General features: G+C 45.2%; 1 protein-coding gene across 2 annotated transcripts; it reads right to left on the bottom strand.

Moving 5' to 3' along the window:
• Positions 1 to 25,441: 25,441 nt before the first annotated feature.
• SS3 (starch synthase 3) lies at positions 25,442 to 140,934 on the bottom strand. Of its 2 annotated transcripts, XM_086514774.1 has the most exons (17): positions 140,622 to 140,934; positions 127,027 to 127,169; positions 126,862 to 126,910; positions 125,144 to 126,409; positions 60,330 to 60,544; positions 59,913 to 60,183; positions 59,649 to 59,830; positions 29,867 to 29,974; positions 29,680 to 29,789; positions 29,393 to 29,498; positions 29,090 to 29,260; positions 28,793 to 28,921; positions 28,501 to 28,683; positions 27,730 to 27,861; positions 27,527 to 27,638; positions 26,764 to 26,887; positions 25,442 to 26,203 (listed from the first exon to the last, which is right to left on the bottom strand). In XM_086514774.1, the coding sequence occupies exons 4-17, from the start codon at positions 126,399 to 126,401 to the stop codon at positions 26,074 to 26,076; spliced, it is 3,231 nt and encodes a 1,076-aa protein (XP_086370900.1). In that variant the 5' UTR covers positions 126,402 to 126,409; positions 126,862 to 126,910; positions 127,027 to 127,169; positions 140,622 to 140,934; the 3' UTR covers positions 25,442 to 26,073. The 2 variants fall into 2 exon arrangements, with proteins under 2 accessions (XP_086370900.1, XP_086370899.1); XM_086514773.1 differs by lacking the exon at positions 127,027 to 127,169.
• Positions 140,935 to 144,179: the final 3,245 nt, after the last annotated feature.

The raw sequence follows: 144,179 nt of genomic DNA, 5'->3' as shown, positions 1-144,179 counted from the left end.
GCAAGAAACATTGGGAGGCAGTGAAAGGAATATTGAGATACCTGAAAGCTACAAAGAGTATGCGCATATGCTATGGGAGTCGGGAGCTAAGTGTAAAGGGTTTTACAGACTCAGATTATGTAGGTGACTTAGAAAACCGAAGGTCTACGTCAGGGTATGTCTTTACATTGGCTGGTGGAGCAGTATCATGGCGTTCAAGATTACAAGATTGTGTTACTCAGTCTACTACAGAGGCTGAATATGTTGCAGCATCAGAGGCATGCAAAGAATCAATTTGGCTTAATCGACTAGTAACAGATTTGGGAATCAAAGAAGAGATGCCTGTGTTATATTGTGATAGTCAAAGTGCTATACAATTGGCTCGCAATCCAGTTTATCACTCAAAGACAAAGCATGTGGATGTGAAGTATCATTTCATCAGAGAAATGCTCAAGGATAAGCAACTTCAGCTTGTCAAAGTTCACACCACAGAAAATCCTGCTGATCTACTTACAAAAGGACTTCCCTCAGAGAGCTTTGCGCATTTTCGCAAGCTGTTAGGTGTAGGGTAGTACATCACTTCTCTACATCTCTTGTATATTAGCTTGTATAGTAGCTTCTCTCACACTTAAAGTACCACATTGGACTTTAAGTGGGAGGTTGTTGGGGGTATAAAGCCCAATGTGGTCGCCCAGGTAAGTGGGCGGGCCGCCGGGTATGTACACATATTCTTTTGTAAAACCTAATAAGAACTCACTATGCTCTACACATTACAGTAGAGCGAGTTCACCATATCGTCGTGCTCTTCTTCTCGCACTCTCTCTCGCGTCGCACTTCCGCTCGTACTCCTTCAGCAGGTCATAGTGGACATAAATAGTGAAGTCGATGAAGAAGCTACCATGGACGCCCTAGCAGAGGATCCTTTCCACTGGATACACCTCAATTATGCTACCCTCAACTGTGTACCTTAGAAGAATGCCTTCTTGAGCATCGGTTGCCTTTTAGAAAATTGAACTTTAGACCACACTACGTCCAAAAATCCCCATTCACAAACTTTTTACACATCATGTCCGAAAATACTTTCCAGATAATGAACTTTGAAAAACATTTTGTCCATAATCCGACCTACAACAATGGATTGGTGTACTCATCCATAGCATTTAGATACGTCTGATTGGTTCCTTGCCAGATGCATGTGCCTTGAACTCCGACTCACGGGTTCAAACACCAATATCTTGAACTCCAACACAAGGGTCCAAATTAATTATATGGAGCACTGTTTGCCCCTCTTTGCCACTCACAGGCTCTCTCTGGCTAAAGCTAGTGGCGACACTTGCACTTTGACTAGAAATTTGACGTTGAGGCCACTGTGGTTGTCTCCATGTGTGCCATGCCGATCTCCTCTGTCAAATCTTTATTACCGTGATCTCTACCTAGCTTGCCTTTGTCTTTGTTTTCATGTGAGTTCCTGCTTTTGTGTTTGGCTTCAAACTCTTGAGCCAAACAAAGCTTCATGTCACATTTATAACAATTGTGGTTGGACGTCGTGGGTATCGATGCAGCTAACTGAGTACTGGTACTGCCATCCATATCAAGCCTTCCTTTGCCGTTGTCTTCTAGCGAACTCGTACATTTTGCTTTTGGCTTTACAATCTCAAGCCAAAAAATTTATCGGTTTCCTTGAGAACTATGCCAGTGCGTAGGCCGCTAACTAGATGGTTGATCTGCTATCCATAGAAATTTTTTGGTTTTGGTCAACGTCGCAAGGGCTCAAGCAAGGGGGTCCCATGTTGTAGTTATAAGATTTGGACTTGATACCTTCTCGCACTCCGAAAGCCGCATAGTCTCCTAGCTGTCCACCACCAAAACAATGCTCTCCGAAAATCTGAGTCTTGAGGTCCTCTCCATTCAAGTCGCTCCAAAACTTTCCAAGTCCTTGCACAAAAGTGGATTCCAAGGTGGCCTCAAGGTTTGCACCAAGCCTCTCCAGACACATTGCATAGAGGGCTCCATAATCCCACCTTCCAAGATATTTGATTGAGTCATGGATCGATGGTTGGGGGGGGGGGGGGGGGGGGTTAGGGGGGGAAGAGAGAGAAGAGAAGCACGAGTATACTTGTTTCGCTAGAGTGCCAAAACTTAGATATGAGATCTGAGTTTTTGGCGCTCTCGGTTTATTGTTTTACCCATTTCGGCGTCGCTATGATCGTCGCTATGTAACAAATAATATAGCGATGCTTATAGAGACGATCATAGCGATGCCTTGGATTTTCACATTTGAGCATCGCACTACTAGCATCGCTAATATGAAGAACCTCTTGTAGTGTTGGATCATTATTTTTGTATTTGCCCATACGACCCATTTTAGTGCATAGTATGGGCCTTGACCACCCATACCAGTTTGAATGGATGTGAAACTTTCTACAAGTGGGAAGATGGTACTCACCCCCACCCTTGAAAAGTCTCACAGCCATCCGATATGTTTTGGGTAGTCCCGATCTATACTATGTGCTAAAATGGGTCGTTCGGCTCATACAGCCCATTTTAGCACATAGTATCGGCCTTGATCACCCATACCATAGCAGATGGTTGTGAAACTTTTCATAGGTGGAAAAATGGTGCTCACCCCTATCCCTAAAAAATTTCATGGCCATCCAAACTGGTATGGGTGGTCAAGGCCCATACTATGTGCTAAAATGGGCCGTATGGCCATTTGAGTACATAGTACGGTTCGCAACTACCCAAAACACCAAGAACTTGTCCTTGGTCTCAATCCCAAGACCTCAAACACCATCAAAGGTGGAGAGAGCTAGCAGGGAGTGAGGAAGATAAAGAGAAGAAGATGTATCTCTACAAGAAAGAAGTAGTCTCTTCACATATAATCACTCTTAGAGCATAGCTTAACATAGTGATAATGAAGATGGAGAGATTGATAAGCATTACTTTGTGCATAACTCTTGGTTGGATTTGCATTCCATAGCCAAGGGGTGTTGGTGTAGGCTCCCACTTCTCAAGCTTGGAGAAGGAGATGACTTGTGTGCACGACACACAATGTGGGAGTGTGTGTGTGGCTTATGGAGTATGAGAGAGAGAGAGAGAGAGAGAGAGAGAGAGAGAGAGAGAGAGGATTTGATTTTGTTACTTTACTCTTGCTACAAGCCTATTGGCTCAATCCTTGGGCTAGTAAATGAATGGCTCTAGTCATAACAAGCAAGGGTTGTAGCATTTGGACAAGTGTCCTCCTTTCCCCCTTTGATTCTCATTGGACCACCCTATAGGTCATCCAATAGGATTTAGGCACATTTTGAGGGCAATATTGCTAGGAACCTGACATGTGTCCTTTATGCCCCTTGTGGCTTGGGTGTCTCTTGGTGAGTGTGTGTGGGGTGTAGCATTTGGACAAGTGTCTTCCTTTATGGGAAACATGTTGATTCAAGCTCCTCAAGCTCCTTAGTCAATAAGCACCTCAAGAACCTTAGTCAATAAGCACTTCAAGAATCTTAGTCAATAGGCACCTCAAGAACCTTAGTCACATGAAGCACCTTACTCACCTGAAGCACCTCAAGCTCAGCCCTAGATTGCCTAAGGTTTAAAGTACCTAATGGTCCTAGGTCTAAGGACTTTAAACACTAACCTTTGGAGGCTTTAATGAAGCCAACCCTAATGTATTTTAAGCTCCACTAGATGCACGTTGCTCTTTGATAGACTGTCTACTTTTGGATCCCTATTGAGATGTAATCATCTCCCCTCTTGGTCTCCTGCTAAGATAAGTCTAGAGGCACTTATTGCACATTTCTCTTTGGTAGACCATCACCCTTATTGAGATGCAACCATCTCTCCTTTTGGTCCCCTACTGAGATAGGTCTAGAAGCACATAACTATATCCTAACTTTTGTTCCCCTTTTATCTTCCCATATTAAATGATCAGTTTAATATGAGAAAATTATTTGGTAAATTTAGATTTTAGATTTTATGACATTACCTCTCTCTTGAAATCATAGTCATCCTCGACTATGAGGTAGAGAAGATAAAGCCTAGTCATTAGTCCATGTTTCTTAGCGGGTAGAGGCTCCCTTTTTACCCTATGACATCATTCTAGAATGGCTGACTAATGAATTTGGTGCTTGGGAGACTTAATTGCCAATGTATGCTCTTTAGTCCATATCATACTTCCAAAGGAGAGAGACAAGTTCTACTTGGTGTTTGGGAGATGTCATCTCGCGACAAACATGATCCTAAGCATGCATACTTCTTAAATTTTGTGCACAATAAAAGAAAGAGTCTTATAAGACAAAAACACTATTCATTTAAAATGCATTTTTATATGCTTACTCTAAGGCATCATTGTAAGCATTGACAAGGTTCATATTATCCTTAAGGTAGGTTCCTTGCATCCAGCTAGCATCTTTAAAAGGATTATTCTTAAACTTAATAAGATATCATCGAATAATCTTACCATTTCTTAATACCTCGTCTTTGTGTCGTAGGATGTAATCATATTGAAGTACCTCTTCTTGATCTTCGGTTTTTGGAGTGTTTGCAACTATTGCTTCTTTTGGTGGTTCTCCTTTGTAAGGCTTAAGTAGGCTCCCATGGAAAACATTGTGCATGAGCCAATGGTTGGGTAACTTTAATTGATAAGCCATCTCATTGATTGGCTTAACAATTTAATAAGGACTGTAGTATCTTTTTGGTAGTTTAGCATAATACTCTTGGTGGCCCGTAGAATTCTTGCCCATAGTATGCCTTAGATGAGATGAGCCTTGAGAAACTTTAGCAAGATCCAATCATTTTCCTTAAAGGCTAAGGCTCTTCTGTGCTTATTAGTATAGCCCTTTTTGCCTTTGCTATGAGATGGATATAACCTCTTTAATCTTTGGAAAAGAGTCTTATAAGTCTCAGCTATATTCATCAGCCAGCAGCAGCGAAGATCTTCCTATGTACTTTAAGTAGTAAGGGACTTTTGGATCTTCCCTCTTTAACCTCGAAAGGTGCTTTCCCCATAGAACTATGCACAATGTCATTGTACGTATACTCTATAAGAGGTAGCTACTTCTCTCATTGAGAACGTTGATCTACTTCATGACATAGGCTTTTAGTAGATCAAATTTCACTTTGGTCATCCGTTTATGGATGATAGGCCAAAAGAGAAATTTATTCTAATTCCTAGATTCTCAAAGAGACTCTTCCAGAAATTACTGGTCATTCTAGGATCTTTGTACGACACTGTGGATGTTGGCAAGCCATGATACTTGAAAATTTGAGATCTGAAGAGTGTTGCCATTTGATGTGTCTTAATAGTCTTTTTAACAGGCATTGCGTGTGTTTTCTTGCTAAGCCTGTCAATTGAAACAATCCAAATTGCTTTCCAATGCTCAATTGCTTGACTGATCTGCATCAGTAGGTGAAGTTTTATGAAGGAATTTCTTGAGAAGAGGGAGCAATAAGTTTTTCTCAGTTATAACTACAAGAGGCTATTCATATTAGCGATGCTCACACAGCGACGCTAAAAAAAAAAAAATCATGGCGTCGCTATGAGGGTCGCAAATTTACAAGTAAATTTGCGACGCTCATAGCGACGTCGGCTGGGCTAAAAAAAATAACAGAGAGCGCCCAAAAACTCAAATCTCAGATCTGAGTTTTTCGGCGCCCTCAAGCAAGGAGTAGGTAACGCTCTCTCTCTCTCTCTCTCTCTCTTTCTTCTCCACACACACACACACACACACACACACACACACACACACACACACACGAGGAGAGGAAGGAGAGCCAGGTATGCTCCTTCCCTCTCCTCACTCTCATGTTCCCTTCCCCTCTTTCTCTCTCCCTCTCTCTCTCTCTCTCTCTCTCTCTCTCACACAGACACACATAGTGTTTTTGAGAGAGAGAGAGAGAGAGAGAGAGAGAGAGAGAGAGAGAGAGAAAGAGTACAAACATAAACAAAAACGCACACACACATACATAAACAAAGAATGCACACACACATTGAGAGAGGAAAAGAGAGAGAGAGCATGCATAAACAAAAAACGCACACATTGAGAGAGGAAAAGAGAGAGAGAACATGCATAAACAAAAAACGCACACATTGAGAGAGGAAAAGAGAGAGAAAACATGCATAAACAAAAAAACGCAAACACATTGAGAGAGAAAGAGAGAGAAACTAATTTAACGTCGTAGGAAACTAATTAAAATTAAAAGACCTAAAGATCTAGCCGACGAGGAGTTGAACTCAAGACCTATTATTCAAGAGGGAAATGGCATAACCAATCTATCATACTTGGCATGGGTGATAGAAAGGTTATACCATTTATCTCTTTTTATTGGCACACACATCCACACACGCGCACACACACAAGAAGAAGAGAGTTATAACGTCGTAGGAAACTATCATAAAAGACATTAAAGATTAGGTTAGATGTAGATTTACGTTAAATTAGATTTATGTTTATTTAAGTTAAATTAGATTAGATTTATGTTTATTTTTAGTTAGATTTACGTTTATTTACGCTAAATTTAGATTTACGTTATATTAGATTAGATTTAGGTCTCCATAGACTGCGATGCCTGCATGAAGCGGGTGAAGAAAGCCCTCAATGGAATATAGGGTATTGCTGCCTTCACTCATGGTGGGCTCCGTCGATCCAAAAGTGCTGGTGAAATGTCTTCAGAAGATAGGGAAGAAGGTGGATCTTCAGGGCGGCAAGAGTCACTACATCCCCGACAATGACCATCTAGACAACCTCTAGTCATTCAACAGCAACTTCAAAGTTAGTAACAAGAGCAAGAACGGTCCAAAGGGCCAATTGCTGTCGTCAGATGTGGATGGAGATGAGGCAGCGTCACCGCCGGAAGTTAACTCTCACATCTTTAGTGATGAGAATGCCAACTCTTGCCGAGTTATGTGAAAAATTATGTGTTAAATCAGTTTTAAGGTTCTTATAATCCCTACTAGTTTAGTTCTTTGTTTTTAATATAACATAATTTACGTTAGATTTAGATTTATGTTATATTAGATTAGACTTAGGTTTATTTAGGTTTACCCACACACACACACACACACACACACACACAAGAAGAAGAGAGTTTTAACTTCGTAGGAAACTATCCCAAAAGACGTTAAAGATTAGGCTAGATGTAGACTTACGTTAAATTAGATTTAGGTTTATTTTTAGTTAGATTTACGTTTATTTAGATTTACGCTTATTTACGTTAGATCGAGTCCACGCAAGAATTACTTACGGTTTAGGGTTTAGAGTTAGACGAACAGTGAAAAGATCTACTGTGAAAAGATGTTAAGATGCTGTGAAGTGCTACAACTAGAGAAGAGGCAAAGGGGTTTTGTCCACTACATGCAGTATCATGTAGACGTGGGTCTGTAGATTTCTTGTACCCACAAATATAGGTATTGACCAATAAAGACAAGATTATAACCCGGTGGTTCTGATCTCCGTGCACCTCTAGACCGAGGTGTGCGGGGATTGGACATGACTAGAGAATGTGAGGTAGAGAGAGAGAGAGAGAGAGAGAGAGAGAGAGAGAGAGAGATAAGACGAAGAATGCCAATAGAATATTAAATTTGTTGTCCAGGTTATAAGATTTTTATCCTCATTATGAGTAGTGACGAGGATGTGGGACCGTCCAACCGAAACACCTATCTCTCAACGAGGGTCTTATGTCCTTGTAATCAATGCAAGCATGCTGTGAGACGGACAAGACGTGTTTCTTTGCAGCACGTTCGCGAATTTGGCGAGTTCGATCCATCTATTATAGATCGAGTTGTTGCCAATTATAACTCGTCGGACTCTGACGCTGGCCAACAAGCAGCAATCTTGCAACCCAATAGACGTGTTCGCAGGCGCTTTGGTCAAGCAGCATATGTGAGGCCACAAGATGTAGCCTCTGACAGCTCGGGGGATGATCATGCAGAGCACATTCCCAACGAGGCAATGTTTGAGCCCGAGATTGATGAAATGATCGAGACTATCATGGATTCAGAAAGGCTTATCTATGATGATATGAAAATGAACCCGATACGCCATTGTATAATGGAGCACGTATGTCTAGATTGAAAGCACTCCTGGTTCTTCTCAACAAGCAGGCAAAGTTTGGATGGAGTGACACTAGCGTCACAGCGCTTTTCAGGTGATCTATTACAATTAGTTTACTTCAATAAAACTCTAAATGTATAATGATCTGATAGATTTTTACACGACTGTATCGTATTTTTATGTTGTGTAGATTGCTTAAAGAGCACATACTACCAGCTGACAATGTGATGCCAGATTCCCGAGATGAAGCAAGAAAGATTTTGCGAAACTTGGGGATGGATTACAATTCTATCCACGCTTGTCCTAATGACTGCATTCTTTTCAGAGGGGAATACATAGACATGGAGAAGTGTCCGAAATGTGATTCCGAAAGATATCGAGTAGATCTCCACGGGACAAAAATTCCACAAAAGGTTTTGCGACATTTTCCTCTGCTTCCTCGCATCAACCATTTCTTCGAATGTAAGTCCATGGCCACCCTAGCATCATGGCATGAGGAGAATAAATCTTCGGATGGTGTGCTACGAATTCCTGCAGATTGCGCAGCCTGGAAACATATAGATGGAACATGGTCGGATTTTGCCAGGGAAGCTCGAAATTTGCGCTTAGGCCTGGCTATGGATGACGTAAATCCATTTGGTCAAAGATCAACATCTTACAGTGTATGGCCCGTTGTCATCGTCAACTACAACATTCCCCCGTGGTTGACTACGAAGAAGGGGCACCTATGGCTAAGCTTGATTGTGCTAGGGCGATATAAAGTGAAGAATATGGATGTGTATCTTCGTCCACTATTGGAAGAGCTACAACAATTGTGGATTGGCATAGAGGTGGTGGATATGAGCCGACACACAGGACGACGGAATGCTTTGATCAGAGGCATTCTAATGTGGACCATGCATGACTATCCCGGGCTAACAGAATGCTCAGGTGATCTATTGACACTCCTCACTCAGACACTGTAAATCTTGTTTTTTCCCATAGTTGATCTATTATCATGTGTATACATGCAGGGCTTCAAACAAGCGGATACAAAGCATGTGTCACATGTGGACCTAGACTGAATGCACGTAGGGCGCCCTCACTGAAGAAGCAAATCTACGAAGGTCATCAAGCGTATCTTCCAGAGAATCATGTGTTACGCGACGGCTTTTTGGGAAGAGAGCCACCAAGGATGTCTGCACAAGCATGGTTAGAGCAGAAGGAGATGTGCGATGACGGATTGCCTCCAAGGATGAAGAGACTATCTCTATGGTACGAGTTACCATACTGGCCCCGACTCATGATCAATCACTTGCCTTACTGGCCCCGAGCCAGAGTTGACCTTAGAAATGTGGATCGTATGGAGCAATATTGGCCGCAAACACAAGCGCGAATACTGCAAACACAAGCGTTTCGAAGTGCAAAAAGCAATCAAGCATGGGTGGAACAGGCCACATTGGCTGGCCAAAGAAGATTGGAAGAATGCGAAGAAAGCAGTGCGCGAGAATCCCGACAAGTGAAAGCAACAAAAGGATGCAGCCAGAGCGCGAGTAGAGGCAGGGAGCTCGCACCACTTGGGGAGTGGTGGATGGGCATCATTTGAGGTCGATTTTGTAAGTGTTTTCGCATTGCTCTTTATGTTCGATAGTTTAGGGTTTATGAGTTTTTTAATTCTAACATAATGAAATCTTTGTATGTTTTGACAATGGTCGATGACAGGACGTGATCCCACACCGTACGAGCGCGAGTACGCAGGCAGGAAGGGCTTAAACGTCCTGATGGACATTCTCAGTTCTCGCGGCGGCATGGTTAGTATTAGGGTTTACTCTTTTCTATTTTTTGTATTGTTTTATAAATGTCGTTATATGTTTATACTTACTGAAAGCTGTCTTATTGTCTTTTTTTGCAGAATCCGACAGATACACCGCTTGGACGCGATGAGACGTCTGACTAGACGACGTCAGTTTAGCCGTAGCTAGATAGCATTAGTTTAGGGTTTCTCATAGCTTATGTATCATGAGACGGATTTTATACGTCTTTTTGAACCATGTATATTATTACATTTGTCACCGCAGTTCATTTTGTCAATCAATTCATTATGCCTATGATGTTGTACAATTGTCATTGTTACATTTGCCAATCAATTCATTTTGCCTATGATGTGTACAATTGTCAATTTTACGCTTGTCAATTTTGCAAACAATGCGTCTTGTGGGTGACTATTTTGGGTCTATTATCTACCCTTGCACTTTTTTTAAAAAGTGAATCAAGTACAATATGGTTGATGGGTGGCAGGGCATTCAATTCCCTGTCACCAAACTTTTTTTCTCTCGGGCGTCGCTATAACCGTCGCTATTTATGGCTCTGGAGCGTCGCTATAGACTTCTGTGTAAACGTCGCTATAACCGTCGCTATGACCGTCTCTATATAGCGACGCTTATAGCGACGCATATAGCGACGCTCTCGTAGCGACGCTATTACCGACGATTTTAGCGACGCCGGGGGTTATAAAAACCCAATGTATTTCCATCGCTAACAGCGTCACAAGAGCACACAACCTCTTGTAGTGAAATTTGAGATAAGAGCTATTATGAAGTGGAAGCAATAAGTTTTGCTCAATTAGAGAATCTTGCTTGAGGTAGGCCCTACTATTAGTATGAGCTCTAGGTTGAGGTTCCTTTTGGCCAACATAACATTAATTTTAGAGGATATATTGATTGTTGTCATCCAGTTCTATAATGCTCAGTCTTTATTACAAGCATATAGTACTCGGCTTGATTTATCACGTGGATCAGTTGACCTAATGCAAGTTTAGATTAGAAAAACATTGATATTCTTTAAAAGAGTTGTTTCATTGATGTTTTTGAGGACGAATATGAGAACAAGATTCAGTGTTTAGCAAGTGGATAGATGATTTAATGCAACTTTAGATCAGGGAAACATTAATTTTCTTACGATGAGTTGTTTCATTTATGTTTTTAAGGACAAAAAATCTCCTTCAAGGGTAGGACCGGGGGGAGAGGGGTGTGCATGGCTCTTGGGAAAGGCTGGCTAGGCATGAAAGTCAAGGGGTCTTCTAAGATAGGTCCATGGATAGCCATACAAGAAGGTGATTGGGTGAAAAAGAGCATCCCCTTGTCCTCTCAAATATAACTTAACAAAAACAAGAATGATCTGCATCAAGTTTCATGGGGTTAGTTATAGTTTGAATGCTCCTCTTGCCTATAAATAGAACAAAGAAATCAACGAAACATTGCAATTGATCTAGTATAAATGGTTTTTGAGCTAATCGGACGGTCAGTGTGAGTGTGAAAATGCAGTGTGTGTGTAGAGAGCGAGAAGGAAGGGGAGAGAGAGAGAGAGAGAGAGAGAGAGAGAGAGAGAGAGAGAGAGGGGGAGAGAGAGAGAAAGAGAAAGAGAACACAGGATGTGGGTGAAGCAGTTCAACACTACGTGTGTGAGAGAGCCCCTTATTCTTCTATCTAGTAAAGAATAAGGTGTGTACAAGTAATGGGTGGTTGGACGTCTCTAGCATGTTCAACCCCGGTAAGAGGCACACCGCCTTTACCCCAAAAATCTCCCACTTAAAGGAGAATGTGTCGATAAGTGGTACTACTATAGGACCTAGCAGTATGTACATTGGGTAAGGGAGGAATCTCTTCTCAACCTATGCCCATTGGCTCTCTTGAAGCCAATGCATGCCGCCATGTAGGCTGTAGCGATGTGTGGAAGTGTATATCCCTGCTAGAATCAACATACATACCCTACAGGTTTTCTGTTATGACCTGCATTGCTACATGATGCATCATGCTAGTGTCAGTCATTGCACGATTGACAACCCAAATGCAAATTCTCCCACTGCAACTGCTATGTTGGGTCTCGATACTAAGAGGGTCGTACATGAGAGTCCCAAAGGATGATGACAAATACATAATCGCTGCCAACACATCCATGCCAATCGCATCAACGCCATGTGCAGTGACCTCTGCTAATCTATCCACAATAGGTATCTCAACCCTCACTATGTCACAAGCAAAACTAGTCGCATATGAACATGTCAATCCTGACTCCAGGGTAGTCATCACTCCCTTATCATCCTTAGGGACTGTATTCTCATGTCTTGGCATCACCATATCAGCCTCTAGCATGAGCATGTCAAAGAACTCCATATCGCTAATCTCCATGGTAGGGGCATCTCAGTCCTAAGAGGATCTATCCGTTGTGTCTCACTAGAGCATGGCCACTCTAACTCTACATCTACAGACATGTCATGCACATCACTATGGAGCTCATCTGCAAAAGTAAATATCTGCAAAGTCACTGAGATTGCACAGTCTCATACATGTGACTCACTACTCTGCTCCTTGACTGGCAAAGCATCGAAATCCGTCATCACCATCGGTGACTGCTCTAGTTGTGCACTCAAAGAGCTATCCTGCTCTACACGTATGTCCTTAGACCTTGCATGCACAATGAGTGAAGTGTCATGCTGCTCATCAGCACAGAGTAATTTCCTAGACTATGAGCATCAGCATGACAATGAACTCACACAGACTATGACATCTCTGACACCAAGAACGTAGGGAAGAGTCGAATGAGCACCACGATGGCCTCGTGCTATCACAAGCAAACCTCTCCTCATCAAGTAAGACTCATCCGTCAACTGAACATGACACCCATGATCTCTAAGCTGTGAGATGGAGATCAAACTCCTATGAGCATTAGACACATACTCAACATCATGGAGCACAAGCATATTCTGACTGGCAAAGTGAAAATGAATGTAACCCACACCATGAACACCATCTTGTCTCAGAGTGGAAAACATACTAAACCACTCCCTGCAAGGAGTAACATGGTGTAAATCACTGCTGTCCAGTTGCCAATCATGAGACAAAGTCCATGCATGTCTAGGTGAACCTATGAAAGTAGGAGTGTCTACCACACTTGTACTCTCAGCAACATCCAATGGAATTATTTGCTTTCTCCAACACGTTTGAAACAATGTCTCCTCATGTGCCTTGGTTTGCCACATGCCAACAAACCACACGCATGTGCCTTTACCAACCTGTGTATTTAATGACAAACTATCACTACAAGATGCTATAAATGAACACAAAATGACTCTATAGATCAGTCCACACAAAGTGTAAATGCACTGTCCACAAGAGCATAATCGCTCAACACAATGCAAAAGAAACCTAGCTGATGAAACACCTGCCACCAAAACTATGGCAAACATTGCATAAAGCGCATAGCCCTCTGCCAAAACCAAGAACCAATCATGCATAAATAGTGACCATACACAATGAGAGTGCAAGCAAAATGACCATCCGCATAGGCATAAGCCAAAAGTTAGCGAAAACAACTCTCTAGTACCTGTCACAAAACGTGTAAAACTTGGTTAAAATTCGACATTCTCTTCTATAATTGGAGCAAAATCTCAATCATAAAACTTCATCCAAGATGCCAAAGTGGGAGAACCTTTCGACCACTACAAACTGACCAAACTTTGTCAACAAAAGATATGGCAAAGTGGGACTAAACCTCGACCACTATAGTCTCCAAAAGAGGACTTTAAACCATAAAACAAAACCGCTACTCAATGCCAATGCTCCACAATCTCACATACCATGGCAATCTACACTCAACGTAGATCCATGGAGTGGCCACACATAAACAAACACCAAAAGAGTTGCAATCCAAAAAGCTAATCAATGCAAAAACAATGCTCTCAAAAGAGCTCATCGGCACTCAAAAGTGCCGCGAATATGCATGTAGAATGGGTATCGATTATACACCATAACCTTATGAAAATCCATTCGCAAAGACCATGAACCGAAGCCCAAAATCAGTGCTCCACATGTGTTCTCAAAAGATCGTGTCTTTGAAGAGACCACTTCGATGGTGTGTAAAAGCCTCCGTTCTTTGTTGCCCAAATCTACCACAAAATCATCAAACCACAAGCTCTATACAAGTTGAAATTGTATCTTCAGCTCAAAATTTATGCACCCAACTTTGAGCACCTATCGTGCTTTCAAAAGTGCATCAAACTCGCACATTGTGCAAAAACAGAAGACCTGAAATTTTGTTATAAAATCAGTCTAAGCTGATTTTGTTATAAAATCAGTCTAAGCTGAATATCAGTGAAACGATGAGGAATTTGCAAAAAGTTTCCTCTGCAAAGTTGTAGACCATGTCAAAACGAAGGGCTTGGTGGGTAGAATTTTTAGATTTGCATTCTACAAGGTGAAACACGATCTTAAAATAGTGCTACTGCATACACAATTTTAAGGAAACACCTTCACTTACACACTATCTTCCGTACTCCTTTCTTAGCTTCCACAAGAGCATACATCACTCTCAACTAAGCTCACAAGCTCCCATTGCATTCTCACAAAGCTTCCAAGATTTCTTGATATCTCCACCGTTGAGAGCGAGCAAGCTACCGCCTCAAAGCACTCGACACCGCCATGCTCTCCGCGTGCACCTTGCGCTTTGATACCAATTGTGAGTGCGTGAATGCGGTGTGTGTGCAGAGAGCGAGAAGAGAGAGAGAGAGAGAGAGAGAGAGAGAGAGAGAGAGAGAGAGAGAGAGAGAGAGCACATGATGTGGGTGGAGCAGCTCAACACTATGTGTGTGAGAGAGCCCCTTATTCTGTCTAATAAAGAATAAGGTGTGTACAAGCGATGGGTGGTCGGACGTCTCTGACATGTTCGACCAGGGTAAGAGGCACACCACCTTTACCCCAACAGTCAGATGGCACCTCTTTGCTATAGTCCCTCAATTTCAAAGATAACTAACTGCATCTTGTTTGCCAAATCCTATGTGGATTATCCCAAGCCTTGCAAAGCGTTGGTTTTTTTTTATTGGAAAAATGTGCTTGACAAAGCTCGTGGACTTCAATCGAAAACTTAGATGGCTAATGAGTTGCCTCCAAAACATGTCCCTTGTGGTGAAACATCCACTTTTCAGCTCTATTTTTGGTAAGTATCATAGTGCTTTGATTGATATGCCCTACCAAGTCAAAGTAAACATCCTCTTTTTAGCCTATTGGACATGCCCCTACTAAGGTGGGGGTGGGGTCACCAAAGTAGGGTTCCCAACTTAACCGTAGTAGAAAAAATGTGAATTCAAAACCAGCTAGCAATGGCAAGCTCTGTTGAGTAGCAAGGGAAGAGAAGAATTGGAAGCATTGTTGCTAAGGGCCTTGTCAACTGCTGGTGCAATGACGAGTTGTGACCAGCAAGAGGAGGCAACCCCTTTTGGCACCCTCAAGTCTCTCTTCCATGTAGGTTGCATTGGTTCCTTCCTAGCATAAGCCACCCTTTCCATGGTCTCCTTTCCTAGAATAGACTTCTTGACCACTCATGCACATGCCAAGTGCCTCTTTTTGGAAGTTCCCCCATGACCCTCCTCCCAGAAATTGGATATACTTTGATACCACTAAGAAGACAAGGGGACTATGCATGATCTTCTTCACCCAACCACCTTCTCTTATAGTTGGCCCTCGTCCCTATCTTTAGAAGACCCCTTAACTTGCATGCCTAGTCGGCCTTGCCTAGGAGCTGCACCCCCCCTTGGTCGTACCTTTGTCTTGACATTACTCTAATTCCATTGAGAGGATAAGGAAACTATGCATGCTCTTCTCAACACAACCACATTCTCTTGTAGTTGTCTTTGTCCTTATCATTAGAAGATTCCTTAACTTGTATGCCTAGCCATACTTGCCTAAGGGTCGTGCCCCCCTTGGTACTACCCATGTCCTAACAATATTATTCTAGGTCCTTGTACAACATCATCATCAAGGACAAAAACCTCTCAAGATATGCAATACAATCGGTCTTTTTTTTAATTAATCTATTCATTTTGTTATTTGTGTGGAGCAAAAAAACAAACATTGACACTATATAGTATATGTATGCTAAGGTGGATTCCTAGCTTAATGACCAACCCAATTTTGCTCCCATGAGTCTCTACCATTGGTAGTCATGTCCTAGATGGTGTCTCTCCTAAAGCATGTCATTAGGCCACTAACCATAGACTTAATCTTTGATAAAATCATTATGCCAATTGGGCATCCCCTCACATTAGTAAACATAGAAATTCTCTCAATAGACCATAGATGACCACAACTAGAGGTATCTGCACTACCACCAATTGATACTTGCTTTTATCACTCGCTTAAGATCACATTTTTGTTGATTAGGTAGTGATTTACTTTCAATGAAGATTCATAAATTTAGGCAATATGAGTGTAGATTTTTTGGTTTAGGCAACAAGAACACAATGCAAATTCATCAATTTAGGCAGCACAAGTGAATTTTTTTGGGGGCAACAAAGCATACATAATGTACATGTAAAAGAGACGGCAAACATTCCGTCGAGATGAGATGAACACTTGAGTTATCAATACATGAATATAGTAAGTGCTTAGACCCATGGACTATGATTCGACAACGAGGGACCCTAAAGCTTTAGACCTGCTGTAATAGTTCTTTGGTATAAGCTCTTGTTGGCTCATAAGTTCAGGTGTACATTTTTTCCTCAATCTAATGACAAAGAGCCTCATGGGGAATCGTGTGAGTATGAAATACTTGATTTTTATCGAGAGTGAAAATATAGTTTAGAGCAATATGCCAACACCCTATTTATCTTGATAATGTCCAATACCCTATTCATCAATTTTTTTTGGAAAGTGCTCAGTTGAGCTTGAATTGCTTAAAATACAAAAAGCTACAAAGAGCCCTGGCATATCCTTTGCACAGGGTTATCCAAGAAAAAATACATCAGAGTGAAGCAAGACTGCCTTTGCCTGGGTTCATGAAAAAATAAAATAGAATACCCTATTCATCTTTATTGTGCTATGAGCAACTCACCTTGAAAATTCTCTTTGTCAACTCAATAATAGGCGGGGGCCAACACATAGAGCTACTAAGCACATTCACTTGTAACTATGATGTCTACTTACAGTTGACTTCACAACTAGATGTGGTTGATCATGATGAGCTATGAGATGCAACAAGCATTGAAAAAAAAATTAGATCACTAGCGTACACTTATGTGTCATTGTAGCTAACATGTTACAAGTATGCAAAACCACTCATTCGTAAACAACCAAAGCACTCTAGGGCTAGCCAAGTAGGGAAAGATATATTTCATCACTTGTCAATGCTTGGAGCTTGGTCTTTGATTAATTTTTCTCGTGTGAATTACGTATTGAGTGAATGTTTGAGCGCATGACCTATTCCTAGATAAGGCACTCGAATTGCCACAAATAAAGTGTACAATTCAAAGTAACACATAGCATCATAGAAAGAAATAAGTTCATATGTATAGCAACTAACTACAATTTACAAGTCCAAATCTATGGAACATTGTGTAATAATACTGCTACATTGCCAATTGTAAGTTTAGAATGCACATTTTCAAACCTTAACTTGAAAGGGTAAATTGGATTGTACCTCAGCATTGGTCCTCATTCACCTTGTGAGGAACTAAGTATCTTACAAAATGTGACCAAGGACATGTCACCTCTTCACTTATAAAAAATAGTAATTGGAATTTTGCAAAAGCAAGCACATATAGGAAGAGTATCTTTTTATGTGCCAAAGATTGTTAACGGTCGTGATCCAAAATTTTAACTTTCATTTTTTATGATTCGTATTCAAAAGGTTTGGTACAAAACTCAACTTAAGTATCATCGATCCGTCATAGACTAACGATCAAATGAAGTGGGTAAACCAAATGCTAGAAGATATGCTTTGAGCATATGTAAATAAGAAAAAAGAATAACTAGGAATATTATCTACCCATATTAGAATTTGGTTATAATAGTTTTGAGAATGTGAGAACATGCTTTAGTCTCTTCATGATCATGTTTGGCTTTCAACCTAGGTCACCCATCATAGTGGGGTTAGGCCCAAAGAATATTCAACAAGTTTATTTTTTCCATGATCAAATGGACGTACAATATTCTCAAATTTTGTTGTATGGCATAAACTATTTACTATGCTTTGTGTTGCTTGATTCACTCAGGGCTTCTTTTTCCAAAATGGGCATTCTTTTCAATTGCCTACGTGTTTTGATAGGCTTATCTTCCAGAGAGCATGAGACCAACCTCAACTATGTCAATTTGAAAACGTTTAAAGGTGCATTGTGGTTGTTGAGTCCCATGTTAGAGGTTTGACAGTTTCTTTAGAATGCTCCCCTCTTGTGCTACTTCAAAACGGTGATATATGGGCTAGCTAAAAACATTTAATTTGATGCCCTACAACTATGTATGCCAAGCTATACTGAACCTATCATGTAAGAACCATGGTTTGTTGATAGTTCAACATAGGCCTTATTGGAATATTAGCATATACCACACATTTCATCTCTTGAATTGAGCAAGGACAAAGCGTACTTTTAATGTTTAAACATGAGCTATCTTGGGTTGTTGTGGTGCATGGATTCTAAGTATTGTATGCAATTCAATTTATGCTTCTAGAGGTGTGGGCTTGATTTTTTTTTTTTTGCAGAACCAAAAATTTTAAGGCATTGATTTGGGGTCCATCAAAGTTAGCATTTTTGGGTGAAGTAGTATAGAATCTTCTCAAGTTGGATTGGTGTGTTGCACCCTAGATAATATTTTGGTGGTGAATAACTTTTGCTATAGGTAGGTTTGATTATGAATCCCTTCACATTCGAACATATGCGATTCATAACATATAAATTGTATCTTTCAGATAGAATATAAGAAGTCCACATGAAGGCCATTACAAGAGCAAAGGGGCAAAAGGCTAGCCATGTAGGTGGCCTAAGTCAATTGGCATGGTAGTATAGAAGGAAAGCAAATTAGTTTATGGTGAAAAAATTTATCATGTGTGTGTATACACAAAAGAGGATGTAAACATATATTGTTGGCAACCTTCTGTAATTTAAGCATGAAGTAATATGCTAAAGAAGTTAGAAATAGAATTCACAGTGCACTAAAGTATTCAAGGTTAGTGTGTCCCCATAATAGAAGATGGAATTTAAGTGTTTTTGCTAATAGCTCATTTGTATGCCTCATACAATCCCTTCTTTTCAATTCTTAGAATAGAGGTCTCCTAAGGTCTGAAACATATATTTTAGGTTGTGGGAAGAATCATAGAAGAACATAAAGATGCACTCAACGGGTCTTTAACTCAAGCCATGTTGCTGAAGACAATGGGCACATAAGAACGTACATGAATGGTATGAATGCAAATATGCATTAAATAAGTCATAATGGTAATGCCACAAATATGGCAACATACCTATTCTAGTCATAATGGTAATGTAAATGACATGGCAACATACCTATTCTGGTCGTTGAGATGACATTAATATTGACTAGGCAATAAACAAATAGAATAAGTGCTTACTCCTAAGGACTATATCCACAAGGGGACCCTGAAGCTTTAGACTTGTTGCAAGTCAAAGCCATTCTATGAGCTTGTGTTGGCACATTAGTCAAGGTGTAAAGTCTTTCCGTAATAAAAGGACAATGGACCTCATTGGACATCATGTGAGTATGAACTACTAGATTTTTCCTACTTGCCAGTTTCATTGAGAGTGAGGATAGTATTTTAGCAAAATTGGTCAAAACAACTCAATTGTAACTATGAAAACTCTTTAATGGTATTGTGGGCCAAAACCAAATTTAACCTCATAGGGCTACTAAAAACACACTCACTTGTAATTTTGATGCCTTGTCTACATTTGACTTCACAACTAAATGTGGTAGCGACGACATGCAACAAGCATTGACTATAAAAAGAAAAAAAATGTTAGTGGACAATTGTGTGTCATCACTTGTCAATGCTGGGTCTTGGGCTTCACTTAATTTTCTCTCGTGTGAGATCACATACTAAGTGAATGTTTGAGCATGTGATCTATGATGATACATCTCAAACTTGACAAATAGAATACAACATCAAAGTAATCTCTAGCATGTTGGATAAAGAGAAGTCATATGATTAGCAAATGGCTACAATTTTTCATGTCCAAATTTGTGCAATATTGCATTGTCATAATACTTTGTCACAATACTTGAATCACGGCATGCCAAAATTTTATGCCTAAGAAATTGTCAACTAACCCTTTAATTGTAAAGGGTAGATCTGATTGCACCTTAAAACTAGTCCTCCATTAAGCTTATGAGGAACTAAGTATTTCACAAACCGTAGCCAAGGATATGGCACCTTCTTTCTTGACTTACAAAAATACTATAATAGAACATTTAGGTATGCATGTATCTTTTCATACCAAACCACACAATGCGAGCTTTAGGATGTGGTCATGTGGAGCATAGTTATCAATCAGTAAGATGTTACTAATATATTGGCATACCAGCATAGTTACAAAAGGCCTTGCATAGTTGCATATAAGACAAATAATTGGTCCATGTGTGATCATGCATGATGCACATTTATTTCAAGAAGTAACTGATATTTATGCATCACGTGACCGTTGTCTTATTGATCTCCTTACTTAGCTATACGGCCTCATCAAAGCATTGCTTTAAAATGTCACTTAATGTCTACAAGAGGCATATTCCATATATTTGAGCTTCAATGTATGAAGATTATGAATATTGATCATATACGAACTAGAGAAAAAAATTGTATAGAACTATAAATGTTTTTTGTTTAGAACATATCACCCTTCTTATACATTATGCTAAGTGTGTGCTTTAGCTTGTAAGCCTTCTTGGGAACAACTTGCTTTTTTCCAACTTAATAAGGTACCACTACCTCATACTTATCTTGTATTTTCCATTTTGCAAAGCAAGTCTACACATCTTTCTTCTTTTCAAATATACTATATGACAAATATAATGTGTAGGTGCTTGATAAGAGTGAAAAACAAGTATGATGATGAAAAACAGTGGTCAATTTGGAAAAACACTTATGAGTACTCTCTTAGACTATTTAGTGGCTCTCTTCTTCTTACCAATTTCATTACCCATATGAAAAGCATCAATATGTTGTGCTATGGGCCCACAAATGTTGCATATCTACCTTCATGCGAGCATCCCAATGCTCTAGATGAGGCCACTCAACATTGAAGAAAAGAAAATAATGCATGATACCTACATATCTTGTGATTGTTTCTTAATATTTGAATGCAATGGTTGCACAACCTCTCCACAAATAAAGGGCGCCAAGATTCGTGTAGTGCCAAAATGGTACAATCTAGTAGCAATGTATCAATACCCACTTGCACCTACAATTTTGGCATCCAGGTTATTACATTCTTCTTAAGGCACGAATATACAAGCCAAAGTAGAAAGCATGTGCATGTGAACAATGGAAGTCTTTTTTCCCTGTAAACCTTATAATATTTAATGGATTGCAATGCCTAGATGGGAGATGTGTTCAAAATATGTCACAATGCACACCCTTAATCCAAAACTTGTGAGCTAATGTGACACACACATTGCATTAGTTTCATATTTTGAGGGTTTCACGATATATAGACCCTTCATATATTCAAGGCTTAAGTTAAAAACCCATATTTCATAGATTTTATGTGAACATAATGCACACTTTTCTAGATCAATCTGTGTATTCCCCCTTTGATCGGTACACATTTGTTGAGGCATGAATGTACAAGCCAAACTCTATAACACATGCATGTCAATAAAGAAAGTATTCTTTCCCTCTAAGCCTTATAATAGGTGATGGATGGCCTTGATGAAAGATGTGTTCAATATACTTATATGTTGCAATTCACACCCTCAAGCCAAAACTGTATCCTTTTGTCGAACCATTTTCGAACTCTTTCTAAGAAGTTAAAAATTCTACCACCCTATACTTGGGACTCCATAACAAATATGAGTGTGACCAAATTGGTAAAGAGATATCTTTTGAGAGGCCAAATTTTATATCACTTTGATGAAGCATATTTACTAACACATACTAGGCTCTCCTACTGGCTTCCAAGCAATGTATAGCATGCGCAAACCATTTGTGATTAATTGAAACATTCAGGCAAGGGTACTTGAAACTTTCTACCACTTATTTCTTTTATTATACTCAACACATGGTTTCTTTGGATTGAGAGTTTACAACCTTTTATTTTGAGGCATTCACCAACAACCCAATTTTTTAAGTACAATCATGAGACTGCATGCATTTTCTAGAGTACATGAGCCAAAACCGCTATATCCCCTAGCATGATCATGAGTAAGAACTTCTTCAATGCCTTCTAGGTGCACATACTTGAGAATCATGTGGTCCAATTCATCACTTCACAACCCAAAGAGAGTCAAATAATTGCATACACGAAAGCAACCAATGGAAATATGACAACCTCTTATTCACGTAAATAAACTCTCTCTTAGCGGCGGCGAATAGCTCCAATTCATTTTCTCCCAAAAATGCTAAACATATCACTTTCTCATATATTACTTGTTGTACAACAGTCACCCACCTTGTATTTTATATTTCTTTGGTCGTGTTTTCAAAATTGTTTTTTGAAAAAAAGAATTGAAAGGGAGGGGGGGGGGGGATATTTCACATAGCGTACAGTGCCCTATGTGGTGCGACTAGTAGTTGTGGGGTGGTAGAGCTCGATTCAACATTGATTGTGCTAGCTGTGTGTGTGGCAGACATGCTTGGGGCTTAGAATGAGGGATCCCAAGGGTAGAGATCCCATGGCAACTAAGCTAGCGTGAACAAGTAGGCAACACCACTTTATAGGTAGGCCTTGTGATGTTATCCTCATTATTAGGCATTGTGCAAGGTGCATGCTCTTGCACTTTGTGGTTGTGTGGTGATTAGGAGCTCTTTACGTTGTTCTTGTTCATGGTGTGGATGGTGGGGACATTACTAGCATGAAACATCCATAATAGGCTATAAACACAATAATATCTGTACATGTAAGGATTGTTGTTTAGTACAACATAGACAAAGCATCTCATAGATTGCATGCCATAATACTAGTAAAGCATTACCACACCAAGTTGGTTAACAACTTACAAAAAAGAAAAGAGTAGCCCCATTAGCACTAGCTATATCATTACAATTTTTTGGTGAGTGTAAGAATATTGTTGTGATATCGCGTTAACAGTCATTAAAATGAGCACATTTTTTGGTGAGTGTAAAATTATTGTTGGCATATCACGTAAACAATCATTACAATGAGCACTTTTTGATGATCATAAAGATATTGTTGTGGCATGCTTTAAAATTCAAGGAATAAAAAAAATTGCATTATCATACATTATTTTATGTTTTTTTAATCTTGTATGAGTTGACATACTGGTGGGGTTATGGGATCCTCAAGTGACCAAATTCCACATCCAATTAAGAATAATTACAATGACAAAGAGAAACCATATCATATATTGATATAGAGCATTGATTCTCAAGTCCAAGTTTGTATTTATTTTATAAGTTTGGATAACAAGTGCCTTTGTGTGGAAACCAGATGATGTCAATGCTAAGAACGTTTAGCTCACCAAGTCATTAAGATTTACAAAGTTTCTTTGTGAGAGCAAACTAAGCCTCCTTCATTGTTTTTCCAAGGGTATTTGAATAATTATTGCAAAGGCATCAATTTTACAATGTAACGAGGAAACAATAGATGAATTCGAGCCATGAAGATAATTCGAACAAGTCACAAACAACCATGCAATGGCCATGTGAAAAAGGTGACCTATATTGCTCTTTGCCGTACTCCACCTAATCACTTTGTGCAAAGCACAAGTGAGCTAGGCTTTTAAATAACTGAATGTCAAACATTAGTAGCATGTCACTCTTTGTCTTGGCCATATTGTTATATGAACCATTCTTTTAGCAAGGGATGAGAAATATATGTTCACCAAATTTACTTAAACTTCGCAATTCAAGTGCATTTGTAACATTGTACACATTAGAAAGGTTATAATATGCATGTTCAAGGTGCTCAATGAAAGAATTATCTCAATTCAATCATTTCTACTATTTAAACAACATTTAAAAAAGTGGTGGATGAGAAGCAATCTCGTAAAATTATCAAGTCGATAATTATGCCACGTGAGATATCTCCCACTCACTTGAAATAGTGAGTTACATATCAAGAATGCAAAAAAAATCAACTATTGTCCTATCTATAGAATTCATTTTGCATTTTAATGCACAATCGATACATTTCATGGAAAAGATAGTAGATTTCCATTGGACTAACCAAATGCTTTTTCAATATTCAATTGTATGGTAAGAGCAATTTTGGGTAGACTTTGCACATATGATTTGAAAAAAGCCGTTTGCAAATTTCTAGATGTAGCCCTTTCCATATCGAGTCAAACACAAACTTCTATACAAGATGCCTTGCAATCTCCTTACCAATAATTAAGATATCCAATTGCATGTTGAGCATCTTACTTGTTATAGTTAGCATAATAATACCCAACACAGGTATGCGTTTAGATAACCCTAAAATACAAGTGAGCTATGCTTTTTAATTACCCCAATGTCAAACATTAGTAGCATGTCACTCTTTGTCTTGGCCATAGTATTATATTACCATCTTTTAGTAAGGGATGAGATATCTATGTTCACCAATTTTACTTTAATTCGTTATGCAATTCAAGTACATTTGTAACATTATCCTATGCATGTCCAAGGTGCTTCACAAAAGACTTTTACATTAGTTCAATTGTTTCTACTAGTTAAAAGATCATTTGAAGAGTAGTGGATGAGAAGTAATATCATAAAATTATCAAGTCAAAAAACCTGCAACATAAGATCTCCCACACTCTCAAATATAGCGAGTTACATATCAAGCCTGCAAAAGCATCAACTATTGTCAGATAACCTATAAAATATGTAGTACATTTTCGATGCACAATCTTATATGTTTCATGGGGAAGGAAATAGACTTCCATTTGACCAACCAACATTCACTTGCATGGTAAGAGCATTTTTTGGAAGACTTTGAACATATGATTCCAAAGTAGCCGTTCGCAAGTTTCTAGACATAGCCCTTTCAATATAGAGTCAAAACACAACCTTCTATACAAGATGCCTTCCAATTTCCTTATTAATAATTTAGATATCCAATTCCACATTGTGCATCATATTTGTTATACTTAGCATATTCAATACCAAACATAGGTAGTTTCAAATTTGTCATGAATAGGCACAAATTGTTTTTGAGTTAAGTGTAAACTCGTGCACAAGACACTTTGCATACTGTGCAAACATCTTGGCAAATGTAAGATACTAAGGGGTAGTAGGACTAAATTCAAATGGAATGCAAGGCAAAGGTCACATGGAACTGAGCGGATCGAGAAACACAGGATGAGGGGCAGAATCATGAAAACGGCCATTCGCTATAACTCCTCAATGAAAGAGGAATCCACAAAGTCATCACTTAGAAGCAAGCCTCACCAATTCAAATGCCAAAATTGGTGGAATGCTTAGAAAGGTACATCATGTGAAAAAACAGTGTGTCAAAGACTCACAAGTTTCTCAGTTGTTAATTCATCCTTCTAGCTTGGAAACTTCCACTTTCCCAAGTATTCCAAACTTCTCTCAAGGTCCCATTATTTAGCTTATTGTCTATGTACAACTAAATTTATTGAAGAGCGAACACTATGGTTAATTATTGGAGAGTCGACATTCACCTGTGTAAGGTTGACTTGCCTTGTTCCATTTGGACACAAGTCCTGAAGAATGTACTATACAGTGGACTCTCGCACAGCCAATAAACAAGTACATTCTTCAGGACACAAGTCCTGAAGAATGTACTATACAATGGACTCAAGGACTCGCAGAGCCAATAAATACATCGGTTACAAACAGAATCAATTTCTCCCCTTTCCTCCTTTTATTACAAGGTAAGCAGTATGTAAAGGGGAGTAAAATACACCCCAAAAAACCATATCTGAAGCTTTGAAAGGGGATTCTATACAAAACACCATGGGCTTTATTTTGCAAAAAAATTTCTTCACCTCTGATAATATACAGACACGCATGCTGATATCTTTGACATGAATAAATGCAAAAATTTTGCTTGTTTTTGTCGCATAATTTAACACAATGGTACAGCAGCTGGGTGCATCGAACCTCACTTTCTTGCATTATGGTAGAGCTCCATGTAATCCAAGGCTGGCCGGTTCCAAGACCAGTCTTGCTCCATGACTCGTTTGCATAGGCCATGGAACCAATCTCGGGACTCATACCATGATGAAAATGCCCTGGTATGCAGGAGGATGAAAGAGATCAGTAAAAACCATATCCAAAGACCCATGTAACAAGGTAAAGACTCACGTTGGCATTCTAAAACAAAAAAGTGAGAACAACATCATATGTGGCTCTTAAATGGAGGAAGTCAAGGGACCCTTTTACAAACTTTGAAACAAAGAAGAGTTCAATGCTTCACATGCAAAGGTGGATTTTGTTGAGTACAAACAAGAACAAGGTGAAAAGTCACAATGGCCTACATAAGAGGACGAGAAAGAGTGTGTGTGAAGAAAATGTCATTGGTCAACTGTCTCTCACAGTGGCCTGCACCAACATAAGATGATGCTTCGTTTTAATGCCCCTCTTACAAGTAAAAGGAAGAAAAAAGGTTTGCCATCATTAGCTTGCCATGGGGCACTAATCAACAACCTTTATCCAATGGTCCACAATTGCTCCCAAGTGTCCACTGCCTATCTCCCTTCTTCACTAAGGCTTGTTTTAGAAAGCCAAAAAGTATCCTTTGTGCTAACCAGCATACACGTGGGTACAACAACAGGTACATTGTGGCACCTACCTGTTCAATGCATAGTCCAGCCCTGGTGCATCTGCACCATCAAAACTAAAACCATTAGGCTCAACACCATTGTATGCTGCACGCTCATGATCATGGTCTACATCAAAAACTGTATCGTTGAGACCTGCATACAACAGTACTCCAAGTTCAGCATTCAAAAGGTAAAGACCGCTATTTTAGAGTTCATGCTAGATGCAAATGAATAATCCGCAAACATCATAATACATCCAGTAGGCGGCTTTATTTTGATTCTCGTAAAGAGTGAGTGTACTGTTTATCCAAAAGTCTTATAAAAATTTCATTAACAGGTCTGAAAATTATCATAAGGAGCAACCTGACAGTTTAACCATTCCAAGAAACAGAATCAACAGAGAAGTATTATCCAACGGCTGAAACACGCCTCAAGAAGCACCCTAAGAGCTAGAATATATTCCAGGAAGTACAATCAACAGAACTGAAACAAAGCATACAGGTCTTAAATGTTCTTGCCCAGACTAATTACTCTTCTCTCAGCTTGGCCGTTCACCTTAACTTCTTTGGATCACAACATAAACTTGCTAGCTTCACCGATTATTGGCAATATATGGAAGTGCAGACACCTGCTCATGAATTTAGCACCGATGGCTAGTAGATACAAGACAAATTATATGGGCAGAAAAATGGAGCTCCATGATTGCCCCATTCTTAGAAAGGCTTATATGTGACTCACACTTCCTATATTGAGTGCTCAAAGTACATAAGTGCTCCATCTAAAATACGGTACCTCCTGTCTTTCGCGCCACAGGAATGGCTCCATATCGCATCGCTATCATCTGTGTAAGTCCGCATGGTTCAAACATAGATGGTATCAAAATGAAGTCAGCCCCTGCATATATCTGTGCCAAAAGTCCACAACAACCAATTGGATGAGCACCTGGTGCAAGACTTTTGTAGCACTGGCTTAGAGCATATTTTAACAAATGTTACCAAGTGAGATAACGGCTCATCATAATGTAAGCAAAGTCTTGCCATGTCGCCCTTGGAATTGTGCAACTGATTTGCCAAATTGTTAAAATCGCTTTGAATTCGAGGGTCAGGTGCAGATCCAAGCAGAACAACCTGAGAACTATCAGAATCTCAATAGAGTGCTAAAAAGGGTATCTTTAAGCTTCATAGGCATTAATTGAGCAAGCTATGCTCGAATGAAATTATTATAAACTTTTCAATCATGTGAAAATATTTGCCCGCTCTTACGCATGTATTTCCAGTATCACCATGAACCATGGACACCCCAATTAACCAAGCCAATAAGCAAAGCTCCTGCAATTAGAAGGGATACAGACATACAAATGGATGATCTATTTACACCTTCGAACAATCATGCAGTGCGTTTGTCCTGTAGGAAACATTCAGGCAAAGTTCTGAAAACATGATTTGGAAGGAAAATTATGGCAAGCATACGAGGCTTGGCTTCCGGTTTTTCCATGATTCCTTTGAGGAGACCAGAGCTTTGTCCAGAGGCTTAAGGCTATCCTGGACGTAGGCACCAAATCCCCCAGATGCTGTTTGGTTTTGGGTCATGAGTTTGTGAGTAATGAATAGCTTGCACAAACATGCTTGAAAGCAATTGAGCAAGCAAGAGGTTGTTATGCTGGCAGTCAAGAATCTAGTTTGAAGTCCCTCCCACCTTCCACACATTGGCAAAAAATGAGACACAGAAAGAGTATTAAGAATGCTAACTTCAAGAAAGGAAAATACCTGGCCACCACGGTCAAGTGTTCTCCAGATTGCATGCTTAATAAGATGAATTCCTTTCTGTGCAGTCAAGCGAGTGATAATTCCTACCAAAGGTCTGTCTGCTTGGGATAAACCAAGTCTTGATTGCAATTCTTTCTTTGCTGCTTTCTTTCCTTCAACTACATCTTTTGATGTGTAAGGTAGCTGCAAGACGAATAAAGACAGATAATGTGTATCTATACAAGTTGACGACTTATACTGGTAAAAACAAGATTTTTCATCCATGTACAAGAATGGTCACTAAACCTCTTACAGGAATAGACGCATTATTGTAGGGATCCCAAATCTCCAGATCTATGCCATTTCGGATACCAGAAAATTTGTGTCGATGCGGTGATATTGCAGGGTTGCCGGACACTTCTGATGCATAAGTTTCGGAGACCTGCAATGGCAAAAAAAATGTTGGCACTGTTTCTTGAACAAAAAAATAGCTGACACAGGCTGGCCTTGATCCTGATCGTTTTTAAGTTGGCATGCAAATGAATCTTATCAAAACTGGAAAGTCTTAAGCTGAATAAAGAGAGTTTTCTTTGGAAGAGGGGATTCTTACTGTTGTCGCTTTGTCAGCAAATTGCATGGCTCTGCCAATCAAAGCTGTTCCAAATTCTAGATTGTGAATTGTAAATACCACACAAGCGTTAGCAAGGTTGGATTGTTTGTATTGCTCTCGAAATAGCCATGACACAGGTGCACTAGACCAATCATGACAATGAATTATATCCTGAATAGAAAGGCCAAACATCAGATAAATTGGTAATACAAAGTGGGCAATCAGAAACATACTTATTAAGATTGAAAAAAAGCTAATAATTTTCAGGCCTCCAATGCCATAGGAAACATATGATGCACTTACAGGCCTACGCCCACTTTGTAGTAAGTACTCCAGAGCTGCATTGCAAAAGAAGCCAAATCGCTGTCCATCATCCCGTCGTCCATAGACACAGCCTGCCCAAAACATTCTGCAGCCAGCATTGAGAGGTCACAAGATCGCAATGCTCATATGCTGTCTTTTTGCACAGACACACCAAAATGTCAACTAGAGGCAACCATTTAGTATACGAGTACCTTACATTTCATCAGCATCTGTAAACATTTCAACAGGACCATCTTCAAATGACAACATACAAAGATAGAACTTACCCATTCTCTGGTTCCAGAAAGATTACTGGCAGGCCCTCAACTGTACCATTCCAGACATTGATCCCAGTTCCTCCCCAATGGAACCGTTCTGTCTCTTGTAAATTTTGAATCTAAAACAAGCAAGTTCCGCTATGTCAGCTAATTTTATAAATCCAAGAATTTGGAATGGAAGGAACAATATACTTACATAGTTATACTTGAGACAGTCATACTTTGGTAATATCACCTCCACACTGTGTCCTAGCTCTTGTATTGCCCGTGAGAGACTTGTCACAACATCAGCAAGTCCTCCAACCTGCAATTATATGTCAAAGTATGATTCAGTAACATAGTACTTAAACACAACAGAACAGATGGATGAAACCTATTTACTTTTGGGGGATCAAATTAGTCAACTAAAAAATGCTTGGATGCTTTTTCCAAGGAATCCTCTCTTGAAACTGCAGAGTGTTACTGTATTATGGTGGAGGTGAGGAGGACCACCAAGACAATTTTTTCCTCTTTGAGAGGTTTCTTGAACAACTGCCAAGTTCGGGAATGATATACTACACAGTGAAATCTTTTCTTTGTGTGCTCTTGATTCTTGTTCTAGATGTGAATGTGCACACGAGCGCGTTGTTCTACTCCTAACTGCAAATCCGATATTATGTATGAAAGGAGGACTGTCAGGTGCTAAGTTATCCTCATCAGAATGAGCACCACTTTGAAAAGATCCTTCAACTCTATGTCCTACATTTTCAAGCTAGGTTTCAATTTGAGTATTTTACGGTTCATTTAGGTGCCTCAGGTTTCCCAAGCTCTATCCAGTGCATTCAATCCTTATTCTTCTCCATTGTATCACATTTTGGAGGTATTTGTTCATTTGGGTTGTAGCATTTCCGTATTCATAGGAATTCTTACCTACGGTACATTTTATAATACATGAAACCTTTGATGATGGCTAGTAAAAGTTATTACCTAGATGAATCCAGAATAAGCCCAGATTCACCTTTAAAGGAAAGTGCAACATATAGACCCATGGTAGTCACCCACAAGACAATATAACCATCAGCTCCATCATACATAGTATCGACTAAATACCATGACATCCCCACTAATGTCGTCAATGCCCAATAGTGGGTGTAGAATTAGGTACTAACATACGCCTCCAAACAAAAAACACACCACACGCACACACACATGAGCATACATCAACACAAAGTTCAGCGTACTGAGTTTCTGTCGTGACTCCGGAAATCAAGGGCAGACTCAACCATAATGAAGCCTAGCACTAAAAGAAGCATTAAATCGGAAAAATTAGCACAAAAATGAGGTAGTTGATAGGGCATACGCACCACAAAAGAAAGAAAGAATTAGTATAATATCAGCTGGTCGTAACTCGGACGAAACTTCACAATGTGAAGTCTGCATGTCCGCTACACGACTAAAAAAACATACCTAGATGAATCCAGGATAAGCCCACATTCACCCTTAAAGGAAAGTGCAAGGAGACCCATGGTAGTCACCCACAAGTCAATATAACCATCAACACCATCATTCATAGTATTGACTAAATACCACGACATCCCCACTAACGTCGTCAATGCCCAATAGTGGGTGTCGAACTAGGTACTAGCATATGCTCCCAAACACAAAACACACCACACACGTACACGCGCACGCGCACACACACACTTTTTTTTAAAAGTGCATTTGATTAATTTACAAGTGGGAAACCTTCAAAGAAGGAAAACCCACAACAAGAAGTCGATACATTAGGGTGAACACCAATGTGTTCAAGTATGAAAAGGTTCTAGAAACAAACATAAGAAAGCTGATAAAGGTCAGGGGATATGTCCCCAGCAGTGAGGGCAAGGCGCAAGGATTGCCGAAGAGACATCTAAAAGTAGGGGAAAGGGTCCAGATCAATGTGGTCAAACATGGGGGAGTTGCGTTGGCGCCAAATACTCCAGGAGGCCCAATATCTGACCCATACGAAGAAAGTAGCGAAAGGCTTTAACGCCAGCGGCACGAATCCAAAAAGCCAGAATTTTTTCCCAAAGACCGCTGCGGGAAAACGGAGATGCATGAGTGTAGCAACCCTAGCAATAAAGACTCGAGTACAACGACAATCCCATAACAAGTGCTGAACAGATTCTTCGGAAGCAGAGCAACGAACGCAACATGAGGGGTTGATCCGACGCTTTTGCAGAAAAGAACCAACCGGCAGCACACCCATCAAGCAACGCCACAGAAATAGACGTTCCTTAAGAGGCAAATGGCTCTTCCAAATGGCAGTAAGGAGTTTCTGCCACCACCGGGTGGAACGCTGTAGTGACCATAGGGCATTGCAGTGGTCCGCAAGCCACGGATCGGGCAACAAAATGTTGTAAACTTGACGAGCAGAAACTGTAGCGAAGTTGAATTGATGCAGTCGCCAATCCATGATACGGCCTCCATCAGCTAGAGGTGGAATGGGGAGTAGGTCAGCCAGCATGAGGTGCAATTGCCACCAGCGCGCGCGCGCACACACACACACATTTTTTGTAAATCGATTTGATAAATTTACTAGTGGGAAACCTCAAAGCGAGGAAAACCCACTGAAAGGATCATATACAAGGGGAAAAGCCCAGAACTACTCAGCTGTGGAGAGTAGCTAAAAACATTCATAAGAAAGTTGATGCATCTCTAAGGTGATATCACCAATTTCCAAAGCAAACCGTAACAATTGCCTAAGAGAAGTCTTGAAGAGAGGGAATGGGTCCGCATGAGTACGATGGTACATGTAAGTATTACGCTGACTCCACAAGGTCCAATAAGCCCAATATCTGACCCACATAAAGAAGACCGCAAAACGCTGTAGTGTCGGTGAGAAAATGCCAAATGCCCAGAACCTTTTGTGAAAGACAACCCTAGACAAACGGAGTCGCATACAGGCCGATACATGGCGAAGGAAGTCTCTAGCAACACAACAATCCCACAACAAGTCACAAATATCCTCTTCTGCAGTCGAGCAACGAACGCAAGAAGAAGGACGAATATGACGCTCCTGAAGAAAAGTGCCAACGGGAAGCACTCCAAGAAAACAACGCCAAAGAAACAGGTGCTCTTTCAAAGGCAAATGGCTTTTCCACAAGGCAGAGAGGAGCCTCCTCCACCAGAGGTCAGATTTATGCATACGCCAAAGGGCATTACAATGACCATCAAGCCATGGTTGTGGTAGAAGAAGAGCATAAATTTGACCTGCAGAACTATCTCGAAAAGGCATTTCCCACAGGGCCCAATCATATATGAGATCACCATCAGACAAAGGTGAAACAGGTAAAAAGTCAAGCAGCATGCGCTGAAGCTCTCTCCAAAACTGACGGTAATGCATGCCCAATCCAAAGCGGCGAGCAGCAAAGGGAAACTCAAAAGTATATCCGGCCTCATCGACCACATCCTCAACCACACGGATGCCATGTCCAGAGAGAAAGTAATCCTGACGAGGGGATCGGTCGATCAAAGTAAGAGAGAATGCCCGGCTCCAATGGAGACTTTCCAAACGGATCGAATCACCTTCCTGCCGAGGATTCCACGATAAATGCATCGTAACCTCTTTCCAGGCAGATACTAAAGGGGAAGCAAGAGGACATCCAGGAATGCGCCCTTCCATCTTGCCAAAAACCACCTCCCAGATAGAGGGTTGCCAATGGCCAAAAGCAGAAGTTACAACATGTTGACAGAGAAATGCAAACATCAAAGTCCAAGGCTGAATTTGTTGCACAAGAGTAGGCAGCAACATAGCTTTCCTCGCAAGAACATGCCTGCACAAATCCAAGATATTAAGTCCACCAAGACGTTTAGGAGTGCAAAGCTTCTCCATTGACATCAAGCGTAAGCCTTTTTTCAGAACATGGGTCCGCCATAAATGGGACATAATGTCCGACATAAGAGAATCAAGACATCGATGAGGCCAATGCATCCGCAGACGAACATGCAAGGGCCAAGTAAATAACTTCCAGTAATGCAATTTGACATTCAAACGTTGCATAACCCAATTGACTTTCTGAGAGTGAGTAACATTCCATCCGATTGGATAACCGAAATGCCGAGTGATCACAATCGAAGACACAATCTCACCTGGCCACAACAGACTATGCCAATCACAAGAACGGAGAGGCAGAAGCTTCGATTTACAAAAGTTGACTCTAAGCCCAGCCGCAATGCCAAAAAGTTCCAAGGCTTCCATAATCACCTTGACATTCGTCTGCTGATTACGGGGCATAAACAACGAATCATCAACGTAAGCTTGGCCAATGAATGCACGACCCGAAGGTAACCGCAGACCATGAAGACGCTCAATAGAGGTCAAGTGATCAAGATAAGTCAACAGCGGGTGAGTAGCAATAGCATACAACAGAGCACTAAGGGGGCAGCCCTGCCTGACCGAACAACCAAGAGGCTAGGATTCAGTTAATTCACCTTCCAATATCCCTGAAGACGTGCTACATGCATACAAAAAATGAACCACATTGGCAAGTTTAGGACCAAACCCTAGACACCTCATCGTGGCGGCAATGAAGTCCCCCTGTACAGTGTAAAAGGCCTTTTCAATGTCAACTTGCATAACCAACACATCCTGTTGATTGTACTTAGCATACTCCATGCCAATCAAAACATTAGCCAGATTATCCATAATCTGGCGACGTGGAATGAAACCATATTGAGCTTGATGGAGTCCTGCAAAAAGATGGTCCTTAATGCGGTGCACCAACATCTTAGCCAATATCTTATAAACCACCGGCATCAAAGTAATCGGGCGCCAGTGAGAGAATCGCTCACAAAGCGCTTGCTTAGGCAGCAATTTAAGTAAACCTTATTTCCAAGATAGTGGCAAATCCTGTTTCTCCCATGCCGCATTAATCATGAAAAGCAGTGGATGCTCAAGAGCCTCCCAATAAGCCAATCTCATCCTGAGACCGCCAACGGCCCAAAGCAAGGAACGCACTATGCAATTTTGAAGCAGTGAAGGGGTCCTCAAGGCCACATGCATCTTGCGGGGATATGATCGGAGTAACAAAAGAAAGCATCAATTGACGCGCATGGCAAGCAGCCAAAGATGCCTGAGAAGGAGCAACAAACACCTGTCGATAATGCAAAACCATGGTATCCGCAAGTTCTTGCTTTGAAGAAGTCCAAACACTTGAGGAAAGCATAACCCGCTTGATTGCCTGTGAGAGCCTTGAATGATGAAAACGCTTAAAGAACTGCTTCGAAGCACAGCCTTTATCCATGAAAGCCTGTTGACGGGCATGCGTCTGCCATTTAGCAAGCTTTCGCTTGTCATTACTTTGAATGAGCACAGAAGCTTCACATAACTCCAACATCTCAGAATTAGACAGAGGCCGCAAATCAACCAATGCTTGCAGTTGTTGACAAGCATGCGTCGCATCTTTGACATCCCCTCGAGTACACTGCATGTAATGCTTTCCATAGTCACAAATAACACTTTGCACCCTCATAACAAAGTGATACCAAGCGGCATTGAGATCAAGATGCATATGAGCAAGCAGAGGGGAAATAACCTCAGAAATCATGTCACGAAAAACCTCATGTGTGAGATAAGCATTGTTAACAAGTAGCAGACGTTTCCTGGGAAGAGCCCGATCACAACGAGTCTGGCCAAAACTCACATCCAACAAAACAGGGTAATGATCGGATAACTGCAAGATGTAATCGATGTTGACCTCACATACGAATTCCTCATATTGTTGCAAATTAAGTAAATACCATCTATCCAACCGTGCTCGATAAGAAGAGTGGGCAACATGCTGAAAAGTAAAACCAAAGGCATTTAGATGCAAATGCCGCCATATATCAATCATTTGAGTAGAAGCAAAGAGATTATCCCATTCTTGCCTTTCCGCAAACAACATATGTGATACTATCAACCATCTCAGGGGTATTATTAAAATCACCGCAAAGGAATGCACTCGAGGTCCATGAGCGAGAAGAGATGTCTTGCCACAAAGCAGCCCTTTGTCCAGATGATGTATACGCATAAATGCCTCCAAATTCATACACCTGACCGTTCAAAAAACATTGAATCACCATCCAACGGTCGTGCGGTTCATTATATAAGAGAACTGGTTGAAGCTCTGCCGAACCAGCATTAATAAACCTGAGTAATCTTGCAAACCAGCATATGCAATCCAGTAACCTGCAAAATAAGAACACTGACCAGCAAAATCATGCTGATTGTGTTCTTGCAAAACCACGATATCTGCCTTACATGTATGTACATAGTGCCAGGTCAGTCGCCATTTATCAAGGTTACATAACCCACGCACATTATATGAAATGCATTTAATGCGACCGTGCATTGGAAACCATATTTACAACGGCAAAAACACAGGGATCAAGTCGAGATGCCCATATGGACATCTCCATCCAACCTATCCATGCCAAAACCCATCCGTCGAGTCAAAGCATGAAACTTGTCCACAGAAACTGCCTGAGAAGTGGAAGACTCTCCCACAAGTACATCCTTATAAGAGTGCATCGCTTTTTGCCAGGCGTCAATCAACGTGTGATTATCATTGCAAGGAAGCTGCTTAAATGATACATTCTTATTGGCGTTAACCAGAGGAACATAATTACGGGACGAAGGTGGAGTACGAATTTTCACTGTCTTTTTAGGTATCACCCACGAGCCAACATCAGTGGATTTAGTCTATTTAGTCTATTTTACCTATTTAGTGGATTTAGTGGATTTTCCAGTGCATTTAGTCTATTTTACCTATTTTTGACATTTTTCACTTATTAATTTGAGTGACTTTTGTTGGAAAGTAGGTAGGGCAAATTGGGTAAGATAATATATAAGCAAACCAAGGCTAGCACTATTGTACCAAGTCTCTCTTCAAGGGAGAATCTATAATACAAAAGCCTTTTGGAGGGCAGACTAGCTCTAAGTAAATCCGGTCCTCAATTGTTGTCAATTTCTCTAATTCTCTCTCTCTTTTGTAAGTATTGTTCATGCCAAGCTAACTAGGTATAATGATTATTTTGCTACCTTCAATCAGGTGCTCTCCTTATGTTCCTTAAGAATCCTCTTAAGGAAATGCTCACTATTGTTACTTTAATTCCGCTATAGTCAATGTTATTAGCCATATTCCGTTACACAGGAGGAGCGGAAAGAGCTACCATCACGCAGATATCGCTAGCTATTTCGGCAAGGGATGTCTTTTCCCGGCTAATTGGGCCGACAGTCTACCTTCGATGAACTTGTAGATAAGGGATCTAGGAAGAAACACCGCCAACGTGTTCACTTCGAAGATGACTCTACCCCTTCTTCTTCTCCTCCATCGTCAAATGAGGAAGACCAACAGGCGTCAAGGAAGCGGAAATAAGATCCAGAAGGAGCCAAAAGAGATACCATCGATAAGATATCAACACTACTTTTGACGACGACTCTGATTCCTACGCTTTTGGGAATCTCTTTTAACAAAAAGAGGAATTACATGATTCGCGAACCGAAGTACGACAACTTCGAACATGGAAGGAGTAAGAAGGAATTCAAGGATGGTGCCAAAGTATCAAGTTCGACACTTTTTCTGGCCACAAGGATACCATCGAGCTATTTCATTTATAAAGCACTTTGACACTCTGTTTTCCAGAGGCAATTTTGCGAAATCCTTGAAGGTTTGGAAAGTTGTTTCCCACCTAAAAGGGAATGCTCAAACGTGGTGGTCTACGCTTTTACTCCATGGGAAAGCGCCAAGAAACTGGGTAAAATTCAAGAATCTGTTTTTGTCTATTTGGCTGACTCCCTAGTTTGAAGCCAATGTTTTGATGGATTGGCATCATCTGCAGATGAAGGAAGAAGACAAGATCTCTACGTACAATTAGAGATACTAGGATACAAAGCAAATGAAAAGTCTCTTTGAAAAGCAAACGGAACGGTATTGTTGTGGTCTAGGTAAAGAAATCCAGAGATACTATTTAAAACAAAGGTCTTCAAGCATTCATCGTCTTAAGGAACATTCTATGGACACTTTCTTCTAAAGGAGAGAATCATTGATTGATGCTACTGATGAGCCAATGACCAAAACTGCAGAGAAGGATGCATCCAAGGAAAAAAAGAAGTCTAAGAAGACCATGAATACGAAATCTTCCACCCCACAAATGTCTGCCGAGTAGAAGGCGGAATACTATAAGCAAGAAGAGTGCTTTGGGTGCGTAGAAACAGGACACATCTTAGCAAACTATCCTGAAGAGGAGAAGAATGAATAAAGACAAGCCAGAAACATCGAAAGTGGTAGAGGAGCAAGTGAAAATACGAAAAACTAAGGTCTGACTTGTTCCAGATTTCATGGGGACGCCCGAGGGTCACACTTAGCTCTGCAGGAAATGGTAAGATACATGACCAAGAAGCACTTATTTTCTTCGACAACAGAGCCAAGGCCAACTTTATCTCACCAGAGATGGCAACTCGTTTAGGAATCCTGCCTGAAGACATGGGCCACCGATGGATGCGGTATTAGCGGCACCAAGGCATGAAGTCGCCGTAATGAGTTTGTAGGAAAAAAATTTGATGGCATCAAGATCTGAGATGGGAACATAGAGAGCATTTGCTCAAAGTGTTTGAGGCATTATGGGAACACACATGGATTATTAACGAGAAGAAAAGTGAGTGCTTCCTTTTGGAGATAAACTTTTTGGGATATATTGTCTCGACAAAGGGTGTTAGTATGGATCCAGCTAAGGTGGCTGCAATTCAAGATTGGCCGACTCTTCGGAATGTACATGATGTCATGATGTGAAGAGATTTTTGGGATTATGCTCTTATTGTATAAGGTTCATTCGACAGTTTGCGGAGATTACTTCACCATTGCATACCGCAACTCCAAAGGGGTACTATTCACTTAGAGAACTTCACACATTACGGCTTTGAGAGATTTAAACCAAGGTTGCATCCGTACGTACATACGGATCCGTACAGTACGGTACAACCGTACGGTACGGTTCCGTACGTATGGATAGGTAGTGTACGTTTTTTTTTTTTGGGGTCTCCCCACAATTTTTTTTTTGTGTTTTTTTTCCTTTCTTTTAGGGATATCTTGCCATTAGTATCTAGATTTTAGACGTATTAAATCGAATGCAGAATGGGGAGGTAGTAGCGGGATATTCCATTCGGGATGGCTACTTGATGAAGAAAACGTTGTTGTGTGTTACACAACTGTTGAGATTGTTTTTAGGAACCAGATTGAAGCAATATCTAATGGATGTTTGAAGTAGTATCTATGTCTAGACTCTATGTAGTTCCTAGTATGTATAGGCTAAAGTCACTATTCTTTTTGTTGTTACAAATGTTACGTACTGGTCACGTACCTTAAAGGCCGATCCGTACAGAAGTACGTACCTTACGTACTGATTACGTACCGTACACTCCGTACCTTTCCACCTTGATTTAAACACAAGTTGTCTACAAGGCCAATCCTGAAGTTACCAGATTTGCAAAAGTGTTTTGAGGTTTACTATGACACATGTGCAAGCAGTCTAGGAGCAATCTTTATGCAATGCTATTTGTCTCACATTTTTGTAGCACGGCTACAGTGTCACTGGCACAGGACAGGTAGTTAGTTATAATTTTTTTGGGTTTCACACTGGACGGACTCTCTCGCCTGGTCGATGACACGTGGCCGGGATACGGGTGGTGGTCCAATAGACACCGTGGCCAGCGCACCACCACCACAGTTCAGAGATAGGCTTAGCTGGAGTGGATATTTCGCAGCCGTTGGTGGCTCTTCATGTTTGTATATATCCGTAGTGGGTTTGGATCAAAGGATCTACTTTTGTGTGGTCAGTAGTCTAGAGTCTATGATTTTGAGATGAGTTCACGCACAACACGTCTTCACGATCCCTGCACAGCTGAGCCTCGACACCCCCATTGTACCCATGAGTTCTGGGCTGGAGCTAAGTGTGCTGCCATGCCAGTCTGTATTGGTTTCTTTGAGTTAGTCGATGTTCATACTGCTCAGGTTTCACTACTAAGTCTCGCTATTGTTGTTCTGTTCTTCATTGTCTTCTATGTTTTCATTCTGTGGAGTGAGATCTCACGCACACTGCATTGAGGAGAATCCACTATAGAGAGCACGACACATTCTCTCCGCTAGGTGCTCTCATTTTTGGCACGCAGGTGGGACCTCATCTGAAGTCTCACTCCGTGGAAGGTCAAGTCGAGGAGCTACTGGGTTTAGCTCTCTGTATTGGTCTGCTGGTTTCGACTGGGTTGGTGGGCTGCTTCAGCTCGGTCGAGTCTAGTTCACCTTGACCTACTTAGTTCTAGACCCGCTGGTCTAGTCTCTCGTCTCGGTCTAGTAGTCTCTCAGCCTGGTCTAGTCCTCTCTCGTCCAGGTCTAGCTAAGTGGTCCAATCACTCAGTGGTCCAGTCACTCGCATTGGTATAGTGGCGTCTGGACCAGAGTTCAAAAAGTTATAGATCTTTGTGCCCCAAGCTTGGGTGGGCTTCTGGTTACTGTATGACACATGCAAGGCAGTCAAAAGAGCGACAAAGCCCACTACTAAGTCCTCTGAAGTACTACCACAAGAAGCGTCAACCCTTCGTGCCAAGCAAAAGTCCACCAGTCCCATTACCCCTACCTTTCTCCTCAATCAGTTCTACACCTCCCCAGTCACCCCCATCAAAAAAGTTCTCATCCCCTGTGTTACAACAAGCTCCAGTGCAACAAGCTCCTGCACAGACAGCCATGGAGGAGCTCACAAGTGTTCTAGCTAAGGTGAATATTAAGTTCCCGACTTTCAAGGGTCTCTCCACCACAGAGGATGCCGACGACCATGCCCGGAGGTTTGTTTCCCTCTGCAGAGGTCGTGGCTTCAACCGAGAAGACGCCTACTTAGTACTCTTCCCATCCACCTTGGATGGATTAGCAAACAAGTGGTACAATCAGTTTGCAGAACCTCTTTACTACTTGGGCCACGTTAAGACAACAATTCTGTGAAGCTTTCAGGCCAAGGGACTTTCAAGAGAAGGTTCTTGATGAGTTGGCTAACCTGGTGCTCCAGCCCAAAGAGACTTTTGCAGAGCTAATGACCAGAACAAAGTCTCTGGTCGCCAAGCTTCCTCAACAACCAGGTGAATTCATGGCTAAGAAGTGGGTAGAGAAAGCTCTTCCAAATGTCCCAGCAAAAACTTCGAGAGAGTCTCCGACCCGACGCCACTTTGGAGGAGTTTGTCGCAGCTGCTACTCGGATAGGAGCTAGGAAGCTGTTCACTAACTCTCCTCAGGTAGAGACCATCTTAATATTTTTAGAAAGTCCCTCTGATCCTTTTACTTCTTTACGCAGAGAACTAGAAGCCCTAAAGTTACAACGAGCTCTTCAAGAGGAGAAATCATTCTCTCTTCGGCAAGAGAAGCTTCCGCATCAAGAAGCTTTGGACATTATTAAGCGCGAGCTGGAGGAGCTCAAAGCTCCTTAGGAGACTAAAGCTATGGTTTGGTGTTCCTCCTGTCGTTCTTCCAGGAATCCTCCGCAGGAATGCCTGCTCCGAACTTGCTGTCACTTCTGTGAGAAGTTCGACCATGATGACAAGGAATGCTACTATCTGAAGGGACTGCGACACCTACAACAAAGCCTCACCCCGACGCTTCAACAAAGCATCCCATATGGTTTCTCCTTATGGTCAACCAAACTAGATGCCACCCTTACTGACAACCCCTCCTATGCCAATGATGCAAGGTATGCAAAGCACCTTTCCATCTCAAAGTTTTTATCATGCTAGTGCCCCCTCAGGTCCTCAAAGTTTCTACACCTCAGCTCCCAACCCTATGCAGCAAGAGCAGAGACCACCTCATCCCCCATCTCGCCTACCCAATCGCCCCGTTCTATGCTACAAGTGTGGGGAGTATGGAAATTTCCAAAGTAAGCGTCCCCTTCCTGAAGGATCTCTTCCTTGCCTCCATTGTCCCAAGGTGAAAGATCATTACAGCAAAGATTGTTCAAAGCAGGAAGCATCAACGTCTTCAAACCTGAACAGAGTTCACATTTCCAAAGATTAACCTGATTGTGGTAAGCACCATTCCTCAACCATCACCTGCTACACATGTGGTTACCCCTAAGGATAAGGCGCAGCCCATTGGTGTGCTCACTAGGGCACAACGAGCAGCACTAGGCCTCAATCTTCCTGAAGGTCCAACTCTTTCAGTCCCTCCTCAACAACCTCGTCCATCTGCAACATCTGACAAGCCATTTCCTGGTGGCTGACCGACTACTATGCTATCTGAGATTGATGGGGCGTTCTTGGAAGCAATAGCCGATTTGCAGCAGCTCAAGGTCCCAGAACAAGTCTTGCCTAAAAGTGAGAAGCATACAACAGAAACTATACTGAAGAACACCTTTCAACAAGTCTCCCTGTACGATATGTTAAAGCTGAATGCAAATCTTCGAAGTGACACTCTCAGTCATTCAATCTTTGTACCCTAGTGCAAGGTCCTGTGGCGGGCACCTACCTATGCAACCTCCTGAGTATATGATTTCATATCCCTCTCCCCTCTCACTGATTACAAGAGTCCCCGTCTGACTGTGCCTATTCGGGGGCAAAAATTTTCAGGTGTTATAGTTGACGGGGGATCTGGTATCAATCTTATGCCTGAATTCACTATGTTGGCTTTCGACCCGTCCAGCTCCCTTCATGATTACATTGGCCGACCAGAGGACAATCTACCTAGTGGGCATAGTGGACAAGCTGCCTCGCACGTACAAGACTTCACCTTTGACTTGGACTTTGTTGTGGTTCGTCTTCCCCAGGTTGAGGGTGGGTTTCCTTCCTCATCGGTAGACCATGGCTGCGCCACACTAAAGCACTTCATGATTGGGGGAATGATGCTATGTGGATAAATACTCCAGGTGCCCCAATGAAACCCATTTGCCTTGAAGGTGGTATGGATCCAGTAGTTCACCATAGTTCTTTGTCAGTGGAGTCCAATCCCGAGTTGGAGCAGCCTAACCCACCCGACGGGTCTGACGACGACCTATTGTAGTGGTTGGAGGCTACCATGTCTATGCCATGCTATGCGGTCTCTATTCCACCCTTGCCTGAGGAGCTACCCACTTCTCATGCTCTTCCAGTTGAAACCAGTGAGCAACATCATTCAGATGCAAGTGTAACAATCACTGAGGACCACACTTTTGTTGCCCCATTGATGGAAGCCATCACCCTCGGTGAACCTATAACACATCATAGAAGGGGGAAGAAATCTCTTTTGCATGAGTTTACCAGTGTCCCCCTTCTTCCCTTAGCTTCCTCCGTGTCGGACTCCCCAACCACGTCAATGCACTCTGCAGTATCCGTCTCTGAGGATTTACCCTTCGAGGAGCTTCCACCTGGATGGTTGCAAGAAGAGTATGTTGACTTCCACATCGACCAGACACTTGCCCACGATGTCTCGGCGCTCCATGAGGCGGCGCAATCTTCACCTTCTAACGCACCCTCACCAGCTACACCTCTTGACCCAGTCAGAGAAGTCAGCCTGGGCGGCCCTGAAGACCCTCAGCACATCCTCTTAGCCTCTTGGTTATGGAATCATCCAGCACTACTTGATCAGGTAGTCTCATTTATGCACTCCTTTAGAGATGTTTTTCCATGGTCTTACAAGGATTTGGAAGGAAAGGAATCCCATCAGAATTTGGTGTTCATACTATCCCTCTAGTTGAAGGGGCTAAGCCAATCAGAGGCCGAGCTTACAAGCTCAACCCTAAGTATGCAGACGTTGTCAAGAAAGAGCTAGAAAAGATGCAAGAGGCAGGGATCATTGTACCAGTGGAGCACTCTGAGTGGCTATCACGCCTAAGAAGCAATCCAATAAAATCCGCTTGTGCGTTGACTACTGTGCTTTAAACTCGGTAACTATACGAGATAGTTTCCCCACACCATTCACTGAGCGTGTGCTTGAAGATGTGGCAAGGCATGTACTGTACAGTTTCATGGATGGCTTCAGTGGTTATAATTAGTTGGGCATCCATCCGGATGATCAGATTAAAACGGCGTTTGTGACTCCCTGGGGTATTTTCATTTACACCAGGCTGTCTTTTGGGCTAAAAAATGCTCCGCCTTCTTTCAATTGCACAGTATACCTCATCTTTTGTCCCTTGCTAATGGATCATCTTCGCATAGTCATGGACGATTTTTCAACCTTCTCCGGTACTCAATATTCGACCCCAGTGGAGAATCTCGATGAGCACCTTGCTCAACTCTCTGCCGTATTCCTCAGATGCAAGGAGGCACGTTTGAAGCTCAATCCAAACAAATGTCATTTTTGGGCCACGTGGTGTCTGCTAAAGGTTTAACACCGGACCCAGAGAAGATAAGTCGCCATCTTGACGTTATCTCCTCCTATCAATCCTAAAGGTGTTCAAAGCTTTGTAGGCCATACAGGTTATCATCGCCGGTTCATTAGGATGTATGCAGATGTGACCCAACCCCTCATCCGCCTGACCAGTGCTGCTGTACCATTTCAGTGGTCCATAGCTGAAGCCCAAGCCTTTGCTTACCTAAAAAAACGCTTGACTGAAGCCCCTATTTTCGTAGCCCCAGATTGGTCTCTAACTTTCCATGTACATATTGATGCTAGTGAGACAGCTGTGGGTGTTGTCCTCACTCAGTCTAGTAAAGAGTTCAATTTGGATCGTCCCATTCATTATGCAAGCAGGTTGCTCTGTCACCAGGAGGTGTATTTTTCCTGTTGCCTTCCGTAAATAAGTATTAGATATATCTATTTTATTTTTACTTGTTTGTCCCGGAACCCTTGAAAAGGTGCAAGTGGACATTGCATGGCCAGTGTGAAACGGCTGCAGCCAAATGGGTTTCTCACATCGGGGATCTAGGTCGGTTAGACAGGGACTGCCCGGGCAAGTTAGCACTGAATTCTGATGAGTATGGAAGCTCGTGTGCGCCAAACTGGAATTTGGGCCACTCGTCAAGTCACTGCAACTTTATAAGTTGAAAGGGGCCAGTAAATTAACCCACATTGTAGATGTTGGTCAAATGGTAGTCTTCAATGATGGTCAGGAGACCGATAGGGACGCCATGGAAGCATCTCCTAAAATTTAGGGAACTGCTATTTTTGACCGGAATATGTGTTCGCGTCATTAGCTCTGGAATGAAAAGGGGAACATTTTATTGCTCTGCTGCCAAGTCAACTGACGCACCAGTTGAGATATTTTTAGCAGGGAAAGCCCAAACTCGGAAACTGGGCGACGTGTCAGCGTGTGAGCGATTCTGCCACTCTGGGAGGCAAAAACGAGCTGCATATCAACAAAGGGGGCGCCATTTTCAGCCTCAGGTGGATTGTGGCAGGTACAGAAGCTATGGAATGCTTACCTTGCCCTCTATGCACAGTATGGTGACGGGAGTGATGCCCCGCACGCTACATACTGCTCTCTTTCTTCCCTACGTACAATATGTTATGCCCCACTAGTGGGCTTCTCATTTGACCTATGTACAGTTCTGGGGGTTTATGCGCGTTTGCCAAGGCAAGAGCCTTCTGAACAGGAACCGGATTAGCTAATTGCTAATCCCCCATAGGTACGCACAGTTCCATCACGAAAGATTGCGAGTTTGGAGAGTTTTCTCGTGTGAAAACTCGTCCAATTCACAGGGGAACTGTCCCATTGCGTGCGGGAGCCCTTGGGACACGCGTAGGCATGTTCGCTCCGCTAAAAACGATCCGAAACAGGGAATTACAGCCTGCTGTGTTTTTCTGCAGGCTTAGGGTTTCGCACCTAAACTGCAAGGGAACATCGGGGGAGCCTCGTGAGAGCCTTGAGATGCGTGTACAGGCTTTTGGGCTCCCGGTAGTGAAAAACAGAGAATTACAGCCCGCTGAATTTCTGTGACAGCTCACCAGAAAGCTTCCAGATATCGAGGGAATCCGTCCTAGACAGGTGTTTTTGACCTACAGGGGTTTTTGCGCCGTTATGCTGTCGAAATCTGGTCGAAAACCTGCATTTTCAGCCCTCGCCAGGTTTGGACAGCTTTGTGAAAGCTTGTGCTAAGTGGTCGGATCGTCTACCTTAATTTGAATAAAGAAATACCGAAAGGGGCGCCAGTCTTTGGGGCCTACAGGGTGTTGGTCTCGTGTGCGCAGTGACATTCTAATCGCTGGACGCAACTGTGTTCTCTTCCCTTCTCAGTGCTCTGTGTAAAGTTAACAGGTAATTGAAATAGTACCGCCCTCTACGTTGTATAGGCCGGTTATATGCTCACTAAAGCTGAGCGCAATTATAGCACTACCAAGAGGGAAGGTTTGGCCATTGTTTATGCTCTTCAAAAATTCCGGCACTATTTATTAGGGGTTCACTTTGCAATTATTATTGATCGTCATGCTCTACGTTATCTGCTAAATAAGCCACAAGTTGCAGGCAGAGGAGGCTACCGGTATTGAGGACCACTTTCCAGATAGCAATCTCTTTAAGGTGCATACCACTCCAGAGTGGTACGGTGATGTTTTGTATTTGTTATCCATTGGTATGTTCCCATAAAATGCTTCTCCATTGCAGAAGAGACGATTACTGTTCAAATCTCGACCCTTCACTCTGATTGGCAGTCAACTCTGTCACCAGCGTGTGACTACTATCTATCCTTTTTGTTGATTTCTTTCTTATTATTTATTTACTTTCACTTTTTGGAAACACCCCTCGAGAAATCTAACTGCCCTGCATTGCATAGCTAGTGTGGAACTGTCCAGAGGGAGTCCAGGCCTGAGGGCAAGAGAGCACTAAGGTTGGACAAGGACTATGGTTAGCCAAAGTGGAATCCTTTGCTACAAAGGCTACATTTCAATTTTGGGTGTGGCTGCAGTGTACAAAGGGGGTCAGATGACCTAGAAAGATACAATGACAGCATCTCCTAAAATTTAGGGAACTGCTATTTTGGGACCTGAAAATGTGTTTGCGTCATTACCTCAGGAATGACAAGGGGAACATTTTCTTACTTTGCCGTGAAGTCAACTGGGCAACCGGTTGGGAGATTTTTAGGCGGCAACCCCGAAACGGAAAATGACTTGTAAATGTGCCAAGTGGCACATTTCTGTGCACTTTCCTCATGCAAGAGAAGGTGGCGCTGAATTTGAAGGGGAAAGAGGCTCATTTGCAGATTTTGTCACAGGTTAAGAGCTATGGAGTGCTTCCTTTCCCTCCTATGTACAGTGCGGTGCCAGGAGTGATGCCCTGCACGCTACGCACTGCCCTCTCTCTCCCCTATGGCAGTATGTTATGCCCCACTAGTGGGCTTTTCAATTGACCAATGTACAGTTGTGTGGGTTCATGCGCAATTGTCGAGGCAAGAGCCTCTTGCACAGGTACTGGATTAGCTAGCGGCTAATCCCCCGCAGGTACAAGTGAATTAGGAGAGGTTTCACGCCAAAAATCTCGCCCGATTCAAAGGGCAAGTAGCCCTATAGGTGCAGGAGCTCGAGGACTTGCTACGGATGCGACCGGCATGGGAAACGGAGCCCGAAACAGTAAATTACAGCCTGCTGTGTATTTTTGCAGGTTTAGGGTTTTGGCCCTAAAGGGACCCCAATACCCCCAGGAGGTTCGGGGATGCGAGGGGACCGCTGTACAGGTGATCTGGCGCATTTTCGGGACTGAAAATAGAGAATTCAGCGTGCTGCAGATTCTTGCCAGGTTTTGCAACGTGCCCGTATGCGTCGGGAAAGTCATTCAATGCGTGGGAATACTGACTGTGAAGGGTCCTAGTACAATTATGCTGTCGAAATCGGGCCGGAACAATTGAAATTCAGCCACGCTTGTGCGGGGCAGCTTATAGGGAACCACAGCGTTTATTCCCTCTTATAAACAATAAAGAAATACCGAAAGGGGCGCCTAAGTTAGGGGCCAATCTGGTGTCGGTCTTCTCATACAGGTGCAATCTAGCAGCCTGTATCCCTCTCCCCTTTGTTGTGTCTTGAAAGTACAGGTAAAGTGGGCGACAAATTAAATGGGTGAAAGCAAATAAGGTTTAAGTCTAAAGTCTACCGCCCTTTTTGAAAGTACAGGCCGGTTTCATGGTTCAGCCAAGCTTGTGCGGGGCAGCTTGTAGGGAACCACAGCGTTTATTCCCTCTTTTAAACAATAAAGAAATACCGAAAGGGGTGCCTAAGTTAGGGGCCAATCTGGTGTCGGTCTTCTCATACAGGTGCAATCTAGCAGCCTGTATCCCTCTCCCCTTTGTTGTGTCTTGAAAGTACAGGTAAAGTGGGCGACAAATTAAATGGGTGAAAGCAAATAAGGTTTAAGTCTATAGTCTACCGCCCTTTTTGAAAGTATAGGCCGGTTTCATAGTTCCATCGCCGGGATTAAATCACTTTTTCCCATAGAAGTGAACCTTGGTGAGTTTGGGCTTGAAGACACAAGGGATCATAGACCAAACACAGGGAATTGTAATTATGGCTGACAGACCAGATGATGTGACTGAAGAGGTTTCCTCTTCACAGGGTCGACAGACACATGAAGTGGGTGAGTCATCAAGACCACCACAGACGGATGATGATATATTCAGGACCCAGTTGGCTACTGCTGTGGCTATGTTTACACAAGTAATGCAGAACCAGAGGTTTTTAGCCTTTCTGCAACCTCCTGTTCCGTCTCAGCAAGTTGGGTCACTGGATCATATTCAAAAGCTTGTTAAGGCTCGAGCACAGGTGATTCATACTGTAGAGTCAATGGAAACACCTGTACGCTTAACGAAGAACATGCAGTCTCCACAACCTGTGCCTAAGGTGCAAGAACAGGTGGCTGAGATGCCAGTTTTTCAAGCTGTACCAGTTCAACCAGCCACTTTTCAGCAACCTATAGCTGGTTCTAATGGGCAGGGAAGCAACCTACAGGCTATGCAACAGGTCTTCCCACCACCTTCAGTACACCCTGGCTATTTTGGAGGTGGATCGGTATTCCAAAGCATGGCTGGTCATGCACCTGGAAATCAGTTTTACACGCCAGGAACAGTGTTCGGGGGTGCTCAAACGATGATGCCTAACCCCATGTATGGTGTCACGGGCATGCTACCAGGGTTTCAAAGCACTCAGGGCCAATTTGGGATGCCACAGGTAAATTTTGGTATGGCTGGAATTACAAATCAGCAGCCAAATATATTTCCAGGTCAACTTAATTGCGGTCAGGGAACACAAATGAACCCTAACAGTGTTCCCATGTTTCAGTCACTTCCATATGACAATTTAACGCCGCTGGAGAGGCCAACTCCGTACAAAGAAGGTGGCAAAGGTGTGACTTTCACGACCTTTACAGGGTTTGATGACAGGAAGAAGACTCTCTCATTCCTCGAGTAGTTTGACAAGGCCTATGCAAGGGGAAACTTTACAGAGGCTTCAAAGGTCTGCAAGGCAGCCACTTTCTTGACAGGGAATGCGGGACAATGGTGGACAACTTTATTGCTGCAAGGGCAAGCTCCGTCCACATGGATTTACTTCAAGCAGATTTTTGCAGCAGCATGGTTATCTGATGACTTTGAAGCAGATGTCATGACAGAATGGCACCAGCTTAATCATGCTACTTGCAAGAATCTGGATGACTACAATCGGAAGTTTTGGAAAGCTCTACTTCCAGTAACTTCCTATAGGTTTGTGCCATTGACAGAACAGATTGAAAAATACTGTTGTGGCCTACCCAAAGGATTGAGAAAGTACTGTACGAAGACCAAAGTCACTATTTTGACGCAGCTCATCGAGGTAGCAAACACTGGCAATGGTTTGCTCAAGGGAGAAGATTGTGAATTCAATACTGGCGTCAAGGAAGGATCAGCCAAGAAAAATTCAGCGAAGAAGCACGTTCCCAATGAGGTTCCTAAAGGGACTCAGGAACCAGCCAATGCAGGGAAAGGCAAAGTTACGGCTGATTCAGAAAAGGGACCAGCGAAGAAATGGAAAAGAGGTTTTTCTCGCGAGTCGGAAGAGCAAAAGAAGGTCCTGAGGTCAGAGAACAAATGCTTCATCTGTGAGCAGCCTGGCCACATTGCTTACAATTGTCCTACAAAGAAAAGGCCAGCTGATTCTGAAGACAAAGAGGATAGGAAAGGAAAGAAGCCCATGGCTGGTCTAGTGCCAGATATGGTGGGCGACAAGCCAAATTCAGATGCAAGTGAGCTTTGCAGAGCATGGGGAAAGGTCAGGGATCAAACAGTTCTTATCTTCTTTGATCCAGGTGCCAAAGCCAACTTCATTTCCCCAGAATTTGCTTCAAAGTTGGGAATCAGACCTGAAGAGATGGGGTATACAGCAGAGGCAGGTTTGGCATGTCCTGGCCCTACAGAGGCTGTGACACCCATCATCGGAAAGTTGCGCCTACATATCCAGTCCTATGTAGATGCTGAAGAATTTTACATCATGCCACTGGACGGATGTGATGTGTTGTTAGGTATTCCTCGGTTATTTCGTGTACAGGGAATCATGGATGCCTACAACAAAAAGATCACTGTACAGAGCAGGGGAAAGACTCACATTCTGGATGCAAAGCTTAAAGGGGAGTCTATTCCCACTGTATCAGCTTCTGCTATTACTTCTGTAATGAAAAAGCATCTTTCTGCGTACTTGGTTTTTGCACGTGAAGTGTCAGATTGTGATGAATCAAATTTATCTGTGCTAGATAAAGAAAGGTCAATGTTTTTACAACAGTAGAGTGACTGCTTTTCCGATTCATTATCGTCTCAATTACAGCCAGAGAGACCCGAGGACCATGCGATAGATTTGGTGCCAGGCAATAGCCCACCAAATAAGCCTCCGTACAGGGTTAGTGCGGCTCAGCAGAAAGAGATAATGGGCCAAGTACAGGAGCTGTTAGAAAAGGGGCTGATTCAGCCCAGTTCATCTCCATTCTGTTCTCCAGTGTTGTTGGTGCACAAAAAGGATGGCTCATGGCGTATGTGCATCGACTACCGTGCATTGAACAAGAATACCATCAAGAATAGGTTCCCTATACCTAGAATTGATGATATTCTAGACAAATTAGAAGGAGCAGCTATGTTTAGCAGGATAGATCTAAAGAGTGGGTACCACCAGATCCGCATTAGATCAGAGGATGTGCACAAGACTGCTTTTAGAACAACGTTTGGCCTTTATGAATTTTTAGTGATGCCCTTTGGTCTCACAAATGCTCCTGCTACGTTCAATAGGATGATGGACAAAATTTTCCGTCCACACCAGCAGTTTGTTGGTACATTCTTTGATGACATGATAGCCTACTCAAAGAATGAAGAGGAGCATAGGCATCACTTGGCCATTGTGTTCAAAGAGCTACACAGTCATAGGTTGCTCATCAATGCAAAGAAAAGTGAGTTTTTTCTGGAAGAGATTCACTTTCTGGGACACATTGTCTCAAAGGATGGTGTCAGAATGGATCCTGCAAAAGTTGAAGCGATCAAGTCATGGCCAGATTTGAAGACGGTGCACGATGTCCGAAGTTTCTTGGGACTATGCTCCTATTACAGAAGGTTTATCCGAAATTTCGTTGAGATTGCTTCACCTTTACATGCTCTTCAAAAGAAGGCAGTCACCTTTAGATGGACACAGAAAGAGATTTCAGCTTTTAATCTCTTAAAGGAAAAGATGACTTCAGATCCAGTCATTGTGTTGCCAGATCTTAGGAAGTCATTTGTGGTCCAGTGTGACGCCTGCGGTAGTAGCATTGGTGCAGTGCTAATGCAAGATGGCAGGGTAGTAGCCTATGAGAGCAGAATTTTGCAAGGGCCAGAGATGACCATGCAGGTTATGAGAAAGAGTTACTAGCTATGATTCGTGCGCTCTTAAGTTGGAAACACTACCTGCTAGGTGCAGATTTCGTTGTCCAAATGGACCATCAGACCTTGCGATACTTCTTGACACAGGCAAAGTTATCTGAGAAGCATATGCGATGGGCAAATATCTTGTCCATGTTCCACTTTCAGATTGTGCATGTGGAAGGCAAGAAGAATGTTGTGGCTGATGCCTTGTCAAGGAAGCCACAAATTTCAGCTGTGTCAATTCCTTATCATCATGAACTTGATGATATGAGGAAACAGTATGCAAATGATGAAGATTTTGCAAGGGTCTTCGAGCAGCTAATGCATGGACAACGTCATGAACACTATCTTCTCAAAGTTGGGTTCATGATGATGCATGGCAGATTGTGTGTCACAAAGCCATTGTGACGCAAAGTTATGGAAGAGAGTCATGTCCCACCTTATGCAGGGCATCGTGGTATCGATGCTACAGTTAAAGCAGTTGAGACATTCTTCTACTGGCCTACATTGAGAAGAGATGTGGATGCCTTTGTGCGAGAATGCCTAATTTGCCAGAAGGTCAAGTTTGACAGGCAAAAGGCACCAGGGTTATTGCAACCACTACCTATTCGAGATAAACCATGGGAAAGTATTGCTATGGATTTTATCTTTGATCTTCCCAGAACGCAGACAGGAAACGATGGTATTTGGACCATCATTTGCAGATTCAGCAAGCAGGCTCATTTTATTCCTGTTAGGAAGAAGATAAAGCCAGATCTATCACATGGCACGCTTGTTTATGAGCAATATTTTCAAGTATCATGGCATGCCACAGTCGATTGTTAGTGATCGTGATCCACGCATGACAAGTTTATTCTGGAGAGGCTTGTTTGAGAATATGGGCACCACGCTCAAATTCTCTTCGTCATTTCATCCTCAAACAGATGGGCAGTCAGAAGAGGCAAATTCTTTTGTCCTAGATCTCCTGAAGTGCTATGTGTCAAAGCATAAAGGAAAGTGGGAGCAGTATTTTCCATTGGTGGAGTATGCATACAATAATACAGTGCATTCGTCAACTGGCAAGGCACCTTTTGAGATAGTTGAAGGTGGCAAGAAAGTTCCTCCCATACTGCATACAAAGGACAAGATATTTGAAGCAGATAAATATGTTCAGGACATGGATGAAATGTACAAGAAGGTCAAAGTGGCCTTAGAAAAGACTCAGGCAAAGCAAAAGAAAGCAGCTGATCGTCACCGTCGTGAAGTGGTATATTCACTTGGTGATTGGGTGCTTTTATGCTTTGAAAAGGCAAGGTTAAAGAAGATGAAGGGCAAGGAAAGACTGTTTCCAAAGCTCAGCATGCGTTACTATGGGCCTTTTCAAGTGTGCGACATAATCAGTGATGTTGCATATAGGCTGAAATTTCCCGACAGTTGGAAGATTCACAATGCGTTTCATGTGAGTCTTCTCAGACCCTATGTGGGTGATGTGCCAGAGGATATGCCAACTGAAGATCAACCGGAAGTCGAGGAACTTGACGAGATCTTGGTCCCGGAACAGATTTTGGCACATAAAGAAAGAAAAGTGAAAGGCAAGGTTGCTAGGCGTTACTTGGTAAAGTTTAGAAACTCTCCACCAATGGATGCTAAGTGGATGGAAGAAAGTGAACTTGCAGAGTCACCAACTGTGTTATCACTTTACCTTGAAGCCTTCGATTTGCAACGTACCTTGACCCCTTGAGTTTCAAAGCTACATGGATTGTCAGTGTGACAATGGCTTCTGAAACAAATGATGTACATGGTATTTAAAGTGAGCTCAAATCAAATACATGTTACATGAATGTTAGAGCTGTACAGATTGTCAGTTTGGCAATTGCTCTTATGGAATGTCCAAAAGTTTGCTTAGTGCTATAGAAGTGAGTATTTCTTGTCAGTTTGTCAAGGATACAGTAATTGCTTCTATTAAAGGGTACATGTGTAACTGCATTCTTAAACTGTCGGTTTGGGTATGCTCGAAAGTGTTACTGGACCCAACGTGTACTATAAGACAGTGGCAAAATGTGTAGCTGCCATTTTGTCATTGGAAAGTTAGTGACTCAAAGCAATGGCAGAGTGCGAAGCTACCACTATGTCATTGGGACAGGGTTCACACGCAGGCAATACATGTGTCGACGAGGTGTTGAATACACCAGGGTTGACAATGAGCATGTATGTGTCGTACATGTGTCGACAGGTGTTGAATACATCAGTGTTGACTATGAGCATGTACGACATACATGCAAACGAGGACGTTTGAGATTTCAAGAGGGGGGTATGTCACCAGCGTGTGACTACTATCTGTCCTTTTTGTTGATTTCTTTCTTATTATTTATTTACTTTCACTTTTTGGAAACACCCCTCAGGAAATCTAACTGCCCTGCATTGCATAACTATTGTGGAACTGTCCAGAGGGAGCCCAGGCCTGAGGGCAAGAGAGCACTAAGGTTGGACAAGGACTATGGTTAGCCAAAGTGGGGTCACTGACTAGCCAAAGTGGAATCCTTTGCTACAAAGGCTACATTTCAATTCTGGGTGTGGCTGCAGTGTACAAAGGGGGTCAGATGACCTAGAAAGATACAATGGCAACATCTCCTAAAATTTAGGGAACTGCTATTTTGGGACCTGAAAATGTGTTTGCGTCATTACCTCCAGAATGACAAGGGGAACATTTTCTTACTCTGCCGTGACGTCAACTGGGCAACCGGTTGGGAGATTTTTAGGCGGCAACCCCGAAACGGGAAATGACTTGTAAATGTGCCAAGTGGCACATTTCTGTGCACTTTCCTAATGCAAGAGAAGGTGGCGCTGAATTTGAAGGGGAAAGAGGCTCATTTGCAGATTTTGTGACAGGTTAAGAGCTATGGAGTGCTTCCTTTCCCTCCTATGTACAGTGCGGTGCCAGGAGTGATGCCCTGCACGCTACGCACTGCCCTCTCTCTCCCCTATGGAAGTATGTTATGTCCCACTAGTGGGCTTTTCAATTGACCAATGTACAGTTGTGTGGGTTCATGCGCGATTGCCGAGGCAAGAGCCTCTTGCACAGGTACTAGATTAGCTAGCGGCTAATCCCCCGCAGGTACAGGTGAATTAGGAGAGGTTTCACGCCAGAAATCTTGTCCGATTCAAAGGGCAAGTAGCCCTACAGGTGCGGGAGCTCGAGGACTTGCTACGGATGCGACCGACACGCGAAACGGAGCCCCAAAACAGTAAATTACAGCCTGCTGTGTATTTTTGCAGGTTTAGGGTTTTGGCCCTAAACGGACCCCAATACCCCCAGGAGGTTTGGGAACGCGAGGGGACCGCTGTACAGGTGATCTGGCACATTTTCGGGGCTGAAAACAGAGAATTCAGCGTGCTGCAGATTCTCGCCAGGTTTTGCAAAGTGCCCGTATGCGTCGGGAAAGTCATTCAATGCGTGGGAATACTGACTGTGAAGGGTCCTAGTACAGTTATGCTGCCGAAATCGGGCCGGAACAATTGAAATTCAGCCAAGCTTGTGCGGGGCAGCTTGTAGGGAACGACAACGTTTATTCCCTCTTTTAAACAATAAAGAAATACCGAAAGGGGTGCCTAAGTTAGGGGCACGGATTATGCAACCAAGTGGGTAAAAGTACTTGCAAAGTTCTTGTATGAGAATATACTTTGCAGGTTTGGGCGCCCCTTGGAGATCACGAGTGATAGGGGCAATCATGTTGTGAATGACTTGATCACCACATTGCTCGGCACCTACAAAATCTTCCATCACAAGTCATGCTCTTACTATCCCAGAGCAAATATTCAGGCAGAGAGCACCAACAAAGTTCTCATTGATCTACTTCGTAAAGTTTGTCATTTGCATCCAGCTTCGTGGGCTCAAGCAATCCTCGGCACTGTCTGGGCGTATCGCACTTCCTACAAAGCAACAACGCTCTACACTCCTTTTCAACTGGCTTTTGGTTTGGAAGCTTTTCAGCTCTGGATCGTCTAGGGTGGGCAGCCTCTGGGTCATAGTTGGGACTGCCTAGGCCAACCCACTTAGCTCTCCCTGTTGGAAGAAAACCGCACACTGGCTTCTCAAGCTCTGCAAGCAGAGCAGCTTCGTCTGAAAGCATGGCATGATCGCCACCTTCGCAAGCCGAAAATAGTGCAAGGATCACTCGTGCTACTGTATCAAGCTAGATATAAAAAAAAAGCAAAGAAGTTGGTCCCAGCATGGCAAGGACCATATATGGTAGAACAGATTTTTCCACAAGGTGCGGTTCAGCTAGCGACTCTGAAAGGTGTTTCTTTGCCACTGTTAAATGGCTCGAGGATCAAACGCTACCACCTCTCACCATAAACCATCACAGTAATCATACCTGGACACTCTCTCCCCACTAGTACTTCACCTGCAGCGTGTCTTCTTCCTCATTCAGTCTGTGCTCCCTACCAACCTGCTAGCGATTCAAATCACCTCTCTCATTGTCTTCATCATAGTCTTTGCCTCACTTTTCTCTTGGCCCACTGTTTCAACAACGTTCTTCTGATGACTACATTTGTCTTTTGCCCCGAGAGTTTCACTTGCTTCCCGCTCTATTTAATAGACGTATTGTGTTCTCCCATGCAACATTCTTCCTTTTTGATACTGGATTTGTACCTTTATTCAGTGGCATTGAGGTCTCTATTTGTTTAATTGGGTACTTCTCTCTTTTTTCATAAAGCCTTCTCATCTTAGTTGTTAAAATTCACAAGCTGTTTCGTTTTCTCTTGTTCTACCATCTGGACGTCTGGGTGGTTCCTCAAAGCCCTTTCCCTTCCTCCCTATCTAGCTTCCTAGCCCCCTAATCTTACTCCCTCGCACCTCTCCAATCTCTCTCGCCCATACCCTACCTACTCGCCCCTACCCCAACCCCCTCGTCCCTACCCTAACCCCCTCGCCCCTACCCAATCTTCCTCGTCCTACCCTAACCCCCTCGTCACCCAATCTCTCTCGCCCTACCCTAACCCCCCAGCCCCTACCCTCACTAATCGCCTCTCTCCCATCTCCTTTCGCCCCTACCCTAACCCCCTCGCCCATCTCCGATCGCCCTCGCCCTCCCCCCACGCCTTCTACACAAACCTTTTCTCAGTTGTCCAAGGATGCAACAATTCAGGCATATCAATAGATGCTCAGTGCGGATCATCCCGAGTACGAAAGGAATAAACAACTCCTGGCAATCTTTAGGTACTACTTTCTGGCCAGAGATGCGAAAGCAGATAAGGGTAAATTTGACATGCCCACTACATTCTCCCACTTGGACGGCCTTTATTGTTTGACCCACACCTTACCCTGTGGATTCCACCAGATTCTCTTTACATCCTTACAATCTCGGGCCAAACTATTTCGGGCCTAGGTACAGTCTGTGCAGTTGAGCTTCAAATGTTTTGCAGCACCTCTCTTTGCCTGGGTCATAAATATCCCATGTTACCCCTGACGAAGTGGATGAGTATACACAACCAATGCGCATCGGGAAAAGAAAAATCTCTAAGTACTCAGACTGATCATAGAATAACCAAGAAAAAGAAAATCAAAGCAAAGGTGGTTAAGGACTCAGTAGAGTCTCTCTGCAACGCTCTTTGTCTACTTCCATCCCTTGTTCTATTGTGCTAGTGTCTACTTCCACTCTTCGTGACGACTCGGCAGCTTCTCCCTCACAGCATCCTTTCCCTTCTTCTCCCATATTCACCCCTCCTGCAGTCTATATATCTCTCACCCCATCAACACCAACCATCTTAGATGTACCCACTACACCCGTTGTACTTACTACACCCGTACCTAATCCTAGCTCACCAACAGTGCCACCTGCGCGTTCTCCAGCACCTCATACATCTGTTGCATCTTTGGGGGTGGCCGATTCTACTCTGTTTGAGCTCTTCGAGAAGATATTACAAGATTCCAGGAATGCTATCGCCAACATAGAGCTAGGAACACAGCAGTTAGCTGCTACGCACCAGCGTCACTCCGCCACATATGCAGCTATGCAGGGATCCTCGCGAGTAGCTGAGAGTGCCATCGTAGGTTGGGATGCTACTATTTTTGCATTGCAACAAGCCTTGAAGATAAAGTTCCAAATGATTGACGATCTTAACGCACAATTACAAGGATTTCGAGAAATGCTTTTGCTTGGTGATAGGCGTAGTCAGGCTCCTATGGGTATGGGATATGGATGGCCTGGATCATGAACTCAGGTACATCCTCCTGTCTGGTATGCTGCGACGAGTCCTTCTCTTCAATTTATGAGACCCTACACATAGACTCCATTCCAATACTATCCTCAGCAGTATCCTCAGGGATCTCAGTCGCCCGGCCATATGACACACATGCAGAGCGTTCCTTGCTGTGACGGTGTTGCTTGTGCACGCTGCCATGGTTGTGTCACTCGGCGTCCTCAATACACTACCGGCCAGGTGCTCCCATCTGCAGTGCAGCAAGTGGCTGCTCCTTACACAGGCGGCCAACTTGTAGACAGCAGAGCACAGCAGCAACCTCTAGTCTAGTCGCAGAATCCCACTATTGATTTGATGGCTCCACCTTCAGAGAGTGACACTTTGGGTGCGGCTGTGGCAACTACTATTTCTCTTGGGTGACTGTATGCGATTGCAATCCAGTCTTTTCACCATGGCAGTGCAGTGCAGTAGGGGTTTATTTTTGCAGTCTTAAGGTCTTGTAGTAGTTTCAGTTGTTTCTCTCACCGAGACAGTGAGTGGTCTTGTGGCGGGCAACCTGTAGCAGGGCTACAGTGTCATTGGCCACGGGACAGGCAGTTCGTTACAATTGTCTAGGTTTCACATTGGACGGACTCTCTCGCCTGGTCGGTGACACGTGGCAGGGATATGGGTGGTGGTCCAGTAGACATCGTGGCCAGCGCACCACCACCACAGTTCAGAGATAGGCTTAGCTGGAGTGGATATTCTGCAGCCGTTGGTGGCTCTTCATGTTTGTATATATCCGTAGTGGGTTTGGATCAGAGGATCTATTTCTGTGTAATCAGTAGTCTGGAGTCTATGATTTTAAGTTGAGTTCACGCACACAACGTCTTCACAATCCCTGCACAGCTAAGCCTTGACACCCCCATTGTACCCATGAGTTCTGGGCTGGAGCTGAGTGTGCTGCCATGCCAATCTGTATTGGTTTCTTTGAGTTAGTCAATGGGGGTCGTCTATGGCAGATCAATGTGTGGTCAATAGTGTAGAGCGACTCTCTAGCAATTGTACTCTGTGCTTATCTATAGCAAAAGAAGTACTGGAAGCGGCGCCAGACTTTCCGGAAAGTGCATCTGGAAGCGGAACACCGCCGCTTCATGTCTCGACTACTTTGAGTTTTGAAGTGCAAGTGTTAAAGTTTCTGTTTTGGACGTGTGTTTCTATGAAATTACCGTCTTGTCAATGCCAAGCCGGTTACATAGCTGGCTTACAAGAGTGCAGCTATTGGTAGTTCGTACCCAAAGTGACATTCCTAGATATCAGATAGGATGTGTTGGGTGTCACCCTCCAATGGACAAACAAAGACAATTCGATGCCATGGGCATAGAGCACAGCAGATTTGCTTCAAATCTGACACCCAGTGGTTGCTACACTTCCTGACATAACCTTAACTTAAGCTTGATCGGCCCGTTCCGGCCCAGCACTAGCCTACAAGATGAGGCTGGCAGTTTCAAAATTCAGCTTCCAGAGGGGCATCCTACCCATTGCAGTTCCCCAGAATTTGTGGTGCAGACGTTGAGTCAAGAGAGGGATGAGAGCTGTCTCATTCATATGGAGGCTTGATATATTTGTGGGGCAGCCTCCCACTAAGTTCATACGGAATTTGTGGTATGGCTGGTCCATAGAGTATGATTTCTTAAAAGGCAGCTAGACAGCATGCAGTGATGACCGCAGGCTTTCCTTAGTACCAGGCAAGTCTGTCCCTCCTCGACAAAGTATGGTACACTTCGCTAGCAGTAGAGGCCACCAGTGTGACTATCACACCTCCATTTGTATGATCTCTCTTTATGAGCTCCTTGTTGGTTCTCACTGTTGTAACATTGAATAGGTCTCCCAATATCCCCCTTTTGTTGTACAAGGACATGATTGTAGCATTTTGGGTGTTAATTGAGAGAAGAATATTTTTGTTAGGAAGGAAATCCCAAGGACAAAATTGCTACTCAAATAAGATTATTCACAATTTCGAGAGAAAGGCTACCTTTGCAACAGGGGCCATCTCAACAGAGATGTGGACAACCTTCATAGCAGGCTCTCTTGCCGTCCCACCAACAACAGGCACATGATAGTCCTTACCAAGGTTATTGTCAAAAATACCTCCACCCTCCTTCCCTCTCTCAGAAAATACAAAATCCATCATATAAGCATCAAGTGGGACTTTGACTGCAAGACATGCATTTAGCTTTGGCATCAAATTGCTTGTTTTGAAGAAGTAAGATACGCAACTGACATTGGAAAAACTTACCATTGCATTTGAAAAGTGATGTGCCCAAAACTGGCAGCATCTTTACTGGAGAAAGAGGGCCACCCTTATGAGTCCAGCGATTGAAAGATGCCACCAGCCATACTTCAGGCTTTCCATTTAGCACTGTTTTAGATGGGTTATAAAAAACTTTCACTTCTTTGCCAGCCTGCACATCAACTGGATCTGTATAGAATATGTGTTCACGGGACTTTACAAGTATACTTTTGGTCTTTTCCTTCAACTGTGCCTTGATCTCGGCTGTACGTTCAGCCTGCATGAAATGAAACACAAAGTCACCAATTTTCTTAATAAAAATTAAACAGACGCATCAGGCTTTAACATATGTCATGCAAGCACTAATTACAGAACAATTTCTAGTTGTCCAAAAAGAGAGAACAACTCAGTGCAAGTACTTGCCTTCTTGAGAGTAGCTTCCTCTCTTTTCTCTCGTTCCTCTTGAAGCATATTGAATATACAATCCTCTACCTCTTGCCAATGCAAATCATTAGGGACGCCTCTTGGAACCAATGCATGAAAGTCCTGATATCCATTGTTATCATACAATGTAGCAGCCTCCATAGGTCCATCGGCAAGGACCCAATCGAGTACAAATGCCTGTTTAGGTACTTCAACTAGGTCACAGAAAATACTCTACTATCAGATCTAACCCCTTCTTGAAATATACACTTCAATAATCTCCACTGTGATTCGATATAAATTTTAGGAAAGCTCATGCCATAAAAAGCCTGCCAACGTGCATCAGGTATGAGACCATACAAGCACCAAGAATAAAACAAATTCTCATGCATACAGTGTCATCCTCATGTCTCTTAAAGGCCCAAATCGCCCATAAAACCATAGTAGATACAACCGATGTTGTTATCTCTCATCAGAAAGTGTCACAAAGAATGAGGCGTAACTTCCAACTAAATCACTAGCTAGAATAGAAAAGACAAATCACATTAATAACTCTAGAACTGTAGCCTAAAACTGGCTACTGGCACGGTATCTAACACAACCCAAAACAACGCACGGTGCAAAAGTGAAAACCATAGTGTTAGAGCTCCACAATTGTTCGTGCTCCCCAAGGATCATGCACGCACGACATGACACGTCACGTGCACATCTGACCCTATGTGCATGTGAACAAGCTAACTCCTACTTCTAGAATTTAGGACAGCCTAGGAACTGTTCTGGCACCCTTGTGAGCCTCTACATAGGACCTGCTTGTCCACGCACTTTAGAGTAGTTACATACCCTCTGATTGCACATGAGCACAGCCAGCGTCTATAGATGTAGGCGTTGGGGAGTGTTCCTATACAATAGCATCAGTACCCTGGCCTAGGTAGTTTAGCATAGGAAGCACCTCTTATTAGTATGTTTTTAACTTATCAATAATTGACATTTCAGCCAGCATATTATGAAGTCAAGGAGTTATTTCCAGCTATTTGCTCACCCCAGCATTAATTCATTATATAAGTGACCCTAGGGGTCACCCATCAGATCAGAAGTCAGTACCTCCAGCACCCTATGGGCAGCCAGCCCATCAGTACCCTCAGCCATGGAGTTTTTCCACCATCACCTTAGACCTCCAGCATTAGAACCCTCAGAACGAAGAGAACCCTAAGAACAATGGTAAGAACCTTACCATCTCTTTGTCTCAATCTTCCACCCTGCACCTAGAGCACAGAACTCTTCACCCAACAACGATAATAAAGGAAAAGCTAATACTCAAAAAACCCCTAAGTTGACACCCAATGAAAATTCTGCTCAAGGAATAGTAATAAGTATGAGGTTGGTTAAGTCTAGAAGAACGAATAGAGTATGGAAAAGAAGATAGATGTTTCAAGTGTCACACTAAAGGTCACATTAAAAGAGATATTTTTTCTCAGAGCACAGTTGAAGAATTTAGAAAAAACCATTCACTGCATGATAAGGAACCTCTCTCTATCATTCATTCTCTCAAGCATGAGAAACTTTTTTGTATGGTAGAGATTTAGTAGTTTATAGAGATTATCAAGCCCTCGTGTGGCTCCAATCTTTGCCTAGTGCATTTAGGAGCAACCATCAAGGTAGATGGTCCCAAATTTTGGAGCAATTTGGTGGTTTTATTGATTATGTTCCTATTGAAGCTAACCTAGTTGTAGATGCTTCAATCGAGGCCAGATCATGGCTCTTGAGTCGAGGTCCACAGTACCATCCACACATTCCGAGCCTCTCATTCATGACGGTCTCTTGTATTTTCGTCACCGTCTTTGTGTGTTGCCTTCTCATAGGAAAGCCATATTGCATGATACACATGATTCACTCATGGGTGAGCACAAAAGTATGAACATCACTTCGGGAAAGGTAGAAAGATTGAATTCAAGGAATACACAATGTTTCCCTCATTGTAGAGATTGTGTCAATAAGTTTTGCATGCTCATTCCTTGGCAAGATACAGTCACAGCGCAAGCATTAGCACGATTGTCCATCAAGCATTAGTATGACCCAAAATGGTTTACCGGAGTCGATTGTTTTCAATAGAAAAGTTAAGTTTAAATCACATTGTTGGCAAGCACTCTTTGAAAAGTTTGACACATTTTTCGTCTGCATTTCATCCACGGTCCTTTAGGATGCATAGTCCATTCTAGTCATTAAAAAGAAAAAAGATGTCTATAAAATAGTGGTTGCCTACCTCATGGTCAATGCACCCTATTTTCCACATTTCTTGGTTGAATTTGATTCACGAAAATCCCCCACAGAAGATTCTTGAAGAAGATGAACCCGAGATCATAGAAGAAGCTCAAGACAAGGAGCTTTCCTGCATTGCTTTTGGCGCGGCTCAAAGAAGCAAGCACTGTAGTCCTTTATGAAGTTCAAGTCTCGTGGAATCCCCACAACAGAGTGGACCGACGAAGATTTCTTCACAGATTACCCGAAGTTGTTGGTGGACTACAAGGAAGCCATGCAGCTCGGACCAACACCTCATCGTGAAAAAGGGGGCGATGTCACGTGCACATCTAACCCTATGTGAATGTGAACAAGCTAACTCCTACTTCTAGGGTTTAGGATAGCCTAGGAACTGTTATGGCACCCTTGTGAGCCTGCACGCAGGACCTGCATGTCTAAGAACTTTAGAGTAGTTGCATGCCCTTTGATTACACATGAGCACAACCAATGTCTGCTAGGTGTAGGCATTGGGGAGTGTCCCATGCAATAGCATCAGTACCCTGGCCTAGGTAGTTTAGCATAGAGAGCACCTCTTATTAACTTATTAAGAATTGACATTTTAGCCAGCTAATATAAAGTCAGGTCATTTCCAGCTATCTACTCGACCCAATAGTAATTCCCTACATAAGTGACCCTAGGGGTCATCCATCAGTTTAGAAGTTAGTATCTCCAGTACCCTAAGGGCAGCCAGCACATCAATACACTCAGCCATGGAATTTTTCCACCATCACCTCAGCCTACCAGCATTTCTCATCAACAAGTTTCCCTCATGTAGCAGATGCCCTAGCTTTTCCAGGACAGCAAGTGTTATTGCACCTCTCAGCACCCCATTACCAAATCAGCCCTAGCAACACTAAATTTCAGCCCTAGCCCTTCCGATCAGCCAGTGTTTCAGATTCCAGCCCATTTCTGCCATCGTCATCAGCACCCTCGACATTAGCAATAGAAAATCAGCCCATAGCCTCATCAGTCTGCATATCTAGACTCAAATTTCCTAGCGTTTTGCATTTTCAACCCTTAGCCTCGCAAATCCAAGATCAATAGCAAGATCCATCACCATCTTAACATCTAGGACCATTGTATGAGCAATTGTGCAATCTAAAGCAAATACCTCTCTAGCAATACAGAGGGGGGCCCTTGGGAGGGGGGTTTTGGACCCCATCCAGTGTTCTTTGTCTATCACTCACAGAACCTTCACTCACCACAATATTTCTCTCTCTCTTTTCTCTCTAGTCTATGCACAACTCTCATTAAGTAATAGGAACCTTAAGAACGCACTAAGCACTAATTGTGAGTTATTACCTTTAATCAATTCCGTTGTACATTACATGACACAAGTCAAACGCGCACATAAGACAACAAAAGGAATAGATGTCCGACTCGCCTCCCAGCCATATATCCTAACTGGCTCACCTCCAACCCGAAGATGTAGCGTGTTGAGAGTAATAGGAAAGATAGATTGCATGGAATGAAAGTCTTGTATTAAAACAAACATGTCAAAGGCACAACCTTAAAATAAATGTAGAAAGTTTTTCACCCCAGTGGTGTGGTCTCCTAACATATACAGTTTTCTAGGATCCAAAAGGGGGACAACTCTCCTCATACTGTATCATAAGCACGGCAAGAGGAACATCATCACTATCAAAATTGTATGAAAGTACAACAACATCCCCAAGAACCCTAATGGGTTTCGAAGAAGTAAGTGGTATTTTTGATGAAGGACAACGAGCCAAATAGACGTGAACCATGTGGTGGATCCTTGCGGCCGTATGCTTGTCTGACTAGAGGCATCTCTCTTTGCCATTGGCGCCTTCTTTGCACCTTCTCCTCTTCTTTGCTTCTATCCTCCGGGCTCTCTCAGCCTTTTTCCTCCTAGATCCTAATGATACCTCTTGTCTCTTCTGAGACAGTTTCTGTTGTCTTTGCTCTAGACGCTCTATCCTCCTAGTGCATCTAGCTACCATATGACACCTGATTTGCCACATATAAAACAGTAGTGTCCTTGTAAGCCAATGAATAATACTCTCTCATGTATGTCACCTCCATGGATAGTAGGGAGAGATGAATCGAGAATTAAGAGGGGGGTGAAGAATTAATTGATATTTGGGGTGAAATACGCCATCCGTCGATGCATCACCCTCACCTAACATAGCCAAGACTACTATTCGGCCTCTCTAACATGCAAACAAAATTCTGGCAATAAACCTCGAAATCTCATTGGAACTGCAAGACCCTCGCCGAAGCTAACTAGATTGATGTCGCGTGAAGTGCAGTGCGATGATGGAGGTTGAGCAGGTAGACTAAGGGACTCGATTGGAGGGGTTGGCGAATGCCGGCACGTGGTTAGGGTTAGTGTCATGTGTAGCGGAAGGGTTTAAGGATTTAGCTCATGTCGGGTCCCAACCACCCTCAAGGGCCCCCTTGCTCTGTTGCTAGAGCAAATACTTGCTTTAGATTATGCTCACAAATGCTTAGAATGCTTCTTGTTGATGCTGATTTGGTGCAAAAATGCTCTGCTGATTTGATGCAAAAGGCTGGGCTGAACTGATGCAAAAACATTGGCTGATCTGATGCAAAACGCTGGGTTGAACTGATGCAAAGACATTCGTTGATCTGATGCAAAACGCTGGGCTGAACTGATGCAAAATCGTGGGGCTGAACTGACGCAAAACGCTGATGATGTTGGGTTGCTGGCGATGGAAACGCTAGGTGTCGAGGTGCTATGGGCGTTGGATGCCCGTGCGGTTAAAAACTAAAGGCCAAGGGACCCTTTTATAGGTTTTTTGGCCATTTTCCCTACCTACTTTTTATAAATGTCATGCCAATGTCATTTATTGATAAATGACTTAAGTGACTTTTCATATGCCTGTATACTTAACCGACTATGCAAGTGAGGGTATACAACTAAAACCTGCCTAATATGCACGTCCTTCTAGAGGCTCACAGAATGTCAAGCTAGATCCTAAGCTAACTAAGATTGATGCTGACTTCTAGCAGTAGCTTGTCCACGTGGCTCAAGTGCAATGCGCACGTGACAGTTAGGGTACACAGATTTCATAGGTTCTTCTTAGTTCGCACACTACAAGGTTTTTGTTTGACAACTGCCTCTACATCTCCTGCAGCTCCCTTGTAGTAGAGCCACGAGAGCGAAGTCTTGCTCTAGAGAAAAGTCCAACTGACGTTGCTTGGACACGTGTTTGGAGTTTGGAGAATCCATGTCCTCTAGGATTCGATCTCTGATAAGGTATCCTCATCGTGCCAAGTGTAGCGTGCAGCGGAAGTGAATGATGGTGAATGCTCATGATGAGTGCCCAATGAGTACTCAAGGTTTCTTTTACTGAATGAGAGTTCCTTTTACTTAATGAAAGTTGTGCAATAGACTAGAGAGAAGAGAGAATGATATTGTGAATCAAGGTTATGTGAGTGATATATATATATATATATATATATATATATATATATATATATATATATATATATATATAGATAGAGAGAGAGAGAGAGAGAGAGAGAGAGAGAGAGAGAGAGAGAGAGAGAAATGAAATGAAATGTTATAGAGATAGAGAGATAGAGAGAGACAGTCCCAGAGACGGATCACAGATTTCTTTTCACTAGATATGGGACAGCCATTGTAGCAGTCATCATTGCAGAGCTCGGCCCACACTCATTTGGCCACTACCGGCACTCTCATTGACCGAGCACTAGAGCTACGGAGATCCAGACGGCCACGATTGAGGAGAGGGGCTACACAGCGTTGATGGAGACTACAGCAGAGGATTCGAGCCATACTCTCTCGATATCCAGAGTGCAGATGAGGATGGATTCTAGTAGTAGTATCTAGTTCTTTTGTACCCAGACATGGTATTAGATTTACCATTTTGTAACAGATGAGACCAAAGAGAGAGAGAGAGAGAGAGAGAGAGAGAGAGAGAGAGAGAGAGAGAGAGAGAGAAGACTAACACCAGATGTCCCAAACCCCCCTCCAAGGGTCCCCCTCTCTCTCGCTAGAGAGTTATTTGCGTTTGCACAAATGTTGATACAATGGTCCTGGATGCTGAGATGCTTGACAAGTACTTGCGGTAATGCTTGAATCTGCGAAGCTAAAGGCTTGGTACTAAAAACGCTAGTGGTTCTGAGGACTGAAATCCTTTTAAAACATCTTAAGTGCATAAGTGAAGGGTGAGTTTAGGAAATGAAAAGACACATGAAGGTGGAAAGTTGAAAGACTTTTTATGTCCATATAAAGAGAGGTGGTCGAGTGCACATTGGAACATTTGTGTTTCCCTTCTCCTTTATTTTCTCTTAAACATTTTCTTCTCTTTAGATTGCACAAATGCTGATACAATGGTCCTAGATGCTGAGATGCTTGACGGGTAATGCTTGAAACTGTGAAGCTAAAGGTTGGGTACTAAAAACACTAGTGGTTCTGAGGGCTGAAATCTGCAAGAGTTGGCTGAAAACGCTGATGATTGCGGGTTGAATTCGCTGATCCCAATGCTGAAAAACGCTGCAGGGCTGAAAACGCTGGCGAAAATGGCTGATATCGCTGAGTGCTGAAGGTGAAAACGCTGAGGTGCTGGGCTGAAAACGCTGAACTGATGCTTGGCTGGAAACGCCAGGTTCTGGGACTGAAAACGCTGGCGCTGCCTGGTCCTTGCGCTGCGGGTGCTTGGTTCTAGTTTTGCAAGGTACTAACTTGGCTAGAAGTGACCCCCTAGGGTCAATTATATAGCCAAAACAATGTTGGGTCGAGCAGTGTAATATTGAGCCCCCACGACCTTGGAAAATTAATGCTTGAATGTCACTTATTAATAATTGAGCAAGTATTAATAAGCGGTGTGTTGTATGCAAGTTTTACCTGGGCTTGGTACTAATGGGAACACTCCCCAATGCCTACACCTAGTAGACACGGGTTGTGCTCTTGTGCAATCAGAGGGTATGCAACTACTCTAAAATGCCTGGACATGCACATCCTGCATACAGGCTCACAAGGATGCCTAAACACTTCCTATGCTATCCTTAACCCTAGAAATAGGAGTTAGCTTGTCAACATGCACATAGGGTTAGATGTGCACGTGACATCCCCTTCTTTTCAATGTGAGGTACTGGTACCGAGCTGCATGGCTTCCATGTAGTCTGCCAACAACTCCGGGGAAATTGCGAAGAAATCTTCGTCAGCCCACTTTGCTACATGAGTGCCGCGCTTGGACTTCAAAAAGGATTGCAATGCTTGCTTCTTTGGGATGCACCGAAAGCGATGCAGAATTATTAGCTTCGGCTCCATGTCTTTGACTTTCTCTACAATCTCGGGTTCATCCTCTTCAAGAATCTCCTCTAAGAAAAATCCCTAAATTATAGTCAACCACAATTTCATAGACGCATTTTGTACTTTTCGGATGACTGGAAAAGGACTATGCTTTCTAAATGACCTTGGGTGGAATGCAGATGAAAAATGTCACAAAGTGTCAAACCTTCAACGAGTACATGCCAAAAATGTGATCTAAACTTGACTTTTCCACCTAAAACTATCGACTCTTACAAACCACAAGGAAAATACCGATGCTTGAGGGACAATCGTGCTAATGTTTTGGTTGTGGCTGTGTCTTGCCAAGGAATGAGCCTGCAAAAATTATTAGCATGACCTACAATGGTGCAAGACTCTGTATTCCTTGCATACAAACTTTCTACCTTTCCTAGAGTGATGCTTCTGTGCTCATCCGTGAGTGAATCATGTGCATCGTGCAATATGGCTTTTCTACGAGAAGGTAACACACAAAGACCATGACGAAAAAACACAAGAGACCGTCCCGAATGAGAGATTCAAAAATGCATATTGACTTTCCACGCGAACAAAAGATACTTCCTGAATGAGTATTGTGAACCTCGACTCAAGAGCCAAGATCGGTCTTGCGTGGTTGATCGTATCTGCAATTGGGTTAGCTTTACTAGGAACATAATTAATCAAACCACCAAATTGCTCACAAGACTCGAACCATCTAACTTGACGATCACTCCAAGGTGTACTTAGTACAAATTGGAGCCACTTAAAGGCTTGATGATCCTTACGAACAATTAAATATATATCATGCAAAAAATGCTTCTCATGCTGTAGAGAATGCATGACAAAGAGAGGTTCCTTATCATGCAATGATTGATTCTTTTCTAGACTATGGGACTGTGGGACTGTGTACTCAGAGAGACAATGGGACCGTGTGCTTTATCCTCTTTCAAAACATGAGAGTGAGAGATTAATGACAAAGACAAAATATTCTTCTCAAAGCGAATAACCAGGGAGAGGCACCTTCTACCGCGAGAGAGTGTTTTCTTTCCAATTAAGTTGTGGATCAAAATTTTTAAACCACTTCATGCCAAAAATCATATCACATCCAGACAGAGGAGAAACAACAAACTTAAGACAAAACTCTATGTTTTGAACTGAGACTGTCACATTATGACACTCAAGTGCATGCCTAGAGCAAATCCAAAGATCACAATGGGATCCACTAGAATAGCTTCCAACCTTCACAAGAGAATCACTAATCACATATGCATACCGCCAGAATCAAACAAGATCACAATCCACTTACCATCCACATGACCATAACACTTCATGAGAGACTCATCTAGATGATTATTAGAAACTTGGGGCACATTAGTTTTCTCATTTATGACACTAACAGAAGATGTGGGTTCTATAACTTCTTTTGTGGATTCTTTAGGTGCTTTCTTAGACATTGAAAACATCTTCCTTCCTTTCCATGCTCGGTAAGTTCTTCAAGATTTAACCAACCTCCTACTATTCCTTCAACAGATTTTTCATCGGGTGTCAATTTAGGGTTTCCTTGAGTTGTATTCTTTCCTTTATTATCATGAAGAGTTCTGTGCTCTAGGTGTAGAGGAAGATTGAGAAGAGAAAGAATTATCGTCGTTCTTACCATTCTCTTGGTTTTGAGGGTTACTTGACTTGTTCTCCTTCGGCTAACCTTTGTTGTGCTTCATTTCTTGCTTGAGAGCGATTCTGACGGCGTCATTGTAGTCAGTGGGTCCAAAGACTATTATGTCATGCGAGATGTACTCGTCCAAACCAAAGAGCAAAGCCTCCTTGCCATCCTCGTCCGACTTATGCAATTGAACACCAATGTGTAAAGATACCGTTAGAAAAAGACATAACGGGAGTTCCATTTTGCTTAAGGCCCCTCCAATCCTCTTTCAGCTGATTGAGGTACGGCGGTGGTATGAAAGGAGCCTTGAGCTTGTCTTGGAAGTCAACCCAACTCAAAGATAGTGGCTTGCAATCTGCGGCACGATCAAGGTGCTCGGCCATCTGTGCCTCTCGCTAGGTCTAATACCAATTAATGACATCGCCTAATAGATACATGGCAGCAATCAAAACTTTATTGTTACTGTTTTTCTTGTTAGTCGCACAATAAGCATTAAATTGATGCAACCAAAAATAAATCACAGAAGCAACCATCTTACCATCATACTTATTGAAAGCCAACTTCTCAGTGACTAGATTGTTGGAGTCCTCGTCTCTACTTGGTCTACGCTAACTCGCCCGCCTCCTTGATTGGCTCGCTCTTTGGGGATAGCACTTGTAGGACTAACTCTTGCATGCGTTGGTCGCGTTGCGCCTCACACTCTAGCTCCATAGCTGCCCTCTTTTCTTCAATGGCTATACCTTGAGCTGTGCGTGCCCGCTCCATAGCTGCCTTCCATTCTTCACGTTCCCTTTCCACAGTGACCCACTGTGCCTCTTGTTGTAGCATCATCTCCATCATGGACTTCATCAAAGTCTCCACACAACTTGGTGCAATCCGTGGCGTAGATGGGCACGGAGGAGGATCTGGAAAGGGTCCTCCTGGTGTAGAGAATTCTTCTTCTCCAATTCCACTCTCATCACCTTTCATGTAAAGTATCCATTCCGCTTCTAGTGATGACCATGCGCTGAGTACTTGGGTACTTGGTACTGCTTTCAATCTACGTTTAAGAAGGCTTTTATAACCGGCCTGTACACCGTAGAAGGCGGTACTAATTCAATTACCTGTTAACTTTACACAAAAGCACTCGGAAGAAAAGAGAACACAGATGCGTCCAGTGACTAAAATGTCACTGCGCACACGAGACCGACACCTTGTAGGCCCCAAAGACTGGCGCCACTTTCGGTATTTCTTTATTCAATTGAAATTAGAAGATCCAATCACTTAGATCAAAGTCTCACAAAATTGTCCAAACCTGGCGAGGGCTGAAATTGCAGGTTTTTGACCCCAATTTTGGCAGCATAACGACGCCAAATCCCCTATAGGTCAAAAGTACTCGTCTAGGACGAATTCCCATGCAATTTAGAAGCTTTTTGGTGAGCTGTAACAGAATTTCAGTGTGCTGTTATTCCCTGTTTTGCCATTGTCGGGTGCCAAAATCCATGTACACACATCCCAAGGCTTTCCTGGGACTCCCCTAGTGTTTCCTTGCAGTTTAGGTGCAAAACCCTAAACCTGCAGAAAAACACAGCAGGCTGTAATTCTCTGTTCTGGATCCTTTTTGGTGGAGCGAACACATCTATGAGTATCCCTAGGGCTCCCACACGCAATGGGACAGTTCCCCTGTAATTTGGACAAGTTCTTACGCAAGAAAACTCTGAAAATGGAACATTGACAAGATGTTTGCCCATCGCATGTGTTTCTCAGAAAACTTCGTTTGTGTAAGAAAGTATAGCAAGGTTTAATGATCTGTTTGGACAACAAAATCAGCCCCTAGCATAAAGTGTTTTCAACTAGTGAGAGCGTGAATTATTGCCAGCAATTCCTTCTCATAAACTTGCAAGTTCCTTTCTGTCTTCAAAAGAATTCTGCTCTCATACGGAACCACTCGGCCATTCTGCATTAGAACTACACCAAGACTGTGGCCACATGCATCACACCGAACCACAACACATTTCGAAAGATCTGGCAAAATGATTACCGGATCTGAAGTCAAGTTCTCTTTCAAGTGTTTGAAGGCTAGAATTTCCTTGGTTGTCCACTGGAAGTAACTCCTTTCCCTTGCAGTGCATGGAGTGGAGAAGCAATCTCAACAAATTTCGGATGAGCCTCAGGTAGTAGGAACATAAGCCTAGAAAGCTTCGAATGTCATGTACGGACTTCAAGTCTGGCCATGACCTAATTGCTTCCACTTTGACGGGATCCATGCGTACCCCATCCTTTGAAACAATGTGCCCAAGGAAGTGAATCTCTTCCAAAAAGAATTCGCTCTTCTTCGCATTTATGAGTAGGCTGTTCGTGTGTAGCTCATTGAAAACTGCGGTCAAGTGATCCCTATGCTCATGTGCTTTCTATACCGCCGAGAGAGTAAAGAAAGCCATTGACAGGATGAGGACAAGGAGAGCATATGACCATGATGGCCTAGTAGCAGCGCTTTTTGTACATGCCAGAGATCTGCTTGAAGAGCTTCTAGCAGTGATGTTCAATCGTGCCATGCATGAGGGCCTACCTCATACTTGGCGTTTGTCTACTATCGTACCTATCTTCAAGTCGACCCTATAGATCCTGGGAACTATCGCACTATCATGATTGGACACATATTGGCACAGCTGTACGCATCCATCCTTGAGCTGTTGTTGAGCAGATGGGTAGAGAGAGAGGGTGTACGGACAGCAGGACAGGTAGGTTTCAAGAGAGGTTTCTCTACTCTTGATCATATTCTGACACTTAGAGCCATTCTTGAGGAGGGCAGATCACATGGGAGACGGCTCTATTGTTGCTTTGTGGATTTCCCCTAAGCCTTCGATACAATGCCCATAGCTAGATTGATGCGCAAACTATAAGAGATGGGGTACCCACAGAGTTGATTTGGGGGATCATGGCTCTATACAGGTCAGTAGTGGGGCATGTATGCACTCCAGAGGGGATTTCTGATTTGGTTCACTTCACTATCAGGGTGAAACAAGGTTGCCCGTTATCTCCTCCACTATTTGGCATGTATGTGCATGAGCTTTTTTACTACATTGAGGGGGACGGTGATAGAGGAGCACAGTTGGCAGGGACATGGATCCCACTATTGTTATATGCTAATGATATTGAGTTGATTTCTGACTCCCCGGAGGAGATGCATCGTCACTTAGATGCCTTGTACACATTTGCTCATGATAGTGGATTCTCTATTAACCTGGGGAAAACAAAACCAAGGTTATGGTGTTTAAGACCGCACCACAATGGGTCACAAGGTCAACACCCACATTTTCATATGGCCAAGAGATGGTGGAGTATACGGATGCATACACCAATATTGGGGCAGTCTTCAATGGATCGGTGTTTTCATTGAGGAGAGCAGCAAAGACTAGACTGACAAGAGCTTATGCAACCTTGGGAGGATTGGAGGGGATGTGTTCGCAGTTTCAGTTTCAGGAACCTCGAACAAGGCTCTTGCTTTTTGACACTCTAGTGGCTTCAGCTATGCTTTAGGGAGTTCGAATATGGGGGCCCTCAGTGGATCATCATGGCAGATCTCGTAGCACTGATGGATAGAGATGTATGGAGAGGCCTTTAGTCTCTATGATTTCTCGGATGACTCACGCTAAGGTCTCACTGCCACACGAGATTATTTGGGCCGAGCTAGCTGCCCCCCTCTCGTGGTCGAGGCACTTACTAGATCAGTATCCTTCATGCATAGTTTATGGGACCTCCCCGGAGCCAGATTTGCTCGGCTAGCCCTCGAGTCATCCCGACAGCTAGCGTTACAAGGGGATACAACTTGGGCAGGAAGATGGCTTTCTATAGAGAACAATTTCTCCAACTCACAGAGGATGGATATGTAATCAAACTTGCATATATGGACACTCATTGAGACTGGCAAGAGTACCAACAGAGGCCAAGATTTGCTAGTTGTGTCGTATAGAGCAAGAGACAGAGTTACATCACATATGTGATTGTCTGTCATACAATGAGATACGAGCCCGCTTTCATTGTCTATTCAGAGAGGGCTTTGGACCACCACAAGAGTAATGAGATATCAGGATCAGAGATGCCTCGGGTTGTTTTTGCTAGAGCTGCGCAGACAAAGGGAGAGTCCCTTGATGAGATCAAGCATGTGGGAGACATTCACAGAGAGAGATCACTGACTTCTTTCTTTCCCGAGAAAAAGATCCTTCTATTAGTTACTGAAACTGCTCGTAGGGCTACAACCACCTCTTCAAGAGAGGGCTACAACAACCATGGTGGGAGACTCTCCCAATGAAAAAAACCAGCATTTGTACAATGGGGCTAAATCAAGAAATGGGGGGAGGGAAAAGCCACACAGGTGGTCGGTAGTGCCATTGGAGTACACCCTAGACCATGGTGTAGAAAGGCCCAGGATGCAAGAGTCGAAGGAAAGCCTCTCTACGCTCCCGCATGCGGTCGGAGCTGCCCTGTAGTCCCTCGAGCTGTCCTCTGAGAGTGTGGATCAGCTCTAGCCAAAAATCGCGAACAGTCTCTGCTGGTGGCACAGGACGAGCCTCAAAGATGCGGAAGCAACCGGTCCGCCAGATGAGCCAGAGTGTCACGCCACTGATGAGATCCCAACACTCCTCTCTCACTGCACCACTCCTGTGGAGTAAGCTCTGTAGCAGGCTGAAGTGTAGGTCGCCCCTCCTGCATCACAATCATCCCGCTGGTGAAAGATAGCTCAAACTGAAGTGCCGGGCCCGTGAGGGTGGACCAAGCCACTACTCCCCAAGTGTACTGTTGAGCCGTGGAGAGAGCAGGCATCAGCCGAAGAACTCGTAGCCACACCTGTTGGGCCGAGGGACAGTCCCAAAGACAGTGACGCTGACTCTCCACAAGATGGTCACAAGTTGCACATGCGGGCGAGAGACCACTATGCACTAGCCAGCTCCCAACTGCTATAGCTCTGTGTGTGATTAGCCACTGAAACAAGGTGACTCGCCTCGACTATCTGGAGTCCCACAACCTCTCCCAAAATGATGCCAAGAACTCAGTTGTGAGACCCTCCTCCTGCCAATGAGGTGCTGCAACGGGGCGGGCCTCTCTCTGTGCTGCTAGTATATGACGTCCCAGTCGAACAGTGTACTGAAAGAACGGGACTCCTGGGTGGTCTGCAGAAGAGAAGGGATCCCTCCATAGCCACTCACCAGGATCCCACTGTACTCGTGCTAGTGGACAACACTCCCAAGCCCACAGCCTCCAGTGTCCAATCTCAAGAGCTGCTGGGTCAGGATCTATGACACAAGTCCTCCCATAGATGCCCACTACTCGGATCCTCTGAAAACAACACTCTGCCACCTGCGGGGCCTCTACTGCAACTCGCTGAAGGCGTCCCCCACCCTGAAGCTCGAAGAAAAGGGATGGAACAGTCTCTGAGCAGGCCCTGACTGAGATGAGAACCTCCAGTCGTGTGAAGGCTCCCATCCACCGGGGTGCTACTCGCTCGAGAGGCGTGAGCCACTCAGCTAAACTGACTCTGAGATGTCCTGGCACATGCTCTGCACCCCTCTCATGCCCTGTAGCTGGAAACCCTGCACCTCCTCTCACAAACCTGTGAACTCTAGCCAATCACCTAAAGAGCGCGCTGGACCCGTTGCCATGGGACCCCAGGAAACATGAGGCCGACTACCAACCAGGTAGCCTCTCTGAGTGCTAACCATGGGGTTCCAGACGAGGGGCTGCCGTAGGCGCTCCTCCGTGTACGTAGGTTGTCTCTGCTCCAGGCCATGCCGCAAGAGCTCCCAAGATTGAAGCGGTCCTCCAGTCTCCTGCTCAAACCAACTCTGCGCATCTCTGTAAAGATCCATCTGGTCGAAGGTTGCCAAGGGCCTCCTGCCTGAGGCACCCTAGCACGAAGACACTGTAGCAAGAACTCCTTCCAGGGCTCCTCACCTGGAAGAAGTCCTCTGACGATGAACTTCCCAAGAAGGGCTCTGCTCTGCTGTGCTGGATCAATGATCCCAAGCCCTCCCTATGAACAAGGAAGAGTGATTACCTGCCAAGCCACTTTGGCTTGGGCTATTTGAGTGTAACGTCCTGACCCAAGGAAGTTCCTGATCAGTCTCTCTACCTCGCTGATACAAGTACTCGAGAAGATCCAGCAAGAAGTGATGTACCACATAGTCACCAACAACACCTGGTTGGCAACTACTACTCTGCCAGCAAAAGAAAGTCGTGCTGAGCTCCAATGTAACAACTTTATCCTGATAGACAGGAGAAGGGGAGCAATCTGCTGCTCGGGAGACAAGTCCAAACCAACCTGACAGCCCAAGTACCGAACTGCAGTCCCCGGGGGAATCCACCTAAAATCCTCTCCTGGCATCCAATCGGGCACAGGAGCACTACCAACCGAGAAAGCCACTATCTTTCTCCAGTTGATCAGTGCGCTCGATGCACAACAGAAGGTCTCCAGAGCCTGCTCACACCTGTGAAGGTTGGCCTCCTGGCCATCTAAGTACAAGGCTGAGTCGTCAGCAAACTCAGCGTCCAGTAGCTCATCTCCCCGAATAGGGAGTGCTAAGCCCCGTAGACCAACCTGCTGCGACACCAAAAACCTGCTCATCGCCTCCGCATAGAACAGAAAGAGGAAGGGGGCAAGAGGACAGCCATGTCTGACAGAGAGTGTAAGCATGAAGCAATCACCTCTACCTCCTGCCAAGAGTACCTGACTATGAGCCTGTCTGTACAAAGCTGACACCCCTCTGATCCAAGCATCTGAGAAGCCCATTCTGCGTAGAGTGCCCTCTAGAAAGTCCCAGTCAACTCTGTCGTATGCCTTCTCAAAATCGAGAAGAAGAATCACGAGGTCCTCACCACGCAGCCGTGCCAGGGCAGAAGCCTCTCAAAAAGTAAAGATGTTGTCAAGGATACTGCGTTCCTTGACAAAACCTGTCTGAGTCCCATGTATAAGGCTCTCTAGAAGTGGCTGAATCCTCAAACTCAGAGCCTTGGCAAGAATTTTGTAGGCTGAGTTGAGGATGGTGATGGGGCGCCACTGTCGAATCTCATCCACGGAGCCACCCTCCTTGGGAATGAGGTAGATCATGCCCTCACTCATGCTGTCAGGCATCACTCCTGTGTGCAAAATGTACTGAAAGGCACTACAGAGATCTGGGCCAAGCAGGTCCCAGTACTCCAAGAAAAAACTGAGAGTCGACCCATCCTCACCTGGACAGCTACCACAAGGGAGGGCCCTAAGAGCCGTGTGCAGCTCCTCAAGCTGAAGTGGCAGCTCAAGCCTTTGACGTATCTCCTCAGTCACAAGACAAAGCATCTATGCCCAAACCTGCTCCTTGCATGCATCTTGACGCTCTGACTGGGATCCTGCAGACAGTAACTCGTGGTAAAATTTAGTAGCAACTGCACGCATATCCTCAGGCTCAGAAGCAACTGACCCGTCGGGCCTCCTCAACTGACTGACCTTGGAATGCGAGTGCCGAGGTCCCACTGTCGCAAAGAAAGCACCAGTCACTCTATCACCCACCTGGGTCCACTGAGATGCCTGTCGGTGGAAAGCAAACTCATGTCGCCTCTCCTCTGTGCTAGCAAGCTCTTCTCGAGCCTGCTGTAACTGCTCCTCCAACCAAGGACTGTCTGGATGCTGCTCTTGCATCCTCTGTAACGAAGCAATGCCCCGTCTGAGACGCTGCTCCTCCTCTCTCGCTGCAGCCCGACGAGCCAGAGAGTCTTGGAGAAAAAAGCGGCTAATCTGAGCTAGGCTTGAGGCCACTCTGTCAGCAGGAGAATACTACCTGTCCAAGCTCTCTGTCCAGAGAGCCTCTACCCGCTCTTTGAGTGTTGAGTCCAACAAGACCCTCTCTGGGATGCGAAGCATCGTGCTCCCACTCCTCTGCCTGTCTGCCACTGTGAGGATCACTGGTGCATGGCCCGAGAAGGAGGTCCCTGTCAGAATGCCCACTGTACCTCCCAAGTCACTGAAGTGGTCACTAGTGTAGAAGCGATCTCTCCGCGATAGATTCACTCCTCCCACTCTGCGGTCCGACTGAGAGAAGGCAAGGCTGCCTGGGGCCCTCACAAAACCAGAGTGCTGCCAAACATCCAAAACCCTCAGAGTCATACAAAACCTCTCCCAAGCTGCCAGCTCAACTCCATGCACAGTAGCATGGCTACCACCAATCCTGTCAGAAGGGTCCTCCAACATGTTGAAGTCCCCTCCTATGCACCAGTGTTCTGCCTGCGGCAGAGACTCAACTATCTGTGACCAAAACTTTGCACGAGCACTCGCCACATTGGGCGCATAGATGTTCAGGAAACCCACAAGACCACCCTGAACCTGCATAGTAATCCACTGAGCCCTGCCTAGCACAATAATCCCTCTGCCCACAATGGCCTACTGCAAAGAGTCCGCAATACTCATACATATCCCACCCTGGATGCCTCCAGGTCCAAAAGCAGCTGACCAAAAAGTATCATATCGTCCACGCAAGAGCTGACCACAACGTCTAATGCGGCTCTCACACAGATGGTGCTCCTGAAGCATAAGGAGATCAATCTCTCCTCCCACAAGGCAGTGCTAAAGCTCCTGACGCAGTCGGCTCCGCTGACGCTGAAATTGGGGCCCATCTAGTCCCTGCACGTTCCATGAGACGATCCTCATGGGGAGCAAGAGAGAACAGATGCCGCCGCAGCAGCTAGACGGGCTATCTTCGAGGCTGGCTTGGATGGGGAGTAATCCGCATCCGAGCGTCCTCTAGATAGGCACGACTGCAACGAGTGCCTGGCCCAAGCCCAAGCAGAGCGAGCCACGTAAAGCAACCTCCTCTGTCCAGGAGTCCTCATGAATGTATACATACCATGGCAAGCACTGTGTATCGGCAAAGAAGTAAACCACAATGTGTCTACATCCTGCTGAATCTGGAGGTGTCACCGCAAACTTGGCCAATGGCCACAAAGTCTGGAGCATGTCTATAACTCCTAGTTCTCCCATGTGGTGAGAGAACTCTAGGACATGTGTGTGCAACCATCCCAACATTGAGTCGAGAGTCCATTCTGTCTAGTCCTTGCCGCAAAGGGGGAAGGAGAAGCCAACTGTTGAGTCCAAGGCCTCTGTCCCCTAGCGGCAAGGAACAGAACATGGACCCTGAAGCAGGCTGCCTCATGGTCTGTATTTGCCACAATCCCTTGATATAGTAGCAATCCTTGTCTTCATGTCCAAACTTTTCGCAGAAGTGGCAATAAGCGTGAGGGAGGCAGTACTGTGGAGGGTGTCTTGGAGAGCGGCATGAGCTACACCATACCATAGCCTTAGTCTCTTGCTGAGACCTAAGCTCTTGTAGCTCTCTCTTGATTTGATCCAAAGCCTCGTGATGTGGGGGCTTCTCCTGTCTACGAGAGATTGATTTCTCCACCTGAAGAGCGCGCTGTAACTTTAGGGCTTCAAGTTCCCTACGTAAAGAAGTCAAGGGGTCAGATGAACTTTCCAAGAGTACAGAGGTAGGCTCGACCTGAGAAGAGTTGGTAAACACCTTCCTTGCCCCCTCTATCCTAGTAGCAACAGCAACAAACTCCTCCAGGTTGGCGTCAAGTCGGAGATTCTCTCTAAGTTTTTGCTGAGAAGTCTTTGGAAGAGCCTTCTCTACCCATTTCTTGACCATAAACTCACCTGGTTGCTGAGGAAGCTTGGCGACCAGAGACTTTGTTCTGGTCATGAGTTCTGCAAAAGTCTCTTTGGGCTGAAGCATCAGGTTGGCCAACTCATCTAGAACCTTTTCTTGGAAATCCCTTGTTCTGAAAGCTTCACAGAATTGTTGTCTTAATGTGGCCCAAGTAGTAAAGTAGTTTTCAGCAAAATGATTGTACCACTTGTCTGCTAAGCCATCCAAGGTAGATGGGAAGAGTACTAAGTATGCATTTTCTCAGTTGAGGCCACGACCTCTGCAGAGAGAGACAAAGCTCCGGGCATGGTCGTCTGCATCCTCTATCGAGAGACCCTTGAAAGTCGGAAACTTAATATTCACCTTAACTAGAACGCTTGTGAGCTCCTCCATGGCTATTTGTGCAGGAGCTTGTTGCACCGGAGCTTGTTGTAACACAGGGGATGAGAAGTTTATTGATGGGGTGACTGGGGAGGTATAGAACTGGTTGAGGGGAAAGGTAGGGGTAATGGGGCTGGTGGACTTCTGCTTGGCACGAAGGGTTGACGCTTCCTGTGGTAGTACTTTAGAGGACTTAGTAGTGGGCCTTGTCGCTTTTTGACTGCCTTGTATGTGTCATACCGTAACTAGAAGCCCACCCAAGCCTTGGGCACGAAGACCTTAACTTATTGGACACTGGCCCAAATGCAACTAGACCAAGGCGAGTGACTGGACCACTTGGCTAGACTTGGACGAGAGAGAACTAGACCAGGTCGAGAGACCAGACCAGCAGGTCTAGACTAAGCAGGACAAGGTGAAACTAGACTGGACCAAGCTGAAGCAGCCCAAACCGTCGAAACCAACAGACCAAGACAGACTGGACTTTCAGCGGAGTGAGATTTCAATTGAGTCCCACCGGGCATGCCAAAAATGAGAGCACCTGTAGCGGAGATAACGTGTCGTACTCTCTACAGTGGATGCTCCTCGATGCAGTATGAGTGACATCTCACTCCAACAGAATGAAAACACAGAAACAATGGATAACAGAGCAAACAAAAACAAAGATTCAACAGTAGAACCTGAACATATGGGACTCGACTAACTCAAGTAACCAGTACAGACTCTGGCAATGGCAGCACACTCAGCTCCAGCCAAGAACTCATAGGTACAATGGGGTGTCGAGGCTAAACTGTGCAGGGATGGTGTAGACATGCTCTGTACAACTCAAGATAATAGACTCAGACGATTGACCACTCAAAGTAGATGATCCGATAACCCCAAACAGCTACCAATATATACAACCATAAAGAGCCACCAACAGCTCCCAAATATCCTATCCAGCTAAGACTATCTCCAGACTGTGGTCGTGGTGGTCTGGCCCCGCATCGGCTAGACCACCACCCGTATGCCTGCCACGTGTCATTGCCCAGGCAAAAGTCAGTCCAGTGTAAACCCCAGCCCAGTTGCAACCAACAGTCTATCCAGTGCCTATGACACTGTAGCCCTACTACACTATCGCAACCATTTGGCTTAGCTCCCACTCCCTTCGATCTAAAACAAGGGGTTGGGGCAATGGGGAAGAGTTAAATCGACTGTGGACATTATGCTCAATACAAGTTCGAGAGTCTGAGTACCACACACTACTAGAGTGCTCAGCTCCTTTTTTTTCGAGAAAAAGATCCTTCTACTAGTTAATAAAACTGTCCATAGGGCCACAACCACCTCTACTAGAGAGGGCTACAACAATCATAAGGGGAGACTCTCCCAATGAAAAAACAACATATGTACAATGAGGGCTAAATCAGGAGATGGGAGGAGGGAAAAGCCACACAGGTGGACGGTAGTGCCATCTGAGCTCACCCCGGGCCATGGTGAAGAAAGGCCCCGGGCGCCAGAGTCGAAGGAACGCCTCTCTACATTCCCGCATGTGGTTGGAGCTGCCCTGAATTCTCTCGAACTGTCCCCTGAGATTATGGATCAACTCCAGCCAAAAATCTCGAACAGTCTCCGCTGGTGGCACAAGGCGAGCCTCATAGATGCGGAAGGAGTGCGTCCGCCAGATGAACCAGAGTGTCAGGCCACAGACGAGCTCGCAACACCTCTCTCTCTCACTGCACCACTCCTGTGGAGTAAGATTTGTAGCAGACTGGAGTGTAGGTCGACCCCCTTGTATCACTATCATCCTGCTAGTGAAGGATAGCTCAAACTGTAGTGCAGGGACCGTGAGAGTGGACCAAGCAGCAGCCCCCAAGTGTATTGTCGTGCTGTGGAAAGAGCTGGCATCAACCAAAGGACCGAAGCCAAACCTATTGTGCCATGGGGCAGTCCCACAGACAGTGACGCTGACTCTCCAAAGGATGGCCTAAGTTGCGCATGCTGCCAGAAGGCCACTATGTACTACCCAACTCCCCATTTCTGTAGCTCTTTGTGCAACTAGCCACAGTAACAGAATGACTCGCCGCGGCTGTCTAGCATCCCACTAGAGTGCTCAGCTTTTGGTCACATCCGAACTTGCTTCCCTCAAATTTTTAGCCATGACTTAGACCTACACACTTTCCTCTCCCAACCACAATGTGGGCTCTCCATTGCGACCCTCATCACCACAATTTTGGAGCATCGAGAGTCACTCATCAGCCACACACATACTACATCACATGTAACTTCGGTCCCATAGGTCATATTTGACCTTTGAGAACGATAATAAAATCTCTCTCTCTCTCTCTCTCTCTCTCTCTCTCAAGAAGCACTGATAGATGGGGGGACATGGAGAAGCCTCTGGTCTCTATGATCTCGCGGCTTATTAGAGCCAAGGCTTCAATACCACGTGACATTATCCGAGAAAAGCTAGCTGCCCCCCCTCTAGTGGTTGAGGCGCTCACCTAATCAGTCTCCTTTATACACCGCCTGCCATGTAGGGAGATACAGCATGCTGGTATGGGAAGATAACAAAATGGTTTCAAGCACATGGGTTCAGCATGGACAGATTGCCCCCCTTCCAATACTCATTGGATGAACCCTCTATGACTTTTACCCAGTCCGAGATCACCAAGCTCATCCGCCAGGACCTGACTCAGCTAGACACCAGAAGGACATGGATCCAACCGGCACAGGAGCAGGGCACGAAGATGGCTTTCTATAGAGAGCATCTTCTCCAGCTTACGGAGGACTACTTTGTGACGAGATCTAGATACATGGACACCCACTTGTCTCATGGGATACGATGTGCTATTGGCCAGATACACACATCTTAACATCAGCTTCGGGTCGAGACTGGGAGATACAATGGAGTGCCAGCAGAGGCCAGGACATGCCACCTGTGTCACATGAAGCCTGAGACAGAGTTGCACTACACATGCCACTGTCCAGTCTACTATGAGATATGAGGCCGCTTCCACTGCCTATTCGAAGAGGGCTTTGAATCACTCTCTAGAGTCATGGGGTACGAGGACCAGATATGCCTCTGATTGTTTTTGCTCGAGCTGCACAGACATAGGGAGAGCTTGATGAGAGGGGAGAGGCTAGCCAGTCTCAAAGACGGCTCTGACCATGGAGGAGATTGATGAGATCCACCAGCGAGACTGATGCTGGATCTCCTATGATTTAGCTCTTTCTGAGGATACACCCACACTGTGTTGTCTTAGCCCCCCGCTCACTTCCACCCCTACCCCCTACCCATATCCTACACAAGCCCATCTAGCTACTTTAGCTCACATCTAGCAGCTTAAGATTCTATAATATTTCTATTTTGTTACTCAGACATTGTATCAGATCCACCACATTGTAACTTTCCGGTCTCATAGATTGCTTTGGCTTCTTGAAGACATTAATATAACATTCCATTCATTTCATCTCTCTCTCTCTCGCCTAATTGGGCACAGGGTGAGGGTGTATGAGCAAAGGGCCAGGCCGGTTTTAGGAGGGGTTTCTCCACTCTTGATCATATTCTGACACTCAGAGCCATCATTGAGGAGGGCAGGTCACATGGGAGACGGATTTAGTGTAGCTTTGCGGATTTCCGCAAAGCATTCGACATGGTACTGTGCCCATAGTGTGGATTTGGGGGATATTGGCTCTATACAGATCAGTGATGGGACATGTACACACCCCCGAGGGGATATCTGATTTAGTTCACTCCACCATTGGGGTGAAACAGGGTTGCCCATTGTCTCTACTCTATTTGGTATGTATGTTGATGAGGTGTCTGAATACATTGACAGAGAGGGTGATAGAGCTGCTGTAGCAGGCTACAGTGTCACTTTCACAGGACACACAATTAGTACAGTTGGTCTGGTCTGATTCACACTGGACGGACTCTCTGGGCTGGGCAGTGACACGTGGCAGGGATAGGGACGGTGGTTTAGTGGACATCGTGGCCAGGTCACCACCACCACTCAGTTTGAAGATAGACTTAGATGGCTGACATTTATGAGCTGTTGGTGGCTCTTTATGGTGAGATATGAGTAATAGTTGTTGGGTCATCATTATCATCTTCTTCATATATGGTCCAACGTCGTCGTCTAGAGTAGCGAGTCTAGACACACAGAAAGTATGCAACATCCCTGCACATCTGAGCCTCGACACCCCCATTGTACCCGTGACTTCTCGGCTAGAGCTGAGTGTGATGCCACGCCTGAGTCTGTAACGGTTCCTTTGAGATAGTTGAGTCTATATGTTCTGGTCTGCTGCTGTGTCTTTGTGCTGATTTGTTGTTATCTATTGTTCCTGTGTTTTCAATATATTTTGAGTGATATGTCACGCACATTCCACTGAGGAGCCCCCACAAGAGAGAGCACGACACACTATTTGCGCTATAGGTGCTCTCATTTTTGGCACACCCGGTGGGACCTCAACTGAAGTCTCTCTCTGCTGAGGTACAAATCGAGCTGGTTGGACTAGGGCGGGACACTGGTCTAGTCCTTCCTCGTCCCTGGTCCAACTAGGTGGTCTAGTCACTCGCCCTGGTCTAGTAGAGTCTAGACCAGTGTTCAGCCAATTAAAGGTCCTCTTGCCCAAAGCTTGGTTGGGTTTGTGGTCATTGCATGACACATACAAGGCAGTCATTAGAGTGTCAAAGCGCACTACTGAGTCCTCTGAAGTACTACAACATAAGACGTCAACCCTTGGTACCTAGTAGAAGTCCTCCAACCTCATCACCCATACGTCCACATACGACATCATCCATTCCTCCATCCAGTTCTACATCTTCCAGGTCACCTTCCCCAGTAAAGCTGTCTCCCATTTTGTTACAGCAAGCAATTTGAGCAACACGCTCCTGAGCAAGAGGCCATGGAGGCGTTGACCAGTGTTTTGGCCAAGGTAAACATCAAGTTTCCTACTTTCAAGGGACTCTCCTCAGAAGATGTAGACGACCATGCAAGGAGGTTTGTATCTCTCTGTAGAGGTCGTGGTCTTAATAGAGAAGATGCTTATTTGGTACTCTTTCCATCTACCTTGGATGGCTTAGCAGACAATTGGTACAGTCAATTTGCAACTTGGGCCACTTTATGACAACAGTTTTGTGCATCATTCAGGCCAGGTGACTTCCAGGAAAAGGTTTTGGATAAGTTGGCCAACATGGTGCTCCAACCAGAGGAGACTTTTGCACAACTCATGACTAAAACCAAGTCTTTGGTTGCCAAGCTTCCTCAGCAACCAGGGCAATTTATGGTTAAGAAGTGGGTGTAGAAGGCTCTTCCCAAAACTTCCCAGCGAAAACTCCGAGAGAGTCTCCGACCTGAGCCACTCTAGAGGAGTTTGTTGCGGCTGCTACTAGGATAGAGGGAGCTAGGAAGCTGTTCACCAACTCTCCTCAGGTAGAGACCCCCTCAGTGCTTTTGGAAAGTCCTTCTGATCCTTTAACTTCTTTACGCAGGGAACTGGAAGCCCTAGAGTTACAACGACCTCTTCAAGAGGAGAGGTCCTTCTCTCTAGACAGGAGAAGCCTCCACATCACGACGCATTGGAACAGATCAAGCGCGAGCTAGAAGAGCTCAAGTCTCCGCAGGAGACTAAGGCTATGGTTTGGTGTAGCTCATGCCGCTCTCCAGGGCACCCTCCACATGAATGCCCCCTTCGGGTTTACTGCCACTTCTGTGAAAAGTCTGGACATGAGGACAAGGACTGCTACTACCTCAAGGGATTGCGACAAATACAGCAAAGTCCTGGTCCTACTCTTCAACAAGGGCCAGCACCTGCATTCAACATGGTTTCTCCCTGTGGCCATCCACACCACATGCCACCTCTATTGATAGCCTCTCCTATGCAAGGTATGCAAAGCACTTTTCCCTCTCAGAGCTTTTATCATACCCATGCTCCCTCATCACCTCAAAGCTTCTATGCCTCCACCTCCAACTCCGTGCACCAGGAGCAAGGACCGCCTGGCCCTTCAACTCGCCCATTGAATCGGCCCATTTTGTGCTACAGATGCGGGGAATATGGTCATTACCAAAGCAAATGCCCCCTGCCCGAAGGGTCCCCTCCCGGCCGTCATTGCCCTGAAATGAAGGATCACTACAGTAAAGATTGCCCTAAACTTCGTGCATCCACCACTTCGATCCCAAGTCAAAGCCAGAATGAGTGTACCTTTCCCAAGCTCAATCTGATAGCAATTAGCACCATTCCTCAGCCGCCCCATTCTACCCACGTGGTTACCCCTCAAAATAAGTTGCAGTTGGTAGAGGACCATCGGGTGTCCTCACTCGGGCCCAGAGAGCCGCTCTCGGTCTTTGCATTCCGGCAAGTTCAACTCCCCCGCATATTCTCACACCAGTGGATACCCTGCCTTCAACTGTTGACAAGCCATCCCCCAGAGCCATGAAAGAATCCAAATCTTTGCTCTCCGATATTGATGAAGCTTTCTTGGAAGCAGTTTCCGATCTACAGAAGATCAAGGTACCAGAGAAACCACTGGTAGAACAAGAAAAGCTTACAGCAGAGACAGTCTTGAAGAACCCCTTCCAACAAGTGTCCCTCTATGACATGCTGCGACTAGATGCGAGTTTGAAGTGACACCCTTGCTGTTATTCAGTCACTTTACCGCGGAGCAAGTCCTAGTGGCGGGCACCTCCCAGTGCGACCATCAGAGTCCTATATGATATCCAATCCCGCTGCTCCTCTCACTGATTATAGGAGCCCTCGCCTGACAGTGTCCGTCTTGGGTCGGCAATTCTCAGGAGTGATAGTGGATGGTGGATCTGGCATCAACCTAATGCCCGAGTTCACTATGTTAGCTCTAGGTCTACAGCCTACTCGCCCTACTCCCTTCACAGTTACATTGGCTGACCAACAAACAGTCTACCCAGTAGGCATAGTGGACAATGTGCCTCTGTAGATACAAGATTTTTACTTTTAACTTGGATTTTGTTGTGGTTCGTCTTCCCCAGATTGAGGGCGGATTTCCCTTGCTCATCGGTAGATCATGGTTGCAACACACTAAAGAACTTCATGATTGGGGAAACGATGCCATGTGGATACATACTCCTTGCTCCCTGATGCAACCCATTCGCCTAGGAGGCATGGATCCGGTCGTGCAACATAGTTCTTTGTCCCTAGCAACCAGCCTTGAATTGGAACAGACTACTCCAGCTGACAAGTCAGACGAGGATTTGTTGGAGTGGTTGGATGCTACCAAATGCATGCCCTGTTATGGAGTCTCTATTCACTCTTTGCATGGAGGTACCCCCTCTTCCAATGTTTCTACTGTAACTAAACCTAATAGGCCATCTAAGCCAGCACAAAGGTTGAAGGTCACAGAAGCTACTCCGTGCGCCCTTGGTGGTAGCCTTTGGATTTGGTGAGCCAATGAAGAATCATAGAAGCGGAAAGAATCTTCTCTACAGAAGTTCACCAACCTTCAACATCAGCCCCATCGGTGTCTGCTTCTCTGACCAGAACAAAGCTCTCCTCTGTGTCTAGCGAACTCCCTTCACAAAGCTTCCTCAAGACGGGATACAACAAAAACAATGTTGATTTTAGCTGATCAACCCAGACACAGCAGCAGACCATAACATATGGACTCGACTATCTCAAAGAACCGATACAGACTCTGGCGTGGCAGCAATGAGGCTCCACAGCAAAGAGATATGCTCGGTTTGGATCCAGCGCATCTTTATCCTCCATAACCATAGTAAGAGGAAAATGACCTGGTCCATGCTTGTAGAAGAACCTTGCAACACTTTCTGCAACAGCACTCTTCTCTATAAGAGGGTTGATTATAAGCTCGAGTGATACCGCAAATAAGGTTAAGCTCCATCGTGATGGCAGAACGAAAAGCATTAACAGCAACAGGATGGCAACCAGGCGAATGCTTGAAAGCCCCAAGGAAACAGCCAAAAGGCTCTTTTAGCTTCCTCGTCTGCTGTGATCGAATTACAAAAAACTTGCTCCCCCCTTTGTGTCGCTGGCCGTGTGTGTGTGTGTGTGTGTGTGTGTGTGTGTGTGTGTGTGTGTGTGTGTGAGAGAGAGAGAGAGAGAGAGAGAGAGAGAGAGAGAGAGAGAGAGGGACAAAAGCAAAGAATGTATCAATGATATACGTATGTTGTTAAGGCGGTAGAGTTGCATTAATGGTGGAACAGAGGAATAAGGCGCTTATAAGAGGGCTGCAATGGGAGGGTTACGACTTCCAAGTCGGTAGTCCCACACTTTGAGAAAGGAGCAACCAAATCCAAAAGGCTCTCAGGGAGCAACCAAATCCAAAAGGCTTTTGAAGTGCCGGGGAGTCAATTGAGGAAGAGGAGGGGACTGTGTATGATTATGCAGCTTGCTAAGGGGCAGATCAGCGGGGTGGGGGTAGAACAGGCTGAGGCTGAGGCTGGGAGGGGGGCGAGTCCAGGTGGGTAGGGGGTGAGGGTGAGTGGGGAGGGGCGAGAGGTAAGTAGGGGGACGAGGGGTGGGTAGGGGACGAGGGAGAGAGAGAGGGGGGGGGGGGGGGGGGGGGGGGGGGGGTAGGGGGGCGAGGGTGAGTGGGGGACGAGAGGTAAGTAGGCAGGGGGACGAGGGGGAGAGGGGGGGGGGGGGGAGGGGGTGAGTGGGGGGCGAGAGGTAAGTAGGCAAGGGGACGAAGGGGAGAGAGAGAGAGAGGGGGGGGGGGGGGGGGGGGGGGGGGGGGGGGGGGGGGCGAGGGGGGGCGAGGGGTGGGGGAGCGAGGGTGAGACCTCAACTGAAGTCTCACTCTCTGTTGAGGTACAAATCGAGGAGCTAGCTGGTCTTTACCTAACCTCGCCTACTTTGCCTTGCACTTTGCAGCCTGCTAGTCTGGTCCTCTCGTGTCCTGGTCTAAGCCTTCCTCGTCCCTGGTCTAGTCCTTCCTCGTCCCTGGTGCGGCAAGGTGGTCTAGTCACTCGCCCTGGACTAGTAGAGTCTAGACCGGTGTTCATCCAGTTAAAGGTCTTTTTGCCCAAAGCTTGGTTAGATTTGTGGTCACTGCATGACACATACAAGGCGGTCATTAGAGCGTCAAAGCACACTACTGAGTCCTCTTAAGTACTACAACAGAAGCCATCAACCCTTGGTACCGAATAGAAGTCCTTCAACCTCATCACCCATACCTCCACATACGGCATCATCCATTCCTCCATCCGGTTCTACATCTTCCAGGTCACCTTCCCCAATAAAGCTCTCTCCCATTTTGTTACAGCAAGCTATTGAGCAACAGTCTCCTGAGCAAGTGGCCATGGAGGCGTTCACCAGTGTTTTGGCCAAGGTAAACATCAAGTTCCCTACTTTCAAGGGACTCTCCTCAGAAGATGCAGATGACCATGCAAGGAGGTTTGTATCTCTCTGTAGAGGTCGTGGTCTTAATAGAGAAGATGCCTATTTGGTACTCTTTCCATCTACCTTGGATGGCTTAGCAGACAAGTGGTGCAGTCAGTTTGCAGAGAACCACTTTGCAACTTGGGCCACTTTACGACAACAGTTTTGTGCAGAATTCAGGCCAGGTGACTTCCAGGAAAACGTTTTGGATGAGTTGGCCAACATGGTGCTCAAGCCAGAGGATACTTTTGCACAACTCATGACTAAAACCAAGTCTCTGGTTGCCAAGCTTCCTCAGCAACCAGGGGAATTTATGGTTAAGAAGTTGGTGGAGAAGGCTCTTCCCAAAACTTCCCAGCAAAAACTCCGAGAGTCTCCGACCCGACACCACTCTGGAGGAGTTTGTCGCGGCTGCTACTAAGATAGAGGGAGCAACTCTCCTCAGGTAGAGACCCCCTCAGTGTTTTTGGAAAGTCCTTTTGATCCTTTAACTTCTTTACGCAGGGAACTGAAAGCCCTTAAGTTATAGCGAGCTCTTCAAGGGAGAAGCCTGCACATCACGAGGCATTGGAACAGATCAAGCACGAGCTAGAAGAGCTCAAGTCTCAGTAGGAGACTAAGGCTATGGTTTGGTGTAGCTCATGCCGCTCTCCAGGGCACCTTCCACATGAATGCCCCCTTCGGGTTTACTGCCACTTCTGTGAAAAGTCTAGACACCAGGACAAGGACTGCTACTACCTCAAGGGATTGCGACAAATACAACAAAGTCTTGGTCCTACTCTTCAACAAGGGCCAGCACCTGCATCCAACATGGTATCTCCCTATGGCCATACACACCACATGCCACCTTTATTGACAATCCCTCCTATGCAAGGTATGCAAAGTACTTTTCCGTCTCAGAGCTTTTATCATACCCATGCTCCATTATCAACTCAAAGGTTCTATGCCTCCACCTCCAACTCCATGCACCAGGAGCAAGGACCACCTCTCCCTGCGACTCGCCCATTGAATCGTCCCATTTTGTGCTACAGATGCGGGGAATATGGTCATTACCAAAGCAAAAAAATTGCCCGAAGGATCCCCTCCCTGCCGTCATTGCCCTGAAACGAAGGATCACTATAGTAAGGACTGCCCTAAACTTCGTGCATCCACGGGTTCGAACCCAAGTCAAAGCCAGAATGAGTTTACCTTTTCCAAGCTCAATCTGATAGCAGTTAGCACCGTTCCTGAACCGCCCCCCCCTTCTACCCAGGTGGTTACCCCTCAAAATAAGCTGCAGTTGGTAGAGGAGCCATCGGGTGTCCTCACTCGAGCCCGGAGAGCTGCTCTCGGGCTTAGCATTCCAGCAAGTTCAACTTCCCCACATATTCTCACACCTACCTTCAGTTGTTGACAAGCCATCCCCCAATGCCAAGAAAGAATCCAAATCTTTGTTCTCCGATATTGATGAAGCTTTCTTGGAAGCAATTTCCGATCTACAGAAGAACAAGGTACCAGAGAAACCTCTCGTAGAAAAGGAAAAGCTTACAACACAGACAATCTTGAAGAACACCTTCCAACAAGTGTCCCTCTATGACATGCTGCGACTAGATGGGAGTTTTAAAAGTGACCCTTGCTGTTATTCAGTCACTTTACCTCAGAGCAAGTCCTAGTGGAGGGCACCTCCTAGTGCGACCATCAGAGTCCTATATGATACCCCGTCCCGTTGCTCCCCTCACTGATTACAGAAGCCCTTGTCTCACCGTGTTTGTATTCGGGCGGCAATTCTCAAGAGTGATAGATATATATATGCTGGAGTGCCATCTTCCCTCACTACCCCGCCCCCCCCTCTCACCAACCCTCGCCCCTAGTCCCTCCCCTCGCCACCCCTTGCCCCTAGTCCCCCGTATCCAAGCTTCGTCCCCTGTCCACTCACCCTCGCCCTAGTTCCCCCTCACCTCCCTCCCCCTAGCCACCCCTTGCCCCTAGTCCCCCGTATCCAAGCTTCGCCCCCTGTCCACTCACCCTCGCCCCTAGTTCCCCCTCACCAGCCCTCGCCCCTAGTCCCCCCTCACCAGCCCTTGCCCCTACCCAGCCCTCTCCCTCACCCACTCCCACCCCTCGCCCCTACCTAGTGACACCTCGCCCCTCCCTACTACCCACCCCTCGCCCCCCTGCCCAGCTCTCGCCCCTTACTCACCCCATTGCCCCTACCTTGTCACGTGACACATCCAACCCTATGTGTCCATGGACAAGCTACAGCATGATCACGGTTCAGTCAGTCCAGTCAATCTAGATTAGAAGTGATCTGGCACTTTTGTGAGTCTATTCGTCGACCGTGCATGCCCAGACACTTTGTGTAGATGCATATCCTCTGGTTGCACACAGCATGATCATCAGTATTCCCATCAGAATCCGTCAGATTCCATCAAGGGAATTTTCCAATGCATTTAGCCTATCTTACCTATTTTTGACAGTTTTCACTTATTATTTTTAAGTGACTTTTGTTGGAAAGTAGGTAGGGCAATTTTGCTAAGTTTGTATATAAGCAAACTAGAGCTAGCACTATTTGGCAGAAGAGGCAACAGGAGCCAAGCTCCAAGCAAAGGACTCAACACCTTGGCGTTTCCATCAAGAGGGTCATCGCCATACCTCCCAGCACTTGGCATTTTGCATCAGGTAGCCATCGCCAGCAAGTTCCAGCCACTAGCGTTTTGCATCAGCATTCAACGCCAGAAGAAGCTCAGACACAGCTAGCGTTTTTGACATCAGCATGCCTAGCGTTTTCAGCAGATACCACCTCAGCCTGCAGCGTTTTTCAGCAATGAAGTACTTACAGATCAGCCCCTAAAAGAGTAGCAGATTCAGCCCGAAAAGAACCTCAGTTTTCAGCCCTAAACCTGCAGATTTTCAGTGACAAAGACCCACAAAAACAGCCCCCCAAATCAGCGTTTTTGGACTGTAGCAGATTTCAGCCCATAGCAGTTTGGACAGCACATAAAAGATTGCAGATTTCAGCCCTTAGGTCCGTCTCGTCATCGCCGACATAGCCTAGACTTACATCAGTCTCATGCATACCGTTTGTACCAGATTGTGCAATCATAAGTAGACCACTCTCGCCGACGAGAGTGGGGCATTCGGAGGAGGGTTTTACAACAGTCTCTGGTGTCGTATCTCTCTTCTCTCTCCATCTCTCAGTCTCATACACTTGCACGCACAGTATCCATTCACTTTGTTTGTGATCATAGCATTCTCTCATTAAGAACGGAAGGCTCTCCCTTCCATAAGAACAAAAGGAACCTTGAGCACAGTTTGGACCTGTTCTCACCGTCCCTGGGGCCTCAAGTGCGTCCAAGTTTGGGCCAGAGCACCTCAGGGAGACCCTAGCAAAAAATACCCTGAAGCCCTAGTGATTGGGAAATCGGGTCTTCAATGAAGGGGTAGATAGTAGCCTCAGATTTCAGGCTCAGAAAATTACGCGCGCTAGTGCAAACACAGGAATGAGATGGGGTCCTTAGAATAATAACCCTAAGGCCTAAATTATTTTACGGCCTTAGGATGAGTCAGTTAAAGTATTTTTAAATTGTCTATGCTGGACCGAATGGCCGGACAAGTGCGAACAGGTAATGCTAGAGCAGTGTGGGTACGGCATTGCGCTAGGGAGCAGCTAACAATTTCATTGATTGCATCTATGTGTGCAATTGTGGTTCAGTTTGCACATTTCATTAATAGTTTGTGAACTTTTAAAAGTGAAAGTTGAAGGGTTTTTAAGTTATTAAGTGTGCCAAGTCACTTACCAATGCAAACTAACCCTCTCACTCTCACTCTCACCCTCTCTCTCTTCCTAGCGCCCCCTCTTCTTGCTGGCTTGATAAGAGGCCCCCCTCCCCCACTTCTCAAAGTTGGCAGTGCTCCTATCCCCCCTATTGTGAGTATGCTCTACGCATAGGAGCCCTCCATGGAAGCTTGAGAGCAGCCCCTTGCGACATATGTGGTGGCCTCGTGCTCCCATTGTCTAGAACAAGGGTTCTCATAGCCATAGCCAGCTTTTGGTGAAGTTTCATCGCGAGAAGTTGCAGCAGGCACTCTCTTCATAGAGTGTGGTGGCTGTAAATTCTCTGTTTTCAGCCCTTAATCACCTCCTTTAGGGTGAATTTCAGCACAATACATATAGAATCTAGTACTTCTTTACCTACACTACGTGTATACAAAGTTTCGTGCAATTCCATCGCGGAAAAGGTCTCTATTTTGGCTTTGGAAGGTGCTCAGGTAACATTTTCAGGTTATGTGCAGAAAATTACAGCAAGCATGTGTGCGTGCATTTTGTGTGTTTCTCCCTTGTTTTTGTTGCAGGAATAATTATGCATAAAGGGACTCAGTTAGCGGAAGGTAGACTCATTTTCAAGAGCTTCCGTTGAGTTTTGTGGAAGATAGACTCGTTTTCGAGAGCTTCCCAAAATCTCATAGCAAAGGGAAAATCCTCTCAGTATTCAGAGAGTAGCTTTCGCACTCTCTCAGTCAGAAGCAGAAAAGAAAGAATAGAGGACGGGCTATTGCCCCGTTCTTGTGCTTGTAAAGATTCTCCCTTAGTAATAAAGATAATCTCTTTATGGGGGGGACCAGCCGATCTTCTGGTCCCCAATGAAGTGTCAAGCTTTTTCTCTCTCTCTCTCTCTCTCTCTCTCTCTCTCTCTCTCTCTCTCTCTCTCTCTCTCTCTCTCTCTAATTCTCTTGAGTATTTGAAGTACAATTAAAAGTCAGTTTACGCTTCCGTATTTTTGTGACAGTGGTGTCAAAGCAAGGTCATCTTTCTCTTCCTTAAGGGATTGACGACTCTTGGCAAACTGCAGAAATGGGAGGACGCGAGATAGAGTTCTCTCTCACAGCAGGTGGAAGAGTTGCAAAAAGCTCTCTCCCATCCAGAAGTCCAAAAGATTCTCCATACTCTCGAGAAAGGGAAGGAGAAAATGCCGATGGGGTCGGGAGAAATCCCGCAAAACCCAAAGGCGCCAGAACTAAGGAAAGATCCTTTGATTGGAACATCCCGCATGCACGAGAGGCAGAGGAAACCTCCAGAACGTCATGTGCGGTTTAATCCAAAGGTTCAAGAGCAGGATCCTTTTGATTCTCCTCATTTTTCTTTCATGAAGGATCTGGATAACATCGTCGCTCTAGAGGACATGTTTCTGGACGATCCGTTGCAGCAAGAAGTGCATTCAAGGGAAAGGACTCCTGTACTCAAGGAGTCTAAGCATAGAAAGAAGCAGCACCATAAGAAGAAGCACCAGAGGCAGAAAACATTCAAGTCAGGAGACAAAGATGTGAAATTCGACACCTACAACGGACGGCATGATAATGACAAAGCTTTGGCTTTCATCCGCCAATTCGAAGTTGCATTTGCTGAAGGGAATTTTAAAGAAAGATCCAAGCTTCGCCATGTCAGTATGTACTTGAAAGGCACCGCAAGCAGTTGGTGGTTAACCCTTATCCTGGAAGATCGCAAACCCCAAGATTGGACTGCTTTCAAGGAGGAGTTCTACACACAGTTCCTTCCTCCAGACTATGAGGAAGAGGTAAAGAAAGAATGGGATCAACTTTCACAGTCGGAGAACGAAACTGTTCCACGCTATGTGGATAGGTTTTGGGACGTTCTCTTGAAAGTCGCTCCATTCAAGAAGATTGACGATTCGGAAAAGATGCGCAAGTTTGAAGCAGGATTGCATGAAGCCTTGCAAAAGGCTATGAAGCTTTACCCTCGAGGTAACTTGCACATACTTAAGGAACCAGCTCGCACAGCTGATGGAATACATGACAAGGATACTCCCAAGAAGATGGAGCAAAGCACTTACCATGCCAAGCAGAATTACTAGCTTCACTTGAAGAATGCGATGTTATCTTGGGAATGCCTTGGCACTACAAGATACATCCCATTCCTGACTATGTTCAGAAAACCTTATCCTTTGCTCATAAAGGAAAGGAGTATCTTGTACTTGCAGATGCAGGTGATTGGCATATCCCTATCGCCAATCACATTGCCATCAAGAAAGTAATGAAAAAGTGTGTTTCAGCGTACTTGATTTTTGCAAGAGAGAGAGATGTGTCTCCTTCACAACTTTCTTCCTCTTTAGAACAAAAACGACTTAAGTTATTAGAAAGTTTTAAAGATTGTTTCGCAGATGAACTTCCAAATGAACTCCCACCTCCTCGACCTGAGGATCATACAATTGATTTGATCCCAGGAAGTTCTCCTCCAAATCAGCCCCCTTATCGAGTTAGTCTAATGCAGCAAGAGAAAATTCTCAAGCAGGTTAACGAACTTTTGGAGAAGGGCTTAATAAGGCCTAGTACTTCTCCATATTGTTCACCTGTCTTGCTAGTACAGAAAAAGGATGGCACATTCCGCATGTGCATAGACTATAGATCTCTAAACAAGATCACAATGAAGAATCGATTTCCAATCCCTCGGATTGACGACATTCTTGACAAGTTACAAAGAGCAGGTATCTTAAGTCGTATAGACTTGAAGAGCGGTTATCATCAAATTCGCATAGCTCCTCAGGATGTGCATAAGACTTCATTTAGAACAACCTTCGGGTTGTATGAATTTCTAGTGATGCCTTTTGGACTCACTAATGCACCAGCCACATTCAACAGCATGATGGATACAATCTTCCACTCATATAGAAGCTTCACAGGCGTTTTCTTTGATGACGTCTTAATCTTCTCAGAGAAGGAAGACGAACACTATAAGCATCTCGCCTTAGTGTTTGAAGAATTACGCAAACACAAATTATTTGTGAATGGTAAGAAGAGTGAGTTCTTTCTAAAAGAAATCCACTATTTGGGCCATATAGTATCTCACAAACCAGGTGAGAATGGACCCTGATAAGATTCAAGCAGTTGTAGAATGGTCTATGCCAACTACAGTACATGATGTACGCAGTTTCCTTGGCCTCTGTTCTTATTATCGGCGTTTCATTCGAGCCTTTGCCGCTATAGCAGGTCCCCTCCATGACCTGACAAAGAACCGGAATCCATTCCACTGGGGGTCTGGACAAAAACAAGCTTTTGAAAAGCTTAAGTATCTACTCAGTCAGGGACCTGTTCTCACCGTCCCTGATCTTCGCAAACCTTTCGAGGTATACTGTGATGCATCTGGAGATTGTGTAGGAGCAGTCTTGAACCAAGAGGGTCACGCCATAGCCTACGAAAGTCGGTGCCTTAAAGATGCAGAGTTGCATGTCTCTATATACGAGAAAGAGCTAATGGCAGTAATTCATGCTCTTTCCATTTGGAAACACTATCTGTTAGGAGCTGATTTTATTATCAAAACAGATCATCAAAGTCTTCGCTACTTTCTCACACAGAGAAAGTTATCAAAAAAGCAGATGAGATGGGCCAACTTTCTTTCAATGTTCCATTTTCAGATTTTACACACTTCTGGAACGAAGCATAGTTGCAGATGCTCTCTCCAGGCGTCCAAAGATCAATGCACTCACAACAATTTATCATGAGGAACTAGAATCTCTCAGTGAGATGTATCCTCAAGATCCAGACTTCGCTACAATTTGGGAAGATCTTCAAGCTGGTCACTCAAAGCCACCTTATTCCATTAGGGATAATACGCTCTATCGTCAACAAGCAATATGCATAGCTCAGCCCTTACGACAGAAGGTGATGGATGAAGCACATAATTCTCCTTATGCCGGGCATCAGGGAATTGCTGCTACTACTAGTGCCCTCGAAAGGTATTTCTTTTGGCCAACACTCCGTGCGGACATTGAAAAACATGAACGTGAGTGTTTAGTCTGCCAAAAAGTTAAATATGACAGACATAAAGTTTATGGCAAGCTTCAGCCACTCCCTGTGCCTAACACGCCATGGGAAAGTATTGCCATGGATTTTATTACGGATCTTCTTAGACCCAAGAATGGAAATGATGCAATCTGGACTGTAGTAGACAGATTCAGTAAGCAAGCACGTTTCCTTCCAGTAAAGAAGACGATCAAAGCTGATCACATGGGTAGAATATTTCTAGCTCAAATTTTTAAACACCATGGATTGCCAAAGACTATTCTCAACGATAGAGATCCTCGCATGACTAGTCTATTTTCGTAGGCATTCTTCGAAAACTTGCGAACTAAGCTTCATTTTTCATCAACTTATCATCCTCAAACAGATGGTCAAAACGAAATCGCTAATGCCACTGTTTTAGATCTCCTCAAGTGCTATGTTTCGGAACGACAATCCGAATGGGAACGGTACTTACCAATAGTTCAGTTTGCGTATAATAATACCATACATTCCTCAACTGGTAAAGCTCCCTTCAAAATTATTTATGCAAAGCCACTCTTACTTCCTATTATGGTTACCAAAGAAAACATCTTCGCCGCATATGAATTTGTGCGCAATATTAATATTGCCCATCAACAAGTAAAGCAAGCGATTCTTCGTACTCAAGAGCAACAGAAGAGGAAAGCAGACAAGCACAGAACGAATCTCAATCTTGAAAAAGGACAATATGTCCTGCTTCGGTTTGAGAAAGCTAGATTGAAAAAGCGGGTCGGAAAAGGGAAGGTTGTCAAACTTTCCCATAGATTTTACGGCCCTTTCAAAATTACAGATAAAGTCAATGACGTGACTTTCAGATTGGATTTACCTTCTCACTGGCCCATCCATAATGCTTTTCATGTCAGTCTCCTCGGACCATATGTTGGACCTCCTCCAGTGGCGCCAGTACAAGAACATCCTCCAGAAGTCGAAGAGACGGAGGAAATCCTTCAACCTGAACAGATAATACACAACTCGGAGAGACAACTCAAGTCGGGGAGCCTACATCGAAAGTATTTAGTCAAGTTCAAGAATTACACCCCGTTAGATGCAAAGTGGATGACTGAGTCCGATCTTAAGGACTACCCAGACATCTTGCACAGTTATGTTGACGCTCTACAGTTGAGGTCAACTGTTTAGAACCAAGAGGGATGTAACTATGTCAGACTTCGTAAATAATAAATTTATTTACGAGAAAAGAATTATCTAATTAGTTGTGTGCACATCAGAATAGATCTAGCAGTTTCTGGGGCCTCAGGTGCGTCCAAGTTTGGGCCAAAGCACCTCAGGGAGACCCTAGCAGAAAATACCCTGAAGCCCTAGTGATTGGGAAATCGGGTCTTCAATGAAGGGATAGATAGTAGCCTCAGATTTCAGGCTTAGAAAATTACGCGCGCTAGTGCAAACATAGGAATGAGATGGGGTCCTTAGAATAATAACCCAAAGGCCTGAATTATTTAACGACCTTAGGATAAGTCAGTTAAAGTATTTTTAAATTGTCTATGCTGGACCAAATGGCCAGATAAGTGCAAACAGGTAATGCTAGAGCAGTGTCGGTACGGCATTGCGCTAGGGAGCAGCTAACAATTTCATTGATTGCATCTATGTGTGCAGTTGTGGTTCAATTTGCACATTTCATTAAAAGTTTGTGAACTTTTAAAAGTGAAAGTTGAAGGGTTTTTAAGTTATTAAGTAAGTGTGCCACTTGGCACACTTACCAATGCAAACTAACCCTCTCACTCTCACTCTCACCCTCTCTCTCTTCCTAGCGCCCCCTCTTCTTGCTGGCTTGATATGAGGCTCCCCTCCCCCACTTCTCAGAGTTGGCAGTGCTCCTACCCTCCCTATTGTGAGTATGCTCTACGCATTGGAGCCCTCCATGGAAGCTTGAGAGCAGCCCCTTGCGACATATGTGGTGGCCTCGTGCTCCCATTGTCTAGAACAAGGGTTCTCATAGCCATAGCCAACTTTTGGTGAAGTTTCATCGCGAGAAGTTGTAGCAGGCACTCTCTTCGTAGAGTGTGGTGGCTGTAAATTCTCTGTTTTTAGCTCTTAATCACCTCCTTTAGGGTGAATTTCAGCACAATACATATAGAATCTAGTACTTCTTTACCTACACTACATGTACACAAAGTTTCGTGCAATTCCAACGCGGAAAAGGTCTCTATTTTAGCTTTGGAAGGTGCTCATGTAACATTTTCAGGTTATGTGCAGAAAATTACAACAAGCATGTGTGCGTGCATTTTGCATGTTTCTCCCTTGTTTTTGTTGCAGGAATAGTTATGCATAAAGGGACTCAGTTAGCGGAAGGTAGACTCTCATTTTCGAGAGCTTCCGTTGAGTTCTGTGGAAGATAGACTCTCGTTTTCGAGAGCTCCCCAAAATCTCATAGCAGAGGGAAAATCCTCTCAGTATTTAGAGAGTAGCTTTCGCACTCTCTCAGTCAGAAGCAGAAAAGAAAGAATAGAGGACGGACTATTGCCCCGTTCTTCTGCTTGTAAAGATTCTCCCTTAGTAATAAAGATAATCTCTTTATGGGGGGGGACCAGCCCAACCTCTGGTCCCCAATGAAGTGTCAAGCTTTTTCTCTCTCTCTCTCTAGTTCTCTTGAGTATTTGAAGTACAATTAAAAGTCAGTTTGCGCTTCCGTATTTTTGTGACAGTACGTTGAGCACGTTTCACTCATGAATGAGCACAAATGTATGCGGATTGTTCATGAAGAGCTGAAAAGTATGCATTCAAGGAAGTCATATTCCATGTCTGTTCCTTGGCATGACACATTTGTAGAAAGAGCACATGAAAGTATGAGCACCAAGCATGGGCATTTCCATTGTGTTTTGCAAAAGTCCATTGCTTTAGATCAGAAGAGAAAGATTCGATCTCAATGTTTGCGTATGTGTGGTGAACCGTTTGGCACTCCGTCTATTTGTTCATCTACATTGCATGCACAGTCTTTGAGGAAGACAAGATTTTTTCCACTCACTTTACATAGAATAGGTATGTTCATGTTTTTGTGTTGGAAGTGGTTTCATGAATTTTGAGCCATGGAGATTCTTGAAGAAGAAAGAAGCATGACTCTCGACGAAGTCGAAGCATTGAAGGAGCCACAGATGACTTTGTGTCGCTTTAGGCGCGGCCCAAAGAAGCAAGCATTGCAGACCTTTATGAAGTTCAAGTACCGCACGACCCACACATCAGAGTGGGTCGGCGAAGAGTCCCTTCCAGGATTCCGGATGCTATTGCCGATCTCTCTCGACGCCATACAGTTTGGTACCACTGCCTCACTTTGAAAAAGAGGGGATGTCACGTGACACATCCAACCCTATGTATCCGTGGACAAGCTACATCATGATCAGGGTTCAGTCAATCCAGTCAGTATAGATTAGAAGTGATCTGGCACTTTTGTGAGTCTATTCGTAGACCGTGCATGCCCAGACACTTTGTGTAGATGCATATCCTCTGGTTGCACACAGCATGATCATCAGTATTCCCATCAGAATCCATCAGATTCCATCGGGGGAATTTTCCAATGCATTTAGCCTATTTTACCTATTTTTGACATTTTTCACTTATTATTTTTAAGTGACTTTTGTTGGAAAGTAGGTAGGACAATTTTGCTAACTTCTAAGTTTGTATATACGCAAACTAGAGCTAGCACTATTTGGCAGAAGAGGCAATAGGAGCCAAGCTCCAAGCAAAGGACTCAACACCTTGGCGTTTCCATCAAGAGGGTCATCGCCATACCTCCCAGCACTTGGCGTTTTGCATCAGGTAGCCATCGCCAACAAGTTCCAGCCACTAGCGTTTTGCATCAGCATTTTATTGCCAGAAGAAGCTCAGACACAGCTAGCGTTTTTGGCATCCACATGCCTAGCGGTTTTGGGAATCCATGACCTAGCGTTTTCAGCAGATACCACCTGAGCCTGCAGCGTTTTTCAGCAATGAAGTACTTGCAGATCAGCCCCTAAAAGAGTAGCAGATTCAGCCCGGAAAGAACCTCAGTTTTCAGCCTTAAGGAACCTCAGTTTTCAGCCCTAAACCTGCAGATTTTCAGTGACAAAGACCCACAGAAACAGCCCCCCAAATCAGCGGTTTTGGACTGTAGCAGATTTCAGCCCATAGCGTTTTTGGACAGCAGATAAAAGATTGCAGATTTCAGCCCAAAGGTCGGTCTCGTCATCCCCGTCGTCATCGCCGACATAGCCTAGACTTGCATCAGTCTCATGCATACAGTTTGTACCAGATTGTGTAATCATAGGTAGACCACTCTCGCCGACGAGAGTGGGGCCTTCGGAGGAGGGTTTTACAACAGTCTCTGGTGTCGTATCTCTCTTCTCTCTCCATCTCTCAGTCTCATACACTTGCACGCACAGTATCCATTCACTTTGTTTGTGATCATAGCATTCTCTCATTAAGAGCGGAAGGCTCTCCCTTCCATAAGAACAAAAGGAACCTTGAGCACAGTTTGGAGCACTCATCTTGAGCAAAGCACAAACATTCATTCCGCTGCACCTAGCATACCTAGTGCCACCCTGCCCCCCCTACTCACCCCTCGCCCCCTCTACTTAGCTCTTGTCCCCCCTACCCACCCCTCGCCCTCCCCTAACTCACCCTCACGCCCTGCCCAGGCTTCGCCCCTAGGTGCTCTCATTTTTGGACCAAGGGAGAAGAATGAGACGGTACCAGTTCCATCCCTGTTTTCTAAGCTATGCAGTGCAACAGCATCGCCACTGTTCCCTACATATGCACGATCGGTAGCAATTCCTTCTGGAACAAACAATGATTTCTTCTCAGGTTGCAATTTAACACCACTGTTAGAATCCACAATACTGACCTTGGACGGTGTAGTCTCAAACATTGGCAAATCCTGGCTCGTTGCTGCTAGCGCTCACCCCCCACCATCGCATCATCTCCCCCCCTGTAGCTCGCAAGGCCCTGCTCCACCCCCCACGCGCTGCCCATTGCCCCTGTTCCTTCTCCCGCACACACGTGCTGCCCCAGCCCGCCCACACCCCCCTGCTCACGCTCGCTACCCCTGCCTCCCCCCCCCCCCTCATTTTCCTGCCCTCGTGCCCCTTTCGCCATCGTTGCACCTACCCGCCCCTTGGCCTCAGCCCTCCAACTCACCCCCCCCCCCCCCCCCCCCCGGCTCCTGTTCTCTTTTCGCTGGTATACGCCTCGACACCAACGCCCCTATCTTTTCAGCAACAGACACAGAATGGCGGCCTCTGCTCCACCTCAGAGGGACTCCACAGAAGCCCCCTCGCCCGACACCGCGGAGCCGACCCTTCGACTTGCTCTTTCGCCAGAAGAGCAAGCGAGCTTGATGGCTGAAGTGGAGCGCTTGCAAGCCACTTCGGTTATCTGTAAAATCATTGGCACTCGGCCCAATCGGGGCGAAGTACAGGATTTAATGCAGGCCCGTCTTCTCTCCGATGTGGGCAAGATCACAGATGTCCATATCCTCAGGAGAGGGTACTACCAGGTCGAGTTCGAGTCTGCAGATATGGCGACCAAAGTGAGTCTGATGAGCCCGCTCGGCATCAGAGCAGCTCGAGCTGACTCCCGACGTTGGCATCACGGTTTCGACCCTACTACAAATGTACTCGAGGAGGAGGCAAACTTGCCGATTTCGGTTCGCTGTCCAGGCCTGAGGCGAGAGTATCATCCCCTCCTACCCAGGATTGGTTCCATGTTCAGGACAGTTTTGGAGTCTCCACGCACGGCAGCTTCAGTTGTGGCCAAGGCCGCAGGTCTACCTACTGTACGAGTTCTTGTTCGTGGCACACACTCCCTCCCCAAGGTGGTACTGTTGCCTAGGGTGAGTGGGGGATGGATTAGACAGAGTGTGGAGTATTCGGGTCTCCCGAACCAGTGTTTCATTTGCAGACAGATGGGCCATATGGCAAAGGCCTGTCCTCGCAGGAGACCTCGACCCACAGCGCATGCACAGCCGCCTAAGGCTGAGCATGCCAAGCAGCCAGGTACACAGGATACACAGGCTGGTACTTCGGCAGAGACTAGTGACCAGCCAAATGATGGTTGGCAACAAGTGACTGGCCGCCGCCGTCAGGGGAGAGCTCACCCCACTGCTCCTGGTGGTGGCCGACCTGCTGTAGCTCAGCAGCACTGGGTTCCAACTGGGAACCGTTTCGACCCCCTTCAACAGGACCTGCCTGAGGAGGCCCCGTCCACTTCTGTTCCTCCACCACCACCTCCTCCTCCCTCAACCGCTGCCGCCCCCCTCCCCCGCCTCCTTCCCCTCCCCTCTCCTCGATGGGGCCCACAGCCTCGTCTCCAGACCCCTCCGTCACTCCTCCTTAGACACAGGGTACTGGCAACGCTTCTGCCGCGAGGCGTTCTCTTGGTAGTGCTTTCGCTACGAGCCGTGTGGCTCGTGAGGGATAGCCCCACTTGAGGCCGCCTTTTCTGGTGCTCACTTCTCCCTTTGCAACGATCCCCACAGGTCTGACCAGCTTCGACATTCGCAGACGTTGGGATTTCTTCGATTACAGCTTCACTCGGTTTCTGGGTGATTCCTCTTCCGACTTGGAGGAGGCCAGCTTTCGAGTCCACGTCCTCTTTCTTGCAGCTAGAGGCAGTGAGGCCGTGGACACAATGGTGGGTTTCTCTTTTCCATTGTGTGGTAGGGATACCACGGAGTGGACCCAGCACGCAGTCCTGGACTGGCTCCAGACACAGGTTATTGAGTTCTCACATCACATAGGGGACTTAGCAGTGACAGATCTGGTGCACACTTTGGCCTCTTGCCAAGTTCAGTGTGACACCTCCAGATGCACCAGGTCGACCGTTGCAGACACATTGTGGTACACTTGTTTGCTGACACTCAATGCCCTCCGTGTTATGTTTTTGTCCATGAGGATTCTCGACAAAGGATGTAGCCCTTCGGGCTACACGCCTAGGCGGGACAGTCACTTCTTGCACGCTTGTCTAGAGGTCGTTCGGATACAGATTACTCCCCATCCAAACCGGCCTCAAAGATAGCAAGGTTGGCTGTTGTTGCAGCATCTGTTTTCTCTCACTGACTCCATGAGGATCATCTCATGGAATGTGCACGGATTAGGAGGGCCCCAGTTTCAGCGACAGAGGGGTCGGCTGCGTCAGGAGCTGCAGAGATGCCTTGTGGGTGGTGAGATTGACATTCTTATGCTGCAGGAGCATCATCTTTGTGAGAGCCGCATTCGACGTTGTGATCAGATTTTGCATGGTCGCTATGAGACTTTTTGGTCAGCTGCTTTTAGACCTGGAGGCATCCAGGGTGGGGTATGTATGACTATTGCGGAGTCTCTACAGCAGGCCATTGTGGGCAGAGGGATTATTGTGCCAGGCAGGGCTCAGTGGATCACTATGCACGTTCAGGGTTGCCTTGTGGGCTTCCTGAACATATATGCGCCCAATGTGGCGAGTGCACGAGCAGAGTTTTGGTCACAGATTGTTGAGTCTCTTCCGCAAGCAATGCAGTGGTGCATTGGGGGTGACTTCAACATGTTGGAGGACCCTTCTGACAGAATTGGTGGTAGCCACGCTACTGTGCAGGGAGTTGAGGTGGCAGCTTGGGAGGGGTTTTGTATGACTCTGAGGGTTACGGATGTGTGGCAGCACTCTAGCTTTGTGAGGCCCCCAGACAGCCTGGCCTTCTCTCGTTCGGACCGCAGAGTGGGAGGAGTGAATCTATCGCGAATAGATCACTTCTACACTGGTGACTCGGGTGGGACAGTTGGTATCCTAGCAGGGACTTCCTTCTCGGACCATGCACCAGTGATCCTCACAGTGACAGATAGGCAAAGGCGGGGGAGCACAATGCTATGCATCCCTGAGGGGGTCTTGCTAGACTCTGCACTCGGAGAGCGAGTAGAGGCTCTTTGGACAGCGAGCTTGGACATGCAAGATTCTCCTGCTGATAGAGTGGCCAGGACTAGCTGAGCTTAGTCGTTTCTTTCTCCAGGAGTTCTTGACTGCAGCGAGAGAGGAGGAGCAGCGTCTCAGACAGGGCGTTGCTTCCTTGCAGAGGATGTAGGAGCAGCATCCAGACAGTCATTGGTTGGAGGAGCAATTACAGCAAGCTTGCCAGGAGCTTGGTAGCACAGAGGAGCGGCGCCATGAGTTTGCTTTTGACCGACAGGCATCTCAGTGGACGCAGGTGGGTGACAGAGTGACCGGTGCTTTCTTCAAGGCAGTGGGACCTCGGCATACACATGCCAAGGTCATTCAGTTGAGGAGGCACGACGGGTCAGTTGCTTCTGAGCCAGAGGACATGCGTGCAGTTGCTACTGACTTTACCGTGAGTTACTATCTCCAGAGCCTCAGTCAGAGAGTCAAGATGCATGCAGGGAGCAGGTGTGGGCACAGATGCCTTGCCTTGTGATTGAGGAGATGCGCCAGAGACTTGAGCTTCCACTTCAGCTTGAGGAGTTGCACACGGCTCTTAGTACAGCTGTCCAGGTGAGGATGGCTTGACTCCCAGTTTTTTCTTGGAGTAATGGGACTTGCTTGGCCCTAAACTCTGTAGTGCTTTCCAGGACATCTTGCACACAGGAGAGATGCCTGACAGCATGAGTGAGGGTCTGATCTACCTCATTCCCAAGGAGGGTGGCTCCTTGGATGAGATTCGACAGTGGCGTCCCATCACCATCCTCAACTCGGCCTACAAAATTCTTGCCAAGGCTCTGAGTTTGAGGATCCAGCCACTTCTAGAGAGCCTTATACATGGGACCCAGACTGGTTTTGTCAAGGAGCGTAGTATCCTTGACAACATCTTTACTTTTTGGGAGGCTTCTGCCCTAGAGAGACTTCGTGGTGAGGATCTGGTGATTCTTCTTCTCGATTTTGAGAAGGCCTACGACAGAGTTGACTGGGACTTTCTGGAGGGCACTCCACGCAGGATGGACTTCTCAGATGCTTGGATCAGAGGGGTGTCAGCTTTGTACAGATGAGCACACAGTCAGATACTTTTGTCAGGAGGTAGAGGCGATCGTTTCATGCTCACACGTTCGGTCAGATAGGGCTGCCCTCTTGCCCCCTTCCTCTTTCTGTTCTATGCTGAGGCGATGAGCAGGTTCTTGGTGTCGCAGCAGGTTGGTTTGCGTTGGTTTGCGGGGCTTAGCACTTCCTATTCGGGGAGTTGGTTTGCGTTGGTTTGCGGGGCTTAGCACTTCCTATTCGGGGAGATGAGCTACTGGACGTTGAGTTTGTTGACGACTCAGCCTTGTACTTGGATGGCCAGGAGGCCAACCTTCACACGTGTGAGCAGGCTCTTGAGACCTTCTGTTGTGCATCTGGCGCACTGATCAATTGGAGAAAGACAGTGGCTTTCTCGTTTGGTAGTGCTCCTGTGCTCGATTGGATGCCAGGTGAGGGTTTTAGGTGGATTCCCCTAGGGACTGCAGCTCGGTACGTGGTCTGTCAGGTTGGTCTGGACTTGTCTCCCAAGCAGCAGATTGCTCCCCTCCTCCTGTCTATCAGGAGGAAGTTGTTACACTGGAGCTCAGCCAACTTTCTTTGGCTGGCAGAGTCGTAGTGGCCAACCAGGTGTTGTTGGCGACTATGTGGTACATTACTTCTTGCTGGATCTTCTCGAGTTCTTATATCAACCAGGTAGAGAGGTTGATCAGGAACTTCCTTTGGTCAGGACGTGACACTCAGATAGCCCGAGCCAAAGTGGCTTGGCAGGTCATCACTCTTCCTTGTTCACAGGGAGGGCTTGGGATCATTGACCCAGCACAACAGAGCAGAGCCCTTCTTGGGAAGTTCATAGTCAGAGGACTTCTTCCAGGCGAGGAGCCCTAGAAGGAGTTCTTGCTACAGCGGCTTCGTGCTAGGGTGCCTCAGGCTGCAGGCCCCTGGCGACCTTCGACCAGATGGATCTTCACAGAGATGCGTAGAGTTGGTTTGAGCAGGAGACTGGAGGACCGCTTTGCTGTTGAGTTTGCTTCGATCTTGGGAGCACTTGCGGCGAGGCCTGGAGCAGCGACAACCTAATTGCACGGAGGAGCGCCTATGACAGGCCCTTGTTTGGAACCCCATGGTTAGCACTCAGAGAGGCCACTTGGTTGATAGTCGGCCTCATTTCCTAGGGTCCCATGGCAGCGGGTCTAGCGCGCTCTTTAGGTGACTGGTTAGAGTTTTCAGGCTTGTCAGAGGAGTTGCAGGCAGTTGCAGAGGAGCCTTCACACGACTGGAGGTTCTCATCTCAATCCGGGCCTGCTCAGAGACTGTTCCATCTCTTTTTTTTGAGTTACAGGGTGAGGGATGCTTACAACGAGTTGCAATAGAGGCCCCGCAGGTGGCAGAGTGCTGTTTTTAGAGGATCCGAGTGGTGGGCATCTGTGGGAGGACTTGTGTCATCGATCCTGACCCAACAGCTCTTGAGACTGGACACTGGAGACTGTGGGCTTGGGAGTGTTGTCCATTGGCACGAGTACAGTGGGATCCTGGAGGGTGGCTTTGGAGGGACCCTCTCTCTTCTACAGACCACCCAGGTGTCCCGTTCTTTCAGTACATTGTTCGACTGGGACGTCACATACTAGCAGCACAGAGAGAGGCTCGCCCCGCTGCAACACCGCTTGGGAGGAGGAGGGTCTCACAGCTGAGTTCTTGGCAGCCTTTTGGGAGGTTGTGGGACTCCAGACAGCTGAGGCGAGTCACCTTGTTTCACACGCAGAGCTACAGCAGTTGGGAGCTGGCTAGTGCATAGTGGTCTCTCGGCCGCATGTGCAGCTTGTGACCATCTCGTGGAGAGTCAGCGTCATTGTCTTTGGGACTGTCCTTTGGCACACTAGGTGTGGCTTCGTGTTCTTCGGCTGATGCCTGCTCTCTCCACGGCTCGACAGTACACTTGGGGAGCAGCGGCTTGGTCCACCCTCACGGGCCCGGCACTTCAATTTGAGCTATCTTCCACAAGCAGGATGATAGTGATGCAAGGGGGACGACCTACACTCCAGTCTGCCACAGAGCTTACTCCATAGGAGTGGTGCGATGAGAGAAAGGAGTGTTGGGAGCTCATCAGTGGCCTGACACTCTGGTTCATCTGGCAGGCCTGTTCCTTCCGCATCTTTGAGGATCGCCCTGTGCCACCAGCAGAGACTGTTCGCGATCTTTGGCTAGAGCTGATCCGCACTCTCAGAGGACAGCTCAAGAGACTACAGGGCAGCTCCGACCGCATGCGGGAGCGCAGAGAGGCTTTCCTTCGACTCTGGCGTCCTGGGCCTTTCTACACCATGGCCCAGGGTGTCTTTCGATGGCACTACCGACCACCTGCGTGGCTTTTCCCTCCTCCCATCTCTTGATTTAGCCTCATTGTACATATGCTGTTTTTCCATTGGGAGAGCCCCATCATGGTTGTTGTAGCCCTCTCTTGTAGAGGTGGTTGTAGCCCTATGGGCAGCGTCATTAACTAATAGAAGGATCTTTTTCTTGAAAAAAAAAAAAGAATCAACAATACTGTCCAGTAAAGCATGGCAAGTAAATCTTCTGGTTTGACTGGATTTGGCAAGCAGCTCATCTGTCCAACCAGAAAGCTTCCTAACCTTGGAAACATCAAAACTGTTATGTTTATTTGGGTCCGAGCAAGGCCCCAGACTTGTTCCTCTTAGGTGAAGCTTTGATATTAGTCAGGTTTGAGAAATCACTTAAAGAAAACAATTGTTGCGACCCCAGCACTAAAGATTGACATTTGTTCGGAGAGAGGCTGAGCTTTCTTGACGACGACGAGAGCGAAGTGGCCTGAAAGAAGGTGAGCGAAGGAACCGCTCCAGCAACCACCCAAAAGAGCCATGACACCTTTCTTTCTCCTCGAAAGTCTACTGCGTTTTCTTGGTGTTCCACTGTTCTCTCTAGTCTATGTATTCCTCTCACCGAGACGGTGAGCAGTCTTGTGGAGGGCAACCTATAGCAGGCTACAGTGTCACTTTCATAGGACACACAGTTAGTACAATTGGTCTGGCCTGATTCACACTAGACGGACTCTCTGGGTTGGGCAATGACACGTGGCAAGGATAGGGACGGTGGTTTAGTGTACATCGTGGCCAGGTCACCACCACCACTCGGTTTGAAGATAGACTTAGATGGCTAACATTTATGAGCCGTTGGTGGCTCTTTATGGTGAGATATGAGTAGTAGCTGTTGGGTCATCATTATCATCTTCTTCATATATGGTCCAGCGTCGTCGTCTAGAGTAGCGAGTCTATACACACAGCACGTCTGCACCATCCCTGCACATTTGAGCCTCGACACCCCCATTATACCGTGAATTCTGAGTGTGCTACCACGCCAGACTCTATATCGATTCCCCTGAGATAGTCGAGTCCATATGTTCTGGTCTGCTGCTGTGTCTCTATGTTGATTTGCTGTTATCTATTGTTTCCTGTGTTTTTATTCTGTTTTGAGTGAGATGTCACGCACATTGCACTGAGGAGCACCCACTGTAGAGAGCACGACACACTATCCGCGCTACAGGTGCCCAACTGGCAGGGACATGGATCCCATTGTTGTTATATGCTGATGTTATTGTGTTGATCTCTGACTCACCAGAGGATATGCAACGACAGTTGGATGCATTACACAGTTTTGCAGAGGATAGTGGATTGTCTATAAACCTTGGTAAAGCCAAGGTTATGGTGTTTAACACCACACCACAGTGGATCAGGAGATCAGCACCGACTTTCACATATGGTCAGGATATTGTAGAGTATACAGATGCATTCACTTACCTTGGGGTTGTTCATTAGGCCAAGGTTTTCTTTGGGGAGAGTAGCAGAGACTAGACTGACTAGAGCTTATGCGGCCTTGAAAGGCTTGGAGAGGATGTGTTCGCAGGTTCAGTTCCAGGAACCTTGGACAAAGTTATGGCTCTTTGATACTTTAGTAGCCTCAGCTATGTTGAATGCGGTGCAGATATGGGGACCTTCTGTAGGCCAAGATGGTTGGAGATGTATGGAGAGGCCCTTGGTATCTATGATCTCTCGACTGATCAGAGCCAAGGCCTCTATATCCCACTCTATCATTCGAGCAGAGCTAGCTGCCCCTCCTATGGAGATTGAGGCGCTTACCAGATCAGTCTCCTTTGTGCACAGCTTGTAGGATACTACTAGAGACAAATATGCTAAACTGGCCCTTGAGTCTTCCAGACAGGACACATCAAGCCCCTGGGCAGTCCATGCCACATGTGAGCGGATATAGATGGGAGATAGCTTGCAGACAAGAGACCAGATCAGAACATGGAGGATGGGGCTCAGGGGGAGTGGCAGTTTTATCCAGGGAGGAGTTGCAACCATTGATATATATAGCGCACAGGGATGAGCAGGCAGGGATGAGCAGGCTAGGTACATGTGGGTGAGGCTAAGGGCAGAGACAGGCAGATACCTCTACATTGCCATTTGTTATTTTCCTCCTGGTACGTCAGTATATGCATCACCTAGAGGACAGTCCCCCTTTGCTATTTTGGATAATGACATATGGGAGTTCTCCAAGGATGGTGACATTATCATACTAGGGGACTTCAATGCTAGGATTGCCCATCACCAGACAGTATTCTATGATACTTCCGAGGATGCTTAGGGAGCTGGACGTTACAAAGATGGGCCTATTCAGACTATCACAGGATGAAGAGTACACTGAGTACGGCAAATACTTGATAGATATGGGAAGTTGGGAACTGCACATGGATTGGCCATTTTGAATGGCCTACAGATATTTTCTACAGCTGGAGGTTTTACATGCTTTCCACATCGACAAGGTGCTAGTACAGTGGATTATGTTATGACCCAACCAGGTCTTCCATTCTTTCAGGATTTCATGGTGGGCACCAAGCCAGTTGAAGTAGCAATTGATCATGCTATCTTGTCTTTCACTCTTACGTTTCAGTTCAACAAAATCCCATTAGGAGAGGTCCCCACACACACTCGGTATATCTTCGTGAGGGAGGTGGATTCTGTGTATATGGATGAGATACACAGGCAGCTATGCACTCAGGAGCCGGGACGGCCACTAGATGAACTCACTCAGATATTGACAAAGACGCTCCATGCTGCAGCATCAGAGGCATACCCCCAAAGCCAACCTACACGGAGACGATCTGGGAGCATACCCTAGAACAATTGGTATGATGAGAAGTGTAGAGAGACGAGGATCAAATTACATAGGGAAGTGCTCATGGGTATTACCACACATAGACAGTCACGGATTATCTTTTGCCGCCTAGTGCGACGAAAGAAAAGGGCTTATCTATCTCAGCTAGAGCGGGATCTGTATCAGCTATTTATGAGTCAAGACTCGGGTGAAGCATGGAGGCTATTCCATGGGCATTCACCACCACCAGCCGTCACCTCCATAGAGACATGGGGGGAATATGCCACATCTCTCTACACAGCATCAGGGCAGCCACCTTTGTCGAACCCACTAGAGACATGCCCTGAGACATGTACTTTCTCTATTGCCGAGAGGGTAAGGAAAGCCATTGACAAGATGAAGACAAGGAGAGCACATGATCATGATGGTTTGGTAGCAGAGCACCTTATCCATGCCAGAGATATGCTTTCAGAGCTTCTTGCTATGATGTTTAATTGAGCCATGTATGAAGGCTTTCCTAAGACTTGGAGTATGTCTACAATTGTGCCTATTTTCAAGTCACGAGATCCCATGATTCCCGGGAATCATCGCACCATCATGGTTGTTCACACATTGGCTAGGCTGTATGCATCCGTACTTGAGCAGGAGATGAGTAGATGGGCAGAGTGAGAGGGCATGCGAGCACCAGGGCAGGTAGGATTCAGGAGAGGTTTCTCCACTCTTGACCAGATTCTGACACTCAGAGCTATTATTGAGGAGGGTAGACACCATGGCAAGAGGATCTATTGTAGCTTTGTGGATTTCCGCAAAGCTTTTGACACAGTGCCGAGAGACAGACTTATACGCAGACTACACGACACAGATGTGCCTATAGAGCTGATATGGGGTATTTTAGCTTTATACAGGACAGTGATGGGGCGAGTACGCACTACTGAGGGAATGTCTGACATGGTCCACTCCATTATTGAAGTGAAGCAGCGATGCCCCCTATCTCCGACTCTTTTTGGGATGTATGTGGATGAGTTTTTAGACTATGTAGAACAACAGGGAGACAGAGGGGCTTAGCTAGCAGGGACATAGATTCCTTTGTTACTATATGCTGATAATATTGTGTTGATTTCTGACTCTCCAGAGGGGACGCAGTGTCATTTAGATGCTTTGCACACATTTACTCGAGACAGTGGATTGTCTGTCAACCTTATGAAAACCAAGGTTATGGTGTTCAACACCACTGGAGATCCACACCCACATTTACGTATGACCGGGAGATTGTGTAGTACACAGATGCATACACCTATCTTGGGGTAGTCTTCAGTGGACCGGTGTTTTCACTGAGAAGAGCATCAGAGACTAGACTAACTAGAGCCTATGCAGCCTTGGGAAGATTGGAGAGGATGTGTTCGCAGGTTCAGTTTCAGGAACCGCAAACAAAGCCAGGGTCAGGTTCCTTGAGATAAATTTTAAGTTTAAGAAGCCTTAAGACCATTCTTTTTGCGTTCAAGTTTAAAGAAATTTTAAGCCTTAAGGTAAACTAATTAAGTTTGCCATATTCCCCCCCCCCCCCCCCGGCGCCCCCCCTCCCCCTCTCTCTCTCTCTCTCTCTCTCTCTCTCGTCTGTACTCTATCGTTGCCCCTCCCTTGCCATACCTCCTCACGCTCCCCCACTCCTCCAGCTACCACGCCCGCTCCTAGTGTGGGTACACACGTACGTTTAGTGACTCCCTTGCGGACGGCGATCAAGCATGAGGAAGCTAAACGATAAAGCCGACCCCCTAGAGGATGCCATTCAAAAGTGCAAAGAGGAAATGACGGAGACCATTACCAAGATGAACCGCAATCTCTTGGGCACAATAAACATGCTCGAAGGACGCGTGCTGATCCAAGAGAGCAAGATAAGTACGCTGGAAGACCGAGTGACGACTCAAGATGAAGAGATTGCGTCACTCAAGAAAGATCTCGCCGAAGCACGATCAAGAAACACACTGGAAGAGGGCGAACTGCAACCCTCAGTAATCGAAGAAATCAACACGATCAAGGAGCAAGTACGAGCCATCAAAGAGGGAGAAGAGCAACACAAAGAAATGACGACTTCTTGGGTGGATGTTCTTACCAAAACTCAACAGAAGGCGGAAGAAGCCGAGAAATGGATCAAGGTGGCCAAGAAAGGAAAAGGCAAGGAGATAACGCCCACGTCCACACCCACTATCATTAATCAAACACTAGAGGAGGAGCAAAGAAGACGGGTGCGCGCTTTACATGTGAGAATTTGTGGTCTTAAAGACAAAGGCAACGTGGACGAAGAAGTAAAAGAACTCACAGCCTTGATGGGGGTTCATGAGCCGACGCACACAAGGGCATGGAGAGTGGGCAACATAAAGAAAAATGGAAGCAGTGGAGAAACCTCAAAAGAAAGAGCACTCGTCCTCCGTTTTCCCTCCATGGAAGCGAAGAAGTCCTTGAAGAAAAGACCAACTCTTAAAGAGATTGGCATCTTTCTCGGGGATGATCTCACCCTCTCGCAGATCGCTCATATGCAGGAAGTAATGCCGGAGATTAGAGCGGCAAGGGGAAAAGGCAAGATTGCCTTTTACCGAGATGGAAAAGTGGTAATACTAGAGCGACGCTCCACATGACGGTGCGAGACTTATGGGACCACACTCAAAGTGGTTGCCTAGAACTGTAATGGATCTATGCGTCTTGATGTGGGTGCTTTTGAGGATAGCTTTACTGGAGGAGACATCATCTTTTACTCTGAGACACACCAGGCCCCTGGGCAATCCATGCCTCACATCAGTGGATACAGGTGGGAGACAGCTTACAGACAGGAGGCACGCTCAGAGCACAGAGGGCGGGGCTCGGGGGGAGTGGCATTGTTATTTAGAGAGGATCTGCAACCACTGATACATATAGCCCGCAGGGATGAGCAGGCTAGGTACATGTGGGTGAGATTGAAAGCAAAGACAAGCAGATATCTCTACCTAGCTATTTGCTACTTTCCCCCGAGTACATCAGTTTATGCATCACCCAGAGGACAATCCCCTTTCTCTATTTTGGATGATGACATATGGGAGTTCTCTAGGGATGGTGACATTATCATCCTAGGGAACTTCAATGCTAGGACTGCCCATCACCAGGCAGTGTTTTATGATACTTAAGAGGAGATGCTAAGAGAGCTAGTTGTTGTAGAGACGGGCCTGTCCAGACTATCACACGATGTGGAATATACTAAGTATGGGCGACACCTGATAGACATGGGCACCGCACATGGATTGGTCATATTGAACGGCCTACAGAGATTTCCTGCTGCGGGAGGTTTTACATGCTTCCCACACAGACATGGAGCCAGCACAGTGGACTATGTCATGGCACAGCCGAATCTCATCTCTAGTATCCAGGATCTCACAGTTGGGCCCAGACCGGTCGGGGTGGCAGTTGATCATGCTCTGGTGTCGATGACCATCTCCTTCCAGTTCAGTGTAGCACACAAGCCACGGGTAGCAGCCCCTACTCGCTACACATTCACACGGGAGACGGATTCTGTATACATGGACGGGATCTACAGACGCCTATGCATTGAGGACCCGGGGCGACCTTTGGAGGAGCTAACTACTATACTGACACAGACATTACATGATGCAGTAGCAGAAGCATACCCACACACCCAGCCTGAGCAGAGCTGCCGATCAGGGAGCATGCCTCAGAACAGCTGGTACGATGAGGAGTGCCGCCAGACTAGAGCCAGACTTCAGAGGGAGGTGCTTTTGGGGGACGTCACTCACAGATTGACTTCCGACGCCTGGTACGGCGGAAGAAGAGGGCTTTTTTGGCCCGACTCGAGCAGGATCTATATCGGCTATTCTTGAGTCAGGACTCACGTGAGGCGTGGCGGCTCTTTCATGAGCAGTCCCCCCCCCCCCCCCTCCTATTTCCTCCACAGAGACCTGGGGTCAGTACGCATCATCTTTGTACACAGTACCTGGACAGCCGCCCCTCCCCAACCCCCCCGATCCATGCCCACACACGTGTTTTTTTCACCGCTGAGATGGTGAAGAAAGCTATTGATGACAGGATGAGGACTGGGAGAGCATATGATCATGATGGCTTAGTCGCTGAGCATTTTATGCATGCCAAAGACCTACTAGCAGAGCTTCTAGCAGTTATGTTTAACCGTGCCATGTGTGAGGGCCTACCGGACACTTGGAGCCTATCTACGATCGTACCTATCTTCAAGTTAGGAGACCCCATGGAGCCTAGGAATTATCGCACTATCATGATTGGGCACACACTGGCACGGTTGTATGCATCCATTCTTGAGCAACAGCTGAGTAGATGGGCAGAGAGGGAAGGAATGTGTGCAACGGTGCAGGCAGGGTTTAGGAGAGGCTTCTCTACTCTTGACTATATCTTGACACTCAGGGCCATCATCGAGGAAGGCAGATCTCATGGGAGACGGATCTATTGTAGCTTTGTGGACTTCCGCAAAGCTTTTGACACAGTACCCAGAGCTAGATTGATGCCCAGATTACAGGAAATGGGAGTACCCACAGAGCTCATTTGGGGGATCACGACATTGTACAAATCAGTAGTAGGGCATGTACGCACCCCGAAGGGACTTTCTACACCGGTTCACTCCACTATTGGGGTGAAGCAAGGCTGCCCGCTCTCTCCTACTCTTTTCGGTATGTATGTGGATGAGGTTTTTGACTACATTGAGAGCGATGGGGATAGAGGTGCACAGTTGGCAGGGACATGGATTCCACTTTTGTTATATGCTGATGATATAGTGTTGATCTCCGAATCCCCAGAGGGAATGCAACGTCAATTGGATGCTTTGCATACGTTTGCCCACGAAAGTGGTTTGTCTGTCAACCTTGGTAAAACCAAGGTTATGGTGTTTAATACCACCCCACAGTGGATCAGGAGCTCAACACCTACATTCACATAGGGCAAGGAGACTGAGGAGTACACAGATGCTTACACTTACCTTGGAGTGGTTTTTAGCGGACTTGCATTCTCACTCAGAAGAGCAACAGAGACCAGACTCACTAGAGCCCACGCAACATTGGGTAGATTGGAGAAGATGTGTTCACGGGTTCAGTTTCAAGAGCCCCGGACGAAGCTCTGGCTCTTTGACACTTTGGTGGCTTCAGCATTGCTCTATGGAGCTGAGATATGGGGACCTTCATTGGATCACCGCGGGAGGCCGGGTCGCACAGATGGATGGGGTAACATGGAGAAACCTCTCGTCTCTATGATCTCGTGGCTCATTAGAGCCAAGGTATCAGTACCACGGGCCATTATCCGAGCAGAGCTAGCAGCCCCCCCACTAGTGGTGGAGGCGCTCACCAGATCAGTCTCCTTCATAAACCGCACATGGGAACTTCCTAGAGACAGATATGCTCGCATAGCACTTGAGTCCTCTCGACAGTTAGCCATACAAGGAGATACAACATGCTGGTATGAAGAGATGACATCATGGTTTCAGGCGCATGGGTTCAACATAGACAGGCTGCCACCATTCCAGTACTCATTGGATGCACCATCTCTCACTCTTACACAGTCAGAGATCACCAAGCTCATCCGCCAAGACCTGACCCAGCTAGACACCAGGAGGACATGGATACAACCAGTACAGGAATTGGGCACGAAGATGGCTTTCTACAGAGACCACCTTCTCCAACTTACGGAAGATGGTTTTGTGACGAGACCCAGATACATGGATACCCACTTGTCTCATGGGATACAATGTGCTATTGGCCAGTTACGCACATCTTCTCACCAGCTGCGGATTGAGACTGGGAGATACAGCGGAGTACCAGCAGAGGCCAGGACATGCCCCTTGTGTGACATAGAACCTGAGACAGAGCTGCATTATACATGCCGCTGCCCCGTCTACTACGAGATACGAGGCCGCTTCCATTGCTTGTTCAGAGAGGGTTTTGGACCAGTCTCAAGAATCATGGGATATGAAGATCAGAGATGCCTGGGTTTGTTCTTGCTCGAGCTACGCAGACATAGAGATAGCCTGATGAATGGCAAGGCTACCAGTCTCAAAGACGGATCACAGACTTCTTCAGAGCAGACACGGGACAGCCGCAAGAGCCACTCCCACAGCAGAGCTCCCCCTCATCTCACACCAGAGGCACACTGATCGACCGAGCAATTGAACTGGGGAAATCCAGGCGCCCACGACTGCGGAGGACTACACAGCATCGACGGAGGCTACGTCAGAAGATTCGGAGCACGCTGGCCAGGCATGCACGACGCCCGATCAGACTACTAACCATGGAGGAAATTGATGAGATTCGCCAACAACCAATGCTAGATCTCTTGTGATTCAGCTATCCCAACAAACCGCCCATTTTTGCTTAGTTTTTTGCTTAGTTCACATCGACCAATCTAGGATCCCATAGTATATATCTTTGTTTTGTACAGCTATTTTGACTGTTTGCACCGGCGCTAAAAGCATGAGCAAATGTTCGATGGCAGAAATTGAGGGAGTCCACATCTATAAGCATCTCCAGGTCCCGCTGCCTCTGGCTATACTTGAGGGTAAGCATCCTCTGTCACACCATTGAATCTCCCGAGGCTACAGACCCCTACGCACAGCACCTTCATCATGGATGCCATTTTTCTTTGTTGTTATGTTATTTTGTTACTCTGACTTTATATCAGATCCACCACCTTGTAACTTTCTGGTCTCATAGGTCACTATGGCCTTTTGAAGACGTTAATATAACATTTCATTTCTCTCTCTCTCTCTCTCTCTCTCTCTCTCTCTCTCTCTCTCTCTCTCTCTCTCTCTCTCTCTCTCTCTGTTACATCCAGTTTACCGGGTACCTATTGTATCAGCTGCTACACCCACGTAGTTTTAGATTGTAGTAGTAGTAGTAGTATTTTGTTCCACTTCTAGTTCTTTTCTAGTTCTTTTGTACCCAGACATGGTATTAGATTCACTATTTTGTAACTGATTGGTCTCATAGGTCATTTTGGCCTTTTGAAGACGTTAATATAACATTTCATTTCATTTCTCTCGCGCGCGCGCGCAGTTTCCTACCCCCTCGCGCTCTCTCTCTCCCCCTATCGCGCTGCTCTGTTCCTGTCGCGTTGCCCTGCACTGTCTGCTTGCTGCGCCATCCCCTGTGCTGCGGGTTCAGGCCCTGTTGTTGTTGATCGCGCCACTCCCCTTTTCCCACGCTGCTGGTGCTGCTTCGTACGCTGTTGGCTGCTCCCTGCACTGTCCGCCTGCTCCGCCATCCCCAACCCTTCCTGCCCGCCTAGTCCCCCCCTTACCCCCCCCCCACACACACACATCCCCTCTCCCACCACACACACACACCTACATGCGCGCACACACAACCGCAGGTACAGCAGGCAGTCAGAATTTCGGTACAGCAATCAAAATTTGGTACAGCAGGCAGAATTTTTTCAGTGCAGATTTTCAAATATTGCAGATTTTTAGAAAATAGTAGATTTCAGAAACAGCAGAATTCAGAAATTGCAGATTTTCAGAAAATTGCATGACCGGTAGAAATTGCAGAAATTGAATAAAGCAGGGCTTGGTTGTAATTTGCAGAAATTGCAGATATATACGCTATGTATGCTTAATGTGGGAACATGTATGCATAATGTGGAAGCCCGGGTGCGTGTAGGTCTCCTTTCGCCGCCGCAAAATTTCGTCTCGTTTGTCAGCAACGACCAAACATGAGGAAGCAGAATGACAAGCCCGACTCCTTAGAAAATGCAGTCCAAAAGTGCAAAGAAGAAATGGTCAAGACCATTAACAAGATTAACCGCCACCTATTAGGGACAATAAAACTGCTAGAAGATCAGGTTTTGGCCCAAGAAAACAAGATCACTGCAATGGGGGATCATGCGACGGCCCAAGACGAAGAGATTGCCCACTCAAGAAGGAGCTCACTGAGGCACAATCACGAAGAAGGAGAATTGCAACCCTCTGTAATAGAAGAACTCAACACAATCAAAAAGCAAGTGCGAGCCATCAAAGAGGGGGAAGTACAGCATAAAGAAATGACAACCTCTTGGGTAGACGTTATCACAAAGACTCAACAGAAAGTAGATGAGGTTGAGAAATGGATTGAGGTTGCCAAGAAAGGGAAAAGTAAGGAAACAACATCCACACCCACTATTATCAACCTAACACTAGGAGAGGAGCAAAGAAGACGTGTATGCTCTCTACATGTGAGAATTTGCGGCCTTAAAGACAAAGATAATGCAGACGAAGAGGTAAAAGAACTCATGGCTTTGATGGGAGTTCATGAGCCGATGCACTCAAGAGCTTGGAGAGTGGGCAACAAGAAAAGTGGGAGCAAGGGGAAAACCTCCAAAGAAAGGGAACTTATCCTTCATTTTCCCTCCATGCAAGCGAAGGACTTTTGAAGAAGAGACCAAATCTTAAGAAGAGGGGCATCTTTTTTGGGGATGACCTTACCCTCTCACAGGTCGCCCATATGCAAGAGGTAATGCCAAAGATTAGAGCGGCAAGGAAAAAAGGTAAGATTGCTTTTTACCGAGATGGAAGAGTGGTGACATTGGAGCCACGCTCCACATGACAGTGTGAGACCTATCTGACCACACTCAAAGTTGCTACCTGGAATTGTAATGGATCTATGCGTCTTGATGTGGGTGCTTTTGAGGAGAGTTTTAGTGGGAGAGACATCATCTTCTACTCTGAGACACACCAGGCCCCTGGGCTATAGATGGGAGACAGCCTGTAGACAGGAGACACGATTAGAGCACAGAGGGCGGGGCTCAGGAGGAGTAGCAATGTTATTCAGGGAGGAGTTGCAGCCATCGATACATATAGCTCGCAGGGATGAGCAAGCTAGGTACATGTGGGTGAGATTGAGAGCAGAGACTCGCGGATATCTTACATTGCTATTTGCTACTTTCTCCCGAGTACGTCAGTATATGCACCACCAGAGGATAGTCCCCCTTCTCTATTTTGGATGATGACATATGGGAATTCTCTAGAGATGGTGACATTATCATTCTAGGAGACTTCAATGCTAGGACTGCCCATCATCAGACAGTATTTAAAGATACTAGAGGAGATGTTGAGAGAGCTGGATGTTGCAAAGACGGGCCTATCTAGACTATCATAGGATGCGGAACATACTAAGTATAGATGGCACTTGATAGACATGGGGACTGCACATGGATTGGCCATCTTGAAGGGCCTATAAAGACTTCCCGTTGCGGGAGGTTTCACATGCTTTCCACACAGACATGGAGCCAGCACAGTGGATTATGTCATGGCACAACCAAGCCTCATCTCTAGTATCCAGGATCTCATAGTTGGGCCTAGACCTGTTGGGGTGGCAATGGATCATGCTATCGTGTCGCTGACCATCTCTTTCCAGTTCAGTGTAGCACCGAGTCCACGGGTAGCAGCCTCTACTCGCTACACCTTCACGCGGGAGACAGACTCTGTATACATAGACGAGATCTACAGACGCCTATGTATTGAGGAGTCAGGGCAACCTCTGGAGGAGCTTACTACTATACTGACACAGACATTACATGATGCAGCAGCAAAGGCGTACCCACACACCCAGCCTGAGCATAGACTTCGTTCTGGGAGCATGCCCCAAAACAGCTGGTATGATGAGGAATGCCGCCACACTAGAGCTAGACTTCAGAGGGAAGTGCTTTTGGGGGACACCCCTCACAGAGAGTCACAAATTGACTTTCGACGCTTGACTTTCGACGCCTAGTACGGCGGAAGAAGAGGGCATTTTTGGCTCGACTAGAGCAGGATCTCTACCAGCTATTCTTGAGTCAGGACTCGCGTGAGGCATGGCAGCTCTTTCATGAGCTGTCTCCCCCCCTGCCATTACCTCTACAGAGACGTGGGGTCAGTACGCATCATCTTTGTACACAGTTTCTGGACAGCCGCCCCTTCCCGAACCCCCCAATCCATGCCCACACACATGTGCTTTTTTCACCGCTGAGATGGTGAAGAAGGCCATTGACAGGATGAGGACTGGGAGAGCATATGATCATGATGGCCTGGTGGCTGAGCATTTCATGCATGCCAGAGATCTACTAGCAGAGCTTCTAGTAGTCAAGTTTAACCGTGCCATGTGTGAGGGCTTGCCTGATACTCGGAGCTTATCTACGATTGTACCTATCTTCAAATCAGGAGACCCTATGGAGCCTGGGAATTATCGCACTATCATGATTGGACACACATTGGCACGGTTGTACGCATCCATTCTTGAGCAGCAACTGAGTAGATGGGCAGAGAGAGAGGGAGTGCGTGCAGCTGGGCAGGCAGGGTTCAGGAGAGGTTTTCTACTCTTGACCATATCTTGACACTCAGGCCATCATCGAGGAGGGCACATCCCGTGGGAGACGGATCTATTGTAGCTTTGTGGACTTTCGCAAAGCATTTGACACAGTACCCAGAGCTAGATTGATGCGCAGATTACAGGACAGGGAAGTACCCACAGAGCTCATTTGGGGCATCATGGCATTGTACAGATCAGTAGGGCATGTACGCACTTCAAGAGGGTCTATCTACACCGGTTCACTCCACTATTGGGGTGAAGCAGGGCTGCCCACTCTCTCCTACTCTATTTGGTATGTATGTGGATGAGGTTTCTGACTACATTGAGAGAGATGGGGATAGAGGTGCAGCGCTGACAGGAACATGGATTCCGTTATATCCTGATGATATTGTGTTGATCTCCGACTCTTCGGAGGGGATGCAACGTCACTTGGATGCTTTGCATAGGTTTGCCCATGAAAGTGGTTTGTTTGTCAACCTTGGTAAAACCAAGGTCATGGTATTTAATACCACCCCACAGTGGATCAAGAGGTCAGCACCTGCATTCACATACGGCCAGGAGACGGTGGAGTATACAGATGCTTACACTTACCTTGGAGTGGTTTTTAGGGGACCAGAATTTTCATTGAGGAGAGCAGCAAAGACTAGATTGACCAGAGCCCATTCGGCATTGGGTAAATTGGAGAGGATGTGTTCATAGGTTCAGTTTCAGGAGCCTCGAACGAAGCTCTAGCTTTTTGACACTTTGGTGGCTTCTGCATTGCTCTATGGAGCTGAGATCTGGGGGCCTTCATTGGATCATCACAAGAGGACAGGTCGCACTGATGGATGGGGGGACATGGAGAAACCTCTAATCTCTATGATCTCGCGGCTCATTAGAGCCAAGGCTTCAGTACCACGAGCCATTATCCGAGCAGAGCTAGCTGCCCCCCCCACTAGTGGTTGAGGTGCTCACCAGATCTGTCTCCTTCATACATCGCATGTGGGAACTTCCCAGAGACAGATACGCCTTCCTTGCATTGAAACCTCTAATCTCTATGATCTCGCGGCTCATTAGAGCCAAGGCTTTAGTACCACGTGCCATTATCCAAGCAGAGCTAGCTGCCCCCCCCACTAGTGGTTGAGGCGCTCACTAGATCTGTCTCCTTCATACATCGCATGTGGGAACTTCCCAGAGACAGATACGCCCGCCTTGCACTTGAGTCCTCTCGATAGTTAGCCATGCAGGGAGATACGTAGGTTGGTATGGGGAGATGACGTCATGTTTCCAGGCGCATGGGTTCAGTATAGACAGATTGCCCCCCTTCCAGTACTCACTGGATGCACCCTCCCTGACTCTTACTCAGTCCGAGATCACCAGGCTCATCCACCAGGACCTAACTCAGCTAGACACCAGGAGGACATGGATACAGCCAACACAGGAGCTAGGCACGAAGATGGCTTTCTACAAAGAGCATCTTCTCTAGCTTACAGCGGACGGTTTTGTGACGAGGCCCAAATACATGGACACCCACTTGTCTCATGGGATACGGTGTGCTATTGGCCAGATACGCACATCTTTACACCAGCTGCGGATCGAGATTGGGAGATACAGCGCAGTACCAACAGAGGCCAGGATATGCCCCATGTGTGACATGGAGCCTGAGACAGAGTTACACTACACACGCCACTGTCCCGTCTACTACGAGATACGAGGCCGCTTCCACTGCTTGTTCAGAGAGGGCTTTGGACCACTCTCCAAAGTCATGAGGTACGAGGATCAGAGATGCCTGGGTTTGTTTCTGCTCGAGATGCGCACACACAGAGAGCCTGATGAGAGGAGAGGCCAGCCAGTCTCAGAGACATATCACAAACTTTTTTAGAGCACACACTGGACACCCGAAGGAGCTACTACCACAGCATATCTTGTCACCTCACACCAGAGGCACACTGATCGACCGAGCGACTGCGTTGGGGAGATCCAGACGCCCACGACTGCGGAGGACTACACAGCATCGACTAAGGCTACATCAGAGGATGTGGCCTTTTGAAGACGTTAATATAACATTTCATTTCATTTCTCTCTCTCCAAGAGAAAAATCTTCATTAAAATTAACATCTCAAGGGCACAGCAATGTACAGAAGCCAATCATCATAGAGGTGTGATCCCAAAAATGTCCATAAACACCAAGACTATTTCTTGGTTTTCAGAATATTCTCTCATATCTCCTAACATACACACTCTTCTATGATCCAAGAGTGAGTAAATTCTCATCCTGTGTCACACACACAACAAGAGGAACATAATCTCTGCCACAACTGTATGAAAGAATCCCCAGGAATTCCAATGGGTTCAGGAGATGGAGGTGGTATCTCTGCCGAAGAAAATGAAGCTTGTTGAGGTTGATCCTTGGTGGAGCCCCTCGCCTGTAAACTAGTATGATCAGGGGCACCTATGTCTGCCTCTGGCGTCTTCTTCTCCTCTTCTTTGCTTCTCTCCTCCTGGCTCTCTCAACCTCTGTCCAACTAGAACCTAATGATACCAATTTCCATATGACCTACTCTACCACATACAAAACAATGTCCTAGTAAACCAATGAAAAAAACTCCGTTGTAATTTATCTCCATGGATAGTAGGGAGAGAAATGTATGGAGGAGGAGGAGGGGTGGATAATCTGTCTGAGAGTGGGGGTATATACATCATCGGATAGTGCACTACCTCACCCAACACTAGACCAAGACTACTATCAATCTTTCAAATATATGCGGATGAAACTCTGGCAATAAACCTGGAAATCTCACTATAACTGCAAGACCCTCGTCAAGGCTAGCTAGATCCATCTCCTGCCGCCTGAACCCTGTAGCAACCTCTCCACAACGGAAAGACAAACACAATCCTGGGAATAGGTGGCACGAGTAAGGCAGCTCTAAGGAAGTCCAGAAGCCGCCTTGTTGACATCCTTTATCCGACCACTTTGCATACCAAACAACATGGCTCTGCACTCTCAATGGAATTGAGTGTATCTGCTGAAAGTCTGATCCCACTGGATAACCCACAAGAATCCAATGTGAGGAACAGACTCATCTCCGATGAACCAACCAAGAGCAGGCCGATGGTTGGCAATGGTGACTGAGTGGAATTCCCCGCCATAAAAGCGATTCAGAACCAAAGAGGCTCATGTGTTACCAGCCACAGAATGTCAATGATGAAGTGAACCACCAATGAGACTGCTCCATGTAAGCACAGCGGATACGCTGTACAGTCTAAACTGGAGGCCTAAAGCACTCTTGACAGGGCCACTGGATAACCCACAAGAATCCAATGTGAGGAACAGACTCATCTCCGATGAACGAACCAAGAGCAGGCCGATGGTTGGCAATGGTGACTGAGTGGAATTCCCCGCCATAAAAGCGATTCAGAACCAAAGAGGCTCATGTGTTACCAGCCACAGAATGTCAATGATGAAGTGAACCACTAGTGAGACTGCTCCATGTAAGCACAGCGGATACGCTGTACAGTCTAAACTGGAGGCCTAAAGCACTCTTGACAGGGCCACGCTGATAATGTCCACTAGCAGAGGGAGGCCTATGTGGCCCTCAGAAATTCCCTAACACCTAAAGGACAATAGAGAGTAATCACGGTGCATCAGCACCTCAACCCTGCAGTAATTGACTTTGACATCCAAAAAGGCCTGAACCTGTAAAACCACCTGCAGGATGCCTTTGGTCTCTCATTTTGGGTGAGTCTCCCCACTTTGTCCAGCTTTCCACTATGATAGGATGATGTAGCCCAGTCAAAACTAATAGAGGGATCCTTCTTGCGCAAAGAAAAGGGGGGGAAAAAAATCCTGTCATCAAAACTTGGAGATTGGAAATGACACTCTAGCTATTGTACAGTTTAGAAGAACCTTGCTTTATGGAAAGATGCACTAAAGCACTAAGCACAATAACATACCATGTTATAATCAGCAGAAACTATTAAAGAAAGAAAAGCTTTCAGAAGACTCATACCATCTATTGTCCACCAATCACCACCTTCAGCACTATGAAAAGTTAGTTTTCCCACCATTGATACCATGTCATGCCAGTTATTGTAACCCCCATGCATCCACAGTTCTTTGCTAAAAGCAAGATTCCGATTTGAACGGTTGTAAAACAGTTTTACAGTATCTCCTCCCTGGAATTCAGAAGGCTCAAAATACCACAATCCTTCAACATGTTTGACTGCTTTCTGCAATACACGGCTTGTTCTTTCACGTTGCTCATTTACACGTTTGAGTGCTTCATGTCTGTCAGCCTTTTTTGATGCTTCCTTTTCTGCCATCCTGCGTTCTTCAGCGATCTGTTTTTCCTCCAAGGCTTTTTCAGCAGCAATCCTTTCAAATTCTTTTCTCTCTTCTTCTATTAAAAAATCTTCAAAGTCGACTTTCTGCAGGCCATTTTCCACTGATACAGAAAAATCTTTGTATCCATTGTTCTCATATAAACTACCGCCATTGTGGAACACAAAATCTATCTTATAAGCCTCTTTGGGAACTTGTAGCTTGCAAGCCCACCAATCCCCTGAGAAAGAAGTTAAGCTTAAGTCCATCTCAAAAGATCTCCATCTCCAGTCATTGTATGCTCCTCTAACTTTGAGTATTGACTCCTGTGACAAAGTGCTTGCTGCACGATTAAAAAACAACTTTGCCTCATCTCCTGCCTTTGGAATTTCTGGGTAGAAAAAAAATTTTCCAGCATCAAGTGTTGTCTTTTCACACAAGGCCATTATTACTGAGATTAGTGATTCCTCCTCCAGTTGGGCTTCCTTGGAGGTTGGAATCTGTTCATTTTCTTTCCCTTCAATAGATTCTGCAACAAACCTCTCTGGCTGAAAGTTTTCTAATGAGGAACTTTTCTCTTTCATTGAAGATTCAATACTAGCAGACTTTGTGGCAGGCTCTTTTGACCTTATGTCACCAGAAGTTTTGCGACTATCCTCAGAAACTATTCTTTCCTGAATTAAGGAAGAACTCTCCATTTCTTTGTCCTCCTTGGCAACTCTTTCATCTGCCAATATTTCCTCGAGCAGCATACCACCAATACCATTTTCTGAAGGCTCATGTCGCTCTAAATGACTAGAGACTGTTTGCTTCAGAGGCAGTGTCGTGCTGGGTTCTTTAATCTCTGAAGTTCTGTCCTCAGTTGGCCATGATTCTTGCTGACTCTTGGAGCCTGCCCCTTTTAGTCGTCTTTGTGTAGCAGTTTTTCTTCGCCCTTTTGCCTGCATGTCTGCCACTGCAACAAACAATGGGCAGATAGGTTAACAAGAGACTGTGAATGCAGGTCATGAACCAATCTACCTACTCTCTAGTATCACTGCCCTTGTAATAAGAGGCTTTCCCCAATTGTTTCAATGCCATTAGCATCTGACAAAGTAACTAATTGTCAAGATTTGTAGTAGAGCCATAATAAAAAGCAAAATAACTGCTCCCCCATCAAAGTCAATTTCATTTAACTATTAAGGACTCGACAACTTTTTCTTACAACTTTCATATCAGAAAGAACAATCTTTTTAGAAAAGGCTGGCTCGATCATGCCTACCAGAGTCGATCATGACATAACAGCCCCTGTTGTTGAGCAGAAATAAAAACTACATAAAGACCTCAAATTTCCCCTGGTCTCTCTCTAGATTTTTTGAAGAAAGAGTACTAACTGCATTGAAAAATCACAAAAAAAATTGAGCATACCAGGTCTGCACAGGTTGTAGCATGGACCCTCATATTTTCTCGCCGCCAACTGCAAAAAAAGCTTCTGAAGCTTATCCAAAACCTTCTTCACCAGATTTTAAAATCTAGAAAAACCTTCGAAAAAAGCGCACAAAACAGTGCATGCACACATACAGACGCACGCACCTTTTCTTTTGTGACACTTCTGATTGTGTTCAGAAAGGAATGAGATTATGGAGAAGTTCATTGTGAACAAATAATAAACATGTAAAGACTTCCATATGAGCCACGTTCAGATCATTGAGCTTGCAGCAATTAAGGAGTGATTGCTGCAGAGAATGCATAAGGTGGGTAAACAACTGGAAATTCTCTGTTTGCAAGAAGGGTAAAATTCTTTATGCCTTTCATCAGGAAGAGTGTGCCCTCCTCACCCCCCCAACCCCTTTTCCCTGCTCACGCATCCCTCTCCCCTGCACTCACACAATATTTAGTTTTAGCCAGTATTTGGCAGAGTATAATCCCTGGGAGGGATGTGAAAGACCATTGCTAACACCATTGGTGTAAAGCAAGGGTATCCCATCTCGCCCACAATATTCGGGCTCTACTTCAACCAATTGGTTGACCTCATAGTGCATGGAGGCGAAGACGGGGCCAACCTATTAGAGCCATCAGTTCATACCATGTTATATGCTGGAAATTCTTGGTATAGTTTGTGAATTATTCTGTTACACTCCCTTGGACAGCGACTCTCGGTGCTTGTGATCCCGTTGATCCTGTAGCTTCACTCTCCGAAACACGTATGCCAAGACTCATCAAAACCCCAGTTATATGCTAACTAGTGTGGTAACCAGCACACGTGTATGCTAGTCACATGGGTGCACAATCCCCCTCCTTGGTGCTAGCATTTTCAGCATTACCCGCACCAGAACTGTTGTGTTTTGTCGCATGCATCAGCAGCCCATCCTCTCCCTCTCCAAGCAACCCCACGGCCTTGGTGTTGGAGCTTCCTACTTCCCCATCCTCGCTGGAAAATCCGTATCATTTTCAGCCTGCATTAATGTTAGATTTCCTCCATATGACTGCAGCCTAAGTAGCTCTGTGAAATAATCCTCACATCAACAATCGTTTGTAGATCTAGAATAAAACGACCGGTGGATGCTTGCAATCACACCACATTCTCCCTAGAAAAAGAGGCCTGCAGGCTCTATCATCTGATAAAACATGTGTCTGACACTTATTATCTTGCAAATCGTATGATAAGTCTGGCATCTGCAATTGCTTGGTGGCACACTACAAACCAGAGTTGCAGGAAACAGAAACGTGGAAACGGAAATGGAAATGAAAACTGAAATAGCAAAGTTCGAGAGGCTTGAAACAAGGAAACGCCACATAACTAGGGTGTATCCATGTTATAGGATACAAATATGACCCTAAATATACCAAAAAAAACACAAATTTTGATAGTTTTAAAATTAAGACACCACATCAAGGGACAAAGGCTTAATATCACACAAATGGGACTCAAGAGTCAAGAACAATACATAATGACTCCTTGCTTAACACAGAGAACAACATGAGTCTATGAGACGGAGAACTCTTCAACTTCTACAGTGATCACCAGCATCTCCTTCATTAGGCTCATTTGCCTCTAGCTCCTCATCATAGTCATCATTAGCTGCATCACCATTTGACATGACCATTGGTAGTTAAGGTGCTGATTGGTGGAAACCAATGTAATTATCTTTTGAATGAATTCCGGTCTCATCTTTGTCAACAAAGAAAAGACCATCAGCCCTATCACCACCTAGTCAATCTCTTTTTTGAGTGAATATGACCAAATGTACTCCCTAGGTGCTCTAATGTAGATGAAGAACACACCTGGCTCAAAGTTCGTACGACAATGTTTTGTAGGTCCCTGAAACCGGCCCACAAGGCGGTAAGCTTTGGCTTTCACCCGAATTTCTTTACTTTAGACACACACACAGAGCGCTTTGAAAAGGTAACTTGCGACGGGAATCAACACTTAAGTACACACACGGCTCGAACGCTAGAATGCTCCGAGCAGACGCCGACAACCTGTAGGCCCCAGGCACCCCTTTCGGTATTTCTTTATACTTAGAGAGGGTAAATTACAAAGTAGAGTCCTGGGAATTCTTTACCTGTATCCAGCTAGATACTACCTGTTTTGGCCAAATTTCGGCAAAATAACAAACCCAAAACTTGCGCGAAACCTATTCCGTTGCTGGAACTCACTTCCACTGGCATAAACCCTCTGATTTCTGCCCAAAAACAGTAAATTCAGCTCGCTGTATTTACTGGTTTTTGCCCTGTTTTCAGCCCTAAACAGTCCCCGAACTGTCCTCTGTCAGTGGAGCACTGTTCCCAATGGTTCTGGCGTCCGTATGGCTGAAAAACAGTCAAAATACAGCACATAACCAGCGCTGAAATTGCACTTGTACGGTGAGGTCATCACCCTCACCAGTGCCTGCTTTTGGAGTAGCAGTTAGCTACTCCTGTTCCTGCTCCAAGAGGCTCTTGCCTCAACACAAAAGCATGAAACCACACAACTGTACATCAGTCGAATGAAGAGCACTCTTGTGGGGCATCACATAACTGCACGTAGGGGGGAGAGAGAGAGAGAGAGAGCAGTGTGTAGTGTGCAAGTCATCACTCCTAGCACCACACTGTACATAGAGTGGAAAGGAAGCACTCCATGGCTCTTAACCTGTGACAATTTGCAAAATGAGTCCTCTCCCAGCTTAAAATTCAACGCCCATTTTTCTACAAGAGGAAAGTGCACAAAAATGTGCCACTTGGCGCGACTACAAGCATTTTCCCGTTTCGGGTTGGCCGCCTAAAATCTCCTGGCTGGTTGCCCAATAGACTTCACAGCAGAGTTCCAAAATGTTCCCCTTGTCATTCCGAAGGTAATGATGCGAACACATTTCATGGCCCAAAATAGCAGTTCCCTAATTTTTAGGAGATGCTTCCGTTGGGCTCCCACTAGTCATTTGACCATCTATCCTCATTGAGACCGCATCCAAAAATGCAATGTGGCCCAACTATCGGATACTTTCTGTTGGTGATTCCACCTTGACTTTATGCCTTTATTGAGTTCACTTCCTAGTATCCACCAACTTGCTAAGTGTGATGGGGGGACCTACATGATCTTGAACTGAGCCTAGACATCCTCTTACTATACGAATTCCAATGCCGACCAACTTCCTGTGTGTGGGTGAAACTACCGTTTACATTAGCCATACAATGTCCGACCATTTGCAACTTCAAAAAGAGGGTCTCAAAAATAAATCAAAAATCATTGGAAAGAAACCAACTAAGGTTAGCAGTTGCCACGTCCTCGTGACATAGTTAACAGTTGCCACGTCCTCGTGACATACCCCCCTTTTGAAATCGCAAACGTCCTCAATTGCATACCAAAAATACACACCACTGATGATCCTGTGTTGTTAGCACTCTTTTATGATCGCATGTATCCACAAGACAAGTCGTAACACATAGATACAAATGACTTAATGAGACCTTCATACTTTTGTCATTTCCATCTATTACACTGAATTCATGTGTACATTTGATGTGCTAACCTTATCATTACTCCTCCTTTGCACACATTGGGTTGGGGCATAAGTAGGTTGTAACCCAAAGGCTTCAAGGTAAAGTTGCAATACATTTGGTGCTCTGACAATTCATGCTCTTCCATTCACTTTGCATCCATAGGCGGATAGTTCTTGAACTTCACCAAGTAGCGTCTTGCAACCTGTCCTTTAACTTTCCTGTCCTTATGTGCCAAAACTTGCTCAGGTACCAGGATCTCATCAAGTTCCTCAACTTCTGGTTGATCCTCATCTGGCATATCTTCTGGCACATCACCCACGAAGGGTCTTAGAAGACTCACATGAAACGCATTATGAATCTTTCACATATCAGGCAGTTTCAGCCTGTAAGCCACATCGTTGATCTTGTCAAGCACTTGAAAAGGCCCATAGTAACGCATACTGAGCTTAGGAAACAGCCGTTCCTTGCCCTTCATCTTCTTTAACCTTGCCTTTTCGAACCTTAACATCAATTCACGCGACAGTGACAATCAGCAACCTTTTTCTGTTTTGCCTGAGGCAACTTTAATTTTCTTGTACATTTCATCCATGTTCGAATGCAACGTACGAAAAAGGTACGAATGCAATGTACATTTCTTGTACGAATGCAACGTATTGTTGTACGCATACTCAAGCATAGGCAAATACTGTTCCCACTTGCCCTTATTATCTAACACATAGCATTTCAGCAGATCTAAGACAGTAGAATTAGCCTCTTCTGACTGCCCATCAGTTTGTGGATGAAACGAAGACGAGAACTTGAGTGTAGTGCCCATGTTCTCAAACAATCCTCTCCAGAACAAACTTGTCATGCGAGGATCACGATCACTGATAATCGACTGTGGCATACCATGGTACTTTAAGCACATTGTGATGAGCGCGCGGCGGTGTGTGCAAGTGAAAAAGAGCATGCGAGAGTGTGCGGGGTGTGTGCAGGGAGCAAGCACACAAGATTTACGAGAGACACCAAAGTAATAAGAAGCATTACTTGCTTGCTATATTGACATTCATTACAAAAGTCAAGCTTTGTGCCTTTAGCATCAAGCTTGTTCAAAGTACAAAGCTTAGAAAGGCCCTTTTGGCTCATATGGCCAAGTCTCTTGTGCCACAACTCCATGTGAGAGTTAATTTCAGCCAATGCAATAAACTTGCCCAACACGGCCTTTCCATGCATGCAGTAAAGTGTCCCTTTCTTTGTGCCCTTTACAATCAGCCTTGAGCCTTTGGTCATTTTCCATGATCCTCTCTTAAACAAGATGCTGTAACCATGCATATTCATCTGACCAACAAAAAGCAGACTCTTCTTGATTCCCGGCACATATCTAACATCATGCACGACAAGCTCATTTGTGCCATCTATGGAGAGATGCACAGTGCCAATACCCTCAATGGAACATGCATGATTGTTTCCAACGTATACATGGCCGCGCTTGCCTACATCAAAAGTAGAGAAACACTCCTTGATAGGAGTCACATGAAATGAAGCACCGGAATCAACAATCCAAGTCTGGGACAATGTATCATTGACAGTCAACAAAGCATCAATAAGATCACTCTTGGTGATCTGCATGTCCTGTGCATGAACATTTAGAGAGACATCAAAGTCATAAGCATCATCATCTGACAAAGTGGCACACAAGATGTCCTCTACATCTGACAGCTCCTCAATCACAACACTAGAAGCCACATTGGCCTTCTCTTTGTCCTTTGAGCTATCCTGTGCATCTGCCTTGACTTCCTTTTTCTCTTTCTTTTTGTCTCCGCCATTCGTTTTCCTTTCTAACTCAGCTTTATAGTACCTGCAATCAGGTTTCTTGTGACCTTTCCTACCACATTTATAGCAAGTCACATCAGCTCTAACCATGTTGGCAGAGCTGCCTCCCTCTCCACTTGCTTTCCTCCTGATTTCTTTATTCAAGATAGAACCCCTAACACCATCAAAGGTCAAATTGGGGTTATTGGACAACGAAACCACCAAAGTTTCCCATGACTCAGGTAAGGTCATAAGCAAGAAGATAGCTTTCAGCTTATCATCAAAAGGGGGCAAGCCAGAGTCCTGTAACTGCGACAAAGTTCCTACGAACAATGACAAGTGCTCTGCCACGCTCTTGGACTCATCTAGTTGCATGCCAACAAGTTTTCGCATCAAGTGCACCTGGTTGACAGGTGTTGTATTTTCATACATTCCCTTCAACTTCTCCCACACATCAAAAGCGGTTGTGAGACCTTTCACATCAATGACGGTCTCATCGGTCATGGCCATTTTAATGTATGTAACGGCCTTCCTGTTCATGCTAACCCATGCTTCATCCGTCATATTCTGTGGCTTTACCTGTTCAAGTGCCCCTTCGCAATCCTTAAGAAATAGGATTCCCTGAATCCTGTCTTTCCAAAGATCAAAACTTGTACCATCGAACCTCCTAATCTCGAAGAGGTTCTTCACATCCGAAGAAGATGAGGCCATAGTTGCATGAAATAAGAGAGATAATACGCTGAATTTTTGGGTAAAATGCGCAAAAATCGGAGTATAGCCTCACAGAGATGTGCACTACAACTCCAAATGGTCACAGGAGCAATTTGGGGCAAAATAGGTCGATTTGGGCACAAAAATCAATTTCTGAAATTTATGCGCAGGAAATTTCAGCGAGCGAATTTGTGCTCGAAAACAATAAATTTAGTTGTTTTTAGCCTCAGAAGACATACATAAGGCTAATACACAGCCTTTAGAAGCATGTAAGCGCCAAAGCCCAAATTTGTAGCATCAAAATTGCATGAAATTGAGCCACAAATGGTCATACATAGACAAAATTTGTCAAATGTGCGTGGATTGCATCAATTTGCACTTTCCCCAATGTAATCACACCATAAAAACACTTGCAAAAACCTGCGTAAATCTGAAATTTGCTTAAAACACCTATTTTAGGGCTTGTTTTTCGGCAATTTCAGTGTTTTCGGGTAGCGGAGACTTAGCAAAAGTATTCCCACACCTTAATACATCATTTGCAAAACCTGTATTTTGTTGTCATAACTTGTAATTTACTGTTTTTGACCTAATTTCAGTCTGTTTTGGGTCAATTTGGGTTGCCTGGAGCTCTCTAGTGTCCAGAGACGAGTCCTTTGGCGACGAAATTGCAAAATCTCGCATGAAAGTTGACCTTCTTGGCTGAAATTCAGCATTTGCAGGTTTGGGGGCAAACCCTAATCGGGCTCTGATACCAGTTGATGAGCGCGCGGCGGTGTGTGCAAGTGAAAGAGCACGCGAGAGTGTGCGGGGTGTATGCAGGGAGAGGTGGCGAAGACCAGCAAGAAGGAGGGCGCTAACACATCGAAAGAGGGAGAGAGAGAGCACGTAAGTTTCAAGGAGATAAGTGAGTGAGTTGTGTAAAACTCACTATCCCTTTATTATTTGTATAAGGACCAATTTAATAAGTTAGTGGCCAAGTTCAATGTGAACTTGGCCAAAGGTTAGTAACCTTTAAAATGTACATTAAAGGGAGCCATTTGGGCCTTTAACCCAACACATTGTACATGAACAAGCGTGCCATCTATTCAGATTTTATCTTCTTCCTTACAGGGATAAAATGGGCTTGCTTGCTTGCTGAACTTGCAGATAATGGTTCATATACCATCATTCCCTGTTGGCGTTCTTGGAAGATCAAAGATAAAGTCCATAGCAATGCTTTCCCATGGCTTATCCGGAATCGACAGTGGTTGTAACAACCCTGGTCCCTTTTGCCTGTCAAACTTGACCTTTTGGCAAATCAGGCATGCTTGCACAAAGGCATCCACGTCTCTCCTCAAGGTAGGCCAATAGAGAATGTCTCTACCGCTTTAACTGTCGCATCAATACCACGATGCCCTGCATACGGTGGGACATGACTCTCTTCCATGACCTTATGTCGCAATGGCCTAGTGACACAAAGTCTGCCATGCATCATCATAAAACCATCTCTGAGGAGGTAGTGCTCATGATGTTGCCCCTCTTGTAATTGTTCAGAGATCCTTGCAAAATCTTCGTCAGTAGCATATTGTTCCTTCATGTCATCTAACTCATGATGATAAGGAATTGACACAGCTGAAATTTGTGGCTTCCTTGATAGAGCATCAGCCACAACATTCTTCTTGCCTTCCACATGCATAATCTGGAAGTGAAACATAGAAAGAATGTTTGCCCATCGCATATGCTTTTCGGATAGCTTTGACTGTGTCAAGAAGTATCGCAAGGTCTAATGGTCTGTCTGGACAACAAAATTAGCACCTAGGTAGTGCTTCCAGCTAGAAAGCGCATGAATCACGGCCAAGAGATCTTTCTCATAGACTTGCATAGTCTTCTCTGGCCCTTGCAAAATTCAGCGCTCCGATGCTACTGCCACACGCGTCACACTGGACCACAAATGACTTCCTGAGATCTAGCAAAACAATTACTGGATCCGAAGTCAACTTTTCCTTTAAGAGACTAAAAGCTGAAATCTCTTTTTGGGTCCATCTGAAAGTGACCTCTTTCTTTTGCAAAGCATGAAGAGGTGATGCTATCTCTGCAAAATTCCTTATAAACCTTCTATAGTAGGAGCACAATCCCGAGAAGCTTCTAACATCGTGCACAGTCTTCAAGTCTGGCCATGTTTTGATAGCTTCGACCTTTGTGGGATCCATTCTAACACCATCCTTTGAGACTATGTGGCCAAGAAAGTAGATCTCTTCCAGGAAGAATTCACTTTTCTTAGGATTGACAAGTAACCTGTGACTGCGCAGCTCTTCGAACACAATGGTCAAGTGACGCCTATGCTCCTCTTCATTCTTTGAATAGACTATCATGTCATCAAAGAATGTTCCAACAAACTGTTGATGCGAGCGGAAAATCCGGTCCATCATTCTGTTGAACGTGGCAAGAGCATTTGTTAACCCAAACGGCATCACTAGAAATTCATAAAGACCAAATGTCGTTCTAAACGCAGTCTTGTGCACATCCTCTGGCCTTATACAAATCTGATGGTACCCACTCTTAAGGTCTATCCTGCTGAAAATTGCAGCACCCTCTAAACGATCGAGAATATCATCAATTCTAGGAATAGGAAACCTATTCTTGATGGTATTCTTATATAACGCACGGTAATCAATACACATGCGCCATGAGCCATCCTTTTTCTGCACTAGGAGCACTGGGGAGCAAAAGGGTGAAGAACTAGGCTGAATCAGCCCCTTCTCTAGTAACTTGAACCTGGCCCATAATCTCTTTCTGTTGCGCCGTACTAACCCTATAGGGAGGTCTATTTGGTAGGCTGCACCCTCGCACCAAATCTATCTGATGATCCTCAGGTTTCTCTAGCGGCGATTGCGACGGTAAAGAGTCAGAAAAACAGTCACTAAACTTTTGCAAAAATGCTTACCTTTCTTTATCTAACACAGATAAATTTGACTGACAATTATCTGAGACATCGTGTGCAAAAATCAAGTACACAAAAAGATGATTCTTTATTACAGAAGTGATAGCCGAAGCAGATACAAAAGGGACAGACTCCCCTTTGAGCTTTACATCCAAAACATGAGTTTTGCCCCTATGTTGAAGGGTGATCATCTTGCCGCGAAGACATCCAGCACACCATGTACTCTGAACATCGTAGCACATCGCACCCTTCCAATGGCATGATATAGAACTCTTCTGTGTCCACATACGACTCAATATGCAGACGCAGTTTTCCAATAATGGGAGTAACACACTCTGAGTAGCCAAGACATGCCAACCCTGCCTCTGCTGCGTACCCTATCTCTTCAGCTCTGATGCCCAGCTTCATAGCTAACTCGGGTGATATAAAGTTTGCTTTGGCACCTGGATCAAAGAAGATGAGTGTCGTCTGATCCCTAACTTTACCCCATGCTCTGCATAACTCACTGGCATCTGTATTGGGCCTGTCACCCACCATATCTTGCACCAAACCTGCCGTGGGTTTAGGCTTCTTGCCTTTCTGGTCCTCTTTATCATCTGAGTCAGCTGGTCTTTTCCTTTGTGGACAATTGGTAGCAAAGTGACCAGGCTGCTCACGTATAAAGCATTTATTTTCAGCCATTAAGACCTTCTTTTCCTCGAGCAACTTACGCACACAAGGCTTCCTTTTCTATTTCTTTGCCTGCGCTCCAGAAGTCCCGGCTGAATCCTTATCTTTGGTGGCCTTTACTGACCCTTGTGACGCTTCAGAAGCCGTTTTCACAAAGGGCTTCTTTGCTGAATTTTGCTTCTGCTGCCCTCCTTTCTCGTTGCTCGGAAATCCACTGTCCTCTCCTTTCAACAAGGCAAGACCAGTGTTAGCAACTCCCATGAGCTGGGTGAGGGTAGCCACTCTGTTCTTGGTACAATAATCGCGAAGCCCTTTAGGCAGCTCACAACAATACTTCTCTATCTGCTCTGTCAATGGCACAAATCTGTAGGTCGTCACTGAGAGTAACGCTTTACAAAACCTCCGATTGTACTCCAGCAAGCTCTTGCATGTAGCCGAAGTAAGCTAGTGCCAATCTGTCATGACGTCGGCTTCTGATTCATTTGACAGCCAAGCAGATGCAAACATTTGCTTAAAGTAAACCCAAGTGGTGGGTGCCTTTCCTTGCATTAACAATGTCGTCCACCGTGTAAGCGCATTGTCCTTTAAGAAAGTAGCAGCTTTCCTGACCTTAGAGGCCTCTGTAAAATTCCCTCCTACATAAGTTGTATCAAACTGCTGGTCTGCAACATGGGCACTATAGTAGGCATCATCGGCACATCTTGGCCGTTAACATTTTGCGTCAAAGGTGCCATATCTGGCTGTTATCCAGAAAAACCAGCCATGCCGAAATGAGCCTGTGGCACCCAAACTTGCCTTGGTTGCTCTGAAAACCCTGCTGCATGCCGATGCTACCATACATGGGGTTTGGCATCATGCCTTGCATACCCCCAAACATTGTTCCTGGCATGTACGGCCGACTTCTAGGCGCATAACCAACCATACTCTGGAACACAGGTCCACCCCCGAAATACCCAGGATGTACCGTGGGTGGTGGAAAAACTGGGTGCATTGCCTGGTAACCAATTCCCTGTCCATTCAAGACAGCATGCGGGCTCTGAAAGGTGGTGGACTGAATTGGCATAGCCTATGAAATATGCGTTCTAGCCACCTGTTCAAGACGGGAGGAACCTATTTTGGAGCCCCTAACTTCGCAACATGCGAGTGTTCCCTATCCTCCTGAGACGCATGAAGTGCTTGGGCTTGAGCCTCAACAAGCTCTGTATGCGGTGTAGGTTGCCTATTTTGCGGTAGCACTCGTGGCGCTTGCAAGAACTCCATAAACCTTGGGTTCTGCACCAGCTGTGAAAACACATTCACCGCGGACAACTGAGTCCTAAACGCATCACCCTCACGTTGCCCTATCATAAAGCCCTGTACTACCGGAGGGACATTCACATCAATAGGAGGTACAAACTGACGTGGCCGTGAGCTCTTGCCAATCTCGAAGACCATAGGGGTTTCCTGTCTATCCTTCGAAGAGGAAGCCTCTTCCATAATGCCCTTCCCTTTGTTGGCCATAGTGTAATCCCGCGTTCCTGTACTCTGTGTCTTTACCCAAAACAACCGAGGGTCACTTCTTGAGGAAAAAGTGATTGATGTCCTCGCAACGGAACCTTGAAACCGGCCCGTGGGGCGGAGTGCTTTGGCTTTCACCCAAAATTCTTTACTTTAGACACACACACACACAGCGCTTTGAAAAGGTAACCTGCGACGGGAATTAACACTTGAGTACACACACTCTCGGAAGCTAGAATGCTCCGAGCAGACACCGACAACCTGTAGGCCCCAAAATTGGCGCCCCTTTCGGTATTTCTTTATACTTAGAGAGGGTAAATTACAAAGTAGTGTCCTGGGAATTCTTTACCTGTATCCAGCTAGATACCACCTGTTTTGGCCAAATGTCGGCAACATAACAGCCGAAAAACTTGCACGAAACCTATTCCCCTGCTGGAACTCACTTCCACTAGCATAAACCCTCTGATTTCTGCCCATAAACAGTAAATTCAGCTCGCTGTATTTACTGGTTTTTGCCCTGTTTTCAGCCCTAAACAGTCCCCGAAATGTCCTCTGTCAGTGGGGCATTGTTCCCAATGGTTTTGGCATCCGTATGGCCGAAAAACAGTCAAAATACAGCGCATAACCAGCGCTGAAATTGCACCTGTACGGTGAGGTTATCACCCTCACCGGTGCCTACTTTTGGAGTAGCAGTTAGCTACTCCTATTCCTGCTCAAGGAGGCTCTTGCCTCAACACAAAAGCATGAAACCACACAACTGTACATCAATCAAACGAAGAGCCCTCTTGTGGGGCATCATATAACTGCACATAGGGGAGAGAGAGACGATGACCAGTACATAGCACGACAACCTTCCACCTCCACCCAAACAAGGCATTCCCGCTTATTCGATTTCTGAAAGTCTACTAAAGGTCTCCACGGAACAACATGAACCAGCTGGCAATCAAAGAATAAAGGTAGTTTTCCCAAAAGCATGTCTCGTTGTTCAATTGTCTGAATGATACCTCATAGAAGACCCTTGGGCTGGCAAACATCGCATCCGCATATTCTTGTTGCATGATAGAGTGCAACCACTGCTTAATCCATGGAAGCAAAGGGACATAAGCAGTGAAAAACAAAATGATACCTTTATCATCAAAGGCCTTTGTGTCAACATTTGTATCAATAACATCGCCCTCGCCGGAATCTGATAAGTGATTCTGATTGTGCTCCACAAAATCACCGAGCAAGGTGTTGGCAAATGTTAGCAAGTATTCCCAATCCAATTTTGCAGCAACATCAGATTGAAGAGCATACAATAACACTGGAGGTATTTGTGATGAGAGTTTGGGTCAGCTGGCTCCATCTCCATTACTGTCTTTGGAGATCATATGGGAGAAGAGGGCTTCATGACGGTGATTACATATGGCGGTTTGGAACTGCAATGGAGCGCTATGATTAGACGCGGGAGTCTTTTGAGGAGAAATTAAGAGGACGAGATATTATTATTTACAGAGAGACCCACCAACGTCAGCAAGAGACCTTGCCCATAGTTATCCTACTTGAGACATATAGTCACCCTCCAGTCACCCACTACCTCTAGTGGAGGATGACAGACTTCTTCGAAAGGACTTCTCCAAAGGACGACAGTCCCAACTCACAGACTTCTTCCATAGCACCACTACTACACCCCCTCCTACTACTCAAAGAGGGGTCACACTAAAGCAGGTAAAGATTGTGAGCCGGCCGACGACCTCAACTACCAGGATTCCACTGTTCTTCCTTGAGAAAAATCACAACAAGATTTCCCTGTAAATGTACACAAATTACATAGATAGTAGAAATGCCTGACGCTAGGAAAAGTACAACACCAAATATATACCAAATGCTATTCGTCAAGGAAGCTGATAAAAGAGGAGGAGAGGAATGCTACTCAACTCTATCCATATAACTAGGCCATCATGATTCACGCCCTTGAAAGAAGCGAAATAACAAGCTTTTACAGCCCGCATGGCATTCCCTACACAAGAGCATTTCTCTCTTTGCTTACTGAGTAGTGTATGTACATCTTCGATGATGCTACTTTTGATCACGTCCGGCTACTTTGTCTACTTGAAATGTGCACTCACCCTCTTAAATCTGTGTTTGTATCAACTTGTTGCTACACAGGTGCCGAACTTAGCAGTAACATTGAGGGCCAGCAATCTACTCTAATGTGTGAAAGCAATTGCTTTCACACATTTTCCAATTCAGTTTGTGCCACTGATTTTTCACTTGTGAAGAAGACCTCCTTCATAGATTGATTTCAGCCATGGAGACAACTTAAGAGAAAAAAATTCGCATGGTCCTCAATGCATGGTCTTCTTTAACAAAGAAAACCATCATAAGAAGTAGCGTGTGCGAGGTACACAATGGTCTGAGTTCCAAACTTCCAATTCCGTTTGATGCGTTGAGCTCTATGTTATGATCTCTACCCCATAGCCAAGCTAAAGACATCAACAATGAGAGGCTCAGCTCAATATGCACAGTAGGATTACTTGCACATTCAAGGATGTAGGAATATGAAGCCGCCCAAGGATGCATTCAAACAATTATGTGAGGCTTTGCCATCAAACAGAGCAGAGGACTGTAGGTTGCTTACCGTAGAGCAGTTAACACCATTGTAGCGGGAAGCAGCTGGAGCAGATTGAGGTGAGAGAAATGAAAGGGTCGATGCAGCTGCCATCCGGAACGTCTGCTGGAGCTGGAGCTGGATTTTGACTTGAAATGAAGCTCAAAAAATCAGTCTTAACAGTTGAGTGACGTGTGTGTGTGTGTGTGTGTGTGTGTGTGTGTGAGAGAGAGAGAGAGAGAGAGAGAGAGAGAGCGCAGTAGGTGCATTAGGATGCAAATTTTCGTTTGTGCCAAGCGGACCTGATGTCTCCTCCGTGCGTGCGTGTGTGTGTGTGTGTGTGTGTGTGAGAGAGAGAGAGAGAGAGAGAGAGAGACGGGGAAAGATTTATCACGTTTTGTTGTGAGTTCGACGCGGCCCCACAAGGAAAAGGGGAGGCTGGCCTCGCCTGCACGTGAAGTCCTTCTCCGCAGTGTTTCGAAGGCCCCTCATGCTTCATCCTGACACGTGTAATGTCCGAACGACCACTAAACTGAGGTACATACTTATTAGGGACCTTGGGTGAAGGGGCCAATATTGAGCCAGGTCCCTTTGGATTTCAATAGATAGCTACAGAGTGCTCCAAATGTAGGACCAATAGGGACGGGTGTTGGGGTGGTTAGCACATATGAAGTAGACTCATCATCGCCAGATCTTGTGCTCAAGCATTTTTGGCACAATGGCTGTGTTTACTCCCTATCTCAAGTCGTTATTCACCCCACTTTCTGTTACATGGCCAAAAAGTTTTGTTGTTGCACGTTGCCCGTCACTCTACCCTTTTTTTGTTGTTGCTCGGGTGGAGGCTCAACTTTCATTTGCACCTCTATTGCCTCAACTCCGTGCACCATGGGTCGAGCAATCTACTGCCAGCTTAGATAGCCTTCTATTGGTTCCTTCACCCTATTGCGTACCCCCCCCCCCCAAACAATGCACACTGGTCTAAAGTGGGATATGAGGACACTTGTCTATCGGAATCCCCCTCCTCTTTATATATACAGAGATTCTTTACGAATTTAAAAAGGCCCCCTCATTATTTGACACCTCATGCAAACAAAGGTGAAGGAGCCAAGAAAATAAAAGAAAGTTAATGGAGCTCTTAAATCAAGGGACCAAAATATAATGTAAACGCATTCTAAAGCAAGACCAGAAAGGGAAAAAAAAAAAAGCAAAGAAAGGACCAAAAAAAGTCTAATATGGCTTCTTAAATGGAAATACATGTTTACATGTCCTTGTCCTCTAAAGCATGTTTTAGCATGCGAACAAAATAAGCTTTACATCATCCCACATGAAAAGTAAATTCAATCAACAACAAAAGGGGAAAAAAAAATTGATAAAACGAACCCAGAAAAGAAGAAGAGTCTTAAGAATATATTTAAAAGTTAGACAATCCAACAAAACAACCAAGCAAGTCAATTTGAATACGTTTAATAAGTGTCCTTGATCCTATCAGCTTTTATCCTTATCAAATTTAACAAATGATAACATCATGAGGCTTACACATGGAAAACTTTTTTTAAATGTGTATTTAGTAGTATTGTTTCCCAGCTTTAAATATCTCTTATTTTAAATTAAATGTATTGATGAAAGAAATTTCTAACATCTAGTTCTCACTTATATGAAAATGGAGGACCTCATATTAAACTACTATGACTTCCCATGAAAAGCTTTTATTCACACTCACAAATGACATGCTTCAAAAACAAGTGTACACTGCATATGGAGAGAGAGAGAGAGAGAGAGAGAGAGAGAGAGAGAGGCGCGGGGGAGGGGGCAATCATATGCCCACTCGTGGTCATCGTTCGAATGCTCACCTCTTTCATCAACCTCCTCTTCCCCCCTCGAGTGGGCCAAGTGGACGTCTGATCGTCTATGGCAACCATCTATCACCATAGCCACCAAGATGTGCTCTCCCTCTATCCCATATCCCTTTTACGAATAAGAGGATAAGGATGACGAGCAGTCCATCTGTAGCAAAACAAGACAGTTGCATAGTCGGGGACTCACACACACACACACCGAGTTGCCGCCTCACCCCAACTCATGGCCTCGTGAGCGCCGCCACACTTGGGACTGTCTCTTTTTAAAACCCCAAGCTGTGGTTCTCACGCAAGGCAATGACCCCTTATGCTCCAGTGTCGGATGTGTTTGCCCCGACTATAGGATGCATCACATTCCTTCCCTCTTAACATGAATTTTCATCCTCAAAAATTTGATTGGAAGGAACAATCCTAAAGTCAAGGAACCTTTTTTGGAGAGTGCTTACTCGCTCCCATGTTGAGCTCTCTACTTACCTAGACGCTTTTTATAAATTGTATTTCTAGTTCTCTTTTCTCTAGTGTCTAGTATTTTCTCTAGCTCATGTGGAAGAGACTGAGTATTTATGAGTTCCACTATCTGATCATCTTGAATAAAATTATCCGATTGACCTAATTTCCTACGTATAATATTGGATGTATGTCACTTGTCTCTGGTAATGGGAGTTTGTAAGCCATATCTTTAGTATTGTGTAAGGTCCACAATACCTTGTGATAATTTTCGACATGGTCCAAGGGCCAGGCCAGGGCCAAGGGCCAAAACTCACATGCGGTCAAGGGTGATGGGAATGGGATCGTGCTAGCTATGGTGGATGAAATAGAAACATCGTGCACACAAGTGAGTGTGTGTTGGCTAGATTATCACTCAAGCGAATTAGGTTCCAAGATCAAGTAACTTGGGACTCATAAACAGGATCTTGAGTTGTTGCTAAGCCATCACAAGCTCACCATAAACAAGAGAGATGTAATGCAAAATAGACTTGGTTTATTCATTCATGAAATAATCTTTAAGTAGCTCTACAGCCTTGCACCATTGCAAGTGGGATAATTCCTTCTCTTCTCTTCTCTCCTCGACTCATACTCTAGTACTCTAGGACAGAGCTCACACCTTACAATCCTCCCCTTGACGTTTGGACTAGGAAGAAATTGAAGAAACTGACATCTCTGGCACACTCCAATCCAGGAGCAAAAACAAACATCTCCAATCCAGGAGGCCATCCCCAATCCAAGAGACAAACTATCTCTAATCCAAGAGACACTCAACACCTCCCCTCAAACAGATGTATAAAACTGAGACCAAGCTAGTCCAAGCTATCTCCAAACAAATACAATTGAAGAGGAAAGGCAAAACAAAATCTAAAGAACGTCTCGTAGACTAGAAGGCTACTGTCACCTTCTTCTTCATCTTCATCTTTGTCTTCTTCTGCCAAATAGACTTTGGGCCTCGATTTTTTTTTGGTGCTGCCTATGTCCTTTTTGAAACACTTGGAAGGAAGGTGACCCTTCTTCCTGCAAATGTTGCAAAAGTCTTTGGGATCCTAGACAATCCTTTTCTATGTGCTCTTCTTTGCCACACTTGAAACAAGTTTTGTTACTAGAGCTAACTGCAAAAGCTCCTCCCCCTGAAGTAGCGTTCCTCCCTTGCTTCTTCTCCTCGGACATTAAAGAGTTGATTACATCTTGGAAATCTGGTGTTGGATCCTTTTCCTCAATGATGTTCATGATCTGGTCAAAA

The sequence above is a fragment of the Adiantum capillus-veneris genome, chromosome 6 (assembly GCF_014529385.1).
Source record: "Adiantum capillus-veneris isolate H3 chromosome 6, ASM1452938v2, whole genome shotgun sequence".
Classification (NCBI taxonomy): domain Eukaryota; kingdom Viridiplantae; phylum Streptophyta; class Polypodiopsida; order Polypodiales; family Pteridaceae; genus Adiantum; species Adiantum capillus-veneris.
This window is presented reverse-complemented; position numbering and strand designations above follow the sequence as displayed.

What these genes read in the sequence shown, in the direction of transcription:
- SS3 (XM_086514773.1), bottom strand. Translation starts at nt 140,705, where the DNA reads ATGGCAGCTGCATCGACCCTTTCATTTCTCTCACCTCAATCTGCTCCA. An exon ending in ATCACTTTTCAAATGCAATG is followed by an intron (nt 59,831 to 59,912) that starts GTAAGTTTTTCC and finishes CATGTCTTGCAG; the next exon opens with TCAAAGTCCCACTTGATGCT. An exon ending in ACAATAATGCGTCTATTCCT is followed by an intron (nt 28,684 to 28,792) that starts GTAAGAGGTTTA and finishes TTCGTCTTGCAG; the next exon opens with CTACCTTACACATCAAAAGA.